General features: G+C 51.8%; 3 protein-coding genes across 9 annotated transcripts; 2 read left to right on the plus strand and 1 right to left on the minus strand.

Moving 5' to 3' along the window:
* Window positions 1-385: 385 nt before the first annotated feature.
* PEMT (phosphatidylethanolamine N-methyltransferase) lies at window positions 386-80,524 on the plus strand. 6 transcript variants are annotated; one of them, XM_074320783.2, is made up of 7 exons: window positions 386-519; window positions 14,792-14,899; window positions 63,435-63,550; window positions 74,883-75,028; window positions 76,753-76,864; window positions 79,866-79,940; window positions 80,265-80,524. In XM_074320783.2, the coding sequence occupies exons 2-7, from the start codon at window positions 14,807-14,809 to the stop codon at window positions 80,320-80,322; spliced, it is 600 nt and encodes a 199-aa protein (XP_074176884.1). In that variant the 5' UTR covers window positions 386-519; window positions 14,792-14,806; the 3' UTR covers window positions 80,323-80,524. The 6 variants fall into 6 exon arrangements, with proteins under 6 accessions (XP_074176884.1, XP_074176882.2, XP_074176885.1 ...); XM_074320781.2 differs by lacking the exon at window positions 386-519 and adding an exon at window positions 548-790; XM_074320784.2 differs by lacking the exon at window positions 386-519 and adding an exon at window positions 1,017-1,222.
* Window positions 80,525-85,159: 4,635 nt separating this feature from the next.
* On the plus strand, window positions 85,160-87,774 carry RASD1 (ras related dexamethasone induced 1). 2 transcript variants are annotated; one of them, XM_074320780.2, is made up of 2 exons: window positions 85,160-86,111; window positions 86,582-86,802. In XM_074320780.2, exons 1-2 carry the CDS (start codon window positions 85,826-85,828, stop codon window positions 86,662-86,664), a joined length of 369 nt encoding a protein of 122 aa, XP_074176881.2. In that variant the 5' UTR covers window positions 85,160-85,825; the 3' UTR covers window positions 86,665-86,802. The 2 variants fall into 2 exon arrangements, with proteins under 2 accessions (XP_074176881.2, XP_019571281.2); XM_019715722.3 differs by having other exon boundaries at window positions 85,178-86,111; window positions 86,508-87,774.
* Window positions 87,775-89,275: 1,501 nt separating this feature from the next.
* On the minus strand, window positions 89,276-101,653 carry MED9 (mediator complex subunit 9). Its single transcript, XM_074320785.2, has 2 exons — window positions 101,366-101,653; window positions 89,276-91,171 (listed from the first exon to the last, which is right to left on the minus strand). Exons 1-2 carry the CDS (start codon window positions 101,575-101,577, stop codon window positions 90,955-90,957), a joined length of 429 nt encoding a protein of 142 aa, XP_074176886.1. The 5' UTR covers window positions 101,578-101,653; the 3' UTR covers window positions 89,276-90,954.
* Between the last annotated feature and the right edge of the window lie 38,984 nt (window positions 101,654-140,637).

Below are 140,637 nucleotides of genomic sequence, written 5' to 3' on the forward strand. Positions count from 1 at the left end.
GGGGTAGAGTAGTGAATTAGAAAACAGCCTGAATTAGGAAGCAACTGGCGTTGGGTAAGTCCTGCCCAGGCTCCCAGCTCTTCTTAGTGCAAAATATGGGAATCTCTTGAGTCTATTTCCCCATAAATGTAACACCTGGCTCTCTTGGGACCCAACCATCTAAAATCCCACCTACTTTTCTCAACTCCTTCCCGCCCACTCTCAACTTCTCGTCAGCTCACCAGTCTTTTCTGGATTCTTGAAGTGCAAGCAATTCCTCTTCCTCGTCTGCCCTGCCCCCACACTTTGCAAGTCTGGCACCTTCCCACCTGCCCAACCCTCCCAGAGGCCTCCCCGGAGCATTCTAAGGCACTATCCTTTGTTATCATCTGACCTAACCCCGTTTTTTCCATCATAGTACTGATCCAAGCTAGAATCCTTTATTCACGTTTTGTCTCACACTTCCGTTAAGAGACAGGGAGGGCCAGGACCTCGTGTTGACCTGTTCCGCAGCACAGCGCTGAGTTCAGCAAATACCGGGTGAGTGAATGAGTGGAAGGAACGAAGGAATTGGAGGAGCCTCTGGCTGGGACAAATATCGTGGAGGCCGCGTGGGCGAGCCCTAGGGTCCCGAGGAGTAGCCCAGGTTGCAGGACACTAGATGTGCTGGGTCTGCACTGTCTCTGGGCAAACAAATCCCAGAGGGGGCAGGATCCCCCCCAGTCGGCAGGGGGCTGCGCACGAAGCTACTTCTACCCACTACCCGGCAGCCTCGGGCCTCATCGCTGTCAGCCAAGGACGGGGACGCCAGGTCAGTTGGCGGGTCCGGTGCGGGAGCCGGGGACCAAAAAGGGCCAAACCGGAGGCCGAATACGAGCGGACACTGCGCGTGGCTGCCTCGAACTGGCAGTCACTGCAGCATACGACCCTGGGACTTGTAGTTCTCGGCTCGAAAGACCGTCACGAGCTCCAGGAAAGTGGCGCGTCGCGGAGACGGGGAACTACATTTCCCAGAAGGCCGGCAGAAGTAGGGGTCACCGGGAAAGCGCCCCGGCCGGCGGCGCTTCCCCAGCGCAATGGGGCCGGTTTTGGGGGTGAGTGGCTGCCGCGAGGCTCCCGCGTGGTCCCTCCAGTGGTGGTCCCTCGGTTGAGAGAATCTGGGGACCCGGGAGCCGAGCTAATGTGCAGCTCCCTGGCGGGGCCCGACTGCTGCGGCGGCCTCGACAATATTGACTTCAGGCAGGTAATGATCGCGCTGGGCCGCGTGGGTACAGGGAGAAGGATCCTGATGGTTTGCGGGCCTGCGGGCGCCGCCTCCAACGCCCGGTGGGCGGGCCCACCGTTACCAGGCAACGGGGGCGGGGCGTAGTGTGGGGGCGAGGTTACGTATGGGAGGGCGTTAGCGTGTGTGTGTGTGTGTGTGTGTGTGTGTGTGTGTGTGTGTGTGTGTAAGAGAGACGGGCCGACAGGCTCAGATTGTTGGTGTATGTCATAGGAGTTCCTGAGGTTGTGTGTGTGTGTGGTGCGTGCGCGCGCGCGTGCGTGTGCGCGTGTGAACCTCTGGGATTGTGTGAGTCTCTGAGATTGTGTATGTGGGCCTCTGGGATTGCATGTCTCTGAGATTTTAGCCTCTGAGAGTGTGATACAGTTTTCGAGATTAGGAGCCCCTGAGATTGTGAGTGAGCCTTTGAGATTGTGTGGTCAGAGTTGCTCTGAGAGTGTGTCCTGGAGTCGAGGTGTGACTGTGTGTGACTGAGCATGTGTGAGTGACAGAGGCATGTGTGTTTGGGAGTGTGGCTGGTGGGGGCATGTGGATGTGTGGGAACAGGGGGGCCTCCTCCGGTCCCCCCGCAGGAGGCCAGCTCTGCAGCTGAGGCAAGGAAATAATTTGAACCCCCGCTCCTCCCTGGCTGGCCCTGAGCCCGCGGCAGGACGCACCTCCTTTCGGGTCTATGAGTGGACACGGTTTACAACCTGTAAAGCACAGCATTGTGCTGGCGTGGGATGGGTGGGCCCTGGTGTCTGAAGACCTGGCTGGCTGAGGTGGAAGCCCCTTTGCAAAATCATAGGCCAGAGAGTTTGCCTTTTCATGACGTCCCTCCACAGGCTCCAAATTCCAATGGCTTTTCCTCTCTTCTGCATTCTTCCTTTTATCAAAGCTTCCGCTTAGATCCTTTTTTCACCTTTTTTGTCAATCATCTGCTCTCCATGGAGCCCATAAGATATATCTCCGCCGGAAGCAGCCTTAAATCTAGTTCTCTCACTCCCTTTATCCATTCATGGATACAGCTGATCTCTACTGAGACCCTGGTGTTGGGGGACAGTTGACGTTCTCTCACCGAGCTTTCATTCTAGTGACGGAGACCACAAGCATGGAAACGTAGAAAATTCTCTGAAGGAGATAAAACTGGTCAATGTTTTAGAGATTAGCTGGTGCAGAGGTGGAATTGAAATCCTGAGACAGCCAGTTCCCTATCTGTGAGGCGATCTGAGACCTGAGCATAGGCCAGTGGGGCCAGATGCTGTCGGGCAGGGGCAGCAGGGAAGAGGCCTCCAGAGGAAGTATTGTTCAAGGCACAGGAGGAGGCTGGCACGTGGCCCCGAGGGACGAGTCCGGACAGTGGAAGTGGGTGGGTGGGAAGCAGAAGAGAGGAAGACTCTTGTTTTTTCAGTAAACTCTTCCTTAAGAATAACATACATTTAGATGAGTGACATATCATACGGGTACAGCTCAGGCATTTTCACAGAGTGAACATCCCCTGTAACGAGCACCCAGATCAAGGCAGACCATCACCTCTCTCAGGGAGCCAACTCTCAGGATGATGATTGTGTTCATGGAATCCTTAGAATCTTACATTGTAAATGGTGTAAATGGCCATTAGAGATCGCGGGACATACATGGTCAGTGGCAGGACTGCAATTCATGTTTTCTACTGCAGCAAATCTCAGATGAGAAGGGCACTTGAAATGCCAAAGAGGGGACCTTGCATTCCCTGGCTCGGGGTGGATGCTTCATGGAGTGACTCCGTGTAGAAGGGTGGCTTACCATTAACTTGAGGTGGGGAAGCCTTCCAGCCAGAGGGCAGAACGCACGGGGGCAGTGGGCTCAGTACAGGCCCAGCTGGAGGGTGAGGGTCCTATGTTCAGGACCTAGGAGCAGGAGGTGAGAATCCGCCATGCTCAGGGGAAGATTAATTGGGTGTGTGTGGGAAGATGTTTTCTGCTCGTTTTTCCTTCCCTCTAGAGCCTGCTGGGCCTGTGCAGTTGAGGAGAGCTGGGAGCATTTCAAGGGACAGGTCAGGGTGACCCTACTTGACTAACGTTTAGTTTTTTTCCACAGCTGCCTTACAGCTAAGCTTCTTGTTGCCAAGGGATTTTTCCTCAAAAAACAAAACAACACCATACATTATGTATTTGTTTTATGTGGTAGCTCTCCTCCCTCCTCAGTCAAAAACTGGTTTTAAAAGATGTCAATTCCTGGCCTGAGTGAGCTTCAAGCTTACTCTTTACCCCACGGGCATCTGAACAGCAGGGTCTCTGTGTGTTAGCCCATTGCTGTCCAATAGGAGTAGAATGTGTCACATTTATAATTTAAACTTCCCTAGTAGCCACATTGTAAAAAGGAGAGGGGCCGGCCTGGTGGCTCAGGCGGTTGGAGCTCCGTGCTCCTAATGCCGAAGGCTGCCGGTTCGATTCCCACATGGGCCAGTGGGCTCTCAACCACAAGTTTGCCAGTTCAATTCCTTGACTCCCGCAAGGGATGGTGGGCTGCGCCCCCAGCAACTAGCAATGGCAACTGTACCTGGAGCTGCACCCTCCACAACTAAGATTGAAAGGACAACAACTTGACTTGGGAAAAAGTCCTGGAAGTACACACTGTTCCCCAATAAAGTCCCGTTCCCCTTCCCCAATAATAAAATCTTAAAAAAAAAAAAAAGTAAGAAGAAATCAATGAGATTACTTTTAACATATTTGATATAACCCAGCATATCAAAAGTATTATTTTGTCACGTGGCACTGTAAGCGCTCAATAGCCACACGTGGCAAGTGGCTTCCACAGTGTGCCCAAAGTGCAGCTGTTGGGGATAATACCCGTAACCAGCCTTCTTCTGGGCCTGTTCCACCTGGTATGGAATCTTGTGTTTTTTTAAAAAGAGATTTTATTGGGTAAGGGGAACAGTGAGTTTTTCCAGGACTTTATTGGGGAACAGTGTGTTTCTCCAGGGCCCATCAGCTCCAAGTCATTGTCTTTCAATCTAGTTGTGGAGGGCGCAACTTAGCTCCAAGTTCAGTTGCCATTTTTTCAGTCTTTAGTTGCAGGGGGCATAGCCCACCATCCTATGTGGGAATTGAACCGGCAACCTTGTTGAGAGCCCACTCTCTAACCAACTGAACCATCTCACCATCCATTGGCAGTTCAGTTCAAGGTGCCGTGTTCAATCTTTGTTGCAGAGGGCTCAGCTCACTGGCCCATGTGGGAATCGAACTGGCAACCTTGTTGCTCAGAGCTCACCCTCTAATCAACTGAGCCATCTGGCCACCCCCTCTTGGTTTTGTTTTGAACTTAAAAAATCACCTGTTGGGGCTGGCCCGGTGGCTCAGGTGGTTAGAGCTCCGTGCTCCTAACTCCGAAGGCTGCCGGTTCGATTCCCACATGGGCCAGTGGGCTGTCAACCACAAGGTTGCCAGTTCAATTCCTTGAGTCCCGCAAGGGATGGTCGGCTGCGCCCCCTGCAACTAAGATTGAACACAGCACCTTGAGCTGAGCTGCCGCTGAGCTCCCGGATGGCTCAGTTGGTTGGAGCGCGTCCTCTCAACCACAAGGTTGCCGGTTCAACTCCTGCAAGGGATGGTGGGCAGCGCCCCCTGCAACTAGAAAACGGCAAAACTGGACCCGGAGCTGAGCTGCGCCCTCCACAACTAAGATTGAAAGGACAACAACTTGACTTGGAAAAAAGTCCTGAAGTACACACTGTTCCCCAATAAAGTCCTGTTCCCCTTGAAAAAAAAATACAATTTGCAAACTCCTCAAGAATAAAGAGTATGACTCATTAAAAAAAAAAAAAATCCCCTGTTGGAGTGGCGTGTACCTGCTGCAGCCTCCTTGAGCAAGGCTCTTCTTTGCCCTCCCTGCCCCCACTCCCGTGGGATCCAGAGCCTTGCCCCTCAGCTTGGCAGCAGCATGCAGCAAGCTGCCTCGTGGGTGGATGGGAGCAGGGACTGCCAACTTGCTGTCCACAGGCAGGAGCACCTCCAGGACTCAGCAGGTGGCTCCAGTGGGGCCCAGGGGTGCTGGCCTCTTGGCGAAGCCCGGTCGAGGTAGGTGTGTTTCGTGCCCAGCCAGGGCGCTTTTCAGTACGGACTCACCTGATCTTGTGTCACGTACTCACAAGAGGTGCAGTTCAGTTTCTTGATCTGTAAAACGGGGTCATCATAGGCTCTGACGAAGACCGAAATGAGATAAGGGTGCAGAGGAGCTTCAGCACTCGTAAAGTACATCCCGCTTGAGCGTGGTCTTCGGAGGGCAAAGCCCCTGTGTTCAGGAAGCTTTGAGGCCTTGCTGGGGGAAAGGCCTCTTTAGTCACACAGTCCCACGTTTGATATGAGGCCAAGAAAACCATTGGAGGCAAAACTCTGGTGGCAGATATGAGATGTCTTGACTGCCTTTCAGGGCAAGATGTTTGCCTGCTCTACAAAATTGTTTGTAAAAATCTGCTGGTGTTATCACTTTAGTTAGAATAAATATCAGGCCATTTTGTTGGATGATTTATTTGCTAGAGTTCTCCAGGACATCATTTTTGTGTTCAGTATCGTTTGGATCAGAGTCAAGCCAGCAGAGTTGGGGCTTTCCTCTGCCTGAGCTTGGGCTAGTCACTTAAAAACTCATGGGACCTCAGTTTCTTCTGCTTCTGTTGAGATGAGCACATGGCTTGTGCTCATTCCTCTGTTGAGATGGTGAATTACATTGATGTTTTGGTTGTCAAACCAGCCCTGCATTCCTGGGGTGACCCCCACTCGATCCTGACGTGTTATCCTCTGTATATTTTGCTGGATTTGATTTACTGTTATTTTGTTGAGGATTTTGGTGGCTATGTTCATAAGGTATGTGGTTTGTAGTGTGTTTGTCTGGGTTCAGTATTACGGTAACGCTGGCCTCTTACTGTGAGTTGGGAAGTGGCTCCTCCTCTCCTGTATTCTGGGAGAGATTTTGTGGAGTTGGTGTTATTTCTTCCTTAAGTGTTAGTTAGAATTCACCCAATGAAACAGGGGCTGGAGCTTTCTTTTTTGGAAGGTTTTTAACCGAGTTCAATTCCTTTAATAGATGTAGGACTACATCTTCTTGAATGAATTGTGGTAGCTTGTGTCTTTCGTGGATCGGACCATTTCGTCTGAGTTGTTGACTTGTGGCTGTAAGCTTGTGTTCTCTTATTACCCCTGTAATGTATGTGAGGTCAGGGGACAGGCTCCGCTTTTATTTCTGGTATTGGTAATTTGTGTCTTCTCTCTTTTTCCATTGGTCAGTGTGGCTAGAGGTTTATCAGTTTTATTTTTTCCCAGAGAGCAAGTTTTGGGCTTGATTTTTTTTTTTCTCCTCTACTTTTCTGTTTTCAATTTCATTGAGTTTTGCTCTTTTATTTTTTTCCTTCTGCTTGTTTTGGGTTTAATGTACTCTTCTTTCTCTAATTTCTTAAGGGCAAAGCTTATATTACCAATTTGAGACTTCAGACTTCCTTTAGCCCCGTGGATTATTTGGAAGTGTATTCTTAGACAAGTATCTTCCTATTACTGATTTCTAGTATAATTCTGTTATGGTTTGGGAACATATATTCATGCTTTCTTATTCTTTTAAATTTCCTATTTGTTTCATGGCCCAGAACGTTCTCTGTCTTGGTGAATGTTCCACCTGCACCTGAGAAGAATGCATCTTCTCCTGTCGTGGGGTGTTCTGTAAACGTCAGTCCAAGTGGCTGTCAGATCAACACCAATTTTTTGCCTGTCTGCTCTATCACTCACTGAGAGAGGAGTATTGAGGTCAACTGTGTTTGTGCGTTTGTCTGTTTCAACCTTTGCGTTCTGTCAGTGTCAACTTCATGCGACTTCATTCGGCAGTTGTTTAATCTGAAAGGTGGGCATGCCTCACAGGGTTGTTGTGTGGACTGAGGCACTTAGTTATAATAGCTGCATCTAGCAAGCTCGTCTACAGGCCAGATACCACGCTAAGTGCTTTCCTTGCATGATCTACAGTGGTACCTAGGTTTCCAAACGTAATTCGTTTTGGAAGACCGTTCGAGTTCTGAAACGTTGGAAAACAGCCGATAGCTCGGCCTCAGGATCTCGCACTCAGCGGAAGCCGCGTGACATGTTTGACTTCTGAGGCGTGTTCGAAAACCGAAGCATTTACTTCCGGGTTTACGGCGTTCGTAAAACGAAATGTTCGTCAATGGAGACGTTCGAAAACCGAGGTACTACTGTAGTTTAATCCTCCTGACAGTCCCGTAGAAGAGGTGCCACTATCGTTCACAGTGTACGGAGAGCGCGTGACATGCCCAAGTGCACCAAGGGCATCAAGCCCTTCCAGTCTGGGGTGGACCCTGTCTCAGGACCACTCTCTGCCCTGCCTGGTGAAAGCGCTTTGCCAGGGCTTGGTGCCCAGGAACTTCCAGGGAAGGTCAGCTGGCTTAGTCTTATTATCACCTGTAACACATAATGCGTATTTAAATGAATATACTCAGTAGCACCACCCTAGTGGGCTCTATCTTGGTCCTTGAGGGTGACCGTAAAAAAAGGGTTCTGCAGGTCACAGTCACACAGAGGACAAGGGAGGGGGTGAAGATGAGCCTTGAGAAGCACAGGGCCCAGCCAGGCTTCACTCCCAGGAAGGGGGCTCGCTCTGGCCCCACTGATTGGGGAACACGTGAGCCACCAGAGCCCTTGGCACATGGCTCAGGACACAGTTCTTGAATGACGAAGAAAGAATAAACATCTTCCCCGTTCCTGAAGGGGGTTATGGATTTAGGGAATTGGAGCAGCTACTGGCCATTTCTTTTTATTGTGGAATTTAGGGACTCTTGAAAGCAATGTTTTTCTAGGAATTGTCTGCAGCTGGTCACTGTCACATTACGACATTCCAACAAGCCTCCTGCCTTAAATGGTTTCCAGAGCTTGCTTGCCCTCCAGTTCCAGCTTGGGGGCCACATTCCTTGTGTTGGGGTCCTCTCTCTGGCTTCTCCTTAGAAGCGTGTTCCCAGAGGTCCCCTCCAGAGAGAGAGAGGTGCGATGTCTGTCTGTATCAGTGAGCATCGAGCTGACAGAGGGAGGGGACAGAATAGCCGGGGCCCTAGAAGCACCCTCTACACCTTGTACTTTCATACCTATTCTCCATTATGTCTGGAATGTAACCTTGAGGCGGGGGCAGTCTCATCACCCCCATTTCACCAGTGGGAAACCCCGGGCTGAGACTGGTCATGGGAGGCCTGCTTGTTTGCTTCCTGGAGGACGGGAGCGCCCTGCTTCCCGCCCAGATCATGGGCCGACCGGGGATCATCCGAGTCAGGCCCCTGGCTCCCATGCAGAGGAGGAAAAATGAGGTGTGTGTGGGGGGTGCCTAGTATAAACCTTCCTCAAGGAGAAAGACTATGGCTCATATATTCTTAGTCTGTGTCAGGCACAGGGCTCTAACCGAAAGTTGGCTGAGTCAACTAAGGGTGCCAGGGCATGTTGGGCTCCCTGGGAGAGGCAAGAGCGGCTGTGCTTCCAAAGATGGATTTTGCAGTGATGGAGGGTTCTGCTGGCGAGCCCCTGCCCCCCCAGGCATCCCCATCCCCACCCTTTCTTCCTGCTCTTTGCTGTTTGTGATACGTGGATCCCACTTGTGATCGATGTGACTTTGACTCTCTGGGCCCCCGCTGTTTGTTTGGATGTCACAATGTGACCCTGGGTGCTGTTGACCTGTGTTCTCAAATCCCTCGGTAAAGTGAACTTGCTATGAGCTGCTTCTTTACCAACACTTGGGGTTGCAAGAGCTGAGCCCATTCATTGGACCTGAGGGGAATTATTCCTGGTTGCGGTAGGTAGCCCTTCTATTCACGCGCAGAGAACTCTGCAATCTGTGACCTTGGAGAGGGATTCCATTCTTATAATTACCCTGTAGCAGAAAGCCAGGACTTCTGCTACTTTAATAAGGTTGGAGTGGAGAAGGCTGAGTGTGGGTGACACGACCCTTAGTCAAGGCGCTCAAAGGTGCGCAGGGCTGGCTGAGCCACCTGGGACCCTCCCGCGACCCGCCTGCTCTGCTCATCATGTCTGACCCGGGTTTTCTGTCGGTCCAGTTTCAGGAGACAGATCTTTCAAGTGGCTTTGGGAAGTATCAGTGCTCTGGAAGGGACCTTTAGGTTTTTGGACCTGGAAGCCTGGAGGGGCTCCCTGCTGCCTGGAATGCTACTGTGAATCCTTACTCATTCTTTCCTGCCAGCAGGCCCTCCTCCAGGTAACACAACCCCCCCCCCCCCCCAGGTGACTGGAGGTACCTAATACTGATACTTTCCTCCCGCAGAGACAGGTTCACCCTAGCGCACTGGGACCCTAGTGGGGGTTAAGGTTCCACTTTTAATCTGTTCGGCCCTAATTGGGAGACCTGGCTGGATGTCGGTTACTGCCATCTTCAGACAGTAGTAGCTGGTTAACCTTTCAATGCCTCAGTTTCTTCCTCTACCTCTGCTCCCACAAAAGATGAAAGAAGCACATTTCTCCTTGCCCCTCTGGCTGCGGGGGCTCCAAGTCCTGACAGAAGGCCCCAGTTTCTATCGGGAATCTGGAAGTGCTGGGCTGGCCAAGGCAGGCTCTGCTCTCAGCCTGGGGTCTGGGGCTTCTCCCAGCCTCTGGCTTTCTTACCTGCAAAGCAGGCTGAACAATATGGCTTTTCTTTCTGGTGGTTGAAAGGACTTGATGAGGTATGTGAACTTTGAACTTTAAATAAATGCTCACTTATCTTGTTAACTGACAAGTTAGGGGCCTTAGCCCTCAGTCCCAGTGATTTTATTGTCTTAGACCCGCCCCTAGAGTAGGGCCTTCCTAGTGGGTGCTCAGTGTCTATTGAATGACACTGAGCTGAATTCTTAAAAAGATCTTAAGCATCTTGAGAGTGTTTCCCCCGAGGGCCTGATGGCGAAATAAGGGACATCATTTCCAGTTCCCAGCGCTGACATGCTTTTCCCCAGAGGGGAAGTGCACAGACGGAGAAGTCTGACATATGCAGCTAGTGGCTCCCCAGGCCCCATCACCCCTCCCAGTCAGCTCCCCGCCTTGCTCCCCCAGGCAGCCACTGTCTGGGTGGCTGCACCTTCTTAGATGTCCCCTGAACCATTTGCCGGGCTCTCTCCCTCCTGCTCCGCGTCTTCAGGGCTGGGTTTTGGCTGGCTGTGAGCATCTGGCCGCCTGCCATCCGCAGCCTCTCCGCAGCTGGACAGGACTCTGTTCTGTGCCTCACACTTGACCCTGTCTCCTCTGGCAAGGAGGCACAGCACTGAGGCCACACCGGGTTTGCCTGGGACGGCGGTATTTCCAGTCCTTGAGAAGGTGTACACCCCTCATCCAGACCCTGGCTCCCCACTAGGTCACAGTGAGAGGAGCTACGGGCCAGAGAACCTGAGACTGTGCAGGCTGTGTGAACAGCGATGGGCCTTGAGAATCCGGCCGGCCGGCAGGGGTCGGACCCGGGGCCTCAGGCTGCTGAACCGTAACACGAGGGTAGCTGGCGGGTCAGTGGGGGGTTGCAGCAGAGAATGGTTTGCTTCTCTCAGCTTAGTGAGTCGGGCCCCAGCCAGCCGTACACTCCATGGGGGCGTTTTCAGCACTGTGAGTGTGTGCTGCCTGACTGTGCTGAAAGGTGGGAAGATGGGGAAGAGAGAATTCGGGCTTAGAAGAAGGCGGCCTTGGACAGAACTCTCTTTAAAGGGGAGTCTGGCTAACAAAATGCTTGTTGGTAGAGTTGCCACATAAACTCCCGTGGCCCATGGGAACTGTGGTGTGAAAGTTAGCATAGAGGTAAGAGGTCCATTTCATGGTCCACGTGCTGGCCCTGAGTGCCTTTCTCTGTGTGATGAATGACTCAGGGCCAGCCCAGGCCTTCCAGGACCTTCGGTGGGGGCTGTGGTGGCCGGCCGGGCAGGCAGGCAGTTGGTGGGGTTGCCTGGCCTGTGGAGTTGGTGAATGGGCACAGTGGTACCTGGAATTCAGGGAGGACCAGGCTCCTCCCTAAACACCTTGCAGCCAGTAGCACACCCCAGGGACCGGCAGGCCTCAACTGGGGAGACTGACCTGCCTTCAGTAGATTCCTTCCCTGGGGTTTCTAAGAACCTGAGGCAACCGTACTCTCTCCTTGGTCTGGCCATCCTACCTCCTGCACATTGCTGGATTTCTCTGCTTAAAGTGTGCCATAAAAATAAATATTTGTGAAGCATAGCGTCTGGGCAACTGGTGAATCTATGGCCTCAGAAGAGTCTATGCCTCTGTGTCTAGAGGGATCGGCCGGCAGCTCTTGGCTGCTTACCCGCAGAATTCCCGTGGCGGCCCCTTGGGCAATTTCCTGTATTCAGTCTGAAGCCAGAACTGAGGGGATCAGAGTCCCAGAAGCAGAGGTGGTCAAACTGGAGGGCCAGTCAGAGAGGTACCTTTAGGCCCCACTTTTTACTGATGATGCAACGAGTTACTGTTCACTCAGTAAACATTTACTCTTTGTGTCAGGCAGAAGGTACAAAAGATGGGGAAAAAAGGTCCCTAGCCTGGAGAAACAATTACAAGGTAGGGACAGATAACCAAATATTTGTAACGGAATGTACACTGAGGACACAAAACAGGTTGCCATGGTGAGGTTAGAGGACATGCTCCCCTGGGTCTTGAGGGATGGATAGGAGTTTGCAGTGGGATTACAGAAGTTATCTCAGACATGTGCGGATGCCTTTGTGAAGAGCATGATGTTTGTGGGGCAGGAAGCAAGGCGGATGAGATCAGTGGAGGTGAATTCACCTGTCAGTTAATGGCGGGATGGTGAGCCATGTGCAGGCGAGCAGGCCTGGGGTGTGCAGAGTGTGGCAGGAAGGGGGCTTGGAAGCCGGCTGGGTTCTGAGTGCACCCTCCTGAGGGCAGTGGGTTGTGCTGGAGAAGTTCTGAACAGGGAAACATTGGGGTCACCAAACAGGTTGGACTTCTGGATGAGAGGGCAGGTGCCAATGGCAACGCCAGTTTTGGCTGGGCGCTGAGGTAGGACCAGGTGGAAGGGGCAGAGATGAGCGAGACTTCCATCTGGCAAGGGTCTGCTGTTCACGGCGAGGTAGGTACCTTACCTGAGCTCACTCTGGGATGGCTGAGCAGGACTGCAGGGCTCTGCGTGGCTCCCCAGCCTGCGTCCCCTCTCCCTCCCCGTGGCTCCTGCCCCAGCAGTCAGCCCCATTCAGACTCTCAATGGACAGGACCTTGCAGTCAGATGTGCTTCATAAATATTTCTTACCAGACAGGAGCTAGAGCATCCAGGCCCAGCCCCAGCTTCTAGAGGCTTTGGGGCTGAGGTGTGGGTGTCTCCCTCTAGGGCAGTGCAGCCTGTTTGGAGGCCTGCCCCAGCTGTTCACCCGTCATGAGTGGCTTCAGCTTGCCTGCTGTGTTTTCCAGGGGAACTTGAAACTTCCTGTCACAGCCCAGGGCTTTGAGAGCTGCCCATTGGCAGGGCAGCTCTGACTGAGACCGGATGTGAGCTGGGACAAGACAGAAGGAATCTGGAAGGCCGGGTGTGGGCTTGTGTGCCTGTCAGCTGGGTGCTGGCAGTGCCCACAGGGTGCGGAGGCTGTGCTCAGCCTGGCCAAGGCCGCGCTTCCGATGCCACTCTTCTCACTGTTGGCTGAGCGTCCATCCACTTATTCGTCACTTTGTCATCCGTTTATTAGTGCACTTGTGTGCTCAGGTGGTCACTTTCCCTCAGTTGTTTCGTCTGTACATTCACATGACAGGCACCCTTGGTTCCTTCGTTGGTTTATTCATTCTTCAGTCTCTGTTGGGCGGGGGTCGGAATTGGAGTGCTTGCTCTCCACGTAGCTGTGCTCTTGGCTACACTGAGGGGAAGGTTTGCCCTGGAATAAAACCCAGGCTAAAAGGGAGAGGAGGCCTGCACATGGGAAGGTGTGCCGGGCCACAGCCTCCACGCTCTGACTCTCTGGAACCTTCCTACTGTCACACTCAGCAATGCTGTCTGGACAGTGGCAGAGTTATGCCAGGAGAAGGTCTTGGTGGAGCACGAGTGAGTGGCCTGGGGGCTGCTGCCTGCTCACCAAGGCTGTGGGGCTGTGGGGCAGAGCAAATGAGGAGCTTCGTCTCCTCCCCAACCCCCAAAGTGGGAGACAAACACTTCTGGAAAGATTGCACTATATTCCCAAACAACAAGACAAAACACACCATCCAAATAGATGTTATAGGAAAGATCAGAACTCTGGTGGATTTAGACTTATTTTACAGTTTAGACTTCTTTTTATTTTGAATTGCATTTGGAGAGTTGCGAGAATATTTTCAGTGCCTTGGGCCTCTCAAGTCCTTTCTGAAAAGAAAAAAAAGTACAAAGACTAATGCAGGGACTCAGTAATACTCACCACTCCAAATGTTGGAGGTGACTCCTCTTTTAAAGAAAGAAATCAGTGTTGAAAGAGTGCAGCTGCTCTCCCCTCTCGCCCCTGCAGGCAGGGGCTGTCACCCGTGGGGGACATGTGGGCGTGTCTGCGACAGTTTTGGTTGTCACAACTGGGGAGAGCTGCTGGTATCCAGTGAGGGGGGGGCAGGTGTGCTGCTGGACACCCCGCAGGGCAGAGAGGGCCCCCACACAGTGATCTAGCCCCAAGTGTCCTAGACACACATGCATCATGAATTTAGAATATCACATGCCAGCCTTTTTATAAACACACAGAGAAAGAACAGTTATTTTGTGTGGTTGTGTGCTGTTTTCTAGAAATGCATATAGTATATGCTTTAGGGATTCTGCAGCTTGCTGTGTTCATTGGACATATTTTGAGGCTATCACATGTCGACACATACGTCTAGTTTATTTAAATTCTGTAGCTTCGCCACTTTAGGAATGGGCCACATTTTATTTATCCGTTCTTCCATGGATAGGCACTGTTTCATTGCAAGTGTGCCGATAGGAAGGTCTGCGCCCATGCGCTTGGACAGGCCTGTGAGTCTCTCTGGGGCACATGCCTGGGCGTGGAACTGCGGGCACGTGGGAGCGCACCTTCTTAGTTCAGAGTCTCGTCAGCACTCAGGACTGCCCGTCGCTCAGTTTGGTGAGAAGAGGCACGTTCAGGTTGTGAGCTTGCATTTCCCCGATTGCTGCTGAGGCTGCTCGTCTCGTCACACGAGCTCAGCCCTCGGTGCTCGGGGCCTCTGAACACCTCTGCAGGGTCCTGCGCACAGCACCCTGCTGATGCAGACGGCGGTCCTCGTGGGGCCACGTCCCGCTCGGGGTGCTGGACCTTCGTTGTCCAAGCCGCCGATTTCCTTGTCTAGCGTCCCTGCACACTGTCTTCTGCGGCGTGCCTGGCTCCCTACAGGGCACGACACAGCTGCCTGGGTTTCCGCTCTTTATCTTCGGTTTTATGAGCTCGTACTGTAGTAACCTTTCCTGGACTTGGCTGTGCCCGTCTCCCGGTGTGTTCCCAGAGGGTAACTTTGTTTCTGAGTTCTCTGAGCTTGTCACTCCTCCGCTCTCTATGTGTGGGCCAGTGGGGGCTGGGTGGGGGACAGTGGGTCTCTTGCTGATGCCAGCTCTGTCCTGCAGGCAGACCTCTGCGTTATGAACTGGCTGCTGGGCTACGTGGACCCCTTGGATCCCTACTTTGTGGCTGCCGTCCTCACCATTGCTTTCAATCCGCTCTTCTGGAATGTGGTGAGTGCCCTCGCCCTGACACTGTCCGAGCGGCTGTACAGGCAGACGGACTACTTTTCCTTCCCTTTGTCTTTCTGTGGCTGGCATGAAATCATCTCTGCTTCCCGGTTGGGGGACACTGACCAGGGAAGCCCCTCACCTTGGGGATCTGACGACATCTTGGCAGATGGCCCTGGGCTGCACTGGGATGGGCTGGGGCAGCAGGGCTGGCTGGCGAGGGGGCTGCCCACCGGTGCCCACCTGCGGTTTCACTCAGCCTTCTAGTCTGTGAAGTCAACTGTCTTAGTTTAGGGCTTTCCCCACTCTCTGACATCCACACAATGAAACTGCTTTCTTGTGAATCCGCACCCCCTCAGGTATTCCATAAACATGATGATTTTTCCTGCAAAATGATTTGTACACCACTGGCCTGAGGTGTGCTGGGTAGCAAGAAAACAGGAGGCAGTGGCACCCCACTCTTCTGTGGGTGCAGAGGATGCTAGGAGGACAAGAGCTGGGGGTGGGGGGCTTGGGCCACGTGGGAAGCGGCCTGGCCCTCTGTGGGGGTCTGGGAGGGAGGACAGGCCCTCCTGCTGCAGCCTTTCTCCGAGACGCCCCCTTCCCTGACAAGCCGTGGGGGCAGCTCTCGGGGTTTCTGGTCCAGCGCTCCTGTGCAGCCCTCGCTGGAGGGGTGGGAGCGAGCTGGTGGACTGGGGCTGCGGGCGTGGGTTTGCTGAGGCAGAGCCGCGAATGTCCTGTGATCACCTTGAGGGAGCCGGAAGAATAAGGCCAAGCTCAGTCTTAGCAACACACTGTTCCGGACTGTTTTCATTTCAGGGGGTCCGTTGGTCCCAGGAGCAGAACAGGACATGTTTTTCATCTGGTTTATGAGTTAGGTCTTGTCTCCGTCTGGGGAGACAGGGGTGGGAGCAGGGGATGGGAGCAGGCCGCGCATCTCAAAGAGGCTGCATTCCGAAGGCCATGTCCCTGTTGTCCTGAACAAGCTGGACCTGCCCCGAGGGGGTCAGTGGGAGGGGAGCTGAGGGGAGCGGGGAGCGATGAGGGACGGAGGTCCAGAGCTTGCCTTGTCCAAAACCGTTCTTCAGGCCTCCTGAGCCCCCCCACACGCCACACTCCCAGGGGCCTTGCCCCCGCCCCGTGCCTGTGCTGGCCTTGCCCTCCTGACAGGCATAGGGCGGCAGAGCCTGCGGAGCGCCTCAGCCCTCTTGCTCACTTTTGCTCCCCTGTCTGTGCACCTGTCTTTGCAGGTTTTCAGCATCTGCAGCACCAGGCAATGAGGGGTAGAGGGTGTGGAGAATGCCTCCCCCGCCCCAATGTCCATGTCCTAACCCTCGGAACCTGTGCAGGTCACTGTGTGTGGAGAAGGGGGCAGGGGCTTTGCAGGTGTGACTAAGTAAAGGATCGTGAGATGGGGGGATTGTCCTGGATTTTCGGGGTGGGCCCCAAGGGCAGTCACATGCAACCTTGTGAGAGGGAACAGAGGGAGATGTGGAGATGCTGGCCTTGAAGCTGGAGCCAGGAAGGCCGCAGCCACCAGAAGCTGGAAGAGGTGAGGAACAATTCTCCGCCTAGAGCCTGTGAAGGGAGTGAGGCCCTGCCACGCCTTGATTTTGGCCCAGTGGTACTGATTTTGGATTTCCGACCTTACAACTTTGAGAGGTCATATGCTTGTTATTGTAAACCACCAGTTTGTGGTAATTTGTTGCAGCAGCCACAGGAAACTAAGACAGGGTATTAAAAGGCTGTTGATTCCTGCTGGAAGACATCATGGTCTGCTTGGGAGCGTGCGGTGCTCTTTCCGTTCCCCCCACAACCTGGCCTTGACCAACCTTCAGTCTGGTCTCGCAGCGCTGGGGCCTTGGCTTGACAAGTACAGAGTGTCCTGGGGACACTTTATTATGCACAAGCCCCTCTGGTTATTTCCTGGCCCTTCCAACAGTGTGTTTTTGTGAGTTCACTTGAAGCCACACTGTGGCTTACAGCAACATTCCTAACAGCCAGGTGGTTAGGGTGCATGACATTTGGAAGACAGGCACCCCATGTCTGTGTGTTTGTCATAAGGCTTTTTTCTTTTGTCATAAGTTTTTGATTTGCCTCATTTTTGAGAAAATTATTCACTGGAACATTTTGAGGTCATTAGTGGGAGAGAGCGAGAGCTCTTCAAAGTCGTTTCAGAATGAGAAAAGTTACAGAAACATGTTGCGGTTTAGTGGAGCAGGGGACTGGATGGGAGCAGGAAGCACTGGTCTCGGTGAGGCTGGACCCCAGCTCTGTGATGCTGTGGGGACAAGAATCCCAACCTCGAGCCGTGAGAGGTCACCCTGTGAAACCACTGACTTCGGTCCTCATGGCAGCTCATGCAGCACTTGGCAGGACTTGCTGAGCTGGTGCTGAGTGCATTTCATGCAGTATTTTAGTGAATTGTCACAGCGAAAGCTGTTATTCTCCCCTGTGGAAGCCAGGGTGTGAAGAAGGTCACTCATTTCATTCAGGCATTGCCCGAGGCAGCAGAGCACACGGCCTAGGCCTCCTGCATCTACACAAGCAGGGGAAGGGGAAGGAGAGACAGAGGGCTGGGTGACCTTTGAGCAGAAACCTGCCCCTCTGTTTGGGGGAGCCCTCCAGCCTCTGAGGAAGAGGAAACAGCAAGTGCAAAAGTCCTGGGCTATTTCAGGGAAGAGCCACTGCCTGGAATCTGACAGAGGGAGAATGGAGGGCAGGTTGCAGAGGTGGCTGGAACAGTGGGCTGGTTCAGATTGGTGAGTGGCTTGACCTCACTCAGGTTTTCCAAGTTGACGTGGGCTTCTGTGAGGAGAACAGGTGAGGGGGTGGGGCCAGGGTGGAGCTGGGAGGCTGTCACAGCAGTCGGGGCCCACGATGGCGGACTGGACAGAGTGGCACCAGCAGAAGTGGGAGAAGTAGTCAGATTCTGGGCACAGTTTGAGGAAGAGTCACCTGGATTCACCACGGTTTGGTTGGTAAGTGCAAGAGAGGACGTGTGGCCGGCTCTACAGTTGGGACCTGAGTGACTTACAGTGAGAAATACACATGTGATCTCCTCAGTGTTGAGTACGGTCAACGTGTGTTTTGTTATGTGAATGAGGTGATTTTTGGAAGCACCTAAGGATGAGGGCTAGTTACCAGGGGAACCAACCCTGTGATTAAAGGGTTTCATTCCCACCCCCCTGACCCCCGGGGAGGGAAGAGGAATTGGAGATTGAGTTCAATCACTTAGGTCTAATGATGTAATCAATCATGACTATGTCATGAAGCCTCTATAAAAACCCAAAAGGACTGGCTGTGGAGAGCTTCCAGGTTGGTAAACACGTGGAATGTGGGGCGAGTGGCACAGCCCAAGAGCACGGGCCCTGCCCCCATACTTTGCCCTCAGCATCTCTTCCATCTGGCTATTGATTTGTATTCTTTAATATGTTTTGTAACAGACTGATAATCTAGTGAATAACCTGGTTTCTTCAGTTCTGTAAGCTGGGTATGTAGTTCAGAATTGAATTGAACTGTTGGTGTCAGAGAATTGCTTGGGCATGCCGGGGAAGAAGCCCAGACATCGGAATTGGGTGCAGGATTATAGAGGCCATGGCCGCTTGCTGAGATGGGACAATGAGGGAGGCCAGGGTTAGAGAGAAAGAGAGCTGTTTCTGCCCTGTCAGACTTAGGACGTCCGTGAGACTCCAGGTGAGTCTGGAACTCCGGGCGGTGTTTGGGGCTGGAGACGAGGCCTGCTCTCACAGATCCACCTGCTCCACACGGGGCCCCCACCGTCACCCCGTGGCGCAGCAGCCTTTTCGTGAAGCGCCTGCCATTCCCTGTCCTTTCCAGCCTTCCCCACATGCACACCTGCTCTTTCTCATGTCATAAACATGGGGCCAGGGCTCGACCTCTCCCCGGTACCCCGACACACACACGCAGTTGCTCAGAGGCGCCTGGCCTGTGAGGCCCTTCTCTGGCAGGCATCCTGTCACCTGTGCTCTGTCACCTTGGGTCCCTGCCCTTCTTTGGATGATTCATTCTCTCACCCAGGGCCCTCCCCACAGCCCCCTCCCCACCCCTCCCCTCTAGATCAGCACTGCTGCCCTTGGCGTTGCTGACATTTTGGTCTGTGCTGCGCACTGCGGGATGTTAAGCACATCCCCCGTCTCTACCCACTAGGTGGCAGTAGTACCCATGAGTCCTGACGGTCTCACATGTCTCCAGACGTTACCAGGTTCCCCCGAGGGGCTCAGTTGCCCCTGTTGGTCTGTGTGAGGCAGCCCTGTGTGCCCACTGCTTGTGCCTGTGTGCCCTTCACATCACTGCTTGGCCCTCGGCCTTCCCCATAGCCCAAGAGTCCTGCAAGAGCTGAAGCAGAACCTGCCTTGCCCCGCTCTGCTCCAGCGGCGTGCTCTAGGCACAGCGTGCTGCCTGCCTGTGGTGTGGAGGGCAGACCTCTGTTTCGCCTCGGGCTTGTGCCCAGCGCCGCCTGCATGGGCGGCCCTGCAGGGAGTGTTTACTGGGCTAATGAACTGGGCTCCTTCCCAGTTTTTTCTTGTGGCACCCAGTGAACGAGAGCCATCCCCCTCTGACATTTGCATGTGCATACCCTGACTGTGCAAAGAAAGGGAATTGCAGGGTGTGAAACACAACTGGGTCCAGCTATTCATGGCCTCTCAGGAGAGATAAGATAGGCAGCAGCCCTGCATCATTCCAGCTCCCTAACTCCCTCAGTGTCAGTACACACGTGAGCAAGCCCATGTTATTATAACGTAGCCTTGATCTCTCCTATTGGTTACAGAAGAAAATGGTTCATTTACGTTGGTGTCTTAACTATTATCGAAAGCAAATTGCTTGTCACAGGCATCAAAGCTAATTGCGACATGTCAGCATGTTTGGACACCCTGGCTAAAGTAGGGGGGGTTCATAGACACAGTGACCACATCGTTAATCTTCCGTGTGGGTACCCTTGGGAGCGTGTAAGGGTTATTAGTAACTCTGCCAGGACAGCTGGCGCAAATGGGAACTGGCCTGGCAAGCGAGTTTCTTCAGAGCTGAGGGTGCTTCTGAGGCTGTGCTCTTCCAGGCCCCCAGCCTCAGCCCCCTCCCTGCCCCGCCACCTGCCACATGCCCGTTCGCTCACGACCTTGCCTCTCTTACTGTTTCTTCTGCCTGAGACCCACCGCCCATCCTTCAAGGGTCAGTGGGGAGCCCCTGGTGCATCTGGGCCTCAGGCCCCTTGCTCTGAGTGCGGGATCTATATCGGGGTACGGGCAGCTCCCTCCCGTGTGCTCACAGTGACTGTATTTGATGGATCAGGTGCTGAGGCATCACAGACTTCCCAACCAAACCACAGCCAAAGCCCCAGCCTGGCCCTTGCCCATGTGGTGGTTCCACGTCTGCTGCAGGACAGCCGACATATATGGCGGGCTTGGGCTTTCTTAGGGATAGCCCTCAGAGCCCCCCATCCAGGAGCCCCTCAGTCCTGGCTGCCCACCCTAGGCTGCAGGGAAACGAGGCCCCCCCTGGAGGGTGAGGTTGGGAGGAAGTGGCTCTTCCTTTCCAGGAAGTGGGGTGCTTGCCGCTTGGCCTGAGGAGATTCTGTAGCAGAGGGATGATTATCCTACCCAGTGCTTGTGGCTCCTGGGCTGGCGGCCACAGGCTTTGGAGGGAGCACGGGCAGCAGGACAGTAGGTGGCGCTGTGGCCAAGGTGAGATGCTCCCGGGCTCTATTCCCAGGATGGAGGAGGCGGCAGTGAGAAGGGCAGGTGGGTGTGCTCCACAGCCTGTCCGACCCCTCGCTGTCTTCTGCCTCGCCTGACACCTTCAGTGTGCGCTGGCTCTGCTGTCTCAGTTTTTTTCAGACCCCCAGCCAGCAATCTGTTGGCTCATTTCCGGGTACTCCAGGGGACCCCCACAGGTACCGGGAAGCTGACCCTGCAGATGCTTCGGGCATCTTCGAGGGAAGTAGCCCAGCACCAGGAGAGAGGTCCAGGTCTATCCCCAGAGGTCACATTGCCCTCTGGGTCTGAGTTTCTCTATCTGTGGGGTGAGGACACCCAGCTGAGGTCCTGTTAAGCTCTGAGACGCTGGAACCCACTCACTTTACCAAATCCCATTCTGGAGTGGCCCTGTGCTGGCCCCAGAGGAAGAGCTTTGGATATTGCAAGTGCAGTTTACAGGTCGGGATTTGATTAATAGCAAAGCTCTCAATTAGAGAACATATCGAAAAGACAGGTGACAAGAGAGGGGTCACAAGGCTCCTAGGCCTGAGGGTTGCACAGGGTCTGCTGAGGTGATGGCTGGACTTTGCAGAGGAGCAGCAGGGGTGGGGGGGGGAGCGGTCAAGAGTTGAGAAGACCCTGATGCTGGCCTGCAACCCTGATTATCTGCTAGAGTGTCAGTGAGTGTAAGTGTGCCAGCGTGTGTGTATGTGAGTGTGGAGGTATGTGAGTGTACAGGTGTGAAAGTGAGTATGAATGTATTGTGGGCATGCCAGTGAGAATGCACGTTAGAGTGTACGTGCGTGTCACTCAGCCAGATGGGGGAATTGGGACAGGAGCACGAGCCAGGCTGTCTGAGACCCTCGCTCCCAAGTGGCTCGGAAATCTGGCTTCTAGGGCCTGGCCATGTACCCACTGGGTTCTGGGCCAGTGTTTCTGGATCAGAAAACATCTTCCTCTGTCAGCGCACGTCTTGCGTTTGTGGAAATGCTGAGCTGGGCCTCCTGGCATAGCCTGTGGCACAAGAAGCGTTTTCCTCTGAGCAGAGCTGGCCGGCTGCCTCTGAGACCTTGGCTGTGAGAGCATAGAGCTCTTCTAGCCGGCTGGCCACTTGTTCCTTCTAACCATGTCACCTAGGACACTGTAGCACTCCTGGCTCTCCTTCTGTCCCTCGCCCCTGCTCCAACTATTCTCTGAGCTGGGTTCCTACAGAATGAATGGCATGTCTGGCCTCGGCTACATGGCTGGGGACAATATGCTCTTTGTCACCAGGGACCCATGCTCACTTCCCTGGCCTTGAAGTTGGCTCAAGTGCAAGATGTTCCGTGGTGTCTGCGTGTGTGTGTTTTTCTGAGCCAGGGAGTAGACAAGTGTTTTAGCAGCCCCCCAGCCCCCACCTCCCTGGGGCCCGGTCCATCTCTGAATGGAGAGCCACACCATGAAGCAGCATCGTTTCGTGGGGCTGCTGGCGGCACCTGGCGGGGAGCCTCGAGCCACCAGCCAGGGATAACCTTAGGATCCCCGTGTCCGAGCAACCTAATGATAAAGTGTACGTGGCACCTCAAACTGGGTCAGCTCACAGTCTCTGCCAGGATTGCCTGCAGTGACACAGTTAAGGACAAAAGGGAGGGAAGTGGAAGGAGGCTCTGTCCCCACCCAAGCCCAGGCTCAGGTGAAACCCTGACTGAGCGGGGTTTCTTTCGTCAAGTCCTTCTTCCCCTCAGTTCTTAATATTCTAGAGGTGCGGTCTGAGCTTTCTTAGAAAGCTGGTGTTGTGTGGGGGCGGGGCCTGAGCACCTCTTCCTGGGATGATTGGTGTTTGGTTCTGGTCTCTACAGCATCGTGAGCACCTCAACCACTGTGAGCGTGTGTGGAGTCAACACGATTGAAGCGCAGTGGGTGGGCTCCTGCCCACATGGTTTGGTGCAGATGTGCTTGGGGTCCTTCCCGAGCTGGGGGGATGGAGCAGAGTTAGATTCCCTCACTTTTTTTGGCATTCCCAGCATATTGGGCCCTCCTACTTAGCCCTTTCTGTAGAGCCTTTGGCCTTCAGGGTGGATGCAAGGCTTGGGAGGTTATTCGTGACCCGGGTCCACCCACCCACCTCCGCAGCGTGCGTCCCCTGTGACCTCCTGCCCTCCTCGTTCTGCAGACACAGGCTTCCCTCTCGCCCCCGGCCTTTGTGTAGTCTGCTCCCTCTTCCTCGGAGGGCCTCCCTCTCCTCCGCCTGGCTGCCTCCCGTCCACTCACAGGCCTGTGCTCGTCCTTCAGCTCCTCGGAGCCCCCCAAGCCTGCTGCACCGCTGGCCCACAGCTCGGGGACTCTGTTCAGTGAGAGTTTGTTTCACCTCCCTTAGGCGGCGGGCTCCTGGAAGCTGAGGACCATGGCTTGGATGGAAAGGTGTCCTTCCTTCATTGAGGATGAGCCCTGGCTGGTCTGGGGAGTAATGGGCCAGGCAACGTCGCGCCTTCCTTTCTCCATCTGTGAAGCTGGTGGGTCCTCTGCTGGCCCCACAAGCGCACCCTCAGGAATTAATGAGAAGCACCTGGGAGCCAGCCTGGTGCTGCTGTTGCCTTTGTCCCTTCCCAGGTCTTCTTTTGAGCCCAGCTGAGATTCTGTGGAAAATTTCCAAGGCTTGGGTTTTTATCTCATTTCATGGCCAACCTGCTCTGTGAGCTGGCAAGTGACTTCACTTCCCTGGACCTTTGTTGCCTCATCTTCGGTCTGGAGCAGTAGCCTTTGCCCCACTTTCCTCATGATGTGGCAGCGCAGCTGACGGGGAGGAAATGGGTGCAAAAGGGTTTGGAAGCATGAAGTGCCCAGTGTCATATTTGGCTTGAAAGAGAAGCAGCTGTGGGAGCCGCCTGGCTGCAGGCGTGTGCAGAAGCTCTTGCCTTAGTGGAAACTCAGAGCCTTTTTCTTTCCAGCCACTACCCCAGCTTTGGGCTAAGTGTTTTCCCTTCTCCCAGAATCTCATGTCCAGAAAATGTCTGCGACCTTAGGGATACATCTCGGAGAGTATTTCTGTAGCTGGCGACCGCTTCCTCATATCCAGGAGTCAGGAATTAGTCGGGGAGAGATGTGAGATCCAGGAGATGGAGGCGTGCCTGTTGTTGGTCAGCACTGCAGGGCCAGGCGGTGTTGTGGGTGCTGCTGCCAGGTCCTGTTTGCCAGTTGCCCAAGAGACAACCCTGTCCTTGCCACCTTTGTCCCTGATCCCAACAATGGGGCTTAGCCAATTTCTGGACACCCTGGGTGATCATGAAGAGTGGCTGAACCCAAAGCTGAGCAGCTCGGCCCGGGGTCCTGGGTGAGGTGGGACGGGGAATCAGGCCACTGGATGGAGAATGAGAATTAGGAGAGAGCGTGGGGGCTGGAGCAGAGGGTGGGAGGTAGAGCCTGCAACAATTCCCCAGCCGTAGTTTCCAAAATCAGGTACGTATTGCCCAAGGCTCTGGCCCAGCCTTAGAGGCCAGCCCCTGTACCCGGGACAAAGCTCTGCCGGCGTACAGGTGGTCGTTCACCTGCCTGCTAACACATTTTTGCTCCTTTTGGCTTTGTCCCATCACCCCCTGCTGAAAAGGCTCCGGGGTGGGCTCCCTTGTGCAGCTGGGGAGGCGGCCCCCTCAGTGTGCAGGGCAGTGAGGCAGGGGGCCTACCCCGCCCTCCCTGCCCCTGCAGCGTGACATTTGGACCGACCCTAGCTAGCCACGGAATGGCACACAGCAGGTGTGAGGTTCTCTGGCCTTCCAGGGCGAGGGGCCTGGGGCGAGGACGGGGAGGGCCTGCGTGCCCCGGCCCCCTGACTGGGTGGGTTATCCTTCCTCAGGGTCGTCCTGCGGCTCAGAAAAGGAGTGTGGAGTGGGGAGTGGGTGTCGTGCTCCAGGCACATAACAGGCATCGGTTCCTTTGCCCTATGGATCCGCCCTGCCGGCAGACTGAGTTGTCCTGGCACCAAATGAGTAACGGTTGTGAAGGCTTTGTGGGCAATAGAGCTAAGTACAAATGGAAGGGGTTGTGTGATTTACTGTGATTTGCATTATAAGTATATGTTTGCTCTTCATCCCGGGTCCTGGCATAGGCTTTCTAAAGCCTCTAGAGTTTCCTAAGTGAGCAGAGAGCAAATGCTATATTAGTGAGGTGACTTTGGGGAGCCCCTGTGTCAGTCACCTAAGGGTGGGAGCTGGTTGTCAGCGGCGACGACCATGTGATTGGAGGGTTGGAAGTTTCCGGGACGTCCAGAGCATCGGCAGAGGAGCTCAAGTTTGAGTTCAATCACCAATGAAAAATGAGTTTTAATCACTCACACCTATGTAATGAAGCCTCCATTAAAAACCCAAAAGGACGGGGTTTAGAGGGCTTCCGGGGTGAACATGTGGAGATTCGGGGAGAGAAGTGCCTGAAGGGGGCATGGAAGCTTCTAGCCCTTCTCCTATTACCCTATGCATCTCTTTCCTTTGGCTGTTCCTGAGTTAGAGCCTTTATAATAAACCAGTCATCTAGTAAGTAAATGTTTCTCTGAATTCTGTGAGGCACTCTAGCAAAGTTAAGGGTTGTAGAAGCCTCCAATTTATACCTGTCAGTCACATGCACAGGTGACAACCTGGACTTGAGGTTGGAGTCTGAAGTGGGGTGGGAGGAGGCAGCCTTGTAGGACTGAGCCCTTCGTCTGTGGGACCGGATGAGATCTCCAGGTAGCGTCAGAACTGAGTTAATTGCTTTGTGGTGTTGGATAAAACACACATTGGATATTACTCTTCATTTTATTTGCTCATGAAGTTGTAATTGCTTTTGTGGCCAAGCCTCTATGTCGGACCCAAACGTGCCCTTTCCCTGAGGTGTGCCTGGTACTTCTCTTCCTGGTCTGGTGGTGAGCTCGGTGGGAAGTGGAGGCCGAGTGGTGGTCAAACCCCTATGAGAGGGACCAGCGCAGCAGGAGGGGCTGCAGGGCTCAGGCCGAAGGGCTCCCCTGCCTGCCAATACCAATAGCAATACCCACGGGGACTGAAGCTTCTGCCTAGACGCCCCCTGCTGTCCAGGAGAGTCCATGCCCTCCTGTCGGCACCCAGCCCTTCCCACTGGACTGGGCAGCTCAGGAGGCTGGCTGCCCATCTGCACGCTGGCTTGGTGCCAGACACCGATTGGCAGGGGCCCCTGCAGAGGCCTGTGTGTTTACCGAGAGGCTGGGGAAGTGGCTCATTCTCTGGAGGTGCCCCAGCAGCTCCAGGGTCAGATTTGTGCTGAAGGCCGCTCCAGAGGGCCCTGGGGAGCCCTCAGAGGAAATGCTGCCTCAGAAAGGCAGCTGGAGCTGTGCGGTGGCTCACCTCCCGCCCCAGAACACCTGCAGAAGGGCAAGGCATCTAACCGATTTCACCCCCGGGTGGGACCATCCGTGCTGCCTGCTGGGGTAGGGGGTGCCTCCTGTGCGGAGCATGGAGCCCCAGCCGCTTGCTTCCAGCAGGACCCGGGCTGAGTCTGCTCTGCCTCTGGCTGTGACCTTCTGCTTCCACTGCCCACGCTCCGTTGCTTTGAAACAAACCAGGTGTCCTTTTACAAGGTGGCAGAGGCACTGTGGGCACCTAGGGAGGCTTTCTTCCCTTAGCGTCAAAGACCATTGGAGAAAGGAGTGCTCCTGAGAGAAAGGCTGCCTGTTACAGTTGTTCTTTGCAGACCCCTCCATGTTCTGTGCTGTGGAATCCATCCCTTAGTGAGTAGGCAGGACTCTTAGACACGGTCACAGGCAGGTGGGTGGGCATGCTGGCATTACTCCCCACCAGACTTTGAGGGCAGGGAAGGGGCAGAAGAGCCCTGGGTGGGAGCAGTGCCTTCCACGAAGTGTCATTCAGTGCTGGCTGTCACGAGAGGGAGCACTGTCGCTGCCACCACCACCACCGGATGGAGTTGATTTGGCAGGCCCCGGGGGGCTCAATCCCAGATTTTTTAGAAGCAGCAGCTGAGGTTACTTGACCTGCCCAGGTCAAACAGCTGGGAGCGCATAGCTGGGCCTGGCAGCTGGGGCTGCCGCTCCTATGCATTGCCCACTCTCCCCAGCCCTCCCGCCCCCCCCCCCCCGAGGGCTCGCCTGGTGCAAACACAGCCCTAAATGGCAGCATGGCTTGGCACACGTCGGGCAGAATGCAGAGGCTGCTTGCAGGAACAGGCCCTGGGAGCACATGCTGGGGATTCGGCCCTGTGGCCCCCTTGCCCGGGAGCCTGGGGTGCACGTGTGCACCCTGCACTGACTTCTTGACAGCCTGGCTTCCTGGCTGATAATGTGCCCTGCCTGTGTCAATATTATGACTGCACTTGGACTTGCTGCGGGCAGGGCCTCACATGGGGCTGCCACGAGGGGCAGCCACCTAGAAGGAGTGCCTCTGCTGGGGGCGGGGCGGATGCAGGTGTGTTCAAGCCCGTGCTTGGCCTGTTCAGCCCCAGGAGCCCAGTGCAGTTGGGCCCCCTGCCGCCTTCCCCACTCCTCTCTGTCCATCTCACCAGACTAGGGGTGGGGGCATGGGCCTCTGAGCACGTGAGCCTGTCCTGCCATAGCTCCTAACAGAGGGCCCTGGGGAAGATCTTTGGCTTTTCTGAGCCTCAGTTTTCTCATCCATAGTATAAGCACACAGTCAGGGCCTCCCTCGTGTTATGAAGATAAGACAAGATCACGGCTAGAATGTGCCGGGGCCCGCTCAGCAGCTGTCACGTTCGTCCTTTCTCTCTTCTCACCTCTCACGCTTACTGTCAGCTTCACCTCTCTGGCCGTTCCTTGAGGCCTGGCTGCCATGGGGCTTCTGGTGTGGAATTGTCCTGTGGCTTTAGTCCTTCGTGGTGGCTCAGGCAGGGCAGCAGGGTGTCACCACCCAGCATAGGATCTCACCGTGGTACTGACCACACGACCTCAGGCAAGGTCTTCACCTCAGCTCCATTGTGTTTCCTCATTTGTGAGTCAGGGTCACCATGGGCTTGTGGTGACAGCAATGAAATAATCCACGTGTGGCTCGCAGTGCAGTGCCAGGCGCAGAGTCAACCTAGATAAGTGTGAGCTGTTGTCCTCCAGGTCCTGCCCGGTCAGTGCCCAGGAAATGTTGGGTGACTGAGCTGCCCGCTGGTCCTCCGATCATGGGAGTGACCATGGGGTCCTGGAGGAAGGGCAGGGAAGTTTGTGGAGAAAGGGAAGAGGCAGGAGCGGGCGCACGTGGTTCTGCCTTCGCTGGTCACACTGCGCGTGGCCCCTGTGTGTGCCCGGCTGGGCCCAGGACTCATGCGTGGCCCCGGGGAATGGCAGATTCGTTACAGGGCAGTTCTGGGGAGGTGGGAGACAGTGGTGGGAGTTGAAGCTGGAAGAGTAGCTTTGTGGACCTTCTCAGGAGTTTGAACCTGCTGCTGGGGCGGCAGGGGGCCGGTGGCGGTGGGGGAGGGGTAGCTTGACCGGGTCGTGTTGGCGACGGGAGAGCCCAGCCCCGTCTCTGCGCTCTCTGTGGCTGTGTGTGGCTTTGTGCCAAGAGCCCACTTGGTTATAAGGTCCGCGTGAGAATTCAGCGGCGCTGGTCCCGGTGCAGGGCTGGGAGCAGTGCACGGCAGATGGCTGTGGCCACACTGGGGTCCCAGCCCCACATCACAAACAGGCCGTGCAGGCTCTGTAAGTGTTGGTTGAATAAATCAATGAATAGATATGATGACCGTCCTTTCACTTCTGTGCTGTGAGCTCTTTTTAAAAAATTGCTGAGGTCACTCAGGTTGATGCTGACGAAAACCTGCAGTGTGGTGGGAGCCGAAGCTGGAGGGGGCCAGCTTGGGCCCAGCTTGAGGCCAGCTCCCCACCCGCTGGCAGAGCACCGTGCCTGCCGGAACGTGTTCCCGCACAGGCTGCCGCGTTTGTGCCTCCGAAGCCTACAGCGGTCTGTCCTCATGCAGGAGTGGGATGTTTACGTCTTTCAGCCTCTTCATTGACTATCAAGCACATCACTCGTTTACTGAAGGACTGACCATGGTCTGTCTCACACCATGGTCGGTGGCAGAGGTGGAGGGGTCCAGATCGCCTAACGCTGTCTCCTTATACTGAAAGCATAACATCTCTGCACAAGCTATGTCTGCAAGGGAAACGGGCAAGAGCAGATGCTGAAAGCACCAGGGTTGCTCTCAGCTTGCAGGATCCTGGCTTGGCCTGAGCCTACCTCTTGGGTCGCAGGTCAAGTGCCCCATCCCACAGGAGACTCCAACCATCCACTGTGGAGTAGCCCCAACCCCTGGCAGGGTGTGTGTTGGGTGGGTGGAGGGCAGAAGAACCAAGTCTCCCAAATGCAGCCCATCGTCTGCTGTGGCTGGGATAGGGAGGGCATCTTTGAAGATAGTCAAAGGAAATAAGGGGAACCAAGGACAGTTGTCCACATGAGAAGTTTCTAGATTTTGCTAGACTTCCCGAGTAGAGGTGCAGAGCTGGAAGGAGCTGTGGGCGTCACTTTGCTGAGTTGCCGACGTGAAGGGTGCTGCGTGCAGAAGGCCCTGGAGGTGGTTCTCCCAGGAGGAGGCCACAGGATGAGATGGAAGGGGGGGCCCTTCCTAGGCCTGGAGCATAAAGGGAGCATAATCAGGGGTGCTGCAGAGCGTGAGGGCCCGTGACTATGATTTCCTTTGAGGGGTCTCTGAGCTGAAGCCTGAGAGGCAGTCAGGAAAGGCGCTTAGTGTGTGGAGCACATTAGCTTATGTTCACTCTCTCGGATCCGCCAACAGCCTCCCTGGGAACAGGGCTAATCACAGGTGAGAAACCAGGAAGTCGAGGCCTTCCTGCAGCTCAGCCCTGGACAGCACTCCGGGCTCGGACAGCTGCCTGGGTGGCCTCCCCAACCAACTTCCAGGGGGTGGGCAGAAGGAAATGTAAGGGTCTCTCTCTCTCTGGGGTGCTGTTGCAGCCCTGACTCCTCGCTGTCTGGCCCCGTAGCTGACCTGTGGCTTGCATGGAGGGTGACTGCTGGGGCTCTGAGAGCTTGGTCCCGAGGACATGGTATGGGGACCTCACAGCCTTTCTAATCACCAGCCCGCCAGGTACCCTGACACCTGAACAGAAACCTGTGCACTAGTTTCTATGAAGAACAGGTCAAGATTGGGGTTTCTGGAGGTGGTGAGTGGGGGGCTGGGATCACACAGCGTCCCAGGTGAGAGACTTGCAGCGTTGCCCCAGGCCTACAGAGGGACAGAAGGTCCCCACCCAGGCAGGCTCGGAGCAGCATGTTCAGAAGACACTGTTCCCTGGACTCGGATTTGACACCTTCCACGGTTGGTCAGCCGCTGCGACACCCCCTCCTCAGGGGCTTGGAAAGTCAGGTGTGAGATCCAGTGGCCTAATTTTAGACCTTGGGTCTCCATGTCAAAACAGCAGTAGGATCATTAGAAAGAAAACGACAGCCCAGCCTCCACCCCTTGTCAATTGTGAAGCAAGCACATTTCCACTGGGGGAGGGGACATCCCAGGGCTGGCCCCGGTGGCTGCTCTTCTGCTTGGGGGGTGGGTGGGGTTAGGGGTGGGGGGCGTGGGGGCGTGGGGGGGGAGGGTGGCTAGCTGCGCTGAGTTGCTCATTTTACCCTGAAGATGGGGAGCAGCGCTTCACTCATAGGTGGTAACTTGCACCCTGAGAGATGGAAGAGCAGGTGCCCTCGAGGGTAATTGGGCCCATGAGATAGGACTGTTGGTTTAGTACCTTCTGGGAGGAACCCAGAAGTTTGTCATCAGTGAACTTTCCAGTTTTTAGTGAAATTTTAAATGCCCCAGGTGATCTTTGTTCTGTCTTCTTTTCAATCCCGCATGTTCTTCCTACACTCACACGTGGGTGCCTTGCCCTCCTCCGGGGCACGGAGCCGGCTCAGAGTTCCTCTCGGGCCGCTGGGAGGGGGCTCCCTTGGCCCCTGCGCTGAGTGGCCCCAGATGCTACACTTTTTCCGGACTCTACCCCTTGTCATCTGTTGTCTCACTACCTGTCGTGTCTCCTTCCCCACCTGCCACTTGTCTGCCATCCACGCAATCAGGTGCGTCGCCCTGAGATGGGGGCACCATTCCCACACTGCCCTGGGCTTGGACACCCCTGCTTGGAGGCCTGGGAAGGTGCATGACCTTCATCACCTTGAGGACAAACGGCAGCTCCAGCTCCTGCCTTGGTCCCCGCCCTCCTGACAGCCCCCGGCCTCCTGACAGCCCCCGGCCTCTCAGCCCCGAGGACAGGGTTTCTTTGTTGTGTTTCGTATCTCTGCAGTTTTGTTTAAAATTTTGAGTGTTAGAGCAGGTAGTACACATGCGTGATAGACATTCAAGGGTACAGAGGGAAAAGGTCTCCCTGGTGCCTTCCCTGCACCCCCTTACCCGTGTTGTGGGGACCCTCCTGAGATGCCCTCTGCACGGGGGCTCATCTGTGTGTGTAGACCCCTCCTCCCACGTGCACGGCGGTCGGCGCGTCCCACACCGTTTCCTTCATAAAAGCAGAGGGTGCTGATCTTAGAAAAATAATGGTAACTAGTATTTACAAGTGTTTGCTGAGCACCCGCCTCTGTTCTAAGTAACCGCTTAAGTAGTGCTCAGTGGGTCCTGGACATTGTTCGCCTTCGCACCCACAGATCCACTGCATTCTTTTCAGCTGCGGCGTAATGTTTCCTTGCATGGGTGTCCTGTGATTTAGTCACCGTTCTCCCACTGGTGGGCATTTAGTTTGTTTCAGACTTTTACCTCCATAAACAGTGCTGAAGACAACATTCTTATGCTGCAAATACAGGCAGGCTCTGGCCGTGGGATTCTGGGCCCAAGAACGAGTGTGGCGGTGACTGTGAAGGAGACGGGCAGGGAGGCGAGTGTGCTGCGAAGGCCCAAGGCCGTGCGTGCTAAACCGACTGCCGAGGATGGCCCGTGCGTGTGACCTGATCCCTGAGGGCCCCAGGGGACCCTAAACCCCGTCCCAGCCACGCATCTGCCAAGCCAGCAGGGGCTCCTGTTTAAACTCAACCTGCTGAGTGACACGGGGAAGCAGTACAAGCTCATCCCCAGAGAGACCATCCTGCAGCCGGCAGAGACTGTGCTGTTCTGTCGGGTCCCTCCTGTGACAGACAGAGCCACAAATGTGCCTGTTCTCAGAGGTCACGGGGAATGTTCTGGCGAGTGGGGGGATTAGCATAGAACACGGCATTTTGAACCCAGCCTGTACCCAGTGAGGAGAGAGAGTCCTCGTGCCCAGCGTGCTGTCCCCTTGGCTGTCCGGCATCTGTTTCAGGGACAGTCGCACCACTCTGTGAAGGCGATTGGGTTTCGCTCAGGACGCTGCCTTCTTATGTTCCTCCCTACTGCTGGGAGGTGAGCTCCCTCTGCACCTGCTCTGCCCCCCGCCCTCCTCACAGCCTCTGGGAGGGCAAGGCCATGGTGTAGGTGCGCGTGGACCTAGTGGGCATGAGGGGACCGAATGGCCCTGCAGGCACTTGCCTCCCTGCCATCTGCTGGGCTGGAAAGCTGACGAGTCCTCAGACCCAGCAGGAAAGCACTGCTTTTGCTCAAGGGATGGACAGATTGTCTCAGTTGTGGTAACAGACGGACTGTGGGTCCAGGCGGTGTCAACCTCAGTGGAGCTGCCTGGAGGCTCATGAGAATGCCCTGTGCTGTCTTTGCAACTTTTCTGGAAATCTAAAAGTCTTCAAAATAAAAGTTTACTTTACAAATGCCATGAATGCTCGTCACTGCAGAGGGTCGGTCCCACTGCCTGGTCAGTGAGTCTTTCCAACAAATGTCACTGAGTTTAAGCATGTGCCTGGCTCCCTGATGGGACTCTCTCCCGTCTACAAGGCTCGTGTCCACTATGGAGCCCTCATGGACACTGGGAAAACTGGGCAATAGACCGTGGTCCCTCTGGGTCCCTTGAGAGCTCAGGCGAGATGTCCTGCAGTCTTGCTCACCGCCTCTCAAAGTCATTCCCCCTCCCGCACGCCCCCAGCCTGTGGGGCCACCTCTGCTCGCTGCTCCTGACCTGTTTGCCCCCCACCCCCAGGTGTGGAAGGCCTGGTGTGCGCAGCTCACGGATGCCTGAGCCACTCTTTGTGACTTGCTGGTTCTGATCCACCTCAGAGGGTTCTTGTGAAGATGGAGGAGTCGTTCCCTGTCCTTGGGGAGGTCGGTGTCAGTGGCCACTCGTGGAGAGAACGCCCAGCTGTGCTTGCCTTCTAATGGGCTCCTTCGCGTTAGTGCTGGTGCTTCTGACCTGACGACTCGCTGGAGTTGCAGGTTTCCTTCTCCTTCCTCTTAGCTCCTTTGTCGTGCCTTCTCCACCCTCTATATGCAATTTCCCTTGTCACGTGTTTGGAATTATTTCCCCCAGAGTTCAATTGCCATCTGTGGTAGGACTTAGATTTCCTCTGTCTCTCCCTACTGCCTCTGGCTTCCGTCATGTAAAGACACCTCACCTTGCTAAATATCAAGTCTGAGATAAAAATGAAACCTTTGAGCCCACTCAGTTCCCCTCACTGTCCGAGTCCCTGGCACGGGGGCCCCGAGGGCCCAGGCACTCATCCTGCCCAGGATCTAGACGTTAAGCGGGCATGAGGCCTTCCGGCATCGCCTGGCCCGGCACAGATGCGTCAGCAGGCCTGGGGGACCACGTGGGGAATGGGAGGCCTGCAGGAGACCAGAGGCTTTTGCAGGCCTTGTTTATCTGCCCGGAGGACGCTTCTTTCTGTTTTTGGTGTGGTGTCTCCTTTTCACCCCTCAGGCCTTGGAGATGTCTGCCTGACACTCCCTGCCCCACACTGGAGCGCTCCTGAGGGCATAGGCCACTCTCGCCTGTTCTCCTTAGTGCCCAGTGCCTGGCACTTGGCAGATGCCCCATAGCTGCCCAAAGAACTGACCTGTGGTGTGGGAAGCCTAAACCTGGCCTTTGTTTGCAGTTGAGTTTGGGGTGGTTTGTAAATACTTCACTTGGCCTCAGAGGTGTGAAACAGCCGTGTTCCTCGCCTGCTGAATGATTTCCTGTTGAATAAGTTCTCCTGAGTCTCTGCAAATGCTGTCCCGCTGTCCATATTAACAGCAGAGCTGCTAATAGGGAACATTAGTGCCACCTGAGGAGGACTGGGCTGTGCTGCGAGCACATCTGGAGCAGGACAGTGGCGTTCAGCTCGGGCCCTTGCAAAAGGTGCAGGCTCCCTGAGTGTCTTCAGCTGCTCACCTGGCTTCCTCTGGCACTTAGCCTCACGCAGAGGCCCAGCCCCGGGCCACCTCTTTTCTGCCCTTTAAAAGGAGAAGGAAGAAAACTAAGCCCAGTGGGCAGAGGCCTGGGTCAGCATGCGGCAAATGAAATAACCCCAACTTAGCTTTGACGGCAGCTGTGAGGATAATGAGGTGGCTTCGCTGGCATATAAACTCGGTAATTATCGGGAGCTAATTGGGATTCTGTGGTCTGCGTCCAGATTGTGAGCCCTGTTGGGTCATCCAGAGCCCACCCCGTCCCCTTGGCCACAAGCCACGTCATCCCTTAGCCCTCCCCCTGGAGTGGAAGCTGCTCCTCCCTCTTCCACCCAGACCCCCACCCCCCACTCCCAGGAGAATAGTGAGGCTCCCTGGGGCTGGATGCAGGTTGGCTTTGGAGCACGTTTGTGCTACTTCCTTGAGCAAGAGGCCTAGTGGGCTGGATGGGGAGGGTGTGTGTGTGTGTGTGTGTGTGTGTGTGTGTGTGTCTGTGTGTGTGTGTGTGTGTGTCTGTGTGTGTGTGTGTGTGTGTGTGTGTGTGTGTGTGTGTGTGTGGAGGCTGTTCTCTCTGCTGCTCCCAGCCCCGCAGAGGTCGCTTTCCTTGTCTTGTTATTTTCTTTCTCTGCCCTTAGCAGACTTAGCAAATGTCAGAAAGGCTTCGGGTTGTTTCAGTCCTGTCGTGCCCAACACCCCTTGTGAGATCGGCACTTTCTTTAAAGCCGACTTCTGCAAAGATCTTAGAGAAAGCCTAGCTGCTTCCTCAAGGGGGGAGGGGCAGGCCATGTGAATGTGTGCCTGCTGGGCTCAGGACTGCCAGGCTGGCGCCAGGACCCCAGGGAGAGTGTGGGCTGGCCAGGCCAGGGTGGCGGTGGGGGCCAGCAGCTTCTTGGACTCAGCTTGGCTCTGCCACACACTCTTCTCCCTGAGACTGTCGTTCCTTTTGTTCCCCCATAAGTGATGGCTTTGTCCAGGCCACTGCAAATGCAGAAGTACTGGGCACGCACACTTAGTATGTGGGGGTCCAGCCAGCGTGCCTGAGCACAGGACTCCGGGAGGTGCAGAGGAACGAGTCGTGGCCCCTCCCCGGGGGTGTTCATAGATGGCTGGAGGAGGGAAGGTGGGTACAGAAAAGATTTCGGGGCTCAGAAGATGGCTTGCTGTGAGCAAGGCACAGACAAGGTGGCCCAGGAGCTTAGAGAGGGGACAGAGCAGAGCAGGCTGAAGGCATAGAGCCCCTGAAAAAGATAGGCTTTAGCCAGAAGAGGCGGATAGGAAAGGAATGGCTTTCTCAGGCAGAAGGGAACTTCCTTAATGGACACATGTCAAGCAGAGAACAAACCCTCCACATTGTCATATAGATGACAGAGCATCATGCCACATTTGCTGAAGTCACAAACGCTGTGATACGTGCCCCTCCCACCCTTCATTGTACCGTCTCTGAAACTAAGGCCATTTCCTGCCTCAGCACAACTTCGTTATCACAAGAGAACATTCTGAGCCAAGTTTGGAAGCAGAGTAGACTTTGTTCTGAACTGGAATGAATGACTGAGTCACTGGCTGTGCGCAGCCTCTAGGGGGACGCGAGGGGAGATTGTCGAGGGCCTGCTGTGGAGAGTCGGGTGGAGGAGCTGAGGCTGCGCCCCAGGACGCAGGACAGATGGGCTGCTCCCCAGGCCCACGGGAAAGGCTCCTGGGGCCTGGGCTCCCTGGGGTGGGGCCACCGAGGAGGCTCTTCAGGGTAGCCTGCCGGCAGGGGTGTGACGTCCGCAGACAGAAGGAGGGGACAGCACCTCCAGGTGACAGTAACAGTATGAAGAGAGTCATGGGATCACATACTGGGGACGGGAAGTGCAGGCCTCTTGGGGTGCACGCTGGGGCAAACCCGGGCGCCAGGTGAGGCGGGATGCTTGGACGGTGCAAAGCTTCAGGGTGGCGGCCTGTTCGCATTCGACCATTCGAAGGTGACTCCTGTGGGTGGGTCAGGTCCCTCAGAATGCCGTAGAACGAACAGCAGGCCCTCGTGGCCAGCACTGTGACATCGATCGCAGAATGGGCGTCTGTCTCTGAGGTCCCCGCTGGCCCACCTGACGTGCCCGGGAGAGGTCAGGCTTTCCAGGGGCGCATCCTGGCGAGGGACTGGGCCGTGCGGGCCAGACAGTCCCACTGGCTGCCCCAGGGGAAGCTGAGGACACTGAGTGGCCCTTGGAATGGGAAATGCCCTGGGCCGAGGCAGGCTCACTCAGGAAGGAGCAGCCCAGGGGGCCACCTCCTGCTACCTGCATTCGGCCTTCTCCTTCCTCCAGAGCACATTTCTAGATCCCTTGATGGAAACACTGGAGGTTGCAGAGTGGTAGCTCAAGCTGCCTGTGTTTCGGCCCCAATTTCACACATAGGTAAAGTTCTTGGTCGGTTGGGAAAATGCTCTTGGGCCCCAGGCCTGCTGGCCAGAGCGTGAGGAGGCGGGCCAGGTGCTGCTGTTCTTGGAACTGTAGGACGTCGGAGTGGGTGGGGATGTGAAGTCCATCCCCCCAGTGTGGTCTGCCCCAGCGAATGTGCCAGAAGGAGGGTGGCCTGGAGCTTTGTGGTTAGAAGCAGGCTCTGGCTGAGCCACCTAACCTCTCTGCACCTCTGTCCGCTCCTGTGTGCAACGAAGTGCTTTGCTCAGGGGTGGTGGTGAGGACTCGGAGACAATCCCCGGGCATTAGGCTGCACACAGTAGGTGCTCAGCTCTGCTGACCCCGTCCAGGCCTTTAGCACAGAGGCATTAAGACTCTCCTAGCAAGGCTGTGTTACTGAGATTCCTCGATGCAGGGAGCTCACGCTTCGCACTCCGCCCTCCTCTGGAGGCACGTTACATGTTGTTACAGGTAACTGACATTCACTAGGGTCACCTCTAGTGAATCGTGTGCACGGTCAGCTGTCTTGAAAAGGGCATAGCTTGATTTGGCCTCTGTCTCATGAACCAGCCTTGAGGCATTTCGCGAAGGGGCACTACAGCTGTGCTCTGAGCAGGGGACTGGGCTTGAGGGGGCGTTTGCTGTGCTCAGTGGCCGCTTCAAAGGGTGGCCACTTCTAGGGCAGAGTGTCGGGGCTGGTCCCTTCACAGTGCCACGAGCCTGGTGGAGGGCCACCAAACTGTCCCGGCCCTGACACAGCACGACTTGCTGTGGGACTTACTTGCACATTGGAAATAACGCTCCCACACCAGCCACGTGCCTGAGGAAATCAAAGGAGGGAGAGTAAATTGTGGAGTAATGATGGACGTGCAAAGGAAGAGCACAGTGGTGATGCTTCGGGAGAGCTTTCTGGCAGTGATGGGTTCAGTAATTGAGTGGCGTGTGAGGGCCTTCAGAATGTCCTGGAACAGCATAGCTCAGTCTTGATCTGGTTAAAATGCACACTCTGATGCGTCGGGTTTGGTGGGGCCTGAGAGTCTGCATTTCCAGCAAGCTCCCAAGTGATGGCCATGCTGCCAGTCCGGGGCCAGGCAGCCAGAGCGAAGCAGACTGTGCCCCCAGACCCCCGTGGCATCAGGACGCTGCAGACAGGGCAGTGTCTCCGGGGAATGGAAGCATGGCCTCCTGTCATCCTGCACAGTGGCCCTGGTGGCCTTGGGCCCTGCACCCAGGGCAGTGAGGAGAGCCACAGGCCCTGGCCTGGCTTGGCATTGGCTCACAGCATCCCCACCACCTCGAAGGTCCACTGAAGATCAGACAGATGCTGGACACGAAACAGGCTCGGAAACCCACGAGATGCCCCAACTGCCAGGATTGGGGTGCTGTCGTGGCTGAAAGAGTAAAACCAAGCTTATCTTTCTCCCATGAGAGACAGTCCCATGAGAGACCCTGCCCTTGACCTAGCTGTGTGCTTGCTGCAGCACAGCTCACTCTCTACAAGGCGCTGATCCCCTGAGAGCTAGGCCCCGCCCTGCCCTGCAGGCGCCCTGCGTGGGTCATTGGAGGTGGTGCCGGGGAGGCGGAGAGGTAATCCGGGGGCTATGGTGAGGTGAGCATGCTTATCTGGGGTCATCTGAGCAGGCTGTCTCTGTCCCTAGCCAGGGTCCCGCCGACTGTGTCATGCGCATCCACAGAGACCGTCCCCTTTGCTGGACTAACTGCAGGAGAGCTCAATTTCCTCAGCACAGCTTGCCTTAAAGAATAACAAGATTAGCTGTGCCCTCTGGTTCAAGCACTACATTCTAATATTCACTAATGGGGTTTCACTGGCCCCGAAACAACTTTTTTTTTTTTTTTTTTTAAAGATTTTATTGGGAAGGAAAACAGGACTTTATTGGGGAACAGTGTGTACTTCCAGGACTTTTTTCCAAGTCAAGTTGTCCTTTCAGTCTTAGTTGTGGAGGGCGCAGCTCAGCTCCAGGTCCAGTTGCCGTTGCTAGTTGCAGGGGGTGCTGCCCACCATCCCTTGCGGGAGTTGAACCGGCAACCTTGTGGTTGAGAGGACGCGCTCCAACCAACTGAGTCACCTGGGAGCTCAGCGGCAGCTCAGCTCAAGGTGCCATGTTCAATCTTAGTTGCAGGGGGCAGAGCCCACCATCCCTTGCGGGAGTCGAGCAATTGAACTGGCAGCCTTGTGGTTGAGAGCCCACTGGCCCATGTGGGAATTGAACTGGCAGCCCTTGGAGTTAGGAGCACAGAGCTCTAACCGCCTGAGCCACCGGGCTGGTCCCCCGAAACAACTTCTTGGTCGGAGGCAGCACTGGGCAGGTGGGTGCTGGGGTGCTGGGCCCAAGTGGTCCTTGCCCTTCCGGTTGGCCTTGGAGCCAGGGCTGGCAACCCGTTCTTCTCTGGCCAGGGGGTTCAAGAGGAAACCCTTCTGCAGTTGAAGACCAAGCTGGCAGTCCTGGGCACAATCCTGACCTCTTGCTGTGTGCTCTTGGGCAGGTCAGTTCCTCTCTCTGAAGCTCAGGGTCCTCACCTGGAAAATGGGCCTGGAAATATTCTGGAGCCCTTGAGAAACGTGGTTGGCTTCTGCTTTTTCCCTGCCACAGCCTCAAGTCTGGGGGCAACCTTTCAAGCCCAGTGACCAGCCTCCTGGCAGATGCCACCACTGTCCTGCTCACTGGATCTGGAGACCAGGCCCCTGGGGATGAAAGCTCACCTATACCCCGTTGCTGTTGCAGCCTGGCCCTCCCAGGGCCACCCTGCAAGTCGGCAGACAACTCATCTCCCCTTGCCCGATGGTTAAGTGGGTGACAGGCAGCCAGCCGCGTGCCCTGGAGAGCTGCAGAGGGCTCTGCAGTCCTGCCTCCCAGGCGGTGGGCAGCCTGGGCCAAGGAGGTGGGAGCTGGGGGCGGAAAGGAATCTGGGGCTGAGGTGCTCAGCCTGCTGTTGCTATTTTCCCCAGGGCCCCCGCCCCATCCTCCTGCAGGCCCCCCACCAGCACCTTCTATGCTGTCCCCTCCCTGCACTGAGCTTTTCTGTGCTGCTTTCAAGTCTCAGCTCAGATTCTCTCCCACAATGGTGTGTCTCTGGCCCCTAAGCCCCCACTCTCTCTGCTCTTCATGCTGGCTGGTGGCCCTTCACGTGCTCCTGGGCCTTGGGCGGTGGAGTTTAGGAAATGCTCTCTGAGTGGGGGGTGGGGGAGGGCGGGTCCTGGCCAGTCTCTGCTGGGGGTCTCCCACAGCAGTAGGTGGGGGTGGGGGTGGAGCACGGAGCTCCTGCAGAGAGTGTAGGGAGACAGGCCAGTGCCCCAAGGGCCTCAACTCCCCTGTGGAGAACCCAGGACTCAAAAAACCCAAGGACTGTCCAGACCAGCAGGCTTCAGGGGAAATGAAAGCAACTGCATGTGCCGGCCTGAAACCCTGTAAGCAGCTGTCTGCAGCAACTTTATTTACAATAGCAGAGTCCAGGGATAAACCAGTGGGGGTCCACCCACCCACAGCACAACCCCCCCACCCAACCCCCCTGGCATCCATGGGAAGCAGCAAACCTCTGATGCACTTAGCATCTGGGACAGGTCTCAAAGCTCCTTGCGGAGGGAGGAGGGCTAGGACTGCATAATTCCACCTGTGTGACCCGCTGGACAGCACAACAAAGGGGCAGAACACAGGTCAGGGGTTGTCCGGGTAGGGGAGGGGACATGGCGGGGCTGGCTACAAAGGGTGTGGATGCTTTTTAGGGAGATGGAAATGTCCTCTGTCTCAATTTGGCGGTGACTACTTGACGACATGTGTTTGCCAAAATCCATAGAACTCTATATTTAAAAGGGTGCATTTCTATTTTACGTGAATTTTATTTTTACTTCTATGAATCTGATCAAAAACAATTTTTTTAAGGCTCCTCTTCTAAAATAAACCTTTTCTCAGAAAAGGAAACAGAAGTGCTGGGTGACCATCGGTGCTAACGCGGGGCAGCTGGCGGGGTGCTGGTGCATCTCCTCACCCGGCCTGATGCCCGGGAAGGGCCCGGCTGCTATCGAAACCCTGCGTATCCAGACAACCACTCTGGCTCAGCACCAAATACTTTCAAATTTCCTTTCCGTGGCAGGCTGAAGTCCATGTAAATATTGACCAAAAAAGACAGACCAGGTTTTGCACTATATTTGGTTAATAGTTGAAGAGCCACTCACTGTTTGTCTATTTTTCCAGTGCCTTTGTACAGGTGGGCCTGTTTCATTAAAAAAAAATCCTAAAAAGCTGTGCATAAATCAAACATTGAAGTTCAGTAGGAAAGCCCATATATTTAGATGAATCTCTGATGAATCCTTTGATAAAGCATTGACCTCTCCCTTCCCCTTTCGTGTCCTAAGTAAAATGTAAAAATAGATACTTGGTCTGCTAACCTCCTGGGACAGCGGGTGTCGTGCTCTTCCTGTGAGAAGCCATGAGGTGTATCCAGGGAGTGTCAGGAGCTCGAGGGGCTTTCCTACAGTGAACTGGGTGGCTTCTCTGCTTCCTGTCAAGGTGGGGACCTTGCAAACTCCCTGTACCATCGTGGGACCCAGGCCCTACACTGGTTCCCTGTTGCAGAGACCAGCAGAGCAGGTCACACAGGGTGGGCCTTTGAGTCCTTGCAGCCAAGCTGTCCCCTTCTGAGGACATTTGCCAGCTGAGAGCTCCCTGGCCCTCTACTCAGACCCTCCCTAAGGCAGCAGGTTGGATGCCAGGACGAGATCCCACCCAAGTCACACCTGTGTGGCCAAACATTCCCTGAGGAAGGACCCTGCCCTGGACCCTGCCATGTCCCAAATGCCCTCCTGGGACTCATCAGGGCGAGCGCCTCGCCCACGGGCACCCTGTGGACCCAGGACTTGAACCCAGGCCGTGTCCTCCCCACCTCGCCTGGTCTCGGGCTTGCTGGCCTCCCTGTGGGGCAGAGCCTCTGGCCCTGGAGCCAAGAGTGGTCCAGGGCTTTCCTTTTCCCACCTTTTCTTATCTCTCCTCCCACTTCCCCCGAAAGACAAACACCTGGAAAGGAGAGGTGGGCGGGAGGCAGAACCTGATTAATCGATAGATGAGTTGTACACACAGCTGTCCTGTTTGGGGTCAGTACAGGAAGAGGCTTCTGTAGGCTGCTGGGACCAGGGTGGCTCCCAAGTGGGGTTGGATGTGGGTGGGGGCAGGTGTGGCAGGTGGGCTGTGTCCTCTGGTGAGGTGACTTCTGCCTCTGTCCGTGGTCTCCTGTGGGGGGGGCGGGACCTGGGGGCCTGCAGGATGGGAGCTGCCCTCTTGGAGGTGTCAACAGGGTGAGGGGAAGGCAGAGGACAGGACCACGGCCTTGTGGGAAGGGAAGGTGGCCACTGGGCTCTGCTCGGAGCAGGCCCCCAAACACTCCCCTTTAAAAAAATTTTTTTTCAGTATCTTTTGTTTTTGTGGTAAAATACACATAACGTAAAGTTTGCCTTTTTAATAGCCATTTTCAAATGTCTAGTTCAGCCGTCTTAAATACACTCACCTTGTCGTGCGACCATCCCCAGAACTCTTCATCTCGTAAAACTGAACGTCTGTACCCATTAAACACTAATCCCCACTGCCTCCCCCAGCCTCTGTCAGCCCCATTCTACCTCTGTCTCTGTGAATCTGGTTATTCTAGGTATCTCATACAAGTGGAGTCACACAGTGTTTGTCCTTTTGTGGTTTCACTTGGCATAATGTTCTCAAGGTTCATCCATGTTGGAGCATGTGTCAGAATTCCGTTTTTAAGGCTTAAAAATATTCCATTGTACACATACACCACGTTTTGTTTATCCATTTACCAATGGTGGACACTTAGGTTGTTTCCATGTCTTATTTATTGTGAATCACGCTGCTATGAACACGGTGTACAGATATCTCTTCAAGACCCTGCTTTCAATTCTATTGGATACATACTCGGCAGTGGGATTGTTGGATCACATGGTAATTCTGTTTTTAATCTTTTGAGAAACTTTTCCACAGCAGCTGCACCGTCTGATAATCCCACCAACAGTGCACAAGGGTCCTATTCTCCACGTCCTCGCTAGCACTTTTCTGTTGTTGTTTTTTTTTTAAAAATCATAACGATCCTAATGGGTGTGAGGTAGTAGCTCATTGTTGTTTTGATTTGCAGTTCCCTAATGATTATGTGCTCGTTGGCCATTCACATACCTTTGGAGAAATGTCAAGTCCTTTGCCCATTTTTGAATTGGTTATTTTGTTGTTGTTGTTGTTCCTTCCTTTGTTCCAGGGCAGCACTGTCCCAACACTTGGGACGTGGCCATCTTTGAGAACAGGGGCTTAGAGAGCACAGTTTGAAACTCAGATGGATACAGGCAAAGGAGCAAAATGTGTGGCATTGTCTAGCCCTGAGTCTCTGTGAGTCCGCTCTGGTCTGCTCCCTGGCCGGGAAGGGCCTCTGAGGCTGTCTGATCACCAGTCAGACAACCCACTCCCTGACCTGCGAGGGCCTGCTTTTGGTGCTGGCTGAGGGCAGGTTTCCCACAGGTTTGGGGGGTGTGGGCCTTGTGCCGCCCCCTCAGGCTCAGATAGACCATTAGCACCACTAATGAGAGCAGCTCAGAGGACGAGCCTGCCTGACAAGCCCCAGGCTCCAGCTGGGCTAGCCTGCCTCTGGTGCTGTCCCAGCCAGTGCGGGGGCGTGTGTGCCACCAAGCCTCACCCAGATGCCCCAGGTGTGACAGGCCCTCATGAGGGGAGGGCCTCTCCATGCCATTAGGGCCCTTCCCAAACCCACAGGAGCCACATTTCGGTGAACTCAGCTTTCCAAGTCTGTTATCTTCTCGCCTCCCAGCCTCAAGCAGGGGTTGCCGTTGGAGTGCAAGTTTTTTTTTTTTTTAACTTTTATTTATTTTAAGTGTGTGTTTCCAAGGCTCATCAGCTCCAAGTCAAGTAGTTGTTTCAATCTAGTTGTGGAGGGCGCAGCTCATTGGCCCACGTGGGGATCGAACCGGCAACCTTATTGTTAAGAGCACCGCGCTCTAACTGAGCTAACTGGCTGTCCCCGGAGTGCAAGTTCTTGACAGAAGGTGACAAGTATCTTCAGGCCTCCTCCCCTAGGAGGAAAGGTCAAGAAGCTGCCTGGTGTGCTTTGGGGCCAGACGCACTGGCTCTCCCCTGGTAACCCCGGGCCTTTGGACTTGGCTGAAGTGTTGGGTGAAGCCAAGGACAAAGGCTCAGGGTCCAGGGGACGGGAGAGGGTGCCGGGAAAGTGGGTCTTGGGTTTGTAGTCGTTGCTCAGCCTCAGGGCTCCTGAGAAGACCCCACACTGAGGCCGGTGGGGGCAATGGCAAGATACCAATGATAGGGGCTGTCTGAGTACAGGCTGCTGCCAGGCCCCTTGTGGGGGGGTCTTTATAGGTGGAGAGAGGTCACGAAGGGGCTGAGAGAGGTGGAGGGGGGGGAGGGGTCAGTTGGTTAGAGTGCGTCCTCCCAACCACAAGGTTGCCGGTTTGTCTCCCGCAAGGGATGGTGGGCTGCGCCCCCTGCAACCAACATTGGTAACTGGACCTGGAGCTGAGCTGCGCCCTCCGCAACTAAGCTAGAAAGGACAACAACTTGACTTGGAAAAGTCCTGGACGTACACACCGTTCCCCAATAAAGTCCTGTTCCCCTTCCCCCTCCCCTCAAAAACAAAGAAAAGAATGTGCTGAGGGATGGTTGACTCTCCTGGGGCCGGGGGTCAGTACAGACCCTCCACGCGTGGGTGAGCATCCCTGTACTCACTGTGTGGCGAGTCATCTCAGTGAAACAGGCAGACAATTGTGTGTCCCTCATAGGACTGTGCAGACTAAATGGCAGGGCCGACGAAAGCAAGCGCCGTGTAAGCGTTAGCTGCTGTTGAGAGGCCACGGTGAGAGCTGTGCTTGTCATTATCTCGCCAGAGCCTCACTCCGATGAGATTATGTCCTAGAGGCCTCGGTCACACGGGGAGAGAGAACTACAGAAACAACAGCCACTCCAGTTAATCAGCCAGAGATTGTACCAAGATTCCTCAGAACCTGAGGGAAGGGCATGACGCTCAGACAAGGAACCCAACTCTTAGGGTTCAATTTATCAATTTTTTTGTTTTTAAAGGAATCATGCTTTTTGTGCTGTATCTAAGAAATCATTGCATAACTCAATGTTATAAAGATTTTCTAGTATGTTTTCCCCCAAAAGGTTTAAGGTTTATATGTAAACCTTAAGATTTTATATTTTAAGTTCTATATTAAAATTTTATATTAAAAGTTTATATTATATAGCTTTAAGGTTTATATTTAAATTTATAATCCATTTTGAGTTCCTTTTTGTATATGGTCTGAGTGATGGATTGAAATTCACTATTTTTGCAAATGATACCCAGTGACATTTGTCTAAAAACTGTCCTTTCTCCACTGAATTGCCTTTGCAGTTTATCTCAAATCAATTGACCTTATGCATGTGGGTTTATTTCTGGACTCGCTGTTCTGTTCCAATGATCTATTTGTCTATCTTTATCCCAGCATCACACTGTGTTCATTACTGTTGCTCGAGGTCTAATTGGGTTAGCCCAACTTTGTTCTTTTTCAGAGTTGTTTGGCTAGTCTAAGTTTTTTGCATTTCCATATGAATTTTAAAATCAAGTTGTCAATTTGCACCATAAAGTCGATTGGGATTTTAATTTGGATTGTATTGAATCTCTAGGCCCATCAGGAGAGACTTGACACCTTCATAATACAGATTCTCCTTGACATACAATGGGGTTACATCCTGATAAACCCATTGTAGATTGAAAATATCCTAAATAAAAAATGCATTTAATACATCACTGTAGAGTGTTTGCATGCCTGACTGGGAGCGGGCCCACTGCTGCTGCCCAGCCTCACGAGGGAGTATTGCATGATACATTGCTGGTCTAGCCCGGGAAAAGAGCAAAACTCTAAGTGCAGTTTCTACGGAACGCACATTGCTTTTGTACCACTGTAAAGTCAAAAAATCTTAAGTTGAATCATCGTTAGTTGGGGACTGTCTGTACTGAGTCTTCAGACCTGTGGACACTGGATGTGCCCGTTCTTTTAGGTCTTCTTAAATTCTCTCAGCAATGCTTCACAGTTTTCAGTGTACCAGTCTTACATATATTTGTAGATTCCATCAGATTTTCTACATAGATAATCATGTGTCTGAAATTTAAAATGTTTTGCTTCTTCCTCTGTGATCTTTTTATTTCTTTTCCTCACTTTATTGAACTCCCTAGAACCTTCAGCATGTTACCGGTCCAAAGTCTGTGTGCCCGACACTTTGAAAGGACAAAACTCAGTACATCAGTGTTTGGAGTAAGGAAAGCATTATTGATCAAGAAGGCACCAACCAAGAAGGTGGGAGCCTTAGTGGTGCCTCAAATCCATCTTACCGAGTACAGAGTTCAGGCTTCTTTTATGTCGAGGGAAAGGAAATGGGAGGGGCAAGAGGTGATTGACAATCAAAGACATCTGGGCGCCAGCAGGGGTCCAAGGAAGGTAGTGCTAGTTGGTGTGAGTCTGGTCACGAGGTCCTGCAAATCTCTGATAAATAATACCTGTGCCCCCATCTCCTCAAGCCACAAGCAGAATTCCTGTAATGAGCGCATGTCCATGTGCAAGACGAAGCAGAAACGATCAGCCTGAAGGCCGTGGGGAACAAAGCAGGCTTGGACAAGCTGGAGTCAGAGAGAGAGCATTTCACTTTGTTACAAGTACAGTGCTGAGTAGGGTGGGGAGGGCAGACTTGCGATGGAAGGGAGAACATTCAGTGGGACACGAGCTGTAGGTTTTTCATAGATGCTCTTTGTGAGGATGAGGCAGTTTCCTTGTATTCATAGTGCTGTGACTGGCGTTGGGATACTTGGGTTCCCCACGATAGAAATAGACAGGAAACTCCAGAAAAAGTTCCAGACAAATTTTATTAAGCTTATGCTTGAGCACAAGGGAGGCAGCACAGAGGAAAGCAAGGTCCTCCAAACTGGCCTGGGGGCTGGCTCTGCTCGGCTGCTTTTGTAAGCTGGGACAAGCGGGCTTGTGCGAAAGGGCGGGCGGTTTGAAAAAGGCGGGCTTTCTTTACCAGCCACAGAGCCTGGCAACTGTGTTTGCACCTGCGCTATGGGGCAAGAGGGAGGGCTGCTCATCACCAATCCAGGAAGCGGCCAAACCTTCATCACCTGCACACGCGGAACAGTGGTTCTGACATCTGTGTGGGAGTACTAATCAGCTACTTCTGCATTTTTATGTTGCGAGTGATGGGATGGTGGCATTCTTGTGTTCAGCGTATCCAGCGTTCTTCCTGGCCGTCCGGTTCCTTCCGCCCCCGGCCAAGTCCCTCTGCTGTCTCAGTGTGCTGAGAACTTGTCAAGAATGTACATTGAATTTTGCTCTTTTGTGTCTATTAAGGTGATCATCATGTTTTTCTTATTTAGTTTGTTTACATGGTGAGTTACACTGATTGGTTTTCAAATGTTAAACTACCTTTTCACTCCTGGGATAAAACACACTTGGTCATGATGTATTTTCCTTTGAATATATTGTTGGATTTCATTAGCTAATTTGCTGACATTTTGTCTAGAATTTTGGCATCCATGTTCAGATGGGATATTTGTCTCTAGTTTTCTTGTAATGTCTTTGATTTGGTATCAGTTAATGTTGGCCTCATGAATGAGTTGGGAAATGTTCCTTCCTTTTCCATTTTTTTTGAAAGAATTTGTACGTATTGATATTTTTTTCTTCCGTAAGTGTTTGGTAGAATTCACCAGTGAAGCTGTCTGGACCTGGACTGAACTATTGGTGTAAAGTTGTTCATGTTGTCCCTTATTGTCCTTTTCACATCTGCAGACTCGGTAGTGATATCTTTCATTCTTGATATTGAGAATTTATGTCATATTTTCTTAATTAATCTGGATAGAGGTTTTATTCATGTTGGTTTTTTTTTTTTTATTTGCCCTATTGTTTTTCTATTTTCTGCTTCATTAATTTCTGCTCTAAACTTTCTTCTACTTACATGGGTTTCATTTTTTCTTCTTTATCTAGTTTCTTAAGGTGAAAGCTGAGACCATTGATTTGAGACCTTTCTTTTTTTCTAATATAGGTGTTCAGTGCTAGAAATTTCTGCTAAGTACTGCTTTAGCAGATTTTGATATGTTGTGTTTTCGTTTGCATTCAATTCAAAACCTTTCTAATTTCCCTTTTTCCCATGAGTTGAGTTTTTGGAAATGTGTTACTTAGTTTCCAAATGTTTGGAGATGTTTTTCACAGATCTTTCTGTAATTGGTTTCTGATTATTTCCATTGTGGTCAGAGAACATACTTTGTGTAATTTGGATTCTTTTATTTATTTATTTAATTTTCATTATTGGGGAATATTGGGGAACAGTGTTTCTCCAGGACCCATCAGCTCCAAGTCATCGTCCTTCAGTCTAGTTGTGGAGGGTGCAGCTCAGCTCCAAGTCCAGTTATCATTTTCAATCTTAGTTGCAGGGGGCACAGCCCACCATCCCATGAAGGAATTGAACTGGCAACCTTGTTGTTGAGACCACGCGCGCTAACAAACTGAGCCATCCGGCTGCCCCTCCGGAAGCTCAGTGGCCGCTTGCTGTCTTCAGTCTCATTGTGGAGGGTGCAGCTCACTGGCCCATGTGGGAATCGAACCGGCAACCCTGTTGTTCAGAGCTCACGCTCTAACCAACTGAGCCATCCGGCTGCCCCTGGATTGTTTTTAATTTACTGTGTTTCCCCGAAAATAAGACCTAGCTGGACAATCAGCTCTAATGCGTCTTTTGGAGCAAAAAATTAATATAAGACCCGGTATTATGTTATATTACATTACATTACATTACATTATATTATATTAATTAAAGACCCAGTCTTATAGTAAAATAAGTCCAGGTCTTATACTAATTTTTGCTTTAAATTACGCATTAGAGCTGATGGTCCAGCTAGGTCTTATTTTCGGGGAAGCACGGTATTGTGACTTGTTTTAATTCCCAGAATATGGTCTATCTTAGTAAATGTCCTGTGTGCGCTTGAAACAAATGTGTGTTCTGCCATTGCTGGGTGACCTATTTTAAAAACGTGAATAGGGCAAATTGGTTGATAGTATTCAAATCTTCTGTAACCTTCTGATTTTCTGTCTACTAATTCTACCTATACTGAGAGATATTGAAATACTGACTGTAATCGAAGGTTTGTTTAATCCTCCTTGCAGTTTCATCAGTTTTGCTTCAGGGACCGTAGAGCTCTGCTACGCAGTGCATGAATGTTTAGGATTGTTATGTCCTCTTGGTTAATTATGAAAAGATCTTTGCCCGCGGTGATAATGGTTGCTCTGAAATCTCCTTTGTCTGATGCTGATGTAAGCACGGGGGCTTCCTCTTGATTCTGGTGTCGTCCTTTCACTTTTAACCAATTTGTATCTTTATAAAGATACAAATTTGTATTTCTTGTAACCAGCATATAGTTGGGTCTTGCTTTTTTTCTAGTCTGACAATCTCTGTTGTTTAATTGGGATATTTCGGCTATCGGCATTTAGTTGATATGATTAGGTTTAAATCAATGTCCTTCATTCGTTCATGTCCAGTGTCTGGAAAGCCACGTACATTGGTCTGTTTTTTGGTTGTTTCAGATGGGAGGCTAAACTCCATCCGTCTTGGCGGAAAGTAGAACGGACAGCAATAATGTCTTAATATCACTGAATATTCAATTTCCCCTGATTATCTCAAAAGTATCTTTTTATAATTGGTGTGTTTGAATTGAATCAGGATTCAGATAAGGTCTCCGTGTTGCGTTTTGTTGACCTGACTCTTCAGTCCCTTGTAACCTACAGTACTGCCCCCATCTCTTCTTTCCATGTCATTTAGTTATTGCAGAAACTGAGTCATTTGTCCAGAGGAATTTCCTGGGTTTGGGTCATTATATCTGTGCTCCTCTGTTTTCCTGTGTTTACTGTAAACTGATAGTTAAATATAAATAAAGAATACTTCATAGAATGTGCTGCGTGTTCAGTTGAAATATATAAAATTACCAATATTTGACCAGCTGCCCTTCAAAATGACAGTTTCTTTTTTTTTTTTTTTTTTTGACCACAACAATTAATTTAATTCCTTTCCAAACAAGAGTCAAAAGATTTTTTACAAAATACATAAACCCACAATGGCAAGGAAAATAGAAGGGCAATAACAAAATTTTGGAAACAGTAAAGTAAATGGACCAAAGCTAATGGATTTTGCAAACTCCTTGTCAGTGAGAAAACTCAGTTCATACGGTGGAATCCAAAGGCAATGCCAGGAGAACTGACTCTGGGTGGTGAGCACAGAATGTGATAAATCGATGATGTATTGTATTATAGAAATGCACACTTGAAACTTGTGTAATTTTACTAACCATTGTCACCCCAATAAATTTATTTTTTTAAAAACAGGCAATACCAGTCATCTCTGGGAGTTAGAATGCGGTGGGGTGCTAAAAAAAGGAAAGTTGGTTTTAAGTTGTTTAAGAAGCACTTAAATTCTGAGGTCTCCAGCCCATTCGACACTGATGGGTGTGATTGCTTCCTTTTTTTTTTTTTTTTTTACTGCTTTCGCTGCATCCCAAAAATTTTGGTAGGATGTATTTTCATTGTCATTTGTTTCTATGTATCTTTTGATCTCTCCTCTAATTTCTTCTTTGACCCAGTCCTTCTTTAAAAGTATGTTGTTTAATCTCCATGTATTTGTGTTTTTTCCCGCTTTCTTTTTACAGTTGATATCCAATTTCAAAGCCTTGTGATCAAAGAATATGCATGGTATGATTTCAATCTTCTTAAATTTGTTGAGACTGATTTTATGTCCCAATATATGGTCTATCCTTGAGAATGTTCCGTGTACACTAGAAAAGAATGTATAGTCTGATGTTTTAGGATGAAGTGCTCTATAAATGTCAATTATGTCCATTTCATCTAATGTGTCATTTAGGGCTACTATTTCCTTATTTATTTTCTGTTTGGATGATCTATCCATAGCTGTCAATGATGTATTTAAGTCCCCTAGTATAATTGTGTTTTGGTCAATTTCTCCCTTTAGTTCTGTTAGTAGTTGCTTGGTGTATTTCGGTGCTCCCTGATTGGGGGCATAAATATTGATGACTGTTATGTCTTCTTGTTGTACAGTCCCCTTCACCATTATGAAATGTCCATCTTTATCTCTTGTTATCTTTTTCACCTTGAAGTCTGTTTCATCTGATATCATTATGGCTACACCTGATTTTCTCTGGGTTCCATTTGCTTGGAGTGTCAATTTCCACCCTTTCACTTTGAATCTATGCTTGTCCTTGTAGCTGAGATGTGTCTCTTGGAGACAGCATATGGTTGGGTTTAGTTTTTTGATCCAATCTGCTACTCTGTGCCTTTTTATTGGTGAGTTCAGTCCACTTACATTTAGGGTGATTATTGATATGTGAGGATTTCCTGTCATTCTATCTTCAGTTTTCTGGTAAGGCTGTGTCTCCATTGTTTCTTTGCCTTTTTGTTGTTGTCTATTATTTCTGTGTGGTGGTATTCTATGATGTTTCCCTCTGTTTCTTCTTTTATTTTAGTATATATTTCAATTCTGGATTTATTTTGAGTGGTTACCCTTAAGTTTATGTAAAAGAAAGTTTGATATTTAGAGTATTCCATTTTCTTCAGCACGCTTACTTTCTCCATTCCCATATTCCAGTTCAGGCCTTTACTCTCCCCCTTTTTGAGTTTTGGTTGCCACAAATTGTCCCTGTTGATGGTGGTCGAATAGCCTCCTTTAGTATTTCTTGTAGTGCAGGGCGTGTATTAGAAAATTCCCTCAGCTTCTGTATGTCTGGAAAGGTCTTTATTCCTCCTTCATATCTAAAGGATATCTTTGCTGGATATATTATTCTTGGCTCATGGTTTCTCTCTTTCAATAGTTTGAATATTTGGTTCCACTCCCTCCTGGCTTTTAGAGTTTCTGCTGAAAAATCTGATGATAATCTAATGGGCTTTCCTTTGTAAGTTACCGTCTTCTTTTCCCTGGCTGCCTTGAGGATTCTTTCTTTGTCGTTGATTTTAGACAGCTTCAATACAATGTGCCTTGGAGAAGGCCTGTTGGGATTGAGGTAACTAGGTGTTCTATTTGCTTCTTGGATTCGAGGGTCCAGTTCTGTCCACAAATTTGGGAAGTTCTCATCGACAATTTGTTTGAATATATTCTCTGTTCCCTTCTCTCTTTCTTCTCCTTCTGGTATGCCCATTATTCTTATATTGCTCTTTCTGATGGAGTCAGAAAGTTCTTGTAGAGTTCTTTCATTTCTTTTAAGTCTCAAGTCTCTTTCTTCTTCTATCTGTGTCATTTCCAGGTTTCTATCTTCGATGTCACTGATTCTTTCCTCCATCTGGTCAACTCTACCACCTAAGCTGGTTATTTCGTTCTTAATTTCTTCTGTTGAGTTCTTAATCTCCAGAAATTCTCTTTGGTTCTTTTTTAAAATTTCAATCTCTTTCGTAAAATGCTCATGCTGTTCTTTGATTGAGTTTCTGAGTTCATTTAACTGCCTATCTGTGTTTTCTTGTATCTCGTTGAGTTTTTTGAGAACTGCAATCTTGAATTCTCTGTCACTTAAGTCACATATTTCTGTATCTTTAAGTGCCTTTTCTGGAGATTTTTCACTTTCTTGCTGAGCTATCTTGTTGCCTTGGTTATTCATGGCGATTACTGGTTTACTATTTCTCTTCCTAGACATCTACAGGAGTGACTTCTGCAACAGGTTGATAGGAAGAGGTCTTTCTTTTGTTTTCCAGTACTTGTTGGTAGAATGTCTTATTATTTCTCCAGCTGCAATTTATTTTTCTTCTCCACACGGTAGTGCTGTTTTCTCTGCACTATTCCTGCTTCTCACACAATGGGGGGATTCCCTGGGAGACGGGCTTCTCCTCTGTTAACAGTTCGTCTAGGTCACAGGGCGCAGTGTCCCGGTGGGTATGCGGAGAGCTTTTGATGTTCCAAAGCTCTTCCTGCACCAGATTCAGAGCCCGTATGTTTCAGCAGTTCTGTTTACTCCTGCAGGGATCTGCCCAGATAGGTGGGGTCAGCGGCGGGGTGAGTTGTGAGAGGTGGCCCAGAGCAATGGCGGCGACCACCACCACAGCCGGTCCTGCTTCCACAGCTCTCTCCCCTTTGCCGGAACTAGTTGGGCTGTGAATTTGTGTTTGCGGTCCACAGTTCTCAAAACAGCAAATTTTCTGTTGTTTTGATCTGACACTGCTACTGTTTCGCTTCTAGCACCGGGCAGGTGGGGGCGGGGCGAGCTCTGGGAGGGGGGGAGGGGGCGGCTAGTCTCAGTGCCTAAGGCTCCGTTCTCTGCTCGGCAGTGCGGGCCTAAACCACCGTTTTCAGCCTTCTTCCCTCAGTCTTTGTTCCGAGGTCTCTGCCGTGAGCGTTGGGTTCAGCCGTGGTATATGCTGTCCCCTCAGCCCTGTGGAGCCCTGGCGGAGCCCTAGCAGTCCGAGTTCTTCCCTCACTCGCAGCTACGGTGGTTCCGGGATGCAGCGAGCTCGGGGCACTGAGCTGGGTCTGCGTCCTGCGCCCGCGCGGCTCCGTCTCCGCGTACTTCTCCCTTTCCTCCTCCCTCCACTCGCGCGAATCTCCCACCTGTAGGTGATTTCAGTCGGTAGTGGGCCTCTTCGTCTTGCCTGTCTGCTGTGCAGGGCGTCCTTTGTGGAGTTTTTGTTGTTCGATTCGTTGTAAATTCCAGGGGAGCTTTACAGAGGCTCACCTCACGCCGCCATTTTTCCGGAAGTCCAAAATGACAGTTTCTTACTGTTCAACCTCAAACTTCTGTTGTGTCACATCAGGAAGTCCCACTTTGACGCTGAGACTGACCAGTGGGTTTTGGAGGTCAGCCTGACCCTGCATTGTCAGGTTCTCCACTTGAGTGTGTCAATCACTGACGAGTGCCCCTGGGTCCTGAGCTCATTAGGAGTTGCAAATAGTGATGTTTGCATGCTGTCATTCCTCCTCCATTTATTAGCTGTGATTTTTCTATAAAGAAGAACTTTTCCTCATCAGTGATTTGGTTACAGCAGGATGAATGCTTCATTTCCCCCCCTTTTTAAAACCATGTGTTAGGGCCCTAGCAACCTCCAAAGAGATTGATGATGACGATGTGTGTGGTCATGTGTTAGACATATTTCAATTTTCTATAGTTTTGTTGCTCCAAGTGTCCCTTTTTAGCCAGATGGGGACCCTTGAAGTTTTCTTCAGTGTTCTGACATCTCCATACACAGTGTGAAGAGGTAGGAATGCCTCGCCTCCCTTCCCCACACCATGGCCCCCTCAGGTGTGACATGAGGTCGCGCTGCTGTGCTGGAACCTCCTGGATTGTCGGGATGGGCAGTTGGTACCAGGTTAAGAAAAAGCTTTGTGCTGTGGCTGGCAAAGTATTTGGGGATCCTCTCATAGGCAGTCCAGTTCAGATGTGAACTCACTGCAAGGGAAAGTCTTGGGTGTACCTCAAAACATTTATTCACTGTACCAAGCTGGCGGAAAGTGTTGAGTGGGAAGGTAAGGGCTGACCGAGGTCGTAGGCAGCAGTGAAGTGCAAGAATGGTTCAGCGGTGGGGCCTTTGGATGCCGCCCTGTGCTGCTGCTTCTGCATTCTTGGAAGGGTTCCAGACCAGGCTCATGGCTTTGAGCACTGAGGGCACCCTGGCCACGGCAGGGCAGGCACCACAAGGCGCTGCGGCTGTGCACACCCGGGAGGGCAGGGCGGGCAAGTGTCCGGGAGGACAGCTGGCTTTCTCCGCCCGCTCTGGCCCAGGGCTCCCTGGGGCGGGCAGCCCTGGCTCTGCCTCACACCTTGCTTTCCCCAAGGGCCTTTGGGCCCCACCCCTCCTCCGGGAGCTTCCCAGCCCCCAATCAGTGGCTCCCCACCTCTTCTGGTCCCCATTGGCCCCTCCGAGCCCTTGCTCACTTTTAAATGGAACCACCTGCATGGTGGGTGGAAACAGAAAGTCAGAGAAGTTACTAACGAGTCAGGTTTGGTGGGAGGCCTCTGAGCTGTTGTATGTGCATTCATTCATTCATTCATTCATTCATTCATTCATGCAGACCAGCGTTCACTGGGCCTCTCCTGGCACTGCAGCCGTGTGCCAGGTACAACACCAAGTACACACAGAGGTGGGATGTTGTTTGAACTGTAAGCCAGGCCCAAAATTCCCCAGGTGAGTGTGTGACTAGAGTGAGGAGGTTCTGGGTGTGGCTGGGGTGCAGCGAGGGTGGGCAGCGTAGAATCCGGTGGGTGGGGTGGGGCCCTATTGCAGGCAGGAGGTGCTTGAGGCACAAGCAGGACGGCAGAAAGACAGGAGCACCTGCGTGTGTCTGGGTGGGAGCATGTGCCACGTCATCTGAAAAGAAGGAAAACGGGGCTAAATCATTGGTTCTCACCTTGGGCCCATGGGTCCCCGTGCAAAGCTCATGGAAACTGGCTCCTCCTCAGCAAAAGTTACAACACGAAAGCACGTCACCCTGTGCTTCAGTTCTGGGGTGTTCATTGAGCCCCGTAACATGCCCTGGGTCCTCTGGTTGAGAATCCCAGACTAGGCTTGGGGGGCAGAACTCAGCTGAGGAATTCAGAGCTCCTGCGGCCACAGCTGGGCTTTGAGCGGGCGCAGCAATGGAAGCGAGAGCAGGTCTGGCCAGGCGGGAGGGCCGGCCGCTGAGCTGGCCTCGTGCCCATTGGGACCGAGGCTCTGTCTGTCCTCTACTCAGGGATACCAGTTCACAACAGAGTTTCTTCATCCGAGTTGCAGTGGCCTGTTAGGCCGACAGCCAGGCTCTTTTTGTGCCTCTCAACTCCCACCCACTTGTCCACACCAGAAAGAAAACAAACAGCCCCCCATCATCTGAAAGTGCCACACTCCAGACACTCCCTGAGCATTTTGTGTGCATCAGCTCTTTTAAGCCTCATAGCAACGCTAGGAGGTAGGATATAATCAGCTCCATGTTATAGGTCAAGAAATGGAGGCAGAGAGACGGGAAATGATCCACTCAGGGCCGTACAGCTAGTAAGTAGACGAGCCGGTGTTTGGACCCAGAACCTGACCCTCTTACCCAGCATGCTATGCTGCTGCGCACCAGGTTAGATGTGCAACAATTAGTCATTTAACGAACATGAAGGTGCCTCTGTCTCACTTCAAACGCGGTATTCAAAAAATCCACCCTCAGGGGCCTCACTTCAAGGACACGTAGGAAATTTGAGCATCAAAGAAGATGTTTCTGGAAAAGGGCCTCACAATTTGGAGAGGTGCTCTCCACCTCTGCACGGGCTCTGACGGTCTCCTCCCATGGCCCTGGCGTTTGTCCTGCGGACACCTGGCGGAAGGACCTGGGCCGGTGTTTCCATGAATCATCCTTGGCTTAATTATCATTGTTACATTGCATAGATTGCATAAAAACAAGCACCATTGTTACGAATGACTTTCTATGGCTTCCCTCCCCATCTCCACCCCCCATTTTCTTTTCAAACCATTCTACTGTCTAGCACAGTATCTGGCCTCTAGCAGAACCCCCAGTAAATGTCAGGTGAATGGGTAGACAGATAGGTAAATGAGTGGGTGAATGGATGGAAGGGAGGAAGGAAGGGAGGAAGGAAGGAAGGGTGAAAAAATGGAAGGAGGGATGGATGGATGAGTGGGTGGATGGATGGATGGATGGACGGACGGACGGACGGATGGATGGATGGATGGATGGATGGATGGATGGACGGACGGATGGATGGACGGATGGATGGATGGAGTGGAAGGGTATTTCTCAAAGCCTTCCCAACCTGGCGACTTTCTCTGGTCTTTGGACTGAAGCCACTGAGAAGGCATCCCGGAGTCCACCTCCATCACTGCCTTCACCCACATGCCTCCCTCTTCTCAGTTGCTGTCACACACTTGCTGTGTCCCCAGTGAGATGCGCAGTCAGTCGCAGGATGCTTGGCTGGTTCTAACAGGTGCCACCGGCTTGTCCGCATACCTGAGTGAGGGTTTCCCCAGGACACACTGTTGCCTGGTCCCAGGCTGAGCCCGTCCTGTACAATCCCTCAGCAACTCTCTGTGGTAAGTAACTGCTGTTGTTTCAAGCCCAGGAAATGGCCCGAGGGCACATAGTCTGTAAAGCCTGGGCCCGGGATCCCAGCCGTGGCCTGTGCTGCTTTACACGTAGCAGTGCTAAGTCATGAGTCAGCGACGTAACCAGTCACACACTGCGCTTGTGCCTGTGGTGCCTGGGCCTTGAAGCCAGCAGCCTCTGTCTTAGTGGCAGAGACATGATTCCATGTGATGCTGGTGGTTCCGGGCTCAAACATGTCACATTGTCTCAGGGACTTACTGAAGGCAGATTTCCGCTTTCTTGTGGATTTAGGAGCATTATCTTTGCCGCTCCTGGGACTGACCATCTCGGGGCAGGTGGCATGTGGGGCTTATGTGCTGGAAGCCTGAGGTGTGAAGGCCCGCCTGCTCTGGTCATTCCAGGTGGGTAAGGAATTACCGTCATTTTTGTATTTTACAGCTGACTCGGGGGAGGTAGCGTGGGATTCAATGACTTGCCTATAGACAGGCAGCTGGCTGTGGCTGTCAAGGCTACATGGCACCCCTGGAATCCATCTTCTTTCGGTTTCCCTCCTGCTCCATCAGTCTGTGTCCTGTCTCTTCTGTCCCCATACAACCTGTGGGAGAGATCTGCAAAAAGAAAATGAATCAACATTTTGGAGGCAGAGGCCTGCCTATTTACAGAGCTGAGCTGGGTGACCCTGGTCGGGTGTGGGGGAATCAGGGTTGCAATGTGGTGTACACAATACAGAGCCCCAGTTCCATTCAGATCTCAGGTAATGCCACATTTGGGGAAACATATTAAAATTTGATTTCTTTATCTGAAATTCAAGTTCACCGGGGTGACCCATATTTATCTGGCAGCTCTAGTGAGAGGGAATTTGGGCATGGGGTAAGGGGTGGTTGGGGATACTGGATGCCTAGGAGATACGAAAGCCAGGAGCAGGGACAGCAGACCGTCCCATCACTCTGCCTCCTGCCACGTGTGTACATAGCCTGCTGGACGGTGACCTATGTCATTCCACGTCCTGGCCCCTGGCGGCCAGCGCCCTGTGGCCGTGTTTCTGTCTTCTCCGTCCTAACTGGGTGAAGTGTACAGCTGGGCACCTGAGGGAGAGAAGCGGCAGCAACAGCAGGGAGAGAAATTAACCTTGGGTTCAGTGAGGCTCTTAGCTGCTGATATATTGGTTGCCCTGACGTCATAGCCCGATCCCATACAGGTCAGTCAGAAGGCAGACAGTAGTCATTCATCGGACACACTGTCTCCGCTTCCCTTTCCCATAGGCCTGGCCTGGGCCCACCACCTGTTGTAGTTAGATTGATCTGAAAGAGCGTTTATTATCCCACCTTTTCCCAGTGGAAGGGGCAGGTATGGGGGGCCATCTGGGAGGTCGGGGAAGGCCGAGAGATGTTCCACTGTCCCCTGAACGGCAGAAGCCTGGTGGAGGGCCCAGCCTGGGCCTCCCAAGGCCTGTGTGCTCGCCTGGGCTGTTCTGAGCCCGTGGTTTGCTCGGCTGCAGAACGGGCTCCCCTGCCATCACCCAGGAGTGTGCTGTGACGATAGAAGCAGTGGGAGGGCTGGGCTGTGGGCTGGGGTCTGACACGTCCAGTAAGCCTCATTAAAACAGAAGAAAGACCCCTCTTCAGGGACAGACTCGGGACGCTGTGGGGCAGCGCGTGGAAGTCTGCCAGGGTCTGTGGACACTGGCAGCGGACACTGGCAGCGGACACCGGCAGCCTTTCCAATCTGCACTAGAGTTCAGATTCAGCAAGGACTGGATTTTTTAAAATCGGCTTTCTTGAGGTGTGGTGCACGCATGGTGTGCACAGTTTAAGGGTGCAGTCTGATGAGTCCTACATGGGCATATACGCTTCACACAGGTTAACATGTTAAATGTTAAATGTATATGCCCGTGCAAACAACACCTGGATCAAGAGTTAGAACATTCCCTTCCCCAACAGTTTCTCTCATGCCTCTTCCTGGGCAGTCTCCCCTTTCTGCTGCAGCCCCCAGGCCCAGCGCTGCTGCTCTGCTTTCTGTCAGTATGGGAGGGTTCTGCCTGTTCTAGAGCTTCATGTAAATGCAGTTAGACAGCGGGCACTGGAATGCGCCTGAATCCTTGGCTCCGCATACAGTTGATGACGGCTGTCCCTTTGTGCCACTGAGTAGCGTTCGTCATGCAGATGGGCCGCACTGTCCATGCATCCACGTCGCAGGTGGCGGGTTTCTGAGAGGCAGAGCCCTCAGTGAGAGCACAGAGCACCGCCTGCTCCCCCTTCCACCTCATTTTCCAGCTGGGCAGACAGCTCCAGAGAGCAAAACTGCCTTCCCCACGCAAGGAGGGTGAGCAGGCAGATCTGGTTCCGGCAGCCAAGGCTTCGGACTCCCTGTGTGGTGCTCCCCTCAATGCTGGGCTTGCAGGAGGCTCACAGGCCCCTCAGGCATGAGGACGTGACACCTTATGTCATTTTTAAGTCTACAGTGTCCTTTTGAAAGCATTATCCCATCAACTGGGAGAGGAAAAAAAATCAATGGACTTTAAAGCCGTACTTAAAATCACATACTGGGAACGAGGTGTGCCAAAGACAGCTGGGCTAATGAGGAGGCTGGAGAGAGGGGCCTCCCGTTCTAGAAGGAGCCCTGGGTGAGGAGCCAGGGGGGCTGCCCTGCCGCTCCACCAGTCCCTGCTGAGGGACCTCTGCTGCCTCGTATGTAGGTGGAGCTAACAGCATCCCCCTCCTCTCGGGGGCCCAGTGAGCGCACATAGAAGCACTGTGGAAATTGTCTGCACCAACGATTATTACGATTCTTATTGTTAGTGTCTTGGTGCCCCGGGTTCTCAGACAGTCACTGACCCCTGCTCTTCCCCCGGAGCTCCCTCTGCCTAGACGTCCTGCCCACACTTGCTGCGCGAGTTTGCTGATGGTTCCCTCTGCCGTGCAGAAGCTTTTAGTCTGATGCAGTCCCACTTGTTTGTTTTTGCTTTTGATGCCTGTGCTTTTGGTGTCAAATCCAAACAAATCATCACCGAAGAGTTGACTGCCTATGTTTTCTTCTAGTTTTATTGTTTCAGGTCTTACGTTCAAATCTTTTCTCCATTTTGAGATGATTTTTGTGTATGGTGTAAGGTAGGGGTCCAGCGTCATTCTTTTGCATGTGGCTGACCAGTTTTCCCAGCACCGTTTATTGAAGGCTGTCCTTTTCCCATTGTATGTTCTTGGCTCCTTTATCATAAATTAATTGAGTGTACATGTGTGGGTTTATTTCTGGGCTCTCTGTTCTGTTTCATTGATCTATGTGTGTTTTTATACTAGTACCATACTGTTTAGATTACTATGGCTTCGTAATTTAGTTTGAAATCGGGGAGTGTGATGCCTCTAGCTTTGTTCTTCTTTCTCAAGATTGCTTTGGCTATTCGGGGTCTTTTGTGGTTCTATATGAATTTTAGGATTGTTCTATTTCTTTGAAAAATGTCATTGGAATTTGATCAGTATCACATTGAATCTATAGATTGCTTTTGGTAACATGGACATTTAAACAACAGTCTTCTAATCCATGAGCACGGAATATCTTTCCATTTCTTTGTGTCTTCTTCAATTTCCTTCATCAATGTCTTATAGTTTTCAGTGTAGAGGTCTTTCACCTCCTTGGTTAAATTCATTCCTAGGTATTTTATTCTTTTTGATGCAGTTGTAAATGGGATTGTTTTCTTCATTTCTCTTTCCGATAGTTCATTATTAGTGTGTAGGAATGCAACAGATTCTTATATATTGATATTGAATCCTGCAGGTTTACTGAATTGGTTTATTAGTTCTAACAGTTTTTTTGGCGGAGTCTTTAGTATCATGCCATCTGCAAATAGTGAGAGTTTTACTTCTTCCTTTCTGATTTGGATGCCTTTTATTTCTTTTTCTTGCCTACTTGCTCTGGCTGGAGTTTCCAACACTACGTTGAATAAAAGTGAAGAGAGTAGGTGTCCTTGTCTTATTCCTGATCTTAGAGGAAAAGTTTTAAACTTTTCGGCATTGAGCACAATATCAGCTGCACATTCGTCATACGTGGCCTTTATTATGTGGTACATTCTCTCCATACCCACTTTGTTGAGATTTTTAAAATCATAAATAGATGTTGAATTTTGTCAAATGCTTTTTCTGCATCTATGGAGATGATTATATGATTTTTATCCTTCATTTTGTTAATGTGGGATGTCAAATTAATTGATTTGCAGATGTTGAACCATCCTTGCATCCCTGGGATAAATCCCACGTTATCATGGTTTATGATCCTTTTAATGTATTGGTTTTTAAAAATTAATTGTTATTGAGGTATAATTGACATACAACATTATATTAGTTGAAGTCGTACAACATAGTGATTCAATATTTGTATATATTGTGAAATGATCACCACAGGTCTACTTAACATTTGCCACCATACATAATTATAGAATTTTTTTTCTTATGATGAGAAATTTTAAGGTTTATTTTCTTTGCAACATTCAAATATGCAATGCAGTGTTATTAGTTACAGTCACCGTGCTGTACATTACACCCCCTAGACTAATTTATTTATTTTATAACTGGAAGTTTGTACCTTTTGATCCCCTCACCCACCGTGCCCATCCCCCTCCCTGCCTCTGGAAACACCAATCTGTTCTCTGTGTCTATGAGTTTGTTGTTGTAGGTTCCACATATAAGTGAGATCATATGGTATTTGTCTTTTTCTGTCTGACTTAATTCACTCAGCATAATGCCCTCAAGTTCCATCCACATTGTCGCAAATGGCAAGATTCATTCTTTTTATGGCTGAATAATATTCTGTTGTATATGTATATGGACACACACACACACACACACACTCCACATTTTTTTGATTTAATGTACTGTTAAATTTGGTTTGCTAATATTTTGTTGAGGATTTTTGCATTCATGTTCATTGGGTATATTGGCCTGTAATTTTCTTTTCTTGTGGCGTCCCTGCCTGGTTTTGGTATCAGGGTAATGCTGCCCTTGAAAATTGGTTTGGAAGTGTTCCCTTCTCTTCTAGTTTTTGGAAGAGTTTGAGAAGGATTGGTGTTAATTCTTTAAGTGTCTGGTAGAATTTCTATCAGTGAAACCATCTGGTCCTGGATTTTTCTTCATTGGGAGGCTTTTTATTACTGATTCAATCTCCTTACTAATAATCAGTGTGCTCAGGTTTTCTATTTCTTCATGAGTCAGTTTTGGTAGGTTGTGTGTTTTCTAGGAATTTATCCATTTCTTCTAGGTTATCCAATTTGCTGGCATATAGTAAGTAGTCTCTTGGAATCCTTTGTGTGGTTACCAGTTGTAATGTCTCCTTTTTTATTTCTGATTTTATTTATTTGCATCCTCTTTTTTTCTCGGTGAGTAGCTAAAGGTTTGTCAATTTTGTTTACTTTTCAAAAACTAATTATTAGTTTCATTGATCTTATCTATTATCTTTTTAGTCTCTATTTCATTTATTTCTTCTCTGATCTTTGTTATTTCTTTCCTTCTACTAACCTTTGACTCTGTTTGTTTTTCTTTTTCTAGTTTCTTGAGGTGTAAAGTTAGATTGTTTATTTGAGATTTTTGTTTCTTGAGGTAAGCCTGTAGCTCTGTGATCTTTCCTCTTAGAACTGCTTTTGCTATATCCCTTGTATTTTGGTACGTTGTATTTCCAGTTTCCTTTGTCTCAAGGTATTTTTGATATCTTCTTTAATCCATTGATAGTTCAGTACTTGCCCGTCTTTTCTGATGGGCAGTCACTGTGAAAGGTCCTCTCTTTCCTCTGTGGTCCAGCTGCTTTGGAGGCTGACTGTGTCTTTCACGGGGTCAGCAAAAGCCACCTGCCTGGGCTCAACAGAGGGCTTGTTTCTCTTTCGGGAGAATGGGGCACGGTGCCAATAGTGGAGATGTGATGAGGGGAAGGCGCAGGAGCCACTTCACCGGACTCTCCTTCCTGTAAACTGCAGCCTGTACCCGCTCCCCCCTTGGCCTGTCACTTCCCAGGAAATCTGAGGACAGGCCTGGGAGCCGCCTCTGGGGCAAATCATTGGTGGACCTGGAGCTGCGGGTCACTGTCCCCGATAATTAATTGCTGGGAAACAGGTCCATCTGGGCAGCTGGCAGCAGACAGAATCACTGCTGAGGCCAAGGGAGATGGGTGTGCCCAGGATCCAGTCCTTCTGTAGCGTCCCAGAAACGCAGAGCGCTGGATGGGCCTTAGAGACACTCCATATGTAGGAATACATTCACATTTGGGGCCCCAGTGGGAGACTTGCTCACATGATTAGAGCGAAGCCACCTTGACTCCCAGCTGCCTCCTCTCTAGCTGCACCCTGTGAATTTGCCTGTTTACACCCACCTCCAACCCCCCCCCTCCTGCCGTGTTCATTCACCAGTGTATGTGGTGTACTTGGCAGTGACCTGGCTGCTGGGCCGCTGGGGCGTTGGAGATAAACACAGGCAGGAAGGGCACTTGTTAGAGCCGTCTGTTCACTCTGCCCCACTGTTAGCTGTTGAAGGTTGAGGGTAGATGTGATTAGTTTGAAAAATAAAATAAAAATTGAGAGCTTGAAAGTCTGTGCGTCGGGGGAGCTGGGGAAGCAGGGGTGCGGGTGCAGGTTGCCCTTTCTTGGCTTGGCCGGGGTGCGGTTGTGAGAGCACCCCGAGGGCCAGGCGTGGGCACCGGTCCTGTGCTCTCAGCTCCGCTGTCTGCAGGCTTCCTGACAGCTCCTCCTGCTGTTTTCAGCATCCTTCTCCTCTGTCTTCTTGTGTCTGCTGTGGGCTTTGGAGTTGTGTGTGATGAGCTCCAGACTTGGAGGAAGGCCTGCGCTGCTCAGGGCGCCTCCTGGGCTGCCAGGGCCCTTTCTGCTTCTTGAGGTGTCTGAGGTGTTTGGTGGAAGAGGGTGCTTCCAGCAGCACTGTGTGGCCCACCCACACGGGATTGAGGCTGTGTGGGAGCCCCTGCGGAGCTGACCTGAGAGCCACAGAGCAGCTGCTCCCCTCATTCCCTCTCCTCAGCATCGGGGGCTCAGGGAGCAGAGAGCTATGCTCCTCCCTCCACCCTCACCCTGGGCGTCTCCCAACACACATGTCACATTGCCATGTTCCCTTTTCCCGTTCAGGTCGCAAGATGGGAACAGAAAACCCGAAAGCTGAGCCGGGCCTTCGGCTCCCCCTACCTGGCCTGCTACGCACTGGGTGGGGCCATCGTGCTTCTGAACGTCCTGCGCTCGCACTGGTAAGCCCGCCCCGCTGGGTCGCCCAATACAATCGGGTAATTGTAAGAATCTAGGACACGGAGGTGCCACGCGGCCACTATTGGGGGTATTGGGGCCCATCAAAACATGGGAGTGTTGTGTCTGAATGCACAGGGATTCTGCTCTCCAAGGCCTCATGCCACAGCAAGCCGCCCCTTCCGTTTCTGGGCCATTAGACTCCTGTCACAAAGGAGTCCTCTTGACCTTGGAAGGGACAGAGGACAAGGGGATCCAGGCACAGAGGACAAGGCCTGGGGGGCCCCCAAGCTCGCATCCTGGCCACTAGTGGGTGGACAGAGCCTCTGTAGAAGCCCCTCCAGGAAGTTCCAGCAAGAGGCGGGTGTCCCCCGGGGAGCGGGGCCTCGCCCAGATCTGGGCTGGTGTCAGCCAGCGGCTCAGGCCACCTCTGGACTTTTTGCCATCAGAGAAAGAGGCCAGGGAGGGTGAACTTGTTCTAGATGCCGAAGCACCACCTGCAGAACATGGGAGCACACTCTGCTGCCCAGATGCAGGGCAGGGTGCCCTGGGGAGGGCAAGGCTGTGGAGAGGACGGTGGGGTCAAGTGGTCAGATGTGGCGTGCCTAGCGTGGCCTGGCCCTGAGCCTAGTTCTCACCTCCTGGGGTTCCATGAGAACCACCACAGCGGCACATTAGCTCACGGGCTGAATGTGGCCCGGGCAGTCCTTTAAAAATGAGAAAACGGAGCCATCGCTGGGGGCTGAGTCTCAGCGGCTGCTTGGCGCCGCCCCACCCCCGCTGTGGGGGCACAGAGCTGCAATGAAGCATCATGCACTTGGGAAGTGGGCCTCTGTAGATGCCAAGGGCAAGGTCACGGATGTTGACTGGGCCCCTCACACTCACATTCACGCACTGAGTGAGTGAGTGTGTGGCCCAGCCTCGCCTGTGCCGTACGCACTCGCTCTCTTCCCGCTGCCCAGGGCGTGTGGTCGGGGAGCCCTGCCAAGGCCAGCCTTCCCGCAGGACCTTTGACTCCTGGCCTGTGCTTCCTGGCCTTACCGGCTGCCTGTCACCTCTTCTCTTCTTTGCTCCAGGCCAGGGTGTGTATCTCAAGGGTCTTGGGGGGACCCATGGCACCTGCTCTGAGTCGAGTGACATAAAGACATTCTCCAGAGAGACCTTCCTTACCACATAAAGGGGCAAGCGGCTTGGCTCTCATGCCCCAGGCAGCACTTTCACATTTGTAGTCTCTAGACAGAGTCCCATGGTACAGATGGAAAAGGTGAAGCTCGGCAGCAGTGATATGTTCAAGGTCCCACGGCTCAGGGGGGTAGGAAGTCCTGAGGGAAGGGGCCGTGGTCCTCTGCCCACCCGTGCCATGTAGAGTGGCCCCCTTACAATGCAGGAGGCCTGGGCTGCCATCAGCAGGGCAGGAGTCATAGCCTGTCTTAAGCCAAGGCCGGGGGCCCAGATCCCCTCCAGCCGGAAGGTGGGGAGTCTGCCTCCTTCTCTGCAAGGCCCGCCTCAGGCAGGGCTGCTCTGGACCCCAGGCACACACTCCCAAGGCTGGGAGCGAGGCACGGTCCCCACAGGAGAGGTGAGGTTAGGGAAGAGCAGAGGGCTGGAGGGAGCTCGCCCGCTGCCCCAGTGCTGCGACGACTGTCGGGGCCGGTACACAGCCAGGAGAGGGCTCGCGTCCGGCCCGCAGCTGTCAGCCCAGTCAGCAGGCTGGGCCAGGTGACTGTCCGGCGCTGCCACTCTGTGCCCCGCGTCGCCATCATCACCGACCACAGGCGTGGGCAGCACCCTGCCTCCTGCCTGTAGCACCCCCCAGTCCTAACAGTCCTTCGGGGGTGGGCTTTTGAGCCCACACACCACATGGGGGCCACGGCTGCTGAGTGGCTGAGCCAGGAAACAAACCAGGTTGTCCCGACCGTGCTGGCCGGCCTTCTCAGGGAGCTTCTCTGTCTCGGTGCTGAGTTCTGGTTCCCTGCCCACCCCTAGCTCGGTAATGCAGCCCCTCCCTTCCTACCTGAACAAGCCAGAAACCAAGGAGACGTCCTGGATTGCGTCCGGATCTCTGCTCAGTGCAGCAGCACAGCCTGGGGTCCACGCCCTGGGGCCCACCCGTTGTCCTTCCCCTGGCGGCCATGCTGCAGCGTCCTTACCCCACACAGCCTCAGGGGGATCTTGTTAGGGCGGGAGTCAGACCGCATCTGCCTGCCTGACACCTTGGGCCCTGGCTTCCCACTGCAGTAAGAATAACACTGGATTCCTCACCCAGCCCGGCTAATTCAGCTCTGGTCACCTCCCTGCATTCCCACAGCGCGGCTTCTGCCCCATTCTCCCTCCTGCCCTCTCGGGTCTGGCTTCTCCTCCTGAGTTAGCTCTCGGCGTCCATGGTGTCCCCCAGGCAGCCCCCGTGACTGCGTCCTGTGTGTAGAAGCCCCGACATGACGACCAGCTTCTGCAGAGTCCTTAACACCTTGCGCAGTCCTTCGTCTGCATCCAGCAGGGGCAGGGCTGTGTCTGTCCTGTGAGCCATGGTGTCCCCAGGGCCGAACACCGCACCTGGCTCAGTGGCGGTCGTGGAGTACTTATGCAGAGTGGCTAAATGCAGAGTGGACTGAGCCTGCGCTGGAAGCCCAGCAGACCCCTAACCTCACAGGGAGGTCACGGGGTGGCTGGGAGGTTCCAACATGGTCTCTAAAAACTGGCAAATGCTCCAGACGTGTAAACAGCCATCTATTCCTTGCCCAGCCCTCTCTCCCCGGGCCTTGCCCCATCTGTGGTCACAGTACCTGGGTTACAGCGGATCTGGCTCTCTCTTCCACCTTGCTCTCCCCTGGGGAAGTGGCTGCCTGAGGTGCTGGGGAGGGAGGGCCCTGCCCCAGACAGGCTTGCGTCCGTCCTGCCCACCGCGGCCTCAGCCTCAGCAGGAGAAGCCCCCTGACAGGGCCGGTACAGGTGGGCACTGGGCGCAGCCCCGACTTCCTGGTTTTCTGGTGGCAGACACGCCGCCTCAAGGAGCTGAGGACCTTCAGGCCCTGGGTGAGCGCACGCTCAGGTGAGACAGTCAGGGGAGTGCCGTGGGCCTTGCAGGCTGCAGACGGCCTCTCTCCGTACCGATCACAGGCCACGTGTTAAACATGACCCACCGGATAGCAAGAGTCCTCCACGCTGCGTGTTCCCTCCCTCCCTCTTCCCGGGCCTGGTCCACACGTTGTACTTGGTTACCTTTTACATGTTTATTGTGGTAGAATATACATAATGTAAAATGTTACCGTTGTAACCATCTTTAAGTATATCTTCCAGTGGCACTAAGTACACTCACATTGTTGTGCAACCATCACCACCATCATCTCCAGAACTTTTTCATCTTCCCAAACTGAAACTCTGCCCGTCCAACACTAACTCCCCATTCTCCCCTCCCCCAGCCCTGGCAACCACCACCCTACTCTTCTGTTTCTATAATATGGGTTTTTAAAGAGTATTTTTTAGAGTATTTTGAGGGGAATTAATGGCAATGTGTCTTTTACTGTAATAATTTTTTTTATTTAAACATTCACTGTATTGTTTGATCACATCTCGTATATGCCCCACTTTGTTTACCCATTCATCTGTCCAACCCTTGGGTTGCTTCCCCCTTTGGCTAATGTGAACAGTGCTGCTATGAAGATGGTGTACAGGTACCAGTTTGAGTCCCTGCTTTCCTCCCCCCTTCTTCCACCTCCCCCCCCCCCACTCCGGTTCAAGCCCTTGTTTCTCAGTCTAGTTGTGTAGGACACAGCTCCCTGGCCCCTCCCCACGCTGAGGCAGTCGGTCGGCGGTCAGCCGCTTACAGCAGCTCACGGCAGCTCACGGCCACCCAGCTCCAGGGAGAGCTGTTGTTCACAATCGTAGCTGTAGAGGGCGCAGCTCACTGGCCTATAGGGGAATCGAACCAGCGAGCTCAGCCTTAGGAGCACGGCGTTCCAACCGCCTGAGCCACCGGTCTGGCCGAGTCCCTGCTTTTGATTTTTTGGGGTATACACCCAGAGGCGGGATTGCTGGATCACATGGTAATTCCATGTTTTATTTTTTGAGGACCCTCCATACTATTTTCCACAGTGGGTGCACCATTTTACTTTCCCACCAACAGTGTACAAAGGTTCTAATTTCTCTATATCCTCGACAGTACTTTTTATTTGTAAAAATAATAACCATTCTGATGGGTGTAAAGTGGCATCTCATTGTGGCTTTGACACACATTTTCCTGACCAGTGTTGAACAGCTTTTCATGTGCGTCTTCCTTGGAGAAACACCTGTTCAAGTCTTTCACCTGCTTTTTAATCAGGTTGTTTGTTGTTGTTGACTTGTAACATGGTTACATTTTAAATGGTTATGTAAGTATGTACATAATATCCTGGACCTGCAAAGCTGAAAATATTTACTATCTGAAAATATTTACTATTTTTTTTTTGAGAAAAGATCTTTTTGTGGATCTTGGACTAGTTGATAACTAAGGTCCCTTCTGGCTCAAGCGAATCCACACTTTAATGTCTATATCAGGTATCGGCCAACTTTTTTTGTAAAGGGCCAGCTGGTAAATTTTTTGGCCTCTGGAGGGCCACATGGTCTCTGTCAAAACCACTCGTCTCTGATGGAGATGGCACAGAAGTAAATGAGCGTGGCTGGGTTCCTATAAAACTTCATTTACCGGGACAGCCTGTGGGCCACCGGCTATGGGTTGCCAACCCCTGCTCTCCATGAAGGAGCGGTCCTGTGGCTGCCATCAGGCCTCCAGGTACACCTGGTGGCCAGCGTCTGGAAAATGAGTCACAGCAGCCTGGGAAGTGGCAGGTGCCCTGGGTCTGCTCCTAACAGGGGCTGACCTTGAGCAGGCCACTGAGCAGCTCTCTGAGTCTTGGTCTCCTGTCTGTGAAATGGAGCCGGAACCCCTGGCGCACTCCCCGAAGGGTCAGGAGAAGGTGTGTCATCTACCAGCTCACTGAGTATGTGGCACATGCAGGGAACCCAAGACTGAGCAGACCCAACCTGCCTTGGGGGTCAGACCTCACAGAGCTGGTAACTATGGCTGGGTCAGAGCGGGCAGGGGACTTGGAGCCAGCCCAGCTGTTTTGGGGGTGAGGGAAGGCAGGCCCTGCAGCAGGAGGCAACTTGGCTTCTCAGGGAACCCAAGAGAGAAGGTGCCATGAAGCGAGGCTGGAGGGTGTGACTGTGGAGTGCTGGCACAGAGCAATCGTCAGATCTCTTTGCTGAGCAGGTCCTCGTGGCTCCACTCAGAACAGCAGGAGGGACCTCTTGCCTGGATCTGGCACCTTGTCCTGCAGGATGCCTGCAGGAGGCAAAAAGCCAGCGGGTCCCTGGTCTCTGGTCCCCTGGCAGGGGTCCCTCCTTCCTCCTCCAGGTCCCAAGGGGACAGTCGGACCTATAGCCCACCTCTCGATGAGTAGACACCAGCAGAGATTCTCTGGTTCATTCTGGAGTCCTGGGCCTGGGAGCCCACGCGTGGAACTGGGAAGTGGCCACTCCACGTCCAGTGCCTTACAGATGGTGGCCCCCCAACTCTTCTTCCTCTCCAGCCCTCGTGGTGTCAGTGCTGGCCGGTCCTAGTGTCTGCCTTCTCTTGGGTGAACTAGCCTCCCCAGGACATTTCTGGGAGGAGAGAAAGGATGCTCACAGGCAAGGCTAGTTTTCTGTGCTCACCTTTCGGATCACCAGGCACCGAATGTGCACCACTGGTCCCTCCCTCTGCCACCCGCCAGGCCCGGTGCCCAACCTGGCATCGTCCTGCACCCCGGCTGCATTCACCAGGGACAGTTGTCTCTTTTGTCTCCTCACTGGGGATGCTGGGCAGGTGGGTGGGGGCTCTGAGGAGGGGCTCGTGAGAATCCTGTGAAGACCAGCTCCTGCCTGTAGCCTTCTGCCCCCCACATTTTGCCCAGTACATTTCACACACAGAGGTGTGATTCCTAAAGTTGTGTTTTGTTTCGTTGTGTTTTGTTTTGTTTGTGATAAAATACACATAACATGAAATTTACCGTTTTAAAGTATACAGTTCAGTGACATTTAGTACACTTACAACATTGTGTGACCACTTTTGTGTAGTTTCAGAACTTTTTTACCCTGAACCCATTGAGCAGTCACCCCCTACCTACACTGCTCCCTCCCCCAGCCCTTGGAAAATATGAATCTGCTGTCTGTCCCTCTGGATTTGCCTATTCTGGACAATTTCATCATGTGTCTCCTTCCTGTAAGCTGAGAGCTCCGTGAGGGTGGGGACAGCAGCAGTCAGGCCATAGGCAGAGGGCTGTCCAAGACCGCTGGGCAGCTGGCCTGCCAGACGTGAGGCCATGGCTCAGTGGCTGCCTGTGGGTACAAAGGGGCAGGGCCGGGCAGTTGTGTCAGCCGGTCTGCGCCAGCCAGGCAAACAGAGGTGGTCTGCAGGGGCCGGCGTGATGAGTCGGCTCGTTATCTGGAGGCGATTATCGCAGACCTGTTTGCTCTGGCTGTGAAGCATGAATGGGGGGTGGGGGGGGCAGATGGGCTGGGGGCATCTGTTGACACCCCCTCCCTGCCGGCTGCACCCTATGCACAGCTGGCCTCAGCCGGAACTGGGTGACTTGGAGCCACTGCCCAAGAATGAGTCTGCCGGGATGGCACAGTGTGGCAGCCAGGCAGGGCCCAGGCTCGACGGGACTGGCACTACCTTCCTCACTGTGCCATCTTCTACCCAGACAGCAGCCTCGGGGCAGGTGTGCAAGATGCTAGGAACCTCAGGGAGCCTGTGTCCTTCCTCGGGCACTCGCTGGAGCTGTATGCCAGTGCGCTGCAGAGTAGCCCAGGCTCTTGTGGAAATGGGCCTGCGAGGAAGGCGGGAGGGAGACCAGGGGCGGGCAGCTCCCGCCTTCGGGCTGGGGGCAGCATTCGGCAGGACTGGGGCCATGGCCTGGGTCCGGGGAGCAGACCCGCTTCACCCTTCTGCATACCAGTTGCTGGGGAGCAGGTGCATCCTGCACACGGGCTGGCTGGATCCGTGAACGTCAGCATGTAGTGTCTCCCCGTGGCTCCTGTGCCCGGCATTGCTTCATCCAGTGCCATGCTGGAGCTCCTCACAGGGTGTGGTCATGAAGGAGCCCATGAATGGCCAGACTGGGTACAGTGTCCTGCAGGTGGGGGCGGGGACAGTCGGACGCACAGTGAGAACACGGCCAAAAAACGAGCTGGGGCCTCCCGTGGGCTCCCGAGGTGTGGGTGGGCAGGACTCAATTCTTTGTGGCTGTCGGACCGAGGTCCTCCACCCCTACAGTCTGCCTGCCAATCCCTGACATGTGCCCCCTGCCCCCAGCATGGCGGTTGGCTTGTTCCAAGCCAGCAGGGGGAAACAATCTCTAACTTCTCTCTGACCTCCAGACCCTTTTGGAAAGCCACCCCGTCCAGGGTAATCTCCTTTTCAATTAACGTGGGTCAACTGCCTGGGGACCGTAACTACATCTGTGAAATGGCCTGACCTTGCCCCATCGTGCTTGTGAAGTGCCTGGTGTTCCCAGGTCAGGTCATCCTCGAGGCGGGCATTCCGCAGGGCGCGTGCTGGGGCAGGGAGGCTCGCAGCTCTGCTGGCCCTGCGGTGGGAAGGATTTCCACATGGAGGGAACGGGAGGCGTGGGCGGGATCAGCCTTAACTCTGCAGGCTGTGGGGACTGTTGGGGGTTGCTTTGCAGAAAGGGCCTTGGTTTAGAGGTGGGATCGGGAAGGATGCATTGGCAGCCAGAGTGGGCGTCCTGCAGGAGACTGGAGCAGGAGGCTGAGCTGGGTGCCTGGTGTGTGGCCAGGACACCGTGGCCAGTGACTCCCGCCCCCGCTGCCTCCACCTAAGTTCCAGGATTTCGGGGGAACAAAGGACAGACAGCCTGAAGTCACATTGGTGACCGAAAGCTCAATCCAAGTTTTAAAAATAGAACCGAGTCAAATGAGTGTCTCACTCCCACCCTCAGAGCAGAATATTTCCAAAGGAAATTGCCTTCTATTTATTACTTCATTCTGTTACGGAGCATGTGGCTTTCAGAGCCAGCCACTCGTCCCACTGTTAATTTTCTGTGTGGAATGGACTGTGCTTTCCGACTTAATGGAGGAGCTAGAACACCACAGGCCACCTGACGAGCCAGCCACGCCATTCCTGCACACCTGCCACTCCTCGTGGTCCCAGAGTACACAGCCTGCATGCCCAAAGGGAGCCTGGCCGACTGCTCTGCTGAGAAACCGCGAGCGAGTGCGCCGGGAGCTCCCCTGGGACCCTCTCCTCTTACTGGTGCGGGATGGAGGAGCAGGTGCACCGAGGCCCGGGGTCACGTCTGGGGCAGCCACGCGGCCACTTCAGGGCCTCTGGTCCCCCATCACTGGCCCTAGATCTGCTTTTCATCAGGAATCTCCGTCTGCTTCCAGCCAGATGGCTCTTCCTGTGGATCCAGCCCCCAGGGAGGCTGCTTCAGGCGTAGGCGTCAGAGGGAGAGGCTCCTTTCATCTGGCCCTGCCGTGCGCCCTCGGCCAGGCAGCCTGCCTGTGCTTGGATGGTGCAAGTGAACTCGGGCAGAGGAGTTGGAGCCAGCCCAGCGGGACCAGGAAACCGAGGCCCCGCGTGGGCCCCAGAGCTAGTCCAATCGGGCTCTGGCTGGGCTCTCTCGGGCCTGCGTTTCCCCCACTGTTGCAACAGCCTGACGGGTCTGCCCACTCTGCCCCTCCCACCACGTAGAATGCATTCCAAACTCTGCCACAGGCCCCGAGGCAGCCTCTGCAGGCTTCCCCGCTGGGCCTGGCTGTTCTGTTTCTGGAATTCTCTCCCTGCCCACCCCCTTCTCATAGCGAATTTCTTCCATCACATGTCAGCTTAAGCCTCGCTGTGGCCTCTCGACCCCTGTCTGGGGTGCCTGTGCTGTGGCACCCGGCTCTTCATCAATCCCCCATGTCATCCTCAACTCACTCCCGTGGCAGAGCCCAGCACGTCCCACGTTCACCAGCATGTGTACAGCCACCTGGCAGCAGCTCTGCTTGGGGACGTGGGAGGGATGACTGCCAATGTCATACAGAGGGGAAAACTGAGGCCCAGGGTGCCAGGCTTGTCTGAACCCCAGTCCTGCTCTTCTGCCAGGAGCCCTCCTTTGTCGGGTGGCCACGGGTGCCCTCAGAGCACTTGAGGCAGATGGCTGTGCTGGACTGTGGGCTCAGCAAGCCTGATTGCCCTGTTTGGGGGCCGGAAGCCAGCCCAGGCGGAGGAGCTGGTGCCAGAGCTAAACAGGCAGGCAGAGCCCAGGCAGGAGCAGTGGGCATCACCGCAGCCCTTGAGAGCATGGAGGCCTGAATGTCACCCCCACCCCACCTTTCTCTTTCTCTGCGGTGTGGTCCTTAATGCCAGGACCCGGGCCTGCAGGTGAGCCCGCCCTGAGCAGGGCAGCCAGCCTTGCTGGGGCCCTCACCCCTCCATGCCTCCCACGCCACCATGTGCAGACAGGAGAGGTGGGAGGGTGCTGAGGCCCGAGGCCAAAGCTGCCTGCTCCTTGGCTTTAGCTGCGGGGTCTGCAGGGTGAAGGTGTGCCTGTCACAGGGCTGCCCGAGGGGGAGGGCTGCTGGCTTACCAGAAAGTCAGGTGAAGGCAGCGGGGCAGGGCATGGGCGTGGTAACCTGGCACAACACTGGGTGTGCATGACCCTGAGCCAATCCCAGCAGCTCAACTTGGAGGTACAGGGTGACCCTGGGCCCCGGCAGCAGGAGAGCTGAGGGAGGGCAGTGGTGGGTGGGCAGCTGGGGGTGTGGGTAGCATGACCAGTGGCCAGGTGTGCCCTGACACACCTGCGCCTCTGTCTGACAGGTCACCATGCAGGCTTCGTTTGTTCACAGAACTTTCTCTGCTCTGGGGGGCGGCGAAGGGGGGTGGGGAGGAGAAGGGTACGAGGTGCTGCTTTCCCTCCAGTGGATGAATATGTACTGTAACCCGTCTGCCTGGATTGCCAGGTGCCAGGGAGAAGGAGAAGCACCCTCTGTTACTAAGAGCCGAAAGCAGGTGGAGGAAAGAGTACACGGGTGGTGGTTTTAGTGTAACACAAGGATGGTTTTACCACAGTGTGCAATTACCGGTGAATGAATGAATGAAGATGGTGAGTTTGTTCTACTTAAAAGAGCCTGGTAAACAGAGGTACTTTATGACGGTTGCATGGATGGATGGATGGATGGATGGATGGATGGATGGATGGATGGATGGATAGGTGGATAGACAGTAGACTAATGGCTGGGTGGGTGGCTGGGTGGACAGTGAGCTGCCCTGCTAGGTGTGTGAAAGAGTGAGTGTGAGTCGTGAGTTGTGCCACGTGAGGCAGGAGATCTTGTCTCTTCTGAGTGTGCGGTCCAGGGGAAAGGGAAGTGCATGTGTGTGGTGCTTGCACGCGCTTGCTCCCACACGCCTGCTTCCCTTGGAGCCCCTCCCATCAGTGCCTGCTCCCTAAGGAGGCAGACCCTCAGCTTGGTCCTGGCGTTCCCATGAGCCCAGTCGCTTTGCCCGAGCTGTGCCAGGCCTTCCAGCCAATTGGAGAACTGAATCGCAAGCACACCAGCACAGCCCCCATTTTGGTCAACCCACTTGCTTTTTAACAAGGTCTTCCATGGCTTGGCCCCAAAGAGAGCCGCTGGGGGCCTTCCAGGTGTGGAAGGAAGACATACAGGATCTCTGAGGTGCCGCCGGGATGCGGCCAGTTCTGTGCAGGGGCTGAAGAGGCCGAGAAGGGGCAGGGCATGCCCCAGGCTTCATGGCACTGAGTCCCTCAGGGAGGGTGTGCCGTGACCATGTGTGGCACACGCCAGGTGAGGGGCTATGGGCACTGGCGCCCTCCCGCACAGCCTGAGGCATGCATCCCTACTTTTCTGAGCCTTACTTGTCTCCACAATACCAGCGGCTAATCGGACAGGATTGGAGTCTGTAACCCGCTGGGCTCTGGGCTGGATCTGGCCTGTTGACATGCACCAAGGCCAAAATAGTTTTCATTAATTGACTGTTTTTAAAAATTAGGATATTTCATATACAAGTCAGGATATCTGACTTCTCTTGAACAACCCCCAAATCTGGCAGGCCTGGTCCCCCCATTCCGGTCACTTCCCTTGTGTTAATTGGGGCTGATGCTGCTGAGTGGCCCCCCTCGGGCAGGACAGTGCTCTCGAGGTGCGCCACACCCCACCTACGGCCACTTCGTCACCTGCCTGTCCCCAACATGACTGGCTACTCTGGGGGACACTTGGGAGACAGGGCGGGAAGGGGGCACCCCCTGTTCACAGCAGGACCTCATTACCCCCCCCTCCCCCCGCCTGCAGCTTCACACAGGCCATGCTGAGCCAGCCCAGGATGCACAGCCTGGACAACCCCACGGCCTACCTGGCGGGCCTCGCGCTGCTGCTGCTCGGCGGCGTGCTGGTGCTCTCCAGCTTCTTCGCTCTGGGCTTCACTGGAACCTTCCTAGGTAAGACCCCGAGGGCTGGGGGCCTCGAGACAACCCACTCGAGGTCCAGGGGAGAAGCAGGGGCTGCTGACTGCCCTGCTGCCCGTGACGTCTGCGTGAGTCTGAGGCCACCTTCCCTCCTCCAGGCCTCAGCTTGTGCATGGTTAGCTCAGGAAGCGGGACTCTCATATCTCATCCAGCAGCTCGGCTGCCAGCCCAGGCAGGGTATCAGTGTGCTGTGTTTGGGCCACAAGCCGGCAGCATGTGGTGGTGCCTGGCTCTCTGGTGGGCTGGGTCCGGGCTCTCGGGTCCCTCCCCTTCTCAGCCCCTGGCCAGCTTCGGGGACTCGGCCTCAATTTCCTCCAGTGCCTGGGTGGCACGCGGCGCCCCTGGCTTGCCTGGGTCTGTGTGTTCCCAGTTGCTGTTGTGGTGCTTGGGGCCTGGGCACTACAGGCCGCAGCAGAGGCCCATAGCTCTCAGGGGCTGTGTTTCCAGGCAGAGGAGGAGCTGCCATCCTCTGAGGAGTAGCAGCCCTGCTGCCCGTGGCAAGGCCTGGGCCGCGGCTGCGGTGTCTGTGCAGCGCCTCGTGCTTGGGCAGGAGCTGTCGGGAGCTCTGGGCTAGAAGATGAATGTGCAGGTGGGATCCTGGGGAGGAGTCAGGAGTACCTGGGCCTGGCGGGTGTGGCGGGTGGGAAGGAGGACAGGCCTGCGAGCAAACAGAGAGCTCAAGGGCAGAGTGGTGGGTGGCACGCTGGAGGGAGGCAGGCAGGTTGGCTGGTGCGCAGGGAGGCAGTGGGGCCAGGGCTGCAGGTTGGGCAGGGCCATGTCACATGGGTCCCCAAAGGCCATGCAGGGCGCTGAGCTCCACTCCCAGCGAGGTGGGGGCAATGGGCAGCGTTGGAAATATCCTCTCCCAGCAATGAGGAGATTGGGTTGGTGGGGCCGAGACCCTGGGGGCCAGGGAGAAGGGGTGTCATGGTGTGGGCCTGGCAGGGGCAGGGGTGAGGCCATAGGAGGGAGGAGGGCCTTGTGCTGGCCTCTGCAGGCCAGGTGGCAATAGCCCTCCAGCGTGTGGGTGCACAGCCAGAAAAGGGCTGGTGGAGCTCCCACACCCTGGGCAGCATGGGGGCAGCTCGTGGTCAGGGCTGCATGGGGAGACGCCCCTGGAGGGGTGAGTCAGGGTAGGAAGCGAGTGGGAAGGCCCCTGAGAGCAGCAGCCACCCCGGAAGAGATGGCCTAGAAACGCTGAGTGCCCGCCAGGCTCTGGATGTAGGGCATTCTGACCACTTCGGCGCCGTGAGTCAGCCCCAAAGTGGGTTTCTGTGCCACTGCTGCCTGGCCCCCGCCCCATTTGCTGCCTCCCGCAGCCCTCCCCGGGCTCTCACACCCTTTGTCCCTAGACAACAGGTGACGCAGCTCCGCTGGCTCCTCCTGCTTGTGGCTGTCCTACTTCTGCCTCGGTTGAAGGTTGAAGGGATTTCTGGGAGGAGGCCTGGGATGCCAGGGCAGCGCCCATTACTGAGCAGCCCTGGGCCCCCTCGCCCCTCAGCCGCTGGGAACCGCTGCTCTCTGAGGTGCCTGCGTGCCTGTGGCCTAAGTGGGCCTGCCCCAGGGTGCCCCTGACTTGGTGTGCTGTTAAATCTGCTCCCCACTAGCCTGGTGCCTCCTGCAGGGCAGACCCCAAGGCCTCTCAGTAATGGTGTGGCCAGGGGGTGACCCTGGGTCCTGCCCCACTTTGTCTGTAGGTGACTACTTCGGGATCCTCAAGGAGGCAAGAGTGACCACATTCCCGTTCAATATCCTGGACAACCCTATGTACTGGGGCAGCACGGCCAACTACCTGGGCTGGGCCATCATGTGAGTAGCGGTCCTGCCCGCCCATCGCCCCTGCTGGCTGCTTCCAGCAGGAGGACGTCAGCCTTTGGGTCACTCGTGGAGCCCGAGGGCATTGGTCTGATTTTCGTTCCTTGGGATCTATGGACACAAACAACATCTAGAACAGAGGTTGGCAAACTTTTCCTCAGAGGGTCAGCGTGAGGATGCAGGGCCACAGGCAGGGTCCCCCCCTGCGGCGAGAAGGCAGTCATAAGACTGACCGGTGTGGCCGGGTGTTCTTACGGACACTGACATTTGAATTTCACATTAATATAATTTTCAGGTGTCTTTTTATTCTTTCTTTTTAACCACTTAGAAATGCCCAGTCTGATCTCGGCCCATGGGCTGCTGACCCGTGCGAGGGACACGTGAGGGGCAGCAGGGGCCCAGACCAGCAGCGTCTGGCCCTGTCAAGGGAGCTGGTTGGGGCATGTGCCCTGGTGGCACAGCTCCTCACCCCACAGAAGGAGGCGGGCCCCAGGATGGACTACTGTCTGTCTCAGCCAGCTCTGGGCACCAGCCTCATCCCAGACTGGCCTACGGAGCGCTGCCCGCTCTGGGCCTCAAACCACACACCCCTCCAGAGCAGTCCCTGTTTGTCCGTTTTCTGTAGTAGGGCTCCTTCCATAGAAAGTTTCTTTTATGGGAAGTGTTCTGCCTTTATTTAACCCTCGAAGACCACTTGCCTAGAATGTTACAGGTGCTCTGGAGACCAGAAAGCTTATAGGACACAAAGGAATGAATCTCAAATGGTGGAATGTCAGGAGCTAGATGTTGCTTCCTACCCCACCCTTGGATCTGACAGCACTGGCTCTGGTGGCGAGTAGCTAGAGGGCAGCTTCCATGTTGCAGCCCCACCTCTAGACCAGACAGCCCCCTTCCAGCCTGGCCCCTCTCACGTGGACTTGGGCAGTGGGCTCCTGCACTCCCACATTCGCCCATCACCCCCTCCACAGAGCATCTCCCACCCGGGACCAACAGGTCCCCCCATGCTGGGCCCCCTCCCTCCTCTCTGCCAGCACACACGCTATTCCCTCCCACTTCTACCCCCAGTCTTTCCTTCCAAACCCAACTTGAGGTGTCTGCTTCTCCAGGAAGCCCTCCCTGACTGCTCCCCCATGGATGCCTCATCTGTGCTCAGACAGGGCCCTCCAATGGCAGAGCCCACCTGCAGGTCCCCTCTGTGCCCCAGCCAGTGCCTGGAGCCCTGGAGTGAGAAGTCACCCTCCCACCCCCACCCGCGCCCCCAGGGCTGTCAGGCCAAGGCTCTAAAGAACATGTGAGGGCCTCTAAGGAAGCCTGGGCACCAGCAGGCCCCCTCAGGAGGACCTCTGCTGTGCTGGGAAATGGAGACTTCCGTCTGTCCTCTGTCTGAGAGCTCGTTAGAGATGAGCCATGACTTGGTGCTTCGAGACGCTGGCCCAGCAGAGCCACTCCCAGGCCTTCTGCAGCCCATCTGTCTCCCTCCCTGGGCCCTGTGGCTAGGGCTTCCCGGTGCCTGAGCCACCAGGAGTGTGTGAGCTCTGGCATGCCCAGGGCACAGGATTCCTGGCGGCCCCGAGACCTTCTGCCCAAGTGAGAATGTCCCCAAGGCGCACGACCTGGTGCGTACGGCCAACCCGCCACCACCCCAGGCTCAGGGCCTAGTGCGGGTTTTCTGGACCTCAGTTTCCTCATCTGAACAGTCGGATGATGCTCTCCACACAGGGTTGTTAGGATGCCAAGATCAAGGGCACGCTAGCATTTTGAAAGTGGGAAAGTTTCATGTAGATGTAACGGAAAAGGGGTGCTTGTTTGGTTCATGTTCTGGGGCACGGTGTCGGGGCCTGACCCCGGGGGCTGGCTGAGGTCAGCTGTAGAAGCCACGTCCATTCCTGGCTTCCACGGCTCCTGGTGAACTTGGCTTTCCAGGCAGAGGGTCATCAGTCTTAGAGACACTGCGGCCACAGAGCCCGGCCCCTGGGCTCTACCTGAGCCAACTGGCGGCCAGTTCACCCAGGTGAGTCCAGCCTACTGCCCATTTCCTCCCCGGCTCCTGGGGTGCATGGCTTGTGGGATGGGAGCCTCTGCTTGCTGTAGAAAACCACACTAGGGTTGGTGAGCAAAGCTCCAGGGGGGCAGACTTCAGCCCCAGAAGGCTCTTTAGCCTTGGAGCCCACAGAACAGGCGTGGGGGTGCACCATCAAGCACACTCGGCCTTCCAGGGGCTTCCGGACAGAAGGACAGACGAGGTGAAGTATGGGGGGCAGGCCAGAGGGTCCCTGTAGAATGTCCTGCATCTGGGGCTCCTGGGAAGCAGGCAGGGCTGGGGGACGCAGAGCCCACCTGGGGCTCACGTGCCCCGTGGCTGCTCGGCTGCTGTGCCCCAGAAAGCGGCTGCCCTGCTTCTCTCCGCTGCTGTCTGAACGCAGCAGCCTAACCTTGCAGAGTCCCTGGGCTCTGAGGTAACTATAGAAAACAGGGGGGACAGCTCGACAGCAGGTGCGGCCAGGCTCCTCCTCAGTGAGGCGGTCACCAGCACAGAGCCCGTGAAGGGCCCACTGGACACTCCACCTGGCTGCGGGGCCCTGGACCCATTTCCAGAAGACAGGACACGGTCACTGGTGGGCAGGGGAGAATTTTCTGCCCCCTGGAAACATCCTCCTGTTCAGAGAAGGGCGCTGGGCCCGTCGGGCGATTCTGAGACGCCAGACATTCCTTCCTTCCCTGATTCAGTCCTGTGGCGTCCTGAGCTTCCAGCTGGGGCTGGAGGCACAAGAGAAGGGAGCACAGACCCTGCCCTGAGGGCCCACGCTGGCCTGGGCAGGCAGCACGGTGGGCCGTGGGTCGGGACCTGAGGGTGGGAGTCCTCCTCCGAGACAGAAAGCCCGGCTCGAGAAGGGGTTCCCCTGGCTCGGCTCATTCGGCTGCAGGACCCAGCACGCAGGGAGGGAGCCCAGCGCCGGGCTTGCCCACTGACCGATGCACTGTGTCTTCCCCGCAGGCACGCCAGCCCTGCCGGCCTGGGGCTGACTGCGGTTGTGGCCCTTGTCTACGTGGTTGCCGTCCTGTATGAGGAGTGAGTAGGCACTGTTGTGTGTCAGGGCCATTGTCTGACGTCAGTGTGACCGCTGAGCCGGCCCTGCCTCTGCCTTCTGGGCCATTCCCAGGACCAGGGCAGCTCGGGCTGCACTAGGTCACCGCCAGAGTGGCAGACAGGAAACGCAGAGTGGGTAAAGCGGGGACTGAGGGCCCTGACAGGCGGTGACAGGGAAGCCTGGGGCCCTCTTGGTCCCACATGGACGCCATCACTCTGTCCATGCTCTGGGGAGGCAGAGTTGGGGTGGCGGCATCGCCCGCAAGACCAGCTGACTGGAGTCTCTCTTTCCTCTTGCCCCTGCAGACCCTTCACTGCTGAAATCTACCGACAGAAATCCTCCCAGCTCCGAAAGAGAAGCTGACCAGGCTTTTCTGAGGGCCCCCTGGCCTGCCTGCCCGAGTGCCAAGCCTGTGAGGGGACGGTGCTTGGCTGTGGCTCGGTACCCAACCAGTGCAGGCCGCTCCAGTGCCTTGGAAATCGCCGCCTTGGGGGCCTGGACGTGCTGCCTTGTGGCACTGCTGCCCCCACCAAGTTCTGACTCACCAATAAAACCCCTCACCCCAGTTTGCCTTCCGGGTCTCTGTCCATCCAGGTGGGCAAGGAGTGGGTTTGGGTCTCCCAGAGGGGCCGTTGCTCCAAGGGCTCCAGGCCAGGCCGGTGTAGCCTCCCCCTCACTGAAGCCTCACAGCCCCGAAGTAGCACCACTGTCCATGCTTGGCAGGGAAGGGACATGCCCAGGCACTTGGGCTTCCTGTGCTGCCCGCCTCACCCCTGCCCCAGTACCCCCGTCTTCTGCCCCTTTCCTTTGGGGATCCAGCTTAGCCTTGGGGTAGAGGTGTCATTATGCTGCCCAGCGACCTGACACCCCTACATGCCAAGGGGCTCCCAGCCCCGGTGAGCTGCTGTCCAGGAAAAATGATCAGAGAGTAAAACACATTATGCAGAACATTTAAAAAGTGACATGAAAGTACCTCATGGGGGTGGGAGCCCATGTTAGCTGTGGTGGTCAGGGGAGGCCTTTCTGAGGAGGTGACACTTGAGCTGAGACCCAAATGACCAGAAGGAGCAATTGGAGGCAGAGTGCCCCAGGCAGTGGGAATGACCCAGGCAGTGCAAAGGTCCTGAGGTGAGGACAAGCTCAGGTACCCAAAGCATCGGGCTCTAAAGGACTGAGCTGGCGAGGGGTGTCAGCCATGAGGCACCTGGCCCTTCGGGGACCAGGCCAAGGGGGCAGGTTTAGTTTCCCCTGGGGCACTAATGCATTTGCAGAAAGCTGGACCGTGACACTCATATTCTCTGAACCCTAGGCCACCAGGTCCAGCCCAGATGAGCTGGCCTTGGAGACAGGTCTCCTTTGTGGGGTGACCTGAGGGTTATCAGGAAAGTTCAAATGTGCCCCCCACTGCCTGACCCCGCCCAGCGATGCAGCCCTCTTGGGCCTATGAGGGACCTGTATCTGGATGGAAATGCACTTGCCCATGGAGCCTGGCGCGGCGGGCCATGGGAAGGCACCATGCAGAGAGCAAAGGGCTGACGTCTCCAAATCTGCTAGCAACGCTCGAGGCTGCGGTGGGCGGGGCTGGACCTCGGACACGTGGGGTGCACCTACTCTGTGGCCCACCCTGCACTGGCTGTGTCTCTTGGCCATACAAGGTGGGGTCACCCCTGTTTGGTAGCAGAAGATGGGTTCAGAGAGGCTGGGGGACTTGTCCCAGGGGACACATGGGTGAGTGGCAACATGTGAACCAGAACCCAGGTCTGTCCCACCCCGAGCCCAGGGAGAGACATGGGGACTCCCGCAGTTATCAGGGAGGGCTTCCTGGATGGGGCAGGACCTGGGCCCAGCATCCAGTCCCTCCCCGACTCCTTGGGCTACACTTGGCATGTCCAGTTCCCGCTGACATTTCTCCGAGTCCCTCCCAGTGGACCTCATGTCGCCACAAGGAGCAGGCATGTGACCGTTTGGGGCCTCACTGCAGAACCCTGTGCACAAGGCCAGCCTCCCTCCTGGCCATGGGCCCCTGGCCCTCCAAGGACACAGGATCGGCTTTTACCCCCATTCAAGGTGGGAGACTGGGTGAACCCAGGCTCCACCAGTGCACACAGCTCTCAGGGCCTTGGTCTCCTCGTCTGTAAAATGCCACCATAGTCATGCCTGCTTGTGTATATACAGCAGGTGCTCAAGAAGTGCTGGCTGGGGCCCCTTGTCACCCAAGGAACTCCTCAAGACTCTGGTTTCTGTCTCAGGGCTTGAGGGGCCAGGGAGGCATCCAGTCTGATCCTAATCCTGCTTCAGTCCTGCTTCTGCAAACCCCTAGGAACGGGGGCTCACTGCTCCACAAGCACCTCTTAGCAGGAAAATGACTGCAATGCAAGTAAATAATATTTACAGGCAGGTCCAGCCTCATAAATGCTGTTTGTTGCCAAACACACACAAAACAAAATCATTTGTAACCATTATAAATCTGCACAACACACAAATAATGCTATGGCTGGCATGTGCGACGATTGGGAAGCTGGGGGCACACATGTCCCTCTCCCCCCACCAAGTGGGACCTGGAGTGTCCAGGCGGGTGACAGTTATGTGGGATGGCAGCTTGTCTGCTTGCCTAATAGTGGGGCTCGCCTGTTGGAAATACTTCCACTTGGACTCGGTCAGCCTGGGGCAGGGCCTGGTATAGGCAGGAAGGCCACCCCAGGAGGACAGAAAGGATGCTGGGTGGGGGGCAGCTGTGAGGGGGTCATATGCGTGGGGTGGGTGCCTCCCCAGAGTTAGCCTCACTCCCGTGGGGTAGGGCAGGGAGGCTCTTCTGCTTTCAGTTCCTTTCACTCTGTTCCTTTCTGCAACAGTTTGGATGTTTTAAAAACAAGAACATGTATTACTTTTGTAATAAAGACATACAACTTTTTTTAAAAAAATGGAGGTGGAAACAAGGTAGCCCAAGCTGATAAGCGTCGCCTCTGCCTGCTTCCTGCGGGAGCAAGGCCCTGGCCTTACACGCAGGTGGGCAGGCGCACAGGCTTTTGGGTCTCCATCAGGGCTTAATGAACCTGGCTGACTTGGGAGATCAAGTCGTATAAGCCAGCATCTGTGGGGTGGGGTGACGTGCCCACAAGGATAGAGGAATCCCTAGTAGTTGAGAACCCCGGCTGGGTCCCAACCCACTGAGTCTCCCTGGGGAGAGAGAACTGGGTTCAAATCCTTGACCCTGCTACCCTCTAGCCTCTGCTTATCAAAGTGGCTCTCCCAGGACTGAGGTCGTGGAGGTAATGGCTGTGTGGGAGCCACCTTTACTCTGGCCCCTGGCACAGGCCATCAGGAAGGAGCCACAAGACACCCTGTTTCAGACCCCGGCTGCCCAGCCTTCATGGGAGGCAGAGGAAGGGCCTGTCGTCTGGGGTGATGCGGGCCTGTGCCGTGACTGACACCATTAGCTGGCCCCGTCTGCAGTGAGGGCACTCCACCTTCCACAGCAGCTGTGTGTTTGCGCAGGGCGCAACTCACCTCAGATGGGAAGGGCACAGGAGGGTAGCCTCAAGAAGGGCAAAAGTGGTGGGGGTGGGGACCCCCAGGCCAGCTGGCATTTTGGACAATTCCTACATAAATGTTGGCAAGAATTTATGTAGGAGTTGCTTCCTGGACCGTGACACAAGGGCTTCCAGAAGGAGCAATTGGAGGCAGAGTGCCCCAGGCAGTGGGAATGACCCAGGCAGTGCAGAGGTCCTGAGGTGAGGACAAGCTCAGGTACCCAAAGCATCGGGCTCTAAAGGACTGAGCTGGCGAGGGGTGTCAGTCATGAGGCACCTGGCCCTTCGGGGAGCAGGCCAAGGGGCCAGGCTGGAACCATCGACATTTCTCGGCTACGCATGGTGGCCCTTGGGTGTTCACCATGTGCTGTGTGCCTTTGAAATACCTCATCAACAGTAGAGTGAGGCCTGGGGACGGGGCAGAGGGCAGGGAGCTCTGAGGAGATGTGCCCCCAGAAAGGAGGCACAATGCCCACAGCAAGGGGCAGGGGAGGGGGAGGGCAGGTAGTTAAGAGGCCCAGGGTTCAAGCCCCAGACCTGCAGTTGCCAGCTGTGGACCCCGGGCAAGTCTCCTGATTCTGCCTCAGCTTCTCCATCTGTAACTGAGAGTAATAGTCCCACCCCCGAAGGTTGCCATGAGTCAGAACTTAGAACAGCACCCGGCACAGAATAAACCCTCTCCCGGCATCCCCCTGCACAGGGTGTGAGATTTTGCTGGAATCCTGCTCATAGAAATGCTGGATGATGACCTTTGAGAGGACCTGCCCAGGCAGCTGAGATTCCACAGGCCCTGTGCAATCAGCTGAGGGGTGCGGGCTGGCACCCCCGGCACTGCCCAGGGCACACTGACCCACGTGGATGGGGGAGGGTAGCACCAACTAACGGCTCCCTCCCTGGATTTCTCTCAAAGTAGACACGGCCAAAGCAAAACACAGTTCAACCTCACCTGTCGCCACCGGGGCCGATGGCTTTTTCATGAGCTCCAGGTTGGAGCAAACTAGCTCCAGACGGTGCATTTCAGGTCCTTTCAGTAGCATCAGACTTCTCCTGGTTACTGATCAACCTGTTGCCCTCCCCTTTGCTCCTGACCCCCCCCCCCAGTCCTGCAGCCTCATGGGTCACTTATTATTGTTGTTGTTATTACCAGGTCTTGCCTTCTAAACTGTTTGCACTTTCTCATCGGTAATTACAGAACCAGAACCACCATTTTCCAGAAGAGGAACTTGAGACCCAGAGAAAGAAGAGACTGTGCTGTGAGCCGGGGGCCTTCCCTGGCGCACTCTTGTGGTTTAGAGACCCAGCTCCCTAAGTATAAAATGGGAATGTTGGCCCAAGGGACTCTAAAGGCACAGAATACTATGGAGGAAGGAGGAGGGGACATTGGCTTTAGGCCTGACCAAGAAGGGCAAGTTTCTGGTCCTTGGGGTCTCAGCAGAAAAAGGATGGGGTCAGCCCCTAGCTGAAAACTCCTGCCCGGCCTCAGAGCACCTCTGGTCGGAAGAAAGGAGAAGCTGAGGTCTGCAGTAGAGAGCGGGGTGGGGGATGGCTCCTGCTGAGCGCGCCCCGCACCTCCCCAAACCCCAAACTTGCTGCTCCGTCTACTCCAGCCCTGAGCGTGGCGCCCTCTGGCGGCCGGAGCGCGCGGCGCCAACCTTGGCGCTCACACAGCCACCCAGAAACAAGCACCGACCTGGGACGGGAAGGCGACTGGCGCTGGGGGTTGTTTTCAGGACGGAAAGAGATATGGTACCCAAAGCCCTGGCACGGTGCCTAGCACCTGGCAAGCACCTGCTATGACGCTGCGGTTACGGATTACTATTGTTATTCTCAGGGAAAACTGAGGCCCAAAGAAAGAGAGTGTATGTGCGTGTGCGTTGCGGTGGGGTCCTTGCCTGAAGTCACGGGGGGCCAGAGGCACAGCATGGACTACAGCCCGGACGCCCTCGCTGCCGCTGACCCCGATGCAGTGGAAAAGCGTGGTGTCCGCGCGCCCCTAGCCCCAGCCGCACCCTGAACTGAGCTTCCTTTCACGCCAGCCGGCAGCGGTTCGCCGAGGTCGCGGGAGGGAGCGGCGGGGCCCGCGGGGCGTGACGCACCGAGGCTGGGAGGGCGCGGGGCGGGGCAGCCACACGGGCTGCATATAACGGCGTCTGCTGGGTGCGGAGAGCCAGAGCGAGCGACTTTGTCCTGCAGCCTGAGACCTCGCCGCAGCCGAGCCCGAGCCCAGCCGCAGCCCGAGCCCCAGCCCGAGCCCAGCAGCCCCGCCAGCCCTGCGTCTCCCGGCGCCCCTCTGCGCTTCTCCAGGCCCCGCGCCTGCCCCCGCGGCCCGCCGCCCGATGAAACTCGCCGCGATGATCAAGAAGATGTGCCCGAGCGACTCGGAGCTGAGTATACCCGCCAAGAACTGCTACCGCATGGTCGTCCTCGGCTCGTCCAAGGTGGGCAAGTCGGCCATCGTGTCGCGCTTCCTCAGCGGCCGCTTTGAGGACGCCTACACGCCCACCATCGAGGACTTCCACCGCAAGTTCTACTCCATCCGCGGCGAGGTTTACCAGCTCGACATCCTCGACACGTCCGGAAACCACCCGTTCCCCGCCATGCGGCGCCTCTCCATCCTCACTGGTGAGCTGGGGGCCGCGCCGGGCCGGGCCGCGCCGGGCAGCGGGCGGGGAAGGCACCGCGCCGCGGGGAGGGTCGGAGACTCCTGGTCCCAGGGCGCCGGCGAGGGTGCGGCCCGGAGGCGCGGGCCGGACCGCGGGTCCCGCCGCCGCGCCCCAAGTTTGCGCCGGGAGCGCCCTGCGCCCTGCGCCCTGCGCCCTGCGCCCTGCGCCCTGCGCCCTGCGCCCTGCGCCCTGCGCCCTGCGCCCTGCGCCCTGCGCCCTGCGCCCTGCGCCCTGCGCCCTGCGCTTGGCTGCTGGTGCCGCGGCGACGGGCGCCCAGGCGGCCCCACAGTCATGACCGACTTAAGTTTCCCCCCTGGCGGCCGCCCTCACCTTCTCTTTTGCTTTGTCCCCCTAGGAGACGTCTTCATCCTGGTGTTCAGCCTGGACAACCGCGACTCCTTCGAGGAGGTGCAGAGGCTGAAGCAGCAGATCCTCGACACCAAGTCTTGCCTCAAGAACAAAACCAAGGAGAACGTGGACGTGCCCCTGGTCATCTGCGGCAACAAGGGTGACCGGGACTTCTACCGCGAGGTGGAGCACCGTGAGATCCAGCAGCTGGTGGGCGACGACCCCCAGCGCTGCGCCTACTTCGAGATCTCGGCCAAGAGGAACAGCAGCCTGGACCAGATGTTCCGGGCCCTGTTCGCCATGGCCAAGCTGCCGAGCGAGATGAGCCCGGACCTGCACCGCAAGGTGTCCGTGCAGTACTGCGACGTGCTGCACAAGAAGGCGCTGCGGAGCAAGAAGCTGCTGCGAGCCGGCAGCGGCGGCGGCGACCCCGGGGACGCCTTCGGCATCGTGGCCCCCTTCGCGCGCAGACCCAGCGTGCACAGCGACCTCATGTACATCCGCGAGAAGGCCAGCGGCGGCAGCCAGGCCAAGGACAAGGAGCGCTGCGTCATCAGCTAGGAGCCTCCCCCACACCCTACGCCTGCGACAGAACCGAAGGAGGACCTTTTTGTTTAAGTCAAAGCTGAAGTCCGGGCCCGCCCTGTGCTTGCGCCCCAGGCCGCTTCAGCGCGCGGACTGGCGTCTTCCCTCCCCGCCACCTGGGCCTCACCAACTGGGGAGGTGAAAACGAACGGAGAAGGGACAAGTCAACTGCTCTGGAAGGAAAGAGAACTGGCTGACGCCGGGACTGCCCCCCTCTGACTGCCCACTGGGGCCAGCCTCCCCCGTGACTTGGAGTGGAGGGGCACGGGGCCAGCAGACGTGGATTTGTCTTGTTTCCCATGAAGCCCTAAGAAGGGGGTGGTGTGGAAGTCGATCAGCCACTGTTAGGCTCTGGGAAACCCATCCTGCCCACTGGACGCTTAAGACAAATAGGGCATTATCTTGTTTGTGACTCTGAGTTGCCGTGACAGCTGGCAAAAGCCTCTGCCCTCCTAAAACTAAGGGGGTGTGGGTCAAATCATAACCACTGTGACTTGTTTACATGTGTGTGTGTGTGTGTGTGTGAAATTGCACAAAGGAAAAACAAAACGTAAAACTTGCACTTTAACAGTAGTTCTGACGTCATCATGAACATGAACAAAATCTTATCCAGGTGTTAATACTGTGTGTGACAATCTTTAAAGTTATTGTTGTTGTTTTTTTAATATAAAATAATTTAAAATGGAAAACCATGCTTTCTTTACTTTTAGAAATGGCTGGAGGGGGAAAGGTGAGTAGGGAGGGGATGGGTTTCTATTTCAATGGAATTGGACTTACCTTCCCCCAAACTGGAAAATACCGCTTGCATTCTGAAAATAGTTTGAGCCCTCCTGGGAGAAACAGCCTCCAAAAAAGCTCGAGAGACTAGGCTAAGCCCTTCTATTTGGGGAGCAGTTCCTCAGAAGCCAGGACAAAAATAAAGGACTTCAGGGTCCTCCCTGGAGACACATCTTCCTAGCCATTCACCATATTTTGCCATGTATAATGCGCACTTTTTGGCCCATATTTGTGAGGGAAAAGTAAGAGTGCATTATAGATGGGTAGTACTAATTCTGCATCTATATAAATGTTTTCAATTATTTTATTTATGAGTTAAAAATGTAATAATAAATGCTAAAATTCCTTTATAATACAAAAAATAAGTACCTAAATATAAACAAACAAAAATTTGAATTAAAAAATTAAAACAAAAAATTTTTTCCCTGAAAGTTTGCGCCAAAAACACAGGTGCACATTATACACAGGAGCGTATTATACACAGCAAAATATGGCACCTGTTTAGTTTTCCCTCCGTCCAGCCACAATAAGCCTCTGGGACGGTGCCCCAGCCATTGTGTCCTATATGGTACTGGCCCAGGGTGACAAAAGGCCATCAAACCTGAAACTCTCAGAGGGTTTTAGGTGTCACTCGGCCCTGCTTTCACAAACAAGGGAAGAGAGCACTGAGAGAGTGACCTGGTGTCAGGCTGGGGCCAGACCCCGGTGCCTGGCTCCTCTGCAGGGTCTCCCACACGGCTGTCTAGAAACAGTCAAGTTCACCCAGCCTCCAGCGCCCCTCCAGCTCCAGGAAGCATCTGCTGTCGTGGTTTGGGGTAGAGCACCCTCCTCTGCTTGCTGTCTCCTTTCCTCAGCAGGTGATGACACCGGCTCCCGACTCAGGATGCCACTCTCTGCCACTCTTAACTGTGCAAGCCTGGGGCGAGTGACACCTGCCATGCCTCCAATTCTTCACTTGGGAAACAGAACACCCTCCACGGGGTTTCTGTGAGGGTTCAGTGTGATGTTTAAAAAGTACTTAGCACAAGTGCCTGCTCCCCAGTAATCCAAATAACTGGTGGCTTCAAGAAGCTTCTCAGCCTTGTGAGAGGCATTCCGCCTTGCTCTGGTGAGAGCTGCTCCCCATGAGGACTAAAGCCACTTCTGTAATGAGGGAGAGTCCTCGGGGCCAATCACGGCTGGGCAGGATGACCCACTAGGCCAACTGAGCCCTTGGGGACAGATGCCCGTTCCCGAGAGGACTTACTCTGCTTTCACGTTGGTTTAGCTACGTGATGGGGGTGCAGAATGGAAGCTCTCACAATTTGTTCTGCCTGCTCTAAGCAAGCGAACATTTTCCTCCCAACTACCCAATACCCAAAAGAGACATCCTACTATGAATTTCTCAGTACAAATACCAAGATGACCCCAGAGCAGAGCACAAGTTCTTTTAATTATACTCTTGAAAACCATCACAAGTCATAACATTGACAAATGCAGCAAAGCTTCCACCTCCCCCTGCCCGTGAGGAGCCCGTGTCCATTTCAGGCTTCATGTTTCACGGTATTTGGTCAGAGCCTTAAAACCGGCCCACACACTAGGCCGAGATGTCAAGACAATAACTGATTCAGTTAAATAACAGTCCCAAGGTAGGCGTCTAATAGGCGACTGCCCACTTCAATCCAGAGCCTGCTCTTCTGTCCGAAGCTACTGGAACCTGACATCTCCCTCATACCTCCCTGAGCTCCCAATAAGCCTGCCATCTTCTGACAGGTGCAGGTTGGCATGAACCAAACCCCTGCGAAAAACGTCTTCAACCAACACCTGCCCACAAGGCCAGTCGGCGAGCATCTGTCAGGGCCCTGAACTGGTCAGCAGGTTATGGACTCCTTTCTAGGTCTAAACAATACTCGCTTACTGTGCTCACCTTAACCTTGAGAGGGAAGGTAAGAGCACACAAATAAGATGTCCCACCTGCAGAAAACGAGGGGCGTTTGCACACATTTTATGAACCAGGACTTGACCCTTAATGTCTGGGTCTAGCTCGTCGCACCTCAGAACTGAATCAGAGCTATACGGTCCCACCTGGCCAGGTACGACCAGAGCCGTCACCCAGAACTGCCCTTCTCCGAAGGCAAAGTGCACACGAACCCCTATCTGCAGCGCGGCGATGTTCCTGGTTGACTCTATGAGCAGGCCAGAGGGGAAACGTTTCTTACACCAGGACAACGGGAGCCTGAAACGCCGGAAGAGGCGGGGTCTGCACACCTGGACGGCTGCCTGCGCCTGCGCAGAAACCACGTGTCCTCCCGCCCGCGGGAAGCGCTGTGGGGTCTGAAGTGGTCTGGTCCTTCTCAGGCATTAAATGGCTGCCTGAGCCGCCGGAAGGTGACAGGAGACAAAGGGAGCAAGCGCTGAAGGTAACGAGCACGTGTAGGTGTTGGAGACCCCGGCACAGGGGCCGGCAGGCAGGGCTCGGGGCTGTTACAGTCACGGGCTCAAACACGAAAGCAAACAAAGTGTTGCGGGGAGAAGGCTGCCCTGTAGTCTGTCGGAACAACGCTCGCTCTCTCACAGCCTTCCTTGACCATTTAAACCCACGCCATGTGCCTAGAGGCCTACTCTGTCCAGTGAATTCTATGCAAATGTTTCATGATTCTGCTACAACAGAACAAGGTGTAGCTGGTACAGATTTCACATCCCGGGACCAGAAGAGAGGGAAGGCAGGAAGCACGGGAGATGCCTCCTTCCCTGCTGAGCTCCTCAGATCCCAGAGGAGCCCAGCCCCCAGCAGGTGGCCCCTCCCCAGGGACAGGGCTAGGGTCCTCCAGCCCCTCTGCAGCCTCCAGAAACATTCCTCCTCCCACAGCAGGCACTCCCGTTATTATGCCTCTAGACACGCGGATATATCCAAGGACGCCCCACCGAAGCCAAGCTCCGGGGCTGGCTCCTCCCACAGTCAAGGCCAAGTTCAGCTCAGGAAGCAGTACAGTAGCCCCTCCCTACTCAGCTACGAAGTTCGGGGCTGGGCTCGGAAAGAAGCCCTCCCCAAGGGGCAGTGAGGTCGCCTGCTCCTCCCCTGCTCTCTCGGGCCTTCCCCGAAGCCGCCTCGTCTACTCCTTGGGGATCTCGAACATGCAGAGGCTCTTGTACTTTTGCAGAAGCTCATTCTTGGTCCTGACTTGCTCGCGGAGGCTGTGCAGCTGTTGCTGCTGCTGCTCTGGGCTCAGGTGGATGCCAGGCATGGTGCTGATGACCTTTCGCATCTCCTGGAACTTGGCCTTGAGGGCGTTCAGGTCCTGGTGGGTGTCCGGGCTGTCCTTGTCCATGCTGCAGGGGGCAGAGGGCAGCCGTTAGCATTCACAGCTCAGACACAAACGCCCCCTGGCTGCAGCCCTCCGGCCGCACAGAACCTGCTGTCTTCCTACATTCTCTCTTACAACGCCTTGTTTTCTGTCTGTCCCCTTACTAGGCTGCGGTCCCCAGAGGACGGACCGGCTCTTTCAGGCAGCCGGGGGCAGGCCCGTGAAGCGGCTCAGCAAAGGCGCCCCAGCGCCCCTCAGGGCCCGTGCAGCCCTTCGCATAGCACACTCTCAAACGAGATGCTTCAAATCTATTTGTTCAGAGGCAGGGACTCTGTCTGCTGTATCCTGGGCCCTGTGGGCACTCAAGTAACGTTTGTTGAAAGAACAAATGCTTGGCAAATAAGTTCATAAATTTCTGTTGAATGAACAAACCATTGTCAATATCAGGTGACAAATGGCAAGTAAAACCTGCTGAAATCCATTTCTTCTAATATGAGCCATTTCCAGGCCAAATCAGGAGACTATCACATAACAAGAACTAATTTTAGTTGACATTGTAATGCTTGAGTCTGTTGCTATAAAGACTAATGTCCACAGAGCTATTCATAAAATTTAAATTGGTTACAAACGATTAGACATTTTCCAGCAGGTACGAGCTCTTGCCTCCCAATCACATAAACTCCACGCCTTCAGGTCGAGCCTATTTTAAAGGCAGGATCATTCTCTTCACCTCACAGCTATTGTTAGCTGCCCAGAGAGCCATGCTCCCTTGTCACTGCTAAAATGAAAAGAACAAAAACAAAAACCTTCACCTGAGAGCAAAGAAACGGACTGCCAGTTGCTCCTATACATTTTTGAAAAGCTAGTAACTGGCTGAGCTTTTGAAAACAAGCAGCTGAAACAAAAAACTAAAAGCCAATTCAGTGGGCGGTTCTAAGTCATCCACTGAGGTGTACGAGGGGAAAGCTGTCAATGATCATTTGTTTTTCTTTTAATAAATGTTCATCCCTGACGGAAATTTCAACCCAGATGGTGCTAATTCATATTATTCATCATTTCTCTGCTTCTCCAGACAATACCCGTCTCTCCTGACGACCTGTGGGTTATGGCTCACACCTGGCAAATGACAGGCTCCCAGGGCCTGCTCACTATTTATCAGAAGCTCTACCTCCGAGCAAGAGACGGAGAATCAATCCTTTATTCTGCAGAATGAATGGCCTAACATTACTCATTGTCATTTGATGCCCTTAATTTAGGTATGTTCACAATTAATGCTGTGCCTCATGTCAGTTTCTGGGGAGGAGTCCCTGGTTTTCCTGCTTTCGAGAAGGAAACAAATAGGAAACACCTTTTAATTCTTCTAGGTCTTGGCTCAGATCCACAACTCTGGACAGAATCCATGTGGACTTCTGCAATCGTTATATATGGATGGCATGTATGTTAACACATTGTTATGGATTAATGTCCCAAGGAAATTTCGAAATTAAAATATAGTTTTAAAAAGACTGATTCACATAACCAGTCCAGAAGGATGCAGTAGAAATAAACAAACAAAAATACATAAAACAAAAACTTGGAAGTTATGATAATCCAGTAATGGAAGCAAACATAAATTGGCCCCAAAGAATTTTTAATTCTGGAAGTAAAATGTGGGCCATATTTAAGATGCTCATTTCTGAAAACCCCCAAATTTCAAGAATCGCCCATGCTTTACCAGGTGAACTTTCAGTTAAGGAGACAGGCTTCAGATAACAAAGAAGAAGCCTTATGAAAAGCCCGCCTGGAGGGGAGGGCAGCTGAGCTGAAAGGGGGTCACGCAGCCCCCAGCAAGGCCGGCTCCGCGAGCTTCTCAGCCTGCCCTAGTTGTGGAACCCTGTGACGAGGAAAACACTCTATTCAGAAACTGGCTCCAGCCAAGCGGGAATCTGCTCAAGCCCAAAGAAAAGAGACGGGTCGAAATGCTGAGTGAGTAAAAGCAGAAAGCTCCCAATGGGCCTGCCTTTGTACACAACGTCAGTCACCACCCAACTTCAGAAATGAAAAGAGGAGACTAGGCCAGGTCAAGAAGCATGAAAATCATACAAGCCGAGGACAGGTTAGGGCACTTTGGTCCCACCTACTGTCGTTTTTATAAAGCAGACAAAAATATGACTGTGATGGCTTGACTGACAGGCCACTTCCTGACGGTCTTCTGTGCACATCCTGGGTGATACTCAGCATCATTCCAGCAGTGGACACAGACATTCTGTATTTGTGTCACCAGACTTAGGGGCAAACACCACAGGCTTAGGTGGGTGAGTCTAGGAAGGATGCTGAGTACAGGTGCTAATAAGTACGGCACGGGTTTAGTTTTTAGTGTATTAGGTTGGTACAAAAGTAATTGTGGTTTAAAAGGTTAAAAATAATTGCAAAAACCACAATTACTTTTGCACAAACCTAATATATAGGTGCTTTGGGACTTGAAAATGCAAATTGGCAACAACTGAGCAAAAATACGTCCACTGGTAACGTAGAAGCACAAAGAACCCACCGGATCACTGAAGCCAACACCGCGCAAACCTGAGCATCACTTCTCCGGACCTCTTGGTGGCATCTGACTGGTTCCCATTTCTTCCTCCCCTAAACTTGCATCCCCCTCAGCCTCGTGCGCCCGCTCTCCTGGCTGAGCCATCCAGGGGCCAGGCCTTCTCACCCTCTTCTTCTCCCACGCTGACTTCAGTGGCTGGCATCTTTCTAAAATGGTGCTGTTGTTATTATCACGATAGTAATAGGTGCTTGAGAGACAAAATTCAAACGACAGACCCCCAAGGCTTAGAAAAGGAAAGTCCCTCTAATGCCATGTCCCAGAAATAACCTGTTAACAAGTGGTATATGTTGTTTCCGATTGCTTCAAAATACACAGCAACATGCAAATACACATAATTTTATTTGTTTTGCCAGAAACATGACCATACTGCACACATGGTTCTGATTCTTGCTTGTTTCCCTGAACAATGCATCGTGGATGCCTTTCCATGTTAACACATATGCATTATACAGCTCAATTGTTTGGCTGTCGATGGGTATTTGGATTTTTGCAATTTCTCAGAGTGGCAATGAACATTTTACACGTACTCATGTATCTATATGTACTTGTGCAAATATTTTGGTTAAGATAAATTCTCAGAAGGATTTGTGGGTCAAAGGTTATGTATATTACAATTCTGGACAGATTGCCACATGCCTTCCCTGTGATGGTGGACACTTGTTCCCATGCCATTCACATCGGCCGTTCCTTACCCAGCGGCCAGCTGTACTTCCCTGCTCCAGTTCTGACAGCCCCTAAAGAGCCTTTGGAAGAAGGGCTTTGAATCTCGCTCAGACCCTTGCTTGCATCTGCTCGCTGAGTTACACGTGAAAAAACATACTTTTTAGGGAGGAATAACAATTAGTTCTACTGTTAGAAGAATTTTGAAAAAACCACTGCGCTACGCAATAGCCCCAAGTGTGGTCCTCCACGCCCACCTCTTCAGACGCCCCGCCTGCCTCAGTCCTGAAGTTCAGCTTCCTTGTTCCAACACTTACCAAGGATTTTCTCCTTGGAGACCTGCCTATGTCCCAACTGAACTCACTGCCTCCACAGCACGCCCGCCTCAGATGGAGGGCGCCTCACGCACACGGCTACGGTGGGCTAGAAAGCCGCGCTCGCTCCCACGTGCCCTCATCCAGCAGCCTGTCCTGCCAACCCCATCTCGTCTCCACCTCCCACCGTCACCAACTTCCCGTAGACCCAGGCCTCCCCCGCCTTCTAATCCCCTTTGCCCACCCAACCTTTCCAAACCTCAAGTCTGAGCTCAAAAACTTCAGATGGTTCGCCCACTCCCAGACAACACCTGCCCGGCAAGTTCAGTGTGAAGGGGGCTCCAACCTTTCCAGGCTCAACACCCCCCCGCCCCCCCAAGACCCGATGTACTGTGGGGCCTGCGTCCCAGCAGGGGCGTGGCAGGTCACGCTGAGTGAACACAGAGGAAGTGGGAGAGGAGAGGAGAGGCTTGTAACTCATTCTTCCAGTCCACACATGCTCCCCATCTGGGTGCTCGTTCTTTTCGCTGAAGGAGCAGAAAAGGAACAGAGAGAGGGCTGCAGTGAGATACGTGCAGACGCCCCGAGGAGCAGCGGGGGCGCTTCTTGGCTCTTGTGGGGCTGCTTCCTCCATGACTGAAGGCCAGGCCTCAGCTGGCGCGGAGGGCTGCTCAGATTAAAACAGACACTTGTACGGGAAGCAGCCGGTCAGTAACACCCCGGTTTCCAGCGAAGGAGTCTTGCCAGGGCGCTGAGGTCTTGCTGACCCGCCGCAACAACAAATCATTTGTTTCCAACAATATGCCCCGGCTAAAAGGTTAAAGGGCCCAGGAGCGTGCTCCTCACTTGAACTACGTCTGCTGTGCCAAGGACCATGGCTCCCTCTACCTACCCAGCAAAGGAAAAGATACTAAACAGTGAAAATGTAATTAAAAACTATGTACATACCCATGTTGACAGAATACTTTTACTAGGTGAGCCAAAACCATCAGGCGAAGCAATGACAACTGCGATTCACAATTCCTAGGCTGGGACACTTAGCTCCAGACTCCAATTAGATTTGGCAAGTTTGAAGGAAACAAAAATGCTAACTTTCCCTGCTCCAACAGGCCTCCTTTCATGCCTCCTTTATTATATACCTACTTCTGTAATGTGGCTTCCATACGCACCAGGAAAGGTGGCAAATAGTTGGGATCGATAAGATTTCTCACAGGCATAAACATGAGATTTTTCTTTTCGCTTTCCTCATTCTTTGAAACTAACATAGAAGTGTAGTTTTAACTGTCCGCTTAACTACGGGGAAGATACTAGGAAAGCTCAAGTGCTTTGGGCTGGGAAGCTTCTCTCTACCACCAGGCAGGGTGCACTTCAGCCAAAGCTGCAGGAAGCAGCTCTCCAGGGGGAGGAGGTGGCCTCTGAGCAAGGCCCTGAAAAATATGTGGCATTTCCCTGGGCAAAGACAGGGCAGGAAGACACTCGTGCAGGGCGGCTGGAGTGTGCACAAGTCTAGATGACTCCGCAGCCCCCAAAGGCACTCATAGTTCAGGCAGGAGATTTGAAGCTGACCTGCAGAGACCTCTGAAAAGTTGACAAATTGGAAAGGAATTTGGAAAGAACCTGGAGCCCTACAGATTTTTGAGCAGAGAAAAATTAAGCAGTTAATTAGAGATAAAGGCAAAGAGAACAATTAAGAAGTGATTATAAGATAAAAAATGAGGTTAGAAGACCTAGACCACGAGTGGTATTAACAGGCTTGGAAGTAAAGCTGCAGATTAAAGCCTAAGTGTTCCACTAACCAAAAGCATCACGCATCTCAGGACAGGCTACTAGGAAACGGGCTGGGAAAGGTAAAGACACGACAACTAAATACTACAAGAAAGACGACAGAGAGACCAACCTTGAAAGTCATGTACCATGAAGATTTGAGAATTAAAACAGTTTGGTACTGGAAAACATTAATAGAATGTCCAGAAGCAGATCCGAAAACACGGTAATTCAGTGTATGCTGGGCAGCAGCTCAAGCAGGGAAAGTAATAAATATTCAACAACAGCAGTGGGGAGATATGATTACGTGGGGAAGAAGCTGGGGCTCCCCTCACTCTTTCCATCAAAATAAATTCCAGAGGCATCAAAGAATTAAAAGTAAAAAATGAAACCTTCAAAGTCCTAGAAAAAAGGGATCAGTATCTACCATATTATTAGAGTGGGAAGGCCTTTCTAACTAGGAGAGGCCATAAAGGAAAATGTTAACAAATCTGCCTACATAAAATGATATGCTTCTGAACAGAAAACGAAAAAAGAAAACCCAGGAACAAAGTCAAAAGAAAAGCGACAACTCAGGGAAAGTATTTACAAAATACTTAACAGACAAAGGCATAGTTTCCTAACTGTACAAAGAGCTCATAAAAAGAGGAATGACATAACAGAAAAATGGGCAGTTTATGGGGGAAAAATACAAATGACATAAAGTTGCATATGAAAAGATGCTTTACCTGATATAAAAAACACAGATTGATACAATGTATCATTTCTGACCTATCAGATTAGCCAAAATTAAAAAGTTAACGGTGATGGAAGAGGTGTGGGAGAGACAGATAGACTGCTGGCCAAGCATAACGTGGTGCATTCTTTCTGAATTTGCTAACAGTGATCAAAATTTTAAATTCATGTACCCTGTTGCTAGAAATTTAGCTTTCAGAGACTCTCAAGACTCTCAAGCCGGCACCTACAAAGAGATTCATTGCAGCACTGACTGTAACAGCAAAATGCCGAAAACAATCGAGTGTCCTTGAGCAAGGAACTGTTTAAATAAATGGCGTATTCATAAAATGGAGCACTATGCAGTTCTGAGCGGAGGAAGGGGGTTGGGAGAAGCTGAGGGAGAGGCTCCTTGCCATTTTATATCTATGAGTGCTTTCTGAATACATCTAGCACGTTGTTTTTAAAATGCTTTTTGGGTCACAGGTTTATGGGCCATTCTAGGTTAACTGAAGCAATCCAGTCTATAGGACCATGTTTTGGACAAATAGCTAAAAAGATGCAGCACTTTAAATTTAGCAACAGCGATCAAAATTACAAATGCGTGTACCGCCCGCTCCAGCACTCTCCCTGCTTGAGGATTTGCCTCATCACACACGTACTCAAATACAAGGGTGCTGACCCCAGCACTGCCAGTAAAAGCACAAACTAGAGGACACCTAAAAGTCCGTAAACAGAAGGCTAGTTACATAATTTATGGTGCAGTCATCTTACTGACGAAGACCTTCATGTGAGTATGCAAAGGTGTCCAAAACAGACTATTAAGTGAAAAAAGCCAAGTACAGTGTGATCTCAATTTGTGCAAAGTTTTGAAAAGACACGGATATGTAATTCCTGGAAGGGTCCTTAAAGTATTAACACAGCAGTTACCACTGGGGAGGGACTTAAGGGAGGATTCCTTTTTTCCATGTTTCTGAATTTGCAATTGTTGCTTTTTAAAAATAAAATGTTTAAAACCCCCAATCATGTAGTACTCTGAATTTTTACAAGAACAAGAAAGGCTAAACTCATTTCAGCTTTTAGTTCCTTATTTATCCCCTGGGCAAGGAGTAAACGGCCAATGAAAGGGCCACCGGGAAGCTACAGAGGAGGGAGACCAAGGGCCTGGGTGGCCGAGCCGTCCCTGCCCTCATCCCTCACCAGGCCTGCCAGGACGGTGACCTTCCTAACTGGCTTCCCAGCCTGTACGCCAAGGTGCCACATCCACCTTGGGCACGAATCTAAGACTCCCTGGTTCGAAAGCCTCACTAGCTCCGCGTCCCTCACAGGACGAAATCTCACTCCCAGAGGGATACACTGTCCTCTGCATCCTGGCTTTTCCTGCCTCTCCAGCTCGCCCTTCCTACCTTGGATTTGTGGGACCTCCAGGTGTTATGCTATTTCCTGGTGCCCCCCCCCCCCTTGCTTTCAGAATGTCAGACTCATCACTGGCACCACCCCTATGAAGCTTCCGACCCCACCGGGAGCCCCGAGGTCTCCCCCACACGGCCCTTACCAGTCTCTCATTAGCCTGTAAACTCCAACATACGGAGGCGCACTTTAAAATCGGATCCTAGTCCGTTTTCAGGGTTCGTTTCTCTCCTCTCTGCGCATACGGTTTCCTTCACGTGGCTTTTTCTGCTCCTGTTTTGTCCTCTCTTACTAGGGGTTTTCTTTATATGCTTAGTGACCTTGGCTATCCAGTCATATGAACTGACTAGGTTCTTTCTTGGGGAGCCCCCAATCACTTTTCTCTTGGGCTGGTCAGACACCCAAGAGCATGTACCTCTATTGTCTCCGGCTGCCACTCTAAAAGCCAGGTGGGGAAGGCGAGGGTGCGGTCTCAGTATTCAGTGCGTGAACTTTCTCTTAAACCACGTTTTCCATATGGTTGCCTCCCTCACACTCCTGCAATGTGCTTGCTGTTCCCCCAGACCAGATACTCTCTGGCTTATTCTTTCCTAAGAATACATCTTGGGAAAGAGCAACCCTTTAATTGTCTTCCAAGATGGAAGAAGGGTAGTCACCTGTCTGCTTAGAGCTGGGGGAGAGAGCCATGGGGGTCTTCCTCTTAAAAAATAGACTTTTAAGTATCCTCCTGTTCCCAGTCCCCCTTCACCCCTACATCCAGAGGTCCCTGGCACTGCCAATTCCTGATATTTGCGGAGAGGCCATGGTCAAAGGCAGTTACTTCAGGCTGCTTCTTGGGGTGGGATGGGGGGTGAGCCCTTGGCCATCTGCTTTGTGGCAATTAGTTCCTGCCCTGTTCTTTTGGTTTTGTGCTTAAAACAAAACAAAACAAAACAAAACAAAACAACTCTTCACTGTCCTTTTAGAGGAAACAGAGACAAACACGTAATCCACCTACCATCTTTCACCAGAGACTGCTCTTGAGTACAGCTCACAACAATCTTATGATTTAAGTATTATGAGTCCCATTTTACAAGAGAAAGAGAGGCTCAGAGAAGCTAAGTTGTGTGACCAAGGTCACCCAGTCAGCACAGTACAAAGCTGTAATTTGAACCCCCTGTTTGAAGTCCATTATTATTATTCACATATTAGAGATAAGAAAATTAAGGCCCAGAAAGGTTAAGGATTCACCAAGATTCCAAGGCGAGCAACAGCGTGAGATTTTAACCCAAGGCCATCTGACTTTCAGGCCATGTTCTCGCTAGTGTACCTTACCGCCCCATCTTTCTTTTTTTAATTAAAGTGCATTGGGGTGACAATGGTTAGTAAAGGTACATAGATTCCAGGTGTGCAGTTCTGTAACAGCATCTATACACCACATTGTGTTCACCACCGTACATCTGTGCCCCATCTTTAAGGCCGGCTCAACCTTTTACTGGGGCTCCAGAACATACTCCCGGGGTGTCCGAGAACTGTCTCCGAGAAAGTGTGTATTTTGTTTTCGTTTTTCCTCACACACGTATTTGTAATCTAGCCCTGCCCTGGGACTGCGGGGCCCGCATTCCGCTGCCTGCGCTCTCACTGCTGCAGAGAAGCGCTACGTGATGATCGCAGGCTACAGGGAACAGCATCTGTCTTTCCCTGTACAGTGTGTCACAGCCAGTGAGGCGGAAGGAAACCAGGGCCTAATGTGAGAGCAAAGGACATGCAGTTGTCTGAGAAGCGGCGGAGGCATCAGGTCATCAACCCACACCAAGTGAACCTCGTCTGGCTGAACTCAGGGGGCTGGGTCACTAACAGCCAACACGTGCATGTCGTGTGTCGCAATTGCACTTCAGCAAAACACCAAGAGCACGTATATGTTCACCTGAACATTACTAGAATAATAATTTTAATGTACTTTGTCTGGGTTTTTAATGGTTGAATAATTTACAAGCCAAGGGGTTTACACCAAGTATTATGTGGATATAAATAACATAACAGTAAAAATAACTTAGGCAAACACTGGGATCAAGGAGACTTTTGGGTGTGGCTTTTCGTTTCCTTACAGGGTCAGTTTGGAAACGCAGCCTAACCTGAAGAAGGGCCCAAAGGAGGCCAGTCACCCGTTTTGATACCGTGTTAGAACAAAGTCAGTGCTACAGGATCCATTCTGCCGGGCAACTTCTGTATCTTTGTCTTCTTTAATGTTTCCCATTGTCACCCACCAATCTTTTTGGAATGTGAGCTCTTCCCGTTCGTGTCTTTCCCCTTCTAACTGGTAGCAACGTAGGGACGAAAAGCTGGCCCTTTTACCGCGCGTCCCACGGCCCCAGGCAGTGTGCGCCACCCAGGGAAGAGGACCCTTAGCTGCTGGATCTGTCGGAGAAAGGAAGCTGAAACTGTATCGCAGGTGAAAGCCCGAGGCTCAGGGAAGCTCGCCTTGCCCCGCGTCACTAGGGAGCGAAGCTGAACGGTCTGACCGCAGAGCCGGTGCCTTTAGCCGCCAAGCGGGCTTCACAGCTAAGAACATCGCCCGCCATCCACGCGGCGTCTGGCAACTCTAGGGCTCCACGCACGTGCTGAACTCACGGAGCGACTCAGTGAGGCCCTGGGAACGGCCTCCTCCCCTCGGGGTCTCAGTTTCCCCATCGAGAAACGGGGTGCACCCGAGAGCACCCAGGCCTGTGCAGCTGTGCAACGTGAGGGGAGAGGCCGGCGCGTGGCGGCGGGTGCTCTCCGGGGCCCTTACCATTTGATGATGTTGTGAACCAAAGGTAAAAAGGAGTAGGTCTCCTCCTTCACGCCCGCCGGTGACTGAGGCCTCGGCGCCGCCGGCGGCTGCGGCTGCGGCGCGGCGACCGGCAGCGGCGGCTGCGGCTTCGTCTCGGGCAGCGGCGGCTCGGCCGGCGGCGGTAACGCATCCTCAGCCTGTCGCCCGGAGGCCACCCCGGCAGACGCCATGGCGCTCCGGCCTCCGTCAGTCCGCGGGATCCGACGCACCTGCCGGCCGCAGGCGTCGCGGTCCCTCAACGTCACTTCCGCACGCCCGCGGGGGGCGGGACCTGTGATCGTGCGCAATTGGGCGCGGGGTCGGAAGGCACGGGGGCGGGGCGGAAGGCACGGGGGGGCGGGGCGGGTGTTACTAGGCAACAGGTGATTGGCAGGTCTAAGGTGGCCGGGATTGGGATGTGAAGATAACCGAGTTATTAAATAGTCAGAAATAGATTTACTTCAGAAATAACATCTGATTCCTATTCACTTAACGAAGAGGGTCCAAAAGCAGCTAATGGAGGAAGGCTTTAGATAAATAAGGCTCGGCATGGCCCAGCCCTCAGAGAAGGTCTCCCAAAGAACCAACTTGAACTGTGAGCAGAGTAGACAACGCTTACCAAGCACCTGTTACGTTAAGGCACTGAGCCCTAAGGGCATCGAGAGTCCAGAGGGGAAGGACCTACAGCCCTACACCACGCAGGAGCCTCCAGGAGGAGAGGCAGCAAACCCTGATGGAGCTGAGAGTGCGAGACCCGGTGCTAGCCCTAAGGACGCAGAGGCACACGAGTAAAAACTACGCCCCTCAAAGTTCTGCAAGGCTGGTGTCATGCGGGGCGTCATACAGGGTGGCCTGCAGGTTCTCTGCTCCCACTCCCCACACAAGAACGCAGGATATGGTGAGGCCAAAAAGGAACACCCACGGAGCCACAGGTAGGGGAGTCACACCACTATATTCTCTCTGGCGGCACTATACTCTCACTGGAGGCTGGATCCACACTGTCCGCAAACCGCCATCCACGCTTGCCAGCCCAGCCGCCATCTTCTTGCTAGCCCCCATTCTTCCTCTCTCCTCTCCTCTGCTAGCATAGCCACAGCAGTTATATTAGTGGCCAATGGCTCACTGGTTACAGCTGACGGCCAACTAGCCACAGCTGATGGCCATGCAATCACAGTTGATGGCCATTTACTACCTGAGCCAGCACCTGTCTATGTGAGGCCGAGAGCCTGGAAACTGCTTTCTGGGGCTCTGTCCTCACAGCTGGATAGAGAGAAGCTAATGATTCAACATTTAATATGCATCTTCTGGACGATAGATGATGTACTAAATGTGGGGTCAGGGGCAGGAGGCTGTCTTCACTAATATAAAGCAGAACGGGATTCGTGCCAGGAATAAATATCATATCCTAGAGCAAAGTCAACGCCGGGTACTCTCCATACCTGTGTGCCCGTTTCTTAAGCTCCTAGGCCCCAGTTTCCTCACCTCTAATACATTCCTTAGCTCAGGGTCACGGCAGAGCCTAAACTGCTTTCTAATTTCAGATCCATGGTTATCTCCAAAGGTCTGGTTTAAGGACCCTCTAGCATCCTAGGCCAAAGTGGGTAACCCTCAAAGTGGGTTTGTGGTTATGTTCCTCAAAACAAGTATAATTTCTGGGCAATGGGGACACCCATCCTAAGCCTAGTTAGTGAGTGGAAGAAGTAATGAACTAGGAAAGCCCCATTCTTCCTCAGTCTACCATCATGAGCCTTAAAGAGAGGTAAGGAAGTCCACATTCAGGTGGCAAGATGAGCGGTAGCACTCCAGAGCAAGGGACTGATCCCCAGGGAAAGCATCAATGGTGACATTTGCAGATGCCTCAGGAGGGATTTATGGAGACAGATCCCAGGGGAGCAAGACCACAGAAGGAAGCAGGGATGTTGGAGTGTATGCTGTAGAACGAGGCTCTTTAGTGAAGGGCCTCAGCGCAGCTTTCTTCAGCAAGAGTTGCCCACAGCACCCCAGAGGGAGAAGGCTGCAGGGTTTTCTTCCTGTGAACCATGGACCTCTCTACCTAAGGGAAGAGTTCAAGAACCCTGGTGGAGAATGGAGGAGAAAATCCTGTTGGGATAGGACCAGGTGTGCTTAAAGAGACTGTATACCCTAGGAGTCATCTGGGGAAATAATGATGATGTTATAGTAATAATAATAATGATACTACTACTGCTACTAATAAAAACAGTAATGACCACAACTGCCGTGGAATGAAAGTAGGCGCATAAACAGAGTCACAATCACCTCATTTAATCAACAAAAGAGCTCCAAAAGGTAGGTATTAGTATCTCCATTTTGACGAAGGACCTTACAATGACAAAACTAAGGCTTACAATGGTTAAGATACTGGCCCCAGGGTCACACAGTTTGCCTGACACCAAGCCTATGGTCTTAACCAACACATAAGAAACCTTGGGTCTCTACCAGTTCTGTAACTTCATGATTCGAAATGTTAAAAGTGAAATTTGTATTCAGAATTCGAAAAGCAATCCAATATTCATCAGTAATATTCCCATGGCAATCGCACGTCATCTTTTCCCTCCCAGTGTTTTATAACTTAATTACAAGCCCCAATTTTATCATTGGCAGAATAATGAGGACATCTCTTTTTAAAAACAGAAAAAAAACCCACTTTAGATATAAATAGACATGGCTAAAGAAAACAAATTGAAAATGTAGGAAGCATAAATGAGTGTGGTGCATTGACAATTTGCCCTAAAAGCAGTTAATATAATTAGTAGCAAAGAGTAAAGCTGGCTTCATAACATTGCAAGCCAGCATCAAAAAAAATACTACCTGTGCCGGTTTCATTAAAGCTAAAATTGCCACAACAAATGTGTGTCTGTTCAGAACCAGTCCATTACAAGTTGAAAAAGGCAAATGCTCTATTGATATTTAAGCACTGTGTATTGTTAGAGACATCACCAAATTAAGGGATCTTGTTGTCCTTCCCTAGGCAAATTGACACTTTCTCGCAGGGCCTTTCCAGTCAAGCTGGCAGTTACAAGGTCAGGCCGTTACAGCCAGTCTGTCTGACTTCAGTCCCAGCTCAGCCTGCTTAAAATTACATGACTTTGCACAACCTCACTTCGTGCAGCCACGCAACTTCCCAGGGGCACTGAATGGGTTATTGCATATAAATCACTTAGAAAAGTATCTGTGAACAGTAAATATTAGTTCTTATTATTCAGATTTAGGGCTTGCTTCTTTACCAATGAACAAAACCCAGACTAACGCAGTTAAGAGGAAGGCTCTAGATCAGAGCTCTCCGGCAGAAAGACAATGCAAGCTGCAAATCAAGCCACATAGGTCGCTTTCAATTTTCTAGTAGTTACACTACAAAATAACAAGAAACAGGTGAAATTGATTTTGATATATATTGTATTTAATCCAATATATCCAAAATACTATCATTTCAACGTTTAATCAATATCAAACACTGTTAGAGGTTTTTTACTGTTTTTCGCGGTGTCTTAGAAATCCAGCATGCATTTCACACTGACAGCATATCTAAATTCGAAAGGCCACATTTCTAGCCAAATGTGGCCAGCTGCCACAGGACTGGCTACTGCAGTCTGAGAGATCCATCTGTGTGTCTACATAGCCAGAACTCAGCATAACGATGAGAGGAAAAAAGCAAGCTTCACAAAGGAAGTAGGATATAGTACTACTCATGCAAATGTTTGAAATATGAAAAATAACACTGTATATTGTCCAAAGATACAAGACGTAGATGTATGAGTAAAAATTTTTTTGAAAGGAACTGAAGGGTACACGTCACTCAAGTAGAAGTGTCTGACAATTAGCTGTGTTGATTGATTGTGTGACTTTAAGCTTTTAAGTGCTGTGGGATCCATTTCAAAGACTTCCCTCCCTCTCAAGTAAATATCGTATTGTCAGCTACACAACCAGATAGAGAGCCACCATTCAGTTCACCTTTCAGAACGCCCTGGGTGACCTGGACGGACTGGCAGTTTGACCACTTGCTTTCCCTTCCTGTGCCTCAATTCCTGCTCTTATGTTTTAAATTAATCAGAAAGAGAGTGAGCCCATGAAACCCTAAGCACCCCACCCTCAACCCCAATAAAGACAGCACCCCAGATCCTGTCTCTCTCTCTGCCTGTGACCCTGGGAGTGCCATGCACCCTCCAGGACTTGTAATAAACCTTTTTTGTTTTTTCAAAGTTACCTGATGGCTATTGCTGAGGTGTGCCTTGCTTTTAAAAAGAACTACAAGGGCTGGTCCAGCCACAGTATTAGTTCTGGTGGGGAAAACGTCTGTGGGGGCGGCCATAAGAGGTACAGGCCCAGGTGAGTGCCCCTGGCACTCCTAACTGAAGCATCACTATCAATAGGCTGAGACAGACACAAAACACATTCATGGGATGGGGATCGCACTGCAACTCTGCATACTGTTATATTTTTAAAATATATTTATGTATTATAAGAGGAAGTAAATTGGAAAAATATGAACAATTGCCAAATACGGGGGTGGGTACCTGGGAGTTTGGTACGTTAGAGTCCAGGCTCTACTCTTTCTAACTGTGTGACCTTGGACATGTCATTTAACCTTCCTTGCCTCAGTTTCCTCATCTGCAAAGTGGAATCATAACAGTACCTACCTAATAGGGCTGCTGTATGGGTTACACAAGTTAATGTATTGTGGGGGCAGAGCCTCAGAAAGTAGTTTCCAGGCTCTCGGCCTCACATAGACAGGTGCTGGCTCAGGTAGTAAATGGCCATCAACTGTGATGGGATGGCCATCAGCTGTGGCTAGTTGGCCGTCAGCTGTAACCAGTGAGCCATTGGCCACTAATATAACTGCTGTGGCTGTACTAGAAGAGAGAAAGAATGGGGGCTAGCAAGAAGATGGTGGCTGGGCTGGCAAGTGTGGATGGCGGTTTGCGGACAGTGTGAATCCAGCCTCCATTGAGAGTATAGTGCCACCAGAGAGAATATAGTGGTATGACTCCCCTACCTATGGCTCCGTGGGTGTTCCTTTTTGGCTTCACCATATCCTGCGTTCTTGTCTGGGGAGCGGGAGCAGAGACCCCGCAGGTCCCCCGCAGGACATGTATGAAAAATGCTTCAAACAATACCTGCCTGTCGTGCGGGGAGTCCGGCGGGGTCTCTGCTCCCGCTCCCCAGACAAGAACGCAGGATATGGTGAAGCCAAAAAGGAACACCCACGAAGTCATAGGTAGGGGAGTCATACTACTACATTCTCTCTGGCGGCTGGGTTGGAGAAACAGGAAGTGGGAGCCACACAATTCGCAATCCTCACTGTGCCGCTTGCAGGCTCAGCCACCATCTTCTTGCTAGCCCCCATTTGCTGCTAGCGTAGCCACAGCAGTTATATTAGTGGCCAATGGCTCACTGGTTACAGCTGACAGCCAATTAGCCACAGCTGATGGCCATCCAATCCCAGTTGATGGCCATTTACTACCTGAGCCAGCACCTGTCTATGTGAGGCCGAGAGCCTGGAAACTACTCTCTGGGGCTCTGTCCCCACACTGCCACGTAGTAAGCACTATTTAAACTTTGGCAACTACTGCTGTTTTTTCTAATTTCTCAACAACAACAACAAAAAAACCCTCATAATTATTCCTTATGAAGCAAACCGTTACTACAAGAACAAACGCAAAACCCAGACTGCATCCAATAATTGAGCTTTCAGATGCTCTAAGTGGACCTACACCACAAATACCCATGAATATGTTTGTCATACATTTCTGCTACGTGGAGTCCAAAAATAGTCATTTCTCTATTAGACAAACATCGTAGGGGTTGTTAAACCGATCGTGTCGTTGAATGATGGAGGGCTTTTTCATCAAAGCTATATTCTTACATATGATTCATCCTTCTCTTTCATTACCTGGAACCTTAAGTGGGATGAAAAAGCTACGTGATTCTTTGATTTTGTGAGCTAAAAAAATATATAGGCAGCACTCACTGTTCAGGCCTACCGTAGTGCCACATATAGCAGGAATGGGCTCACTCAGGCCACGATGCGTTTCTCGCACCTGAGGACAAAAGACTTTTCCTCAGATCCACTCTGCTGGTCGCCTTCTCTCTCTGAATTCGATTTAATTTTTTTTCTTTTTATCGCTTTGACCGTCCTCTCATTACTCTAAGATACTCTATTATGCCCAATTTCTCTGCTCACTTCTTTTAGTGGTTTCATTTCTCAGAAGCACTCATTTTGGGACATTTCAGCATACACAATGGCCTATATTTCAGACTCAGAATTTTCTCCTTACATCCTTTCCTGTGGTCCTTATTCTTTCTTCTTATTTTTTTGCCAGACCTCCACCAGCTTTTGGTACAATACAAATGAGAGGCAATCCATTCCAGGAACTAGTTCTTGTCTAAAATGGTTCATTGTTGTTCTGATATCATATTCTTTCCAATCTCTTTACTAAGTCATTGTCATTCAAATGATTTGTTAGACAAGTTTATTTTTTCCCCCAAAGGCCTCAACCTTAACACCTTTTGTTAATCCTTTTTTTTTTTTGGAAAAAATTGTTTTTCTAAAAGTCCTTACTTCTCATGATGGCCTTTTCAGTTTTCTCACTCTATTCTTCCCTTTTCCAGAAGTTACTTTGTTTCCCTTATTGGATTTATTTTAAGTCTTTAGATTCTTGACTACTAACTCCAGTGGAAAAATTACAGTTAAAAAATGATTACGCACCTGGAAAGCTACAAGAGCGAGGACACGTGCTGCTTGTGATTGTGTTCTGGGCCCGGGGCTGGTGTTTAGACCTCTGTGGAGGTCAGGAGATAGCCGGTAACCACAGACATTCAGATTCCACAAAACCATGGAAGCCAACAAGCTCCAAGCTGAAAAATGGAAGAAACATTGAGAGGAACAGCAGCATTTGTCCCATTGTCCTTCATCTTCTCCTTACAACATGTCTTTGAAAATGTTCCCTGCCAATTCATTTTTTTTTTTTTTTTAAGGAGGACGCAGCTCCCAGTGGCCCATGCGGGGATCGAACCGGCAAACTTGGTGTTATTAGCACCACGCTCTAACTAACTGAGCTAACCGGTCACCCCTCCTGCCAGTTCTTTGGCTCAAACAAACTATGTGATCCTAACAGCTGTCAGGAAATACCCTGGCTGGTCCACACGAGATGTTTTGGGCACCAGCTTCGTGCCTAGAACTATCCCAGGATGTACTGGACAGAGGGGAGAAAGGGGGAGCCCCAGGCCAAACCACAGGAGAGACTTGTAAGTCCTGGGGCTCGTCTCCAATGATGCCCTCACTTTGCAGACAAGGAGCAGAGGCCCCAGGAGGCTGAATGACCCGCTTAAGGTCATTTGCATCAGTTGGTAGAAGAACGGGGCCCTGGAAACAGGAGTCAGTATGTGACACTGACGTCAGAAAGAAGTCAGGAAACACAGAGGACAGCTGGCTTTCAGTGACAACGCAGTTTCCAGCGTATTTAACTCCGTCCGTCCCTACGCTACCTCCCCAGCACCTTGACTGGTTTTAAATTCACAGAAGGTGCATGTTGTTGCTGTTTTTCCTGTTTGGGAAAAATTCAGGGCTGGTGGTAAGGAGAGGCCTTGAATGCAGCTCCGGAGTAGAAGGGGATGAGAACGCAAGGGAGCTGTGCCTCGGGCAGGACATTGCTGTTTTGCGTAAGTCTTGATTTTTCAGGTGGCCTTGGGTTCAGTTGGCAAGGAAGGCTGCTTATGTAACCACCTGAAAAGGGATTGCTACAACTGCAGGGAGAGACGAAAGTGTGGGAAGAGCCATCTCTTGTAGGGAAGCGAGGAGTTTCCTGTATGTGAAGTTCACGGACATCTTTCGAAAAGTCCTTGGCAGCTGAACTTGTGAGAAAACCAGCAGAAGTTTGAGTGAGTGTTCCCAGGAGATGGCAATATTCTCCATGTCAGCCCCAGGACTGTGTGCTGGGCCAGCTAGTTTTCTGGGTGAAAGGGGAGTTTTCTTATGGTGTGCATCAGTGGAGAAGGAATAAAGATAGAAGGTTAACCTGTGAAGCAGTGAGAGGAGGCCAGGAGCCCACCAGGGACAGTCAGTGCCAGGACAGCCCTCCCAGGTGACCTCAGGCTGTGGAGAGCACTGCCTGCATTATGTCCCCGAAGGGACAGATCTGCAGAAGAGGCTCAAACCCCACGTCGGCCAAGTTCCAGCTCTGTGACCTCGGGCAAATGGTTCAGCATCTTGTACTTGTGCCTCTCAGTGGTGACATCTCTCCTCCTGGGCATCCAGGGATGAGAGGCTGGATGTGCCAGGTCAGACACAGGGCCTGGAGCTCAGGGGCCCCCAGTCACCAGAGTTAAAGGTGTGATTCTTGTCCATTTTTTCAAGTGATTTCCCGTTCTTTCTTCTTACTCTGTGGTTCACACACTTCTGGCATCATCTACACATGGTTCCAAGTTAGCCAGCAGTGCAGGAAAAGAAAACCAGAAATCAGAGCAGATAGAAAACATGTTACATCTTTTTTCCTGCACTTTTTGAATTTCAGCTACTGGTTGGGCGTCATGGCAGCCAGACTCACAGTACCATCGCCGTGTAACACTGCGCTTGCGGACGGAAGATTAGGATAATAATCAGATTTCCGGAGGCCCTGCCTCGGGCCAGGCCGTGTATTTATTAGGAGCTGTGGGGAGCTGAGAGCTATAAAGAGCAGTGCTTGACTCAGGAAGCTTTTCATCTTACCGGGGAAACAAAATTTACGTGAGTGACAAGCGCTCTGACATTAGCCGAGAAATAATTTATCCCCCCCCCCCCCCCCCCCCCCGCAGAGACATTTACTTACTGTCTGTTCTGAACGAAGTGAGCTTGCCAGCTCCGCCTCCTGCTCAAGGGGTTCAAAAAAATAAATGTGCAAGGAAGGCACCTTAGTGGGAAGACGGAAAAGAAGACAACTGCCGGCCCATCCGTCTAAGGAAAAGCAAGGCCAGGCAGATGGTGGGATGCAGCGGAAACAGATTTGGGGGCTGGCACAGCTCAAGTTGCAAGGCACATGGATGACAAAACAAAGTCCTCCAAGGCTAAAGTTGAAATCCAAACTAGGTCAGCCCACCACCTCTAAGCTTCTAATTCAAATGCAAATGAGAAAGCACACAAGTGAAGGAAGTTATTTCTTACTGTAAAGAAATCTATGAGAGGAACTAGTAAAACCAGGAAGAGGAGCACAGCCTTCCAGATGCCACTCCTCTCCCCCAAAGCTTTGCTGGACACTCAGCCCCAATGGCTCGCTCCCTTTTCAAAACTCACCGTTTATCTGAAACCGTATTTGGCGCTTTAGCCAGCAACACGCAGCCCTCTATCCTTCATGCACCCAGATGTCATTTGGCAGTCATTTCCTAGGAGCCTCCCTGCCATATGCCGTTACTGAGTGGGGTGTGGCTGCTGCTCCTGGAGAGAGCGTGTGTGTGTGTGTGTGTGTGTGTGTGTGTGTGTGTGTGTGTGTGTGTGGCGGAGGGTGGAAGGTGGGGGGTGGGAGGGTGGGTAGTTGAGACAGATTGCAATAATCTATAGTCCAATGTGGATATTTCTTGCAAAAAAGTTCTTCTGGGCCCAATATCATCCACTGCCTACACATGGTCTTCCCAGCCTCCACTCAATCCTTGGAGCGGAAATGTGACTGAGATAAACTAGTTGTTCCCCTTGGACAGTGACTGGTCTGGATGTGGCCACGTGACCCCGTTCTAGCTGTTGATAGTCAGTAGAAGCCTGTTGGTGGAGCTTACAGAAACTCGTTCATTCTTCTACGAAAAAGGGATAAATAAATGTGGCTGGGGCTGCTAGCTCCCCGTTTTTCTTGACGGAATGCAGCTGTGATGCCTGGAGATGCAGCGCTCTATCAAGATCCTGAGGCCTCAGCATGTAAAAATGGCAGCGCACACAGAGAAAGAGCTTGGGCCTCTGACGGCATTATTCAGCCGTTGCGCAGGCTTCTTATCAGGTGGGAAAAAGGCCATTCTGTTACTAGCCCTCAGATGTATCTTTAATGATAATTTCCTAAAATAATTTGTAACATAAAAATAATATTAATTATTTAAAAATCTATTAACAAAAATACATATTTAATGGAGGAATTTTTGGAAAGTGCAGAAAAGCACATAAAAATATAAAAACTTTTCCTCAAACACCTAGAGATATCCACGCTTAATGTTTTGTTTTCTATCTTCTCTTATGTCTTAAATGTATATATGTGTTTCTAAACAAATTTGGGATCATATTATTTTGTAATCTGCTTTTTATCCTCTTAACAGTTTGCCCTGAATGGCTTTCCATGGTAGCTAATATTTAGTTACAACATTGTTTTCAATAAAAGGATGCACGGAAAAAGAAAAAATAAACCAAAGAGAAAAAAACAGCAATATCCTACAAAAAGGTGATAATAGTCAGGGTTGTTTGTGGGACCAGGTACCCTGAGAAGTCTCACAGGATTTCGGGACTCATCGTGATTGCAGCTAACCTTTGGGGACCATTTTTACTGAAATAAGGCAATTATCACTTCCTCTGGGATTCCTATTTTTTTTAAGCTGTACTAGAATTTCATTTCAGTTTTTTAAACTTCTTAAAAAGGAAAATTGTTTATTATTGTTTCCCTCTCATCTCTTTCTGCCAAAGGCAAAGGTTTCCTACCTTCCAACTACCTATCTCTACAGCCATGCATACAAACCACTGTGCTGTGCACAGCTCTCTGTGCTCATTGCCAGCTTAACAGCCTGGGAGCAGGCTCTGTGCTGATGGGGGTGCTGGGGTGCAGGTAAATATGTAAGGAGGGCACTGGTTTTTGACAGTCCGGCCCTGTTGCCTCCCAGTCTGATGCCTGGTGTTTCCGTTGAGTATTGAACAAGCCCTTGCTTTCACACGCTTCCCTTTATTATGGCTTTATCAAAGTCTAAACAACCTGTGCGCAACATAGCATTACCTTAAATAAACACCACTGGAGAGGGAAGTAACTAGCCCCTCGGCCAGGCTACAACTACACGTGTGTTTACTTTAAACACACGTGATGGGCATCCATGAGAAGCCCCGACCTGCAAGCAGCAAAACACAAGCCTCCACTGTAGGCTCAGCGAATCCCTCAAGACTTGGGAAGGACTTTGAAGGGCGTCTTGTCATGCCTTCATCCATTGTACAAAACAGAAATATAAACACAGCTCCTACCAGGTGAATTTATAATCTAAATACACACCCACACACGAGAAAGGGAAGATTAGAAATTACATTCAAAGGTATTTTTGTTTTTCTGGAATTAAAAACAAGCCATTGGAATTCCCGAATAGGCCACCAAGAGGTTGGTTACCGTGGTTACCAGATAAAACTCTAAGGGACTGCGGCCAGCACAGCATTACCAACCAGCAAGTGCTTGGAGAACGGAGGTGGGACTAGGTCCTGAGGGCATTGAGCTGGGTGGGTGGAAACAGAAACTGGTGGGAGAGGTTTAGTGACATAGAAACAAACACCCCCTGTGACTGGAGATCCGTATTGTGAGGCAGTCCCTTGAGCTAGTTCTCACCCCTCCTGGGATACTCCTGACGGGCCTACAGTAAGTTACACAGCGACCCCAGAACTACCTTGGCTCTGTATTGAGGAAAAGGTCAGAGAGCTCAGGGTAGTGGGTGTATGAAAATGGATCTGTTAGGTGAGACCAGAGACCCCGCCCCAGAGGACCTCCACCTTCACTAATGCAAAAGGATGAGGGGGAATTTTGAGAAGCTTGGTGGCAGCTGTCCTCTGTAAGTTGGGGCTGGTGGTGTGAGGTGCTGCCATGAAACTGGCCTCCCTCGAATCGATGGGGATTATGTGGCAGCGGCCAGGAGGCAGCCCTTACCCTTTAGAGGCAAAGAGGATGTCAGTGGCTGGAGTGGCAAGTAGGAGCCCTCAGCCTGTGATGATGACAGGACACGTGATGATGGCCAATAAAGTAGGATATTCCAAGGACCAAGAGTGATGGAAGCCACACAGGTGTTACTCGGCTGGTACAATTAAACAATAAATGAACAAAAATGAAGAACTGGTGGATACAAGGCTGGAATCAGCTGCTGCAGTAGAAATGGCAGTCCCTTACCTGGCTGCTAGATCTAACTCAGTCACAGCCTCAGGGCCGTGGAAGTAAAGGAAGGCAGGTGACCTTGGAGAAGGAGCTGCACGAATACCTGATAAATAGTTATCCATTTACCAGGAACTGCAGCTATTTACCAGGGTAACTGTGCACGGGGCAAAGGGAATGCCTAGGTTTTTCACTGCTGGGTTCAAGTCATGACTGACACTGAAACTCGGGAACTGGAAACACCATCAGACCCTCTGAGTAGAGCGGCGACTTACGGAAGCACGTCTGGCCCAAGTCCATCTCACAGTGAATTCAATCACCGCCCCTACCTCCCCCTTGCTTTCCTTGTCTTGGTTATATAACTGGATAGATATACTCAGAAACTGGTAGAAATCACAAATTGTTTCTCTGCTGTGTGGAATAAGAGCCACTGTGATAGGAAGGGTCAGGTGGAGGATGCCTTGCCAAGACAGTAAATCAGAAGCTAACTTGCATCCCAGGAGGAATTCCCGAGATAGTACAACCACCAAAGATGCGGATGTGGCAATCTCCATCTGGGACCATGGTGGATGGTTGTACACATCAAGAAAATTAACCACGCAGTAAGTCAATCGCAACTACCATTCCAGAGGTGATGTCTTGAAACAGATGAACGAAGCCTCTGGCACTTACTTGGTATGCAACGATAATCGTTCTTTATCCCCATTGTATGGCGTTAGCTTTCACGTGGGAAGTTCATGTTCATTCACTTCACTGCCTTGCCTGTGTTAATCCTTCTCTCTGTTGTGTTACAGTCTCCAGGGAACTTGACCACACTGAAATTCCACTGAACGTCACGCTGATCTACATACCGATGACTTCATGTGACTTGGGCTTGGGAAGGTGGCAGGTACCCTGGATGCCCCTAGTAAGACATGCCAGAGGGCGGGAGATAAACCCTCTGAAGAATCAGGGTCCTGCCACATCGGTGAAGTTTTAAGAGGTCCAATGGGCTGGGGCATTTCAGGACATTCTCTCTAAGGGAAGGGATAGAAGTTGGGGCATCTTGTACCCCCAATCACTAAGAAAGAGACTTGGTAGGACTCTAGCTTTTGGAGACAGGGCACACTGTATACGGGGAGACTGCTCCGATCCATTTCTGGCTTAATTGGAAAATTACCAGTTTCAAGTAGAGCCTGGAACAAGAACAGGCTCCACAGAAGAACTAGGCTATGGTGGGAGCTACTGTTACCATCCAGGCTGTAAAACCCTGATCCCACAGTTCTAGAGGCAGCAAGGCAGATGGGATGCTGAGTCTCTGAAAGCACAAGCAGGAGAGCTGCAACACAGAGTCCCAAGAAGCAAGGACATGAATTCTCTACCAGATGACTGCTCCTGGTGTTTTTCTGGGCCCTAGTACAGATTAAGTATCTGATCTTGGGACATTAAGTGACTCTGTGACCAGAGAGGACCTTGATGAGCTGGGTATCAAGCTCAGATGAGTGCAGAACAGTCAATCAAACATTCACAAAATGGCAATCAGGTTTGGGGCTGAGCAGGTAGGTGCAGGGGCTTGAGTAAATTACATGAACATTTGACCCAGCATCCTGTGTCACCCACCTTGTTGCACCAACACCTCTCCACAATACACACCTGTGGCCTCAGCGTGTGTGGTCAGGGAGGAGGGAGTTCTTTATGACCAACTGACAGAAGGAAAAACCCCCGGCCTGGCTCACGGGTTAGTCTGCATGCCACGCTGGTTCTGGTTGAAAATGGGTTGCTGCTCACTAGGGCCCCATTCAGTAGTGACCTTGCAGGCCAGTGGGAAAGGGAAGTCCTTCTAGTGGGTGGACTTTTGAGCCGTGAGCCTGGTTATCATTTTAATGTAGGGGAAGTGGCCTGAGGTAGGGTTACGCATGGATTTCGGAGCAGGGGTAAGTGGCTTGCCTGGTTTATCAAGGACCTTGCTAGTCGAGTTGCCAGATGTAACTGGATACCCAGTTAAAATTTTCAGATAAACAAACATATAATTTTTTCAGCATAAGTATGTCCCAAATATTGCATGGGACATACTTACACTAAAAAACATTATTTGTTGTTCATCCAAAATTCAAATTTTGAGGTTATTTGGAAAATCTACCTGAGGGAGTAATATTGGAAGACAAGAGGCGAGGAAATCTGGGAAGAAGGCATGGAGCTGGATCTATGGGAGTGGGCACACGTGTGTGGGTCTTTGTGGCTCACACAGTGCCCGAGAGAGTGTCTGCTGCAGAGGGGACACTGAGTAAGCCGATGGTCAGATGACTTGTCCTGTGGGTGTCAGCCAGGATCTCAGCTCCACCAGCCCTGTGGAGGGTGGCAGTGTTGGCCCGTGAATGGAAAGACTGCGGTGCTGGTATGGATAACATGCATGGGTCTGATAGCATGGGCTTCCTCTCACAAAAACTGTTCAAGTTACAGCCACTGATGAATGCCCAAACCACCAGCAGCAGGGAGCAAAAATGAGCATGTAATACGGCACCGTTTTAAAAAATATTTTTAAAAAATTTTCAGTTACAGTGGCATACAATATTATATTAGTTTCAGTTGTATGACACTGTGATTAGACATTTATATGACTTATGAGGTGATCATCCCAACAAATCCAGTACCTATCTGACACCATAGTTATTACAATATTATTGACTGTATTCCTTATGCTATATTTTACATGCCCAGGACGATTTTGTAACTAGGAATTTGTACTTCTTAATCCCTTTTCCTTTTTTACCCTCGTCCCCACCCCTCTCCTACCTGGCAATCCTCAATATGTTCTCTGTATCTATGAGGTTTTTTTTCTGTTTTGTTTGCTCATTTATTTTGTTCTTTAGAGTCCACATGTAAGTGAAATCATATGACGTTTGTCTTTCTCTGTTTGACTTAATCCACTCAGCATACTACCCTCCAGATCCATCCATGTTGTTGCAGATGGCAAGATGTCATTCTTTTTATGGCTGAGCAATATTCCATTGTGTGTATGTACCAGCTCTTCTTTATCCAGTTATCCATTGATGGATACCCAGGTTGCCTCCATATTTTGGCCATTGTAAATGATGCTGCAATGAACATATAGATGCACATGTCCCTTCAAAGTAGTGTTTTGGGTTTTTTTCAGATAAATACTCAGAAGTGGAATTATTGGATCCTTCTTTGTCTCTTGTTATAGACTTTGTTTTCAAGTCTGTGTTGTCAGGTTTAAGTATTGTTACCCCAACATTTTTGTTTTTCATTTTCATTTGCATGAAATTTCTTTTTCCATTCCTTTATTTTCAGTTGGTGTGTGTCTTTCTTCTTTTCTTTTTAAAAAATATTTTATTGGGGAAGGGGAACAGGACTCCACTGGGGAACAGTGTGTACTTCCAGGACTTCCCCTCCAAGTCAAGTTGTTGTCCTTTCAATCTTAGTTGTGGAGGGCGCCGTTCAGCTCCAGGTCCAGTTGCCGCTGCTAGTTACAGGGGGCGCAGCCCACCATCCCTTGGGAAGTCAAACCGTCAACCTTGTGGTTGAGAGCCGGCTCAGCTCAAGGTGCCATGTTCAATCTTAGTTGCAGGGGGCACTGCCCACCATCCCTTGTGGGACTCGAGGCATTGAACAACCTTGTGTTTGAGAGCCCACCAGCCCATGTGGGAACCGAACCGGCAGCCTTCGGAGTTAGGAGCATGGAGCTCCACCCGCCTGAGCCACCGGGCTGGCCCTTGTGTGTGTGTCTTTCGATCTGAAGTCTCTTGTAGGCAGCATATGTAAGGGTTTTGTTTTTTTATCTATCAGCCACTGTATGTCTTTTGATTGCAGTATTTAATCCATTTATATTTAAAGTAATTGTTGATAGATATGTAGTTATTGCCATTTTATTATTTATAGTTGTGATCACTTTTTCTTCTTCTTCATAAAGAAGTACCTTTAATATTTATTGTAACACTGGTTTGGTGATGAACTCCTTTAGCTTTTTCTTGTCTGGGAAGCTCTTTATCTGTCCTTCAATTCTAAATGTTAGCTTTATTGCGTAGAGTAATCTTAGTTGTAGGTCCTTACTTTTCATCACTTTGAATATTTTGTGCCAGGCACTTCCGGCCTGTAAAGTTTCTATTCAGACATCTGCTGACATCTTATGGGAGCTCCCTTTCAGGTAACTAACTGTTTTTCTTTTGCTATGTTGGAGATTCTCTCTTTGTCTTTAAGCTTTGCCATTTTAATTATGATGTGTCTTGGTGTGGACCTCTTTAGGTTCATCTTGTTTGGGACTCTCTGTACTTCCTAGGTTTGTATATCTATTTCCTTTGCCAGGTTAGGGAAGTTTCCATCATTATTTCTTCAAATCGTTTTTCAATTCCTTGCCTTCTTTTTGTTTTGGTGCCCCTATGCTGAGAATGTTGGTGCACTTGATGTTGTCCCAGAGGCCCCCTTATACTACCCTCATTTTTTTGGATTATTTTTCCTTTTTGCTGGTCTGATTGGGTGCTTTCTGCTACCTTATCTTCCAAATTGTTGATTCGATCCTGTGCTTCATATAATCTACTGTTGATTCCCTCTAATGTGGTTTTTATTTCAGTTATTCAGTTATTGCATTCTTCATTGCTGACTGGTTCTTTTTTGTTTTCTATCTCCATTTTTAAGTTTTCTAGCTCTTTGTTGAACTTCTCCCTGAGATCATTGAACATCCTTATAACCAGTGTTTAGAACTCTACATCTGGTAGATTGCTTGTCTCCGTTTTGTTTAGTTTTTTTTCTGGAGCTTTGTTCTGTTCTTTTGTTTGGGACATGTTTCTTTGTCTCCCCATTTTGGCTGCCTCCCTGTGTTTTTTGCTATGTATTAGGTAGAGCTGCTATGTCTCCCAGTTTTAGTAGAGTGGCCTTATGTAGTAGGTGTTCTGTGGGGCCCAGTGGGGCAGTCTCCTTGGTCTCCTGAGATGGGTGTTGCAAGTGTGTCCCTTGTGTGGGTTATGAGTGCCCTTCAATTGTATTAATAGTTGAGCCTTGATTGCTGTTGGCATATCAGTAGGAGGGATTGACTCTTGGGCTTATTGGTTGTGAGGACTGGCTGTGACTACAGTGGAGAAGCTATTGTGCAGAAGCTGACCCTGTGAAGCAGGATTCACTTTAGCAAGACTCTGGTGCCTGCCCAGTCTTCCCTTTGGGTGTTTCATCCTTGAAGGTGGCCAGGAATGCTCCAGCTGTGTCTGAAGCTGTTCACTGGGCATGTGAACTGTGGAACCTTCTGGGATGGGCCACACTACAGGCCAAGTTCAGCTGCAGCCTTGCCTTGCCTTGCCTGGGGCCACCTGCAATGAGCCTCAAAGTAAGCTGTAGATGGCCGCCATCCATGCTGAACTTGGAGGTGCCTGGGAGAGGCTCAACTGTGAACTGAGGCTGGCTGCTGCTAGTGCTAGGCTTGGGGCTGCTTAGCAACAGGTATGAGGTCATACCAAGGTCAGATGCTGCTTGTTTGGGGTTTGTCAACCTTTGAGAGATTTTAGGAGAGTGCACAGCCTGAGCCAAGATAGGCCATTTGTATGGAAAAGCCACTGGAAGCGGCTTGGATGAGCCTGTAAGTTGGGTGGGGTGGGGTCTCAGGGAGTCACCAGGGTGGGGTGAACAATGTTAGCCAGGTTGAGGAAAACTCAGATATGGCGGCTGCCTAAGTATGCAGGCTAGGAGGCAGGGAGGGCTGAACAAAGAAACAATGGAGGGCCGGTCTGGTGGCTCAGGCAGTTAGAGCTCCATGCTTCTAACTCCGAAGGCTGCCGGTTCGATTCCCATATGGGCCAGTTAGCTCTCAACCACAAGGTTGCTAGTTCAATTCCTCGAATCCCCCAAGGGATGGTGGGCCCCCTACAACTAAAATTGAACACGGCACCTTGAGCTGAGCTGCCGCTGAGCTCCCGGATGGCTCAGTTGGTTGGAGCGCATCCTCTCAACCACAAAGTTGCCGGTTCAACTCCCGCAAGGGATGGTGGGCCGCGCCTCCTGCAAGTAGCAGCGGCAACTGGACCTGGAGCTGAGCTGTGCCGTCCACAACTAAGACTGAAAGGACAACAACTTGAAGCTGAATGGCACCCTCCACAACTAAGATTGAAAGGACAACAACTTGACTTGGAAAAAAAGTCCTGGAAGTACACATTGTACCTCAATAAAGTCCTGTTCCCCTTCCCCAAAAAAAATCTTTAAAAAAAAAAATTAAATTAAATAATGGATTCTGTCAGCACTTCTGTCTGAGAGAAAGCTGCCCCTCTCACCTTGAAGCCAAACAATCCGTTCTTCCCCAGATGTTCCTGGTGCCTTTTGAGCTGCTTCCCCAGCTCAAAGTGAGCAAGTCTGTCAGCAAGTAAGCCCGTGCATGAGACCATTAAGAGAATGATCTGGGACTCCAGCCACCCTCTGTCTCACTCAGCCCCAATCTCTTCTGGTTTTCAGAGCCAGGAGTTAGGAGGACTTCTCTCCCCAGCACTAGAACTCTGGGCTGGAGAGTCTGGTGTGGGGCTGGGACCCCTCGCTCCTCAGGGAGGAACTCCACAGCTGAAATATCCCTCCTGATTTTTAACCACCACATGCAGGTGTGAGGCCAGCCTTTTCCATGACTCCACCTCTACCAGTTTTGACATGGCTTCTGTATTTCTTTAGTTATATGACTTCTGTTAAGCTAGACTTCGGGAGATTCTCAATGATGGTTGTTCTGTAGTTTAGTTGTAATTTTGATGTGATCATGAAAGGATATAAGCACAGTGTTTAGCTACTCTGCCATCTTGACCAGAAATCCCAATACGGCACCATTCTTTTACAAGAATTCCCCCAACCACTGTGTCTGATACCATAAGTTTTCCATCCAGAGGGGGAAGGGATTCTCTGGATATATGTTTCCATTCTCTGACCATAGTGCTTCTGCTAGCACTCTTATTTGAAGGGCTGTTGAATGCTTGATCTGTCTGTCAGTATGATATCCCATCCAATTAGTGCCTTAGACCAAGGAACACTTATGGCAAAGAAGGTGCAACAATATGACAGGCACATGACACAGAAGCCAATGGTCTTACCATTTATTACATTATGCAGAAGTGTGTGGCACAGTAGTACCGTGGAATATGGTACTTTGTCTCCAAATGTCAAAATATAGGCATACCTCCCTTTATTGCACTTCACTTTATTGTGCCTCACAGATGTTGTGTTTTTTACAAATTCAAGGCAAGACCCTCCACCAACAAAAGATTACAACTCACTTTATTGTGATGGTCTGGAACCGAATCTGCAATATCTTTGACGTATTCCTGTATAGAGGTCCAAAAACCAATGGATGGAAATAAACCCAGCCCTTTTACCGTAATGCCTATGGATCCACTGGTTTCGTTTGTACTTCTCATCCTCCCAGTCTTAGGCTCTATTGGAACAGAGACGCTGGTTCCTGGTGGGTGGAGGGAAGAGGATGCTTCCCCTAGGGGATACGGAAAGGGTTATACTGAACTTGAAGCTATGACTACCACGTGTCCACTTGTGATTCTTAACGCCAAGAAACCAGCAGTCAGAAAGGGGAGTTGGTATAATGGTGGAAATAACTGACCCTGGTTATCAGGAGGAACTAAAGTAGCTGATACAAATATGGGGACAGGGAAGATTATGTTTGGAACCCAGGGCATCTATTGAGCCAGTTCTGGTGCTTAAGTGCCCAATGATAATGGTGGACAAGTAATTGCAGCAACCATGGCTTAACAAAGGTAAGGCATCTAAGGACTCAGACCCCTTGGGGGTGAAGTTGGAGGTCAAATCAACTGACTAAGGGTGAGGGGGATTTAGAATGGTTGGTGAGAAGGGGGAGAGAGAATATCAACTATAGCGTCAGGATCGCTGTAGAAGTATCTCTTGTATGAAGTTTTTTAGAGATCATTGCTGGCTGCCACCCTGAAGAGGACTCAGAAATAGATTGGACCTGAGGACTGAATCGGATCTGAATAGTGCAAGGGGCAAACTGTATTGGACACTTATTGTGCTCCACTGCAAGTCTTCTTGGTCCCACCTTTTATTCCATGCATGACCATGGCGAAAGCTTTGACCACCTTCTAGCAGGTGTAGCCTGACAGCTCAGACCCATACCAGCTACCGCTCACATCCTAACCTAGAGCTTGTCTGACATTGTAGAACAGAATGCCTGCCATCTGCAGTGCACTCACACGTGTGTCACCTGGAAGGTGTGTGTGTGCGTGTGTGTGTGTGTGTGTGTGTGTGTGTCTTGTGGAGGGAGGGGTGCCAGCCCTTGAACAACAGATGTCTGGAATCTGCAGATAAATGCTTCCCTTGATCTTGAGACACATTTCTTAAAGCTCCTAAGATGATCCCATGCAGAATTTCTAAATAAATTATTCACCACTAGGAGTTAAAAATTATTTAGGAGCTGTGAAATTAATTGATGAATTGCAGCTGCTGCGAGAATTTGCTGAACGTAGTGAGAACAGGCATTGATGACGAATTGGAAAGTGCTATTCCATCTTTATATGAAATCACAATGTGTTTGCTTTAAAAGTACTATATGTCCTTCTGGTCACCTGGTGAAGGACATAATAACATGGCAATGAATGATGCAAATAAGGCCTAAAAAGAGCATAAGAAAGGAATAGTTAAAACAGAAGCTTTTTTAGAAAGATAACAGCTATGAAAGGCAGGAAGGAGAATTTTAAAACAGCAAGTTTACATGTGGGAAAGAGATTTAGTTAGTAAATGCCAGTGCTGGCTGAAATTTAGATAAAATAATTTAATGAAACACCAAAAGAAATATTATTTAAGTGAGTGGACAGGAAATTCCTTTAACTAATTAACTATAAGAAATGGTACAGGAAGAAATATTTTTTTTTAATTCATAAGGGATTTAAGTAAATCCCTCTTTGATTATACCATGAGTTAGGGGGATATAGAATGTTTAGAATGAATCTTTGAACTTTAAGTTTGACACAATTGTAATAATAATATATTTGTGTGTCATTTTATAGTTCATAGCAAGCTTCCCCTACTAAACCCCCACGACCCATGTGTACTTCTCTTATAATTCCTCACTTTCTCTCTCTGACAGTTATTTATGTCCAGCCTATAAACTGTTTTGTCCCATTGTACCTAGCACAGACTTGCGCACAGTGGGGGCTTGATTAATATTAAATGAACAAATGATGTCCTTTGATCCTCACGCCTGACACTGTCCCTTTGTAGGGCATGCAGGCCCTCCTACCATATTTCTGTTTTTTATTTTGAAGTATCATACACATACAGAAAGGTATATAAGACTTGCGGTGTCCAGCTTGATAAATTGTCACATAGCAAACACATCTGTGTACCTAGCACCTAGATCAGGAAACAGAACATGACAAGCTTCTCAGAGCCACCCTTGTGTCCCTTTCCAGTCACTGCTCTCCCCAAGAGTAATCATTCTCCTGACTTCTTAACATCAGCATAGATTAATTTTTCAAAAAAGTCTGCTTTTGAATTTTAATAAATAGAATCCTCCAGCAGGTACTTTTGCTCAACAAATACTGTGTTTCCCCGAAAATAAGACCTAGTCAGACCATCAGCTCTAATGCATCTTTTGGAGCAAAAATTAATGTAAGACCCAGTATTATATTATATTATATTATATTATATTATATTATATTATATTATATTATATTATATTATACCGGGTCTTATATAGTAAGATAAGACTGGGTCTTATATTAATTTTTGCTCCAAAAGACTCATGAGAGCTGATGGTCCGGCTAGGTCTTATTTTGGGAAACACGGTACGTGTGAGATTAACCCACATCGAATGAGTAGTTATAATTCATTCATGGTCATCGATGTAAAGTCACCTATTTTGTGACTGTCCTTCTATTTATCCATTCTACCATGGAGCATTTAGGAAATTTCAAGGTTTGGTCTGTCGTAGATAGTGCTACTACAATCTTATATATGACTTTTTGTGTCCTTATGGAGCTCTGAGAATGCAGTCACTGGGCTACAGGAGTGCATATGTTCACCTTTAGTAGATACTGTCAGTTTTGCAAATTGGTTATTCCAATTTACACTTGCTCTAGAGCCTCGTCAGCACTTGGTATTACCTGTTTTTCACATTAGCCATTTTTGGAGTTATGTATTTATATCACCTTCCACAAACTTTTACAAGACAGGTTGGGGACAGATAACAGTAGAAAGATGTTATGGCAGTTTGTGATTTCTAAAAATGGCTGCCACAATCTCTCCCATCTCATGTGGTTTTCTTATTGTGACTTTGGCCCTCTTCTCATCAAGTGACGGGATCTGCGTTCTCTCTCTTGAGTCTGGAGGGCTTGGGATTATGGCCTAAGTGACACTGTAGTTTCTGAGGCTGTCGTAAAAGCTGATACAGCACCAGAAATAAACCCTTTCACATATGGTCAAATGATCTTTCACAAGGATGCCATCACCACTCAATGGGGAAAGGACGGCTTCCTCAGCAAATGTTGGGAAAACTGGATATTCACATTCAGAAGAAGGAAGGTGGACCCTTGTCTCAAACCATATACAAAAATTAACTCAAATGGATTAAAGACCTAAATGTATAACATAAAACTGTAAAAATGCTAGAAGAAAACATAGGGTAGAAGCTTTATGACATTGGACTTGGGAATGATTTCTTGGCTATGACAAGAGAAGCACAGGCAACAAAAGCAAAAATACACAAGTGGGACTACATAAAACTTAACATATTTTGTGCATCAAAGGACACAGTCAACAGAATGAAAAGGCAATGTGTAGAATGAGAGAAAAAATTTGCAAATCACGTATCTGATAAGTGACTAAAATCCAGAACACATAAAGAGCTCCTACAAATGAACAACAGAAATAAAATAATAAAATAACCCAATTAAAAATGGGCAGAGGGATTGAACAGACACATTTCCAAAGGTAACATACAAAGGCCAACAAGCACATGAAAAGATGCTCAACATCACTAATCATCAGAGAAATGCAAATCAAAATACCCGCTAGAATGACTGCGATCCTTTAAAAAAACAGAAAATAAGTGTTGGTGAGGATGTGGAGAAATTGGAATCCTTGTGCACTGTTGGTATGTAAAGTAGTCCAATTCATAAAACCGGAAAGCAGAATGGTGATTACCAGAAGCTGGAGGAAGTGGGGAAAGGGAAGCTGTAGTTTAATAGGTACAGAATTTCACATTTATAAGATAGAAAAGTTCTGAAAATGTGTTTAACAATAATGTGAATATACTTAACACTGTTGAACTGTACACTTAAAAATGATTAAGACTGTCAATTTTATATTATGTGTTTTTTGTTTGTTCGTTTTTTTACCAAAATTTAAAAAATAAAATGGTAGTACAGCTTCTGCCGGTTCTCTGGGACGCTCAGTCTGGGAACACCAGAGCCACGTTGTCAGGAAGCCAGACCAGTCCTGGCAGAACGACCACATGGAGGGCCCCCAGCTGAGGTCCCAGCCACCAGCCAGCATCCCCCACTAGATGGTGAGTTAAGGCAACAGCAAGTTGCCCAGAATGGAATTCGTCTCCCAGCTGCAGCCCTGACCCGCAGAGCAGAGACGAGCCAATCCCCTTCTGCCCGCCTTAGCGCCTGAGCCCCAGAATCCATGAGCATGGCAAAAGGATGACTTTATGTCACGAACCTTAGCAGTGGTTTGTTTCCAGCAACAGTAACTGGAACAGGTGTCTTAGAAATCCCTTCTCCCAGGAGGTTGTCCCCTCATTCTGTGCATCGTTTCCTGAAAGGGAATTTGAAGGGCAGCAATGGCTGGAAATAGGAGACTGAGCCTCATTCCCTTCTGCTTAGGTAGTCAGTTTCCGAGGACAGGTCCTGGCTCACGATCCTCAGCTTCGTTCCCTCAAGTCCAAACCGCTATCTGGAGCTGAGGTGTTTCAGCTTCTGTTACTCTCAACAGATTCGCTTTTCCTCCTGGCAACACTGATTTTGCCCCAGAGCATTCAGAGTTCCCTAAGTCAGGAGGAGAGGCCAGGGCAATCGCCTGTTGTGTTAGTGTGGCCCTGAGTGTGTCTGGGTGGGTCCTAGCATTTCCTCCCGCCCACCTTCCAAGGAGTGAGGAGGTGCTCCCGGGTCTCCTTGTTTGGAGGGAGCCGGTGCAGAAAGGAGGGCACAAGGCCGGGGCAGCTGCTGCGGGAGCTAACACAGCTGACATCCAGACCCAAACAGCACAGGGACAGCGAGGGAAGGCGACCTCATGCAGCTCATTCCTTCAGCGAGCGCTCTCTGAGCTCATGCAGCCCTGCAAGGCGTGGCCTCAAAGACAGACGGTCAACCGATGAGAACCACATGTGTTCGGATGTCCATGATGACCACTTAATGTCTGTGACGACCACTGGATCTTATTTCCACACATTTTCAAAATTCATTATTGCCAGTAAGTCTTTCAAAACAATTTTGTCTCAAGTCTGATTTTCCATGAATTTTTCATGGATTCTTTTGAATTTTCTAGCTAGGCAACCTTATCGCCAACATTTGATAATGGTTTTGTCTCTTGCTTTCTAACTTTATAATGCTTACCTCCTTTTCTTGTTCTGTTTGGTTGGCTGAGACCACCTGGATAATGGTTGGTAACAGCTTCAGTAGCTGCTGTCTTGTTCTTGACTCAGTGGGAACATGGTGAGTGTTTTCCTGCTAATTGTGATATTTGCTGTCGGTTTTTGGTAAAAACTAAGTTAAGGAAATTTTCACCTATTTTTAGTGATTAACTTGTTTGTGATTTTACTGATGAACTTAATTCGTTGGTAAGTTTAACTTTGGTTCAATAGACGGTCTTTAAGACTGGAAATGACCCAAAATCTACCAGTTGATAAAGAAAGCTTTGCCCAACGCAACAAAATTCTCCCTGAGATGGGAGTGTCTGTTACATTTGAGGAGATGGCCCGTCAGGGAAACCCTGCTGAGGGCGGCACTGCTACTCCCTCCGTGTAAAATCCTATCACAACTCTGAACATTTGTCTCTTCGTTAGTAAAAGAAGGGAGCGGAACTCACTAGGTTTCTGACCGTAAGATCCTATGGCTATGAGTCTCTGAGGCTTTAAAAGGGACAGTAAACTGGAAGGTAATAAAATTTCAAACCTCAAAATAGTTATTTGGTGGTGGGATTATGGGTACTCTTTATTTTTCAGATGTTCTTTAGTATCGTTTTATGGCCTTTTTCATAAAGAAGGGTGTGTGTGTGGGGGGGTATGTTTTAACCATAAATGGTGTGCCACAGCATTCTCTGTTCTAAAAAAGAATTGGGAAATCTGGATTTAACAGTCTGAGTCTGGAGGATTACCGAGGGGGTGAATAGCCACATCCGATCTTTGGTGGCCCGGCTGTGGGTTCTGTTTTTCCATCCTGTTTCTGGGGCTTAAGCAAGCTGCCCTTTGATGGGAAAACGGAAGCCCTGTGCATTGGACGGAACTGGACAGAAAAGTCCACTCTTGTCCAACTTACCCAAGTCTTCACTCTGGCCCAGCAGCCAGCAATAAGCAGCACACAAATGGCAACCCTCTTCCCTCTCTGCCCAGACTTATTATGAGCCATGATACATGAGACAGCATGTGGGGCAGTAGAAGTCATTCTAAAAATTGGGTCAAGAAACATTTGCTCTAATCCTCCAGCGGCCTCTCATTGTAAAGTCTTGGCCAAATGCTCACAGATCCTTAAACCAGACAGACTGGATTCAAATCCCAATTCCACCACTTATGCGCCCTGGGTACATCCATTTTCCCATGAGTAAACTTGGAATAACAATAAGCATATTTATGTCAGAGGGCTCGTGAAGATTAACTGAGTTAATCCATGGAAGGGACTTCACACTGTGCCTGGCAGTGGTGTTGGCAGTGGTGGGGAGGATGGTGGTGATTGACAGTGAGCATGGTGATAGTGGTGTTTTGCGTTTGTCTCAGCCCATTGCTAGTGATGTTAACCAGACCCCTGGGCCACTGGAGCCTGTACCACTTGTGGCCGCCCCCACAGACAACTCCCCTTTCAGAGTCAATGTTGTGGCTGGACCAGCCCTTGTGGTTCTTATTAATTGCAAGACACACCTCAGCAACAATCATCAGGGAACTTTGAACAAGCAAGGTTTATTATTCACAGATTCCGGAGGGTACTTGGCATGCCAGAGCCACACAGGTAGAGTGAGATCACAGGGAGAGAGAGAGAGAGAGAGAAACCAGGGTTCTGCCTTTATTGGGGTCAGGGTGGGATGCATAGGGTTTTACAGGTTCACTCTTTATTGACAAATATAAAACATAAGAGCGAGAATTAGGGGCCAGAAGGGAAAAGCAGGGTCGCTCAAGTGGTCAGTTATCTAGGTCACCCAGAGCTTTCTGAAAGGGGACCTTCATAGGTGGGGTGGCCTGGCTCTTTATCTAGTTGTGAGGCTAGTAAGTGTGTCACACAGCTGGCAATATGTTTATTTGAGATGGATGTCTTTGAAATGGATACCTTGGCAATCAAAAGCTTCATGTCAAGCACTTGCATTACAATCGGGAAAGCTTATTGTCAGTCAGGCACTTATGCTACAGTGGTGGTGGTAATTATTATTAACACCTTAGGGCTTATTTCTACATGAGGAGAAGGAGGGGTTTCACCAACCAGTCTCTAAGGCCCGTTCCAGGCAGGCTCTGTGAAAGCTTTTCTTAGCTTTTGTAGCTCACTTAGGCCACCGAGCCAGGGCTCAGTCTTGCATATCCATCCACACTTCTGGGCTAGAGATTTACAGAACAGCAACCCACGAATGCTTCCATCTCTCCAGAGAAAGAATGGCTATTGTCTGAACATTCATGAACGAAATTCTGTGTTTGGAGGGATTTAAAAGACAAAAAACAACAAGCATCCCTATTCCTGTTGGGACCCACATCAGGAGCGAGTGCCGTCTGCCCTGCTCATCTGAGCAACCTGTTCAAGCCAAAGGATCGGAGAACTGAGCGAGGCGTCCCCGAGCAAGAAGCCTTCCTCATTCTGAAACGCCGTGTTTTCTTTTTCTCTAATAAAGGAGCTGTGGGGAAAAAAATAGGTCTCAACCTAAATGAATAAACTTTGGACATGGCCTGGCAGGTTTTCTCCATTTGCTGTTCAGAGCTTCCTTTGAATACACTGGTCAGGGCAACCCTTGAAGACAAAATGCTCAAGGTTTTAGTAGCCAGACTGACAGCCCTGGAACCGGTTTCCGGCAGGCTGTAAGGAGGATTAGATTGGTGAGAATGAGATAGAGAAAATCCAAAGGAAAAATTCCAACAGTGTTTTAAGCTCGTAAAATGAAGTCAGAGTCCAAGCCCCAGTTGCCATCATCAGGAGCCGGTCTGCACTTGCTGGACCTTGCCAAGCACCTCATTTGTGCTGTAACCAGCTTGGGCCCTGGCCAACTGCACGCCACAGAGCTGGGCTAGGATAGAGCAGGGCCGATTCTCCACACAGCAAGGAGCTGAAGGCGGAGCCCCAGAGCGGAGGGCTGTAGCCAGAGCCAGGCCTGCGACAGAGCAGTTGCAGGGAGAGGCTGGCCCCCCGGAAGGGGACTGATGGCGTTAGAAAGACAGAGTAGATCTGTGCCCACCCAGGGGTGACAGAGAAGGCTGCTGCACAGGGACGGCCCACCCCGTGTCCTGCTCCTTAGGAGAGGTTGGAGAATGCCGACTCTGCCATCGCCCCTCCCTCTAGAACCCTCACTGTATTTTTAAACCCTAGCTAGTACCACTCGACGGCCTACACATTGGTAGCAGTTATTTGCCTACTGCAAATTAGTTGTTCTTTCTACTAACCCGTAAGCTTCCTGAGCATCAAAGACTCTCACACAACACCTGATTCAGGTACTGAGGACTCCGGGTAACCCGGGGACTGCTCCACGACACCTGCTCCAGGTACTTAGCTCACGCTGAGCATATTACCCAATTTGCTAACCAGTCACTTTCATCCTTGCTCCCCAGATCGGACTCCCCAGGGATCACTCCGTCAACATAGCTTTCTGTCGCCTGAGAGCCCAGCCCTGCTCTAGACACAGGGGTGTAGCTGTGAACAAGACAGACGAGGTCCTGTGCTCCTGGAGCCGACGCTTCTTGTGGAGCAGAGGTAACAAGCCAGCAAATACGTAGACAGTTTCAGACAGGAATGTGAGCTGAGAAGAGCGTGGGTGGAGCACTGAGGCAAGGACGGATTGGACCCCTCCTCCAGGAAGTGACATCTGACTTCCACCTGAGTGTCGAGAAGACTGGTCAGCTGTGGGGCAGAGGGAGGCACGCGAAGGGGGGAGCTCCAGCTCTGAGGTCAGAGGCCCCAGGGGAAGGCACAGCTGCCGCGACACAGAGGGTGGAATGCACAGGAGTACGTGGGGATGTCGGGTCGTGTTGTGTTCATAAAGGATTTCCACAAATACCTCGTCTTCATTTGCTTCTCACAATGGCCCTGAGGGGTAGTGGGTGGGACAAATGAGGGTCAGGAATTCCGAGGTCCACATTACCAGTCAGTAAAATGAGCCCTCATCGTCTCCCCGATGTGTATGTGAAAAATGAGGACAATTCTTTCTAAAGACTGTGTTCACTCTGAAAAACCCTGTGAAATTAGTGCTTTTCTGTAATGAGGACAGTTGCCGATGAACAGCACAAGAGCGATATTGTCTGTTCCTCGGCTCAACAATAGACTATCCGCATCTGAGTACGGCCCATTTGTCTCGGTCCAAATGTCAACATTTATGTTAAATTGCATTTCTGAGGCTGTGAGTGTGTGCCACTTGGCGGGGAAAGCCGCCAGTGCAAACAGCCCTCCTGTGCTCCATCCAGCCTGACCCAGTTCTGCAAAATAGGGGCAGCTGCAAACATGACCACAGGGATATGGGGTGGCCGCTGAGGTGAGGCAAGTAGGGGTGCCAAGCTCCTGGAACCTGCACCCACAGAGAGGAGACCCAAACAAAAACAGGAGCGTCTAAACCATGCTCGACACACATTGGGTCAGAGCTCTCCCCTAAACCCGACTTTGTTTTCAAGGCCTAGTCTCAGGTTTCAACAGGGAATGGCTGTGAATTTTCTTGAAGGAGACAGGTGCTCGCCTGGGTTGTGGCTGGAGTGTTCTCCAGACCCAATCAAGCAGCACAGATGTCTTAAAAGCCCAAGGATGGGCCCAGGTCAGGAACTGGGGCTTGCTGTATGCATGAGTCCCTGCATGCAGGCAGGGGAGGCAGCAAGAATTCAGAGTCTGAGACATAAACTGGGGGGGTGGGTGGAGGGTGAGCAGGGCTGATGCACCTGGTCTTCACTAGGAAGCACAGTGTTAAATACATAGCAGCAACCACATTCTGAACACCAACTTTGTGCCAGATCACAAAGGAGTTTCTTTTACATGTGCTATCAAAGCTTTTAAAAATTTACATTCAGCTACAAATTTTCGTCTCCTACTACATAACGTGCATTGTACTGGGCGCTGGGGATACAGCAGGGAGGAAGGAGACTTTCAAGATTTGGTCTTTGGGGGACTTCTGAAAGGGGATGAGAAAGACAACATGTAAACAAGAACGTAACTGCAGGTGTGAAATGATCAGCTGTAGCACAGACGCAGCTGCAGCCGGGGGCAGCCCTGCCTGTCGCTGCCCCGGGTCTCGGTGCTTCCGTGGCAGCAGAAGCCAGTCTTACCTGCATGCATGGTGAGAGCACAGACCTCATGTTCCCAGCTCTCTTGGTGCTGAGGGAAGCAACTGGCCAGGTTGTGGCCACGCTGAAGCCACATATAACATTTTAGGAAGTGTCCTTACAGGGACCGGGCGTGACCTTCCTCCCGTTTTTTCTGTTTGCTGTCTGGAATGTGGACATAATGGCTGAAGCCCCCGCAGCTATCTTGGACCAAGAACGAAAAATAAACGAGTTTGTTTATGGTTTGTTGGGGGTTTTATTTCTGTTACTCACAGCTGAACTTAATCTTAATTAATATAGTCCCCCTCACTGACTGTAACTTTGCGCCACTATCTCAAACCTTCTGAGTCTCCTTTTCCTCAGCTGTAAGATGGGACGGATTATAATGTCTGCTGCATACGGCTGCGCTGTGCCAGTGCTTTCAAACGTGAGCATGTATCAGAATTACCGGGAGGTTTTTGAAACACAGAGTGCTGAGCTCCACCTGCAAAGCTTCTGACTCAGAAGGACCTTGAAAGTTTGCATTTCTAGCAAGTTCTCAGAGGCTGCTGCTGCTGCTGGTCAGACACCAGATGAGCACCCCAGCCCCATGCCGTGCACCCCCAGGAAGGACACAAGGGAGGTCTAGCCTGCACACCCTGGGCAGCCTATTTGGCTCAGCACCCTGTCATATACACTGCCGTGACCTCTCACCTCCGCGCCCCCTCCTGGGCACCCTGACCCCCAGTTTCTGGAGGTGTGAACCTGACTCAAATGCTCTTTGTAGAGGGCTCCGGTGCAGGGCCTGTGGCCTGTCCCCAGGAGGGACCTCTGTGCACGACACGAGCCTGGCCTCTGGCCCACTCCGGCCCTACAAGGAAGCAACTGACCTCTCTGAAGAGCCATGGTGTGGCCCAGTGCTTGGGCCATTCTACCTCCGAGGCCCGCCTTTCTGCCACCATATGTTGTCCTGCTATGAGTGGTGGCGAGTGGGCGGGGATGGCTGCCTGGCCAGGGCTGCCAGATGGTGAGCACAACGTGGATGTGCTCCAGACACGCGCAGCTGCCATAGGAAATGTCACCTCCTTACTTAGGAGTCTCGTGAGAGGTGGGGGCGAATCTGCGGCTGGCTGTCCTTTCCCCACCAGCCGCTTCAGGGCTGCTCTGCTCAGTGGAGGAGGCTGCCCTCTCTTCTGACGGGAGGCACACTTCCCCCCCCACCAGCTCTCCTGGAAAAGACTGAGTCTCATCTCAGGAAGCCTGGCACCAGCCCACATCAGGAACCTGAGCCCAGGACAGCTCTCTGCCTCCCTCTCTCCAAGCCCCGCGAGCTTCCTTGGGGAGCGGGTGTTAAGATGACACCACGGCTGGCACAGGGCAGGGCTGAGGGGACTGTTGAGATGCAGAAAGCAGGCTCTGGTGCAAATCCTCCTTAGCTGTGTGACCTTGGGCCAGAGGCTGAAAATCAATTGAGGTCCTTGGTTGTAAGCAACGTAAACCAGTTCTGTTAATTTAAACAGAAAAGGCATTCTGCCGAGGATACTGACGTACAGCGTACATGCCACAGACAGGCACAAGACTATTACCAGCAGCACTTTCGTCTGGCAGAACTCAAACTGCAAACACCCAATGCGCATGCACAACAGAACAGGTGAACCGGCCGTGGCACAGTCACAGCACACAGCAAGGCGAGTGAAGGCACCTCAACTGTGCACAACAGTAAGGATGTCCTTCACCCGTGTGATGCTGAGTGGAAGAGACGCAGATACGCCATTCATATAGAGCTCAGAAACAGGCGGAGCAGATCTGGAAATTGGACGGGGATTGCAGGTGGGAGGAGGGGCCGCGGGAGTTCCAGGGTGCTGGCCGAGTTCTGCTTCCTGATCTGGCCTCTGGTTGCTCTGTGTGTTCTCTGTGTCACAATCCATTGAGCTGCACACTTAGGGTTATTAAACTTTTCTGTAAGTATAAGATGCTTGGATAATACGTTAAATTTGATTTAAAAGGGGGGAGGACTGCACTTTTGGTCGCTCACGAAAGCCCTGGGAGGGTCAGAGCTGCGCCTGAGGCCCATACAGTCCAGAACAGTGCCTGGGATTCTGGCACGGAGCTGGGCCTGGACAGCACCTCAGCTGCTCCTGACCCAGAGAGGCCGTGTTCAAATCCCTCTGGCAGTCTTTAGTTCTGGGACCCTGGACAAGTCATTAGACCTCCTGGAGGTCCTGCCCTCAGCTAGAACCCCCATCACCGTCAACACTGGACGCTGCCCCAGACACGAGGGCCACTCACTGCACAATGGATCCTGGGTGCTCCGCTCCGTGGCGTCACTGTGCCCGGATGTAGAGGCCAGCATAGGATTGTCTGTCTGGCAACCCTGCACATGTGCCTGCGCCCTGGCGGCATGGGATACCGGGAGCAGGAGCTGGCACAGGCGGTGGGCTCTATCAGATAAGGAGGATGCTTCCCTAGAGGCCCCCAGAGATTCTGGGGACTGCTCTGGGAGATGCTGAAATGCCACTGTTATTATTGGTAAGCTCCCCCAAATGATTCCAAGGTGAGTCAGAGTTGAGAACTGCTGCCTGAATCTTTGTCTTTGAATCTTGCAAACTTTTTAAAGGGAAACAACGAAATTATCCAAATGCCCCAGAGCCTTTAGAGTTTCTGTCTGTTCAAATCTAGCACTAATGTCCCTTGCTTTACATTAACCTAATGTATGGTCATCTAACCTTAGCAAACCCAGCCCTTGTGGGGTCATTTGCCAAAAGACTTGCTAAAATAAAGTCTGTTTTTAAGCAGTTAAAATATGACTCAGTTTCACTGTATCATAACTGATTAAAATAGTAATTTCCAAACAAAGTGGAGTAGGTACAAATAAAATAGGTATGTTTGGGAGCCTGAAGGAGCTGTTCTGGAAGGCTTGACGGTCTGGTGATCAGCCAGCCACGCAAGACCAGGTACCGTGGGTCTCAGCTGTACTTGGGTTTCATGGAGCATTAAAAAGAAATGAGGAAATGAGGAGGAAATGCAGCTAATTCTGGGAACAAAACTAAGATTGCTGTCACTCGGAATCAGCCAGGTCGTTGCTTCTTTCCAGAGTTACCTGTAGCCGTTCTTTTCTTTCATCGTCAGAAAAGGCCACCGTACTAGTTCCCTAGGGCTGCCGTAATAAATCGCCACAAACTGGGTGGCTTATGAGGATGCAGCCGTGTTCTCACAGTTCTGGAGGCCAGAAGTCTGAACTCGAGGTGTGGGCAGGGCTGCGCTCCCTCTGCTCTAGGAGAGCGCCCTTCCTCAGCTCCTCCAGCCCCTGGTGACGCCGCACGTCCCTGGGTTTGTGGCTGCATCACTCGGTCTCCGCCTCGTCTTCACCTGGCTTCTCCTCTGTGTCGTGTCTCCTCTTCTGTCTCTAACAAGGACACCGCCATTGGTCCTAGGACCTACTCGGATAATCCACGATACCTCATGTCAAGATCCTTCATTACGTCTACAAAAACCCTGTTTCCAAATAAGGTCACCTTCATAGGTTCTGGGACGTGGCTTGTCTTTGGGGCCACAGTTCGGCCCACTCCACCACCTTTGTTCAAGGTGCATGTTTACCTTGAACCTAGATTGGTTCAGGGCTCGCAATCGAAAAGTATGTTTTGACCTAGGTCTGGATTCCAGATTTGGCAACGTATCCACTTCTGAATGGCCCTTCTTAGAGATGTCCTTCATTAAGCCAGGCCCAGGATTCTCCACCCCATGGTCTGCTTCTTATGGGTGGAGCGCAAAGGTGTGTGTGTGGGGGGTGGTGGTGGTGCATTTTATACGCAGATTCTAATTGAGTAGGTCTGGGGTGGGGGCCACACTTGGAGTAGCAAGAGTCTGGTGAGCGTGAGAAACACCTGGACCCACCCCTCGCAATCCCGACCTAGGGATTCTCTCCATGGATTCACCCATTCTCTCCAGGTTGGTGCAGGCAGCCTTCAATCACGACTTGAGAACCTGGCCTGGCGGCCCCTCCTCCATGCTCAGGAACAAGGGGGGACGGAGCCCAGCTGCTGAACCCCCAGAGAGGCCTTTGGAATCCTGAGGGCAGAGAATTTCAATAGAGCCAATGACCTTTCAGGAGAAATATGCACTCTCCCTGGCTCCTGCCACCTACAGTTCTGCCCTCCAACCCCCTCTCTCAAATTAAGTTCACACTCCTGTACTCAGATGGGCCTTGACTGCACCCCCCCCCAGCTGCCTCCTCCCCCACATGGTGGGGTCGGGCCAGTTGAGGGCACATATAGCCCACCTCCCTCCAGCCTGGGGATGCAGCAAGGTGACTAGCAGAGGGACAGTGAGGCCATTAGAGAACGGAGGAGAGACTGTTGGATATGTTGAGTCACTCTGTCGTGCGGGGTGACAGGCGGGGTCTCTGCCCCCGCTCCCCGCACAAGAACGCAGGACACAGTGAGGCCAAAAAGGAACACCCACGGAGCCATAGATACGTGTCATGCCACTATATTCTCGCTGGCGGCTGCGTTGGAGACACAGGAAGCAGGAGCCACACAATTCTCAACCCTCATTGCGCCGCTTGCAGGCTCAGCCACAATCCACTTGCCAGCCCCCATTTTCTCCTAGCGTAGCCACAGCAGTTATATTGGTGCCCAATGGCTCACTGGTTACAGCTGACGGCCAACTAGCCACAGCTGATGGCCATCCAATCACAGTTGATGGCCATTTACTACCTGAGCCAGCACCTTTCCACCTGAGGCCGGGAGCCTGGAAACTGCACCCCTGGCTCTGTCCCCACAGACTCCCAGAAAATAGTGTAATTTCCTTGGCTGTGTACACTGAGAGCCCTTGGCAGTGCAGCAAATGCAAGTTGTCCTTCGCGGTGGGCACCACCTGAGGAACGTAAGGTAGAGACCCTGGGGGGAGGAGGCTGCGGTGCTGTGTGAACCTGGCTGGGATCCAGTAGGTGGCTGGGAGAGGCTGATGTGACTGCAACTCAGGATACAATCGTCCCTGCTCAGGAAAGGGTGTGGCCCACCTCCTCACAGATGGCATAAGACGGGAACTGGCTTGGCCCGCAGACCGACGGACTTGACTGAAAATGAGGGCAGACACCTCAGAACTGTGCATCGCTTATCGCTGAACTTTGAGGTTGCTGATGCAACGGTGAGAAGGAAACTGAGCTCATTCTGTTAAAAGAGCCACATTTAATACGACCCCACCGTGTCCAGCTGTCTATCAGCTTAATCTGACCTGAAATGGAAAGGCCGGCATGAATATCATCTACAAACAACAATAAATTCCTTTAGAAGAAAGCCTTACTCCACAGGATACATTTATCCAGGACTTATTTATTTGTGGTTCTCCGGCCGCTGTTTTGACTTTCTTCACCATTCTGTTTACACTGGGTTAATGGCCAACCGGAAGTGCCTTGCCTAATGTTTTGCTGATGTCAACATTGACTTTTCCAGGAACATTTCCAAACCAGGCATGTATGGATGGCTTCCCACACCCCTTTGTTGGCTCCCCACAACCCTACGTCCCCCAATAAGGAAGTGGCTATTTTAGGCAAAGGAAAATGAGATGGCAGAATTTTCCCCACGGGCAGCTGGGTCTGGTTTGGAGTGAAGGAGCCGTGCCAGAAGGAGCCGTGCCAGAAGGGCAGACCACAGACCCTCTCCCCGATGATGGCCCTGTGTACCCAGCCCATCTGTTGGTGACTTATGAGCAAAAGGGAAGAAAGGGAGGGAGAAGAAACATAGTGATTGGTGATTGGTGTTCTTTGATATTAGGCAGAACTGGCCCAGGGGGTGACAGTCACAGAGAAACCAATTCCACAAAAGGAATTACTTCTTGAAATAATGAGCTCCCTGTCACAGAAGGTATGCAAGCAAAGACAGAATGAGGGGACCATTTCTATTTACTCTCTGCTATGAGAGCGTAAGAGATGGACCCTGACCTTGAAGAGTCTAAGTCTCCCCTGGAGAGACAGGGTGGGACCTGACAGTAAAAGTGAATATTAAGGGTGTGTGGATGGAAGTGGACTGTTGCTGTTTTTTAGATGAGTCTCCCTAGGGGTCCTACTCCCTTTGAGAAAGTGCCTTTCCCAGCCCACGTGGCCCTGCCCCATCTTACAGGACGGTTGTGTTCCACACTCCAGGAAGCCAGAGCCGAAAGTAGAAGATGGAGGGGGTCCTGAGAACCACCCCTGAGCCCAGAACCCGCCGGGTCGTGTGAGCCTGTGTGAGACGGGTTTTCTGTGACTTGCAGAGCGCTGGCTGGTATGCTGAGCAAATATTAAATTGTGTGGCATTTCTTTCAGTGATTGGAGGCCTGCAATGGGAAAGAAGGGAGATGGAATAATTTGGAAAGTTTCCCAGCAGAGCGCGTGATGAATGATTACGTCTGGATGGATCATCAGGGGGTGGAAAAGGGCACACAAGTGACTGCACAGGAGCAGAAATGTGCCCACAGGAGGCTCTCTGTGGGAGGGGCCCCGGCACTGACACCTAAGTGACCGAGGGTTTGTAGGAGATTAAGGGAGACTCACCTGAAAGAGTAGGGCTGGGCTCAGATGACCAGCGGCTTGGAGAACCAAGCAGGGGACAGGGCAGGTGGTGCTCAAGGATTGTCAGGTCAGCAAGGTGGAGTGGGGCATCTGAGGAGTCTGCTCAGGACCCACCTCCCGATGCAGCTTCCGTGATTCAAACAGCTCATAATGGAGACTCCTTGGAAACTGGCTCACTTGCCAGGGCAGGCAAGGCTGCAGCCAGAAGCCCACCTGGAGAATTTTGTTGGGTTTAGAATCCAGGGACTCTTGCTGCATGTCACCAGTGGAATTGCACAGTTGTGTTGCAGTGGCCAAGACAGGAGCCACAGTTGCTCTTCAAACAGAAGGCAAGTGGCAAATCTCTGAAGGCATCCTTCCTGTTCAAATATGGACTCCTTCCCTGCCTAGTACAGGAGGGAGAAGTACAAGTGTAAACATGACTTTTTTAAATCTGCAAACTCACAGTGTTGAGATGGTAGGAGCAGCCCTGTAATATTAGCACAATTCCATTTGTGAAACTGAAATTTAAATTTTGTAAGAGTCATTAATAGGGTCATTGAGAAGGTCCAAGGAACCTTTCCAAGTGACTCTGTCCCTGTGAAGTGAAGAGGAGACCATAACTTGCCTGTATCAGTTATCTACTGCTGAGTAACAAATTACCCCAAAACTTAGTGGCTTGAAACGACTATGAACACTTATTATTTCACACAGTTTTCTGTGGGTCAGGAAACCAGGAGAGGCTTAGCTGGGTGGTTCTGGTTTGCGGTCTGTCATGAGGGTGGAGCTAAGGCTGCATCACCTGAAGGCTGGGCTGGGGCTGGAGAGCCACTTGCTAGGTGGCCCAGCATGTGCCTGGCTAATGGGTGCTGCTGTCGGCGGGTGGCCTTAGTGCCGCACCACTGGACTCCTTCACAGTCTGGCTTCCCCGGAGAATGATCCACGGAGAGCAAGGTGGAAGCCACAGTGTCTCTTATGATCTTGCCTCAAGGTCACTTCTGCAATATCTTGTTGGTTCCCAGGTCAGTCCTGCTCGGTGGGGAGGGGACTCCACCAGGACATAAATGTCAGTCAGGAGACAAGGTTTGGAGACGCTACCACAGTGCTGTATGGTTGGCCCCACTCAGGAGCACATAAACCTCACTCATGTGGTTTGATTCAAGAATAGTTAGAAACTTCTCAGCTTTTCAGTGCGAGGAAGTCGGCTGACCCTTCAAAGTATGCCAGACCAGCCATTTTAAGCACAGTTGAGGGAAGGGCCAGGACAGAGGCTGCCTCAGCTGCTCACCCAAGTGTTTGGAGGCTGCTCACACTTTCTCCCTTCAGAGACTCACTGGTGCAGACAGCTTTTTCTGCTGCACGTGCTCATCTATCTCACGTGGGTCCTGTGGGGTTGCTGGTCACACCATCCTCTGGCTGTAGGGACCCAGGTCTGCCCAGCTATGCTGCCTCATTTCTCTGCCTAGAATTATTGGTCCAAGGAGAAGGCAAGTGACCAAGGAAAGCCGTCAGAATCCCTCCATGAAATTCAGTACGTGGATTCTGGGAGAGAAAGGCTCTCTTATAATCTGAAATCATGAGCTGAGGGTTTACTGTGTATGGTTGAAGCTGTCAGAGAATGAAGAAGGAAAGGAAAGGAAAGGAAAGAGAGAGATTTGAACAGCTGATTGGTAGATCCATTTTTGTCCTCTCCTATTACATGAGACAATAAATAATTAGTCCCCTTTTCGGGGGTTTTGCTTGCTGACCTTTGCTTCACTTCATTTGATGTGGAATTCCATCCCCATAACTAGAAAATAATCGGTTTTGGAGCAATAACAAGCAAATGCAGAGCAGGTTTCACTTCTTTATTATAGCCTAAGTGGACCAGTGATCTCTAGCCTATAGATACAGCCCTTCCTCCACCACTAAGGAAAGAAGCTAACAAAAGCTAAGAGCAAACAGACCTGAAAGTGAGCCACAGCTGCCTCCTGGTTTGCCCCAAATGTTCGAGCTCCAAGCTGACCCTGCCCAGAATGCTTTTGTGGGAGTCCCTTCAGTCCTGGAGCTCAGCAAGGGCAAAACTGTGTTTTCTGCTTTCGCAGCCTGCTTCTGCATGGGCATTTACAAACAGACATTTGAAAATGGCTTCGTAAATGGACTAAACACATAAAGCTTGTTCTTTTAATAATAGCCACTGTCGAATGAGTCCTAAGTATGCTGCAGGCCTCTGGCCAAGTGGTTTATCTGCAATATCTCATTTAATCACCACGCCAGGGGAAGTGAGGTTTCTATTATTATCCTCAACTGAGGCCCTAAGAGTTGGTAACTTCCCCAAAGGCATAGGCTGCTGGAAGGGGGCCCTCCATCTTAACACCAACATGTTTTAATCCAGTTTCTTTACCCTGAAACATCAATACACCCACACACCCTTCTCTCTGGCTGCTCTGGTGGTCTGGCACTCGCGAGGGCTGGAAAGCAAAACGCAATGTTCTCTCTGTGCTATTAGCCATTACCACCCCTAACGAACCAAGCGGTGTTTTTCTGAGAAAGCCTGGGGTTGATCTCTTGGAGAGCTGAAGTGGCCAGCGCCCAGCCTGGTATTTCACAGGCCACTTGTGCATGTCTAATTGTGTTTTCTGTGTCAAAAGGGCAGGCTGTCCTCGTCAGAAGCTCGTTAGGACCCTGGCCAAGGGGTTGTTTGTGATTTCAGGGCTGAGTGAGGAAAGTGCAGGGCGAGGATTTGACTCCACATGGGCCTCCTGCAGAGCAGTGAATAAGTGCCCAGGTTAGCGCCCACCGCCCTCCTCCTTATTTTGTCTGTTCTCCCTAAACCTCTGTTATTTTGCTCCTGCGGACAGAAGTCAAAGAGAATCTATGGCTAGCTGTGGGAACGGGGTGCAGATTTTTCTGGTCCGTCTAGTCCCTTTCTGTGGCGGGACTGAGTTGAACCAAAGCAAAAGAATCTCCTCACCTCATAGGACCCGCTGATACCAGCCAAGGCGCTGGCAGCCATGTGTCAAGCACCAGCGTGAGATACTCACACATTCCTATCACAGCC

Source organism: Rhinolophus sinicus, chromosome 12, assembly GCF_057876585.1.
Source record: "Rhinolophus sinicus isolate RSI-liver-muscle chromosome 12, RSI-T2T, whole genome shotgun sequence".
Classification (NCBI taxonomy): domain Eukaryota; kingdom Metazoa; phylum Chordata; class Mammalia; order Chiroptera; family Rhinolophidae; genus Rhinolophus; species Rhinolophus sinicus.

What these genes read in the sequence shown, in the direction of transcription:
- PEMT (XM_074320781.2), top strand. Translation starts at nt 641, where the DNA reads ATGTGCTGGGTCTGCACTGTCTCTGGGCAAACAAATCCCAGAGGGGGC. An exon ending in ATCCGCTCTTCTGGAATGTG is followed by an intron (nt 14,900 to 63,434) that starts GTGAGTGCCCTC and finishes TTTCCCGTTCAG; the next exon opens with GTCGCAAGATGGGAACAGAA. An exon ending in CTTCACTGGAACCTTCCTAG is followed by an intron (nt 75,029 to 76,752) that starts GTAAGACCCCGA and finishes CTTTGTCTGTAG; the next exon opens with GTGACTACTTCGGGATCCTC.
- RASD1 (XM_019715722.3), top strand. Translation starts at nt 85,826, where the DNA reads ATGAAACTCGCCGCGATGATCAAGAAGATGTGCCCGAGCGACTCGGAG. An exon ending in GCGCCTCTCCATCCTCACTG is followed by an intron (nt 86,112 to 86,507) that starts GTGAGCTGGGGG and finishes TTGTCCCCCTAG; the next exon opens with GAGACGTCTTCATCCTGGTG.
- MED9 (XM_074320785.2), bottom strand. Translation starts at nt 101,577, where the DNA reads ATGGCGTCTGCCGGGGTGGCCTCCGGGCGACAGGCTGAGGATGCGTTA. An exon ending in GTTCACAACATCATCAAATG is followed by an intron (nt 91,172 to 101,365) that starts GTAAGGGCCCCG and finishes TGCCCCCTGCAG; the next exon opens with CATGGACAAGGACAGCCCGG.